General features: G+C 41.6%; 2 protein-coding genes across 4 annotated transcripts in view; one reads left to right on the top strand and one right to left on the bottom strand.

The window, feature by feature from the left end:
* GADL1 (glutamate decarboxylase like 1) overlaps positions 1–44,054 on the top strand; it is an 83,944-nt gene extending 39,890 nt beyond the window's left edge. The window contains exons 13-16 of the mRNA XM_069004782.1: positions 2,341–2,356; positions 3,576–3,627; positions 6,670–6,759; positions 41,354–44,054. Of these exons, the coding sequence (XP_068860883.1) occupies positions 2,341–2,356; positions 3,576–3,627; positions 6,670–6,759; positions 41,354–41,527 (332 nt within the window). The 3' untranslated portion in view covers positions 41,528–44,054. The remainder of the gene's footprint in view (positions 1–2,340; positions 2,357–3,575; positions 3,628–6,669; positions 6,760–41,353) is intronic.
* Positions 44,055–59,400: 15,346 nt separating this feature from the next.
* Positions 59,401–122,248, bottom strand: TGFBR2 (transforming growth factor beta receptor 2). 3 transcript variants are annotated; one of them, XM_069007378.1, is made up of 8 exons: positions 120,584–120,650; positions 120,177–120,422; positions 92,502–92,673; positions 90,684–90,874; positions 77,368–78,167; positions 73,023–73,164; positions 64,929–65,056; positions 59,401–61,782 (listed from the first exon to the last, which is right to left on the bottom strand). In XM_069007378.1, exons 2-8 carry the CDS (start codon positions 120,268–120,270, stop codon positions 61,603–61,605), a joined length of 1,707 nt encoding a protein of 568 aa, XP_068863479.1. In that variant the 5' UTR covers positions 120,271–120,422; positions 120,584–120,650; the 3' UTR covers positions 59,401–61,602. The 3 variants fall into 3 exon arrangements, with proteins under 3 accessions (XP_068863479.1, XP_068863477.1, XP_068863478.1); XM_069007376.1 differs by lacking the exon at positions 120,177–120,422 and having other exon boundaries at positions 120,584–122,248; XM_069007377.1 differs by lacking the exon at positions 120,584–120,650 and having other exon boundaries at positions 120,177–120,575.
* Positions 122,249–125,069: the final 2,821 nt, after the last annotated feature.

Raw genomic sequence — 125,069 nt, 5'->3', positions numbered from 1 at the left:
CTTACAGTATGTTCTGTTAGGGACTGAAACACCTTTTCCTTGTGACCTTCCCCATACCTGTCCTCTTCACTTTCACTAAGTTTTTGGTCTTGCAGAACTGAGTTTCACAAGTGAATTCAGCAAAATTCTTGGTAAAAGGTGTTTATAAAGGGATGGTGATGTCTTGGTTTCTGAGAAGAAGCTTCCATACATGAGGTATTCTCTTCTCTTAGAAGAAATAATTTTGAAATAAGGTAATGGCCCATTAAAAAAGTTCACTTTAACTAAAATGTTTGTTCAGAATTTGTACAAGATAAAGCACAATGAAAACTTCACCAAACTACCTACACACTGCCTTAAGTAAAATCACTGATATTGACATTTTACTTTTTATATGAAATAACAAGTTGAAAAGAATTGAATGTTTACTTCAATAGAAATTAAAGGAATAGTCTCACAGTAATGAAGTTACTTAAAGAAAAAATAAAAATACCCCTGACCTAAACCCAGAGCGGATTTGAAGGGAATAAAAAGAACGAACCGAAACTAGAAAAGCTCAAAAAAGCTGTGACTTTTTCCTCTATTTTATTTTTTTAATGCTACTCATTTTTTTGGCTGGTTACGTGTTTTTTAATATCTTCTGGTTAAATTTCTCCTTGTTTTTGTTGTACTGTTCTTTGTTCAGAGTAAGTAATTCTTTCCGCTATCAGTAGGAGAATTCAGCCTCATCAAGGTCACTGGCCAAGGTCATTTGACTGTGTTGTGATTAATGACCTTTCTGGGATCGATATTTGTGTTTAACATTAGGATTCAGTTGGTAACACTTCTAAAGAGGGACTGGCTTGTCTCTTCTGGTTTTTGGTTTGTTTTTCCATTAAGAAGAAATTTAATTTTTAGACATTATCTGATGAAATAGATTCTTCATATTGCCATCTTGAGTTTGCATGGACGTGGGCACTGTACCAGGTTTACTAACTACTCAGCTGTGCAGCCTTTCTCCTCATTTGTTACATTAGATGTTACTTTGATTGCAAGGGTAGTATTTCAGTGCTCCTGAACACAGGCTTGGATTAATTCTGGAATTAGTCCCCTGACCGTAGAATTTAAGGGCAAGATTTCTTTTTTTTTTTGCATTCTGATGCAGCAAACTTTGCCTATTGGCTGTTCCTGTAATATCTTATTGTTCTGGAGATGAATCACTCTTTCAGGGTATTAAATGTCCCAGGAACATTGTGATGCTATCTATTTGGAAAGGCTTGCTTTTAAAATATCTGGAGTAGAGCATCCAGCTGATTAGTTCAGAAATTTTTTTCTTATTTTCTTCCCCCCAGTTATTTTTGATGCAGGGATGTTGCTTTATAAAGTACACTAAAAAGAAAATAGAAGTAAACTGCTTTTAGAATACAACTCTAGTTACTGTATAAACACCTCTGCATTTTACACTTAATCTTCTTTGGAGTTTTTCTGCCTGTTTCCTCTTCTGACACCCACTGTTAGCAGACATATGTCTACTTTCACGGCAGATCTCCACCCTCATTTTCTGCAAGGCTTAATCATAGCAAATGACATTTCTCTGTGTACTTTGGTTTTCACTAGGACTCAAGCCCTTCTAACATACTACAGCCTGTGACACGATAATAAAACTTCACTGTCAGCTGTGGAAAGATGCACAAAGTAAATTGCTCCACTGCCATCAAACGATCCTGGCAAGATAAATCATGGGCGATGGATTTTCTAATGGCTGCCTTCTTACATTATTGGCAGTGTAGTTAAGAACATGATTAACAGTGTTGTGAACCTGACCAACATCAGGTAGCCTATGCCAGATTTTATACCCAGGTCATATAAAATAAAGGCACTGGAGGTAAGAGGGAAAGGTATTAAGCATTGAGAATTGGCTCTAAAAATTCAAGTCCTAAAATGAAAAAAAAAAAAGGAAGTGATTATGCATAGGTTTCTCTTTCATAATTTATTAAATAAAAAAAATAAATTGAAGGCTACTGTCATATGAATAACCTGCTGATGTTGCTGAATATTGGTTTTATGGCACAGAGAAGTATCTGCTAATAAACAGGACAGAAGCAGCAAGCTTGTTTGACATAAGATAATTACCCTACAGATAATCATGCCTCTCTTTCAACCTAAATGACAGTGTGGGCATTAGCAGCCAGATAGCAAACAAATGCACGCAGGAGGATCTGAATGGCCATGGCAGAAACGACCGGAACCTTGACTTGCTCCAGTGAGAGGAACACCACTCCCCGAGCTGCGTGTTGCGGGCACTGGCCCTGCACCGCAGCGGTGCCTTTGCTGGGTGTGTGCTGGGAGCTAATGAGTCACAGGCACAGCAATGATAAACAGCACAGCAACTCCCCAGGTGCTGTTCTGAAAAATGTGTGCCATCTAGGGTATTGTTTATTGCTTCCCCAGCCAGCCTGTTTCTGCAGCATGTCTGCTGAGGAGAAGGCGTTGCAGAGGCAACTGTGCTAGGGGTGTCCCTGCGGGGGCAAGTTTAGGGTGTGTGGATAGGACCAAGGGAGGTTATTTTCATGATATTTCTCTTTCTTAACTAAAAGAATTACTAGTGTGATGACCAGTAATGCAGCTTCAGGCAGGAAAATGCCAACAGTGAATGCAAGAGAAGAACAGATTTGTGTACAATCCGTACAGCACAGTTTAACTGTGTTGGGTTTACTAATGTTAGACAGCAATATCTTCATGTAGAAGACTTAAATTTTGTTGGAGGGGAAAAGCAGCATGAATCTGTGGGGAATTCTTTGAAATTTTTCTTTGGAAGGCTTTGAAGGGAGGAGAAGAAAGACAGAAGTCCCATCTATGTCCTCTTTGCTTCAGAATTCCTGTGTGATGTGTGCCATGGCAAAATTGCGACCATGTTTTTAAAAAATTCTGTAAATAGAAGTTGTTTGTATGAAAATTTTGATTCAAACCCATTTTTCCATTGAAGGCTTCTGGGTTTTGCATGCTTGACAAGTGAGAAAGAAAAGAAATTCCCATTTTAATATGTTGTTAGCATAGGAAATCCAGGGATTGCTGTACATAAGCAGTGGCTGAACAAAAAGGTGCGCTCTTGTGTACAGTGTGGAATGTAGGCAGTACTGGGAAAATTGTTGAGCTTGAAGCATGTCCAGATAAACTAAGAGATCCTGGTGATAGTAGAATGCAAGAGGTGTCAGGGTGACCATGAAATAACATGTCAGCATAGCATCAGCACTTGAGAATGTAGAGGGTAGAGGTATCAATTTGTAAAGAGCAATATCAGTGGAAATTTGCATTGGGATAGCTCACAACCTGATGCAAATAGGATCAATTTGTGCCATGTGGCTCTGCTGAAAATCTGTGCCTGAGGACAGAATTTGGCTTCTCCTCGGTGTTCCTTGGCTTGCTGTAGCCTTCTTTTGTTTCCAGGAATTGATGGCTATTGCATTTTCACAGCAGGTAGAAACGAGGTTTAACTGTTGTTTTCTCAGTGTGGAAAAAAAAAGGGAAAAGAAATACATGTTTAAGACCCTGGTCTTTGTTGTTGTCTGTTTGTATTGTTTTGTTCTTGCTTTAAACCCCTGACTTTTTAATTACAGATATCTAGTGGAGGAAATTAAAAAAAGAGAGGGATTTCAGCTTCTTTTGGAGGTAAGTGAAAATGGAATTGAACTGTTGTTTTTGTTAGGAAGTGTCCATTGTTTGATTTTGTTTTTCTTAGTCAATTATCAATTTGTATTTAAACTATATAATCTAATAAGTTATGTTTTGGAGATCCACAGATATGATTGAACACACATAACCTGTTCTGTATTCCCTACCATCACTCTACCTAATTTCCTGGCTTCTGGTCCTGTATTGCTTCAGGGGGTGTAGATGGTGAACTTTTCTGTGAGAGTTCAGAGGCTGGCTGTAAAAAAGCAGTGCTTGCCAGACCTACAGATAAGATTGTGTGCTGGATGGAAAAATAGTTTGATCCTAAAATTGGACTTTTCATTGCTAAAGTCTGTATTTTTTTCCCTAATTCTATTTCTACTCCCATCTTCCTAAAAACCACCTTAAAGTTGTATGTTTCACTTGTCTTTACTAAACCTGTCAGCTTATTTCCTGTTTGGTGATCTTGCTTGGGGGAGAGTGAGTGAAGGGAATAGAGCTTCAGTCCTGTTTTTCCACCTGTCCTCAGCTGTTTGGTTAATAAGGCTGATGTCTGAGGATGTTGCAAAGACCTGTCATTTTTAAAAAAACTTTTGCATTGTTGGAAATGTACTTGTATGAAAGACAGGCTGGTATGTGGGATCAGGAGGAAGAGAGTAAATGGAGGAGGATGGGAAGTGGAGTAAGTGCCACCATGAGCATTCCAGGTTAGGCTAGACAAAATAAAAATTTGAAAAATATTTTATACTATTCATGCAATGTAACCTTTTCTCTTTAGCTTTGAAAACTGCTGATCAGTTGAAGAATTTTAGGCCAGCAGCACAGGATGGGGTTTGTAAAGTGGCAAGTCTGTTAAAAGCTGTCCATTTCTTGTTATTGTAGATCTTAGCAGAGAGCCCAGATCTGTTGTAGATGTGAAAACTCTTGGTAAGAGCAGAGGCTGCTGTGTAGTTCCTGCAGGAATGGGACACCTGGATTAAAAGTGGGTTTGAAGGGAGTGCTGGAGTATGGACTATGAGAAAGAACTCGAGTTCTCTGAGTTCTTCTATGAGTTGAGAAGTTGAGCTGAGAGGTTGAAGGGGTTAAGAAAGTTTTCAGGTGTGCGGGGGGATAAGCAATGAGAATTCAAAGAAAGGCTGCTGTGAGGCAGTGAGGCCCAGCTATGCGAGCCCTTTCTGAAGGAAAGTTGGGCTTCAGACAGAAAGCTGAGGAAGATGATGCTCTGATACATGGAGTGAGGAAAAACCTGTAACAAGAATTGCTCTATGGCCTGGAAATGCCCCTTGTGCTTAAGTCATCCTGAACTCTTCTGTGGTGTAATTGCTTACCTGCTTGGATAAGAGCTGTGACAAGATAACCAGAAATAGTGTGAAGTGTGGCTGGGGGTAGTTTTCTGGGATGAATGGTATTTTCAGAGGGCGATGATGTATTTGATGTGTGAAAGGAAACTGAGATAATCAAGAAGGCAATATAGGCAATGGCAATATGGTAATGTATGCCATCTGTCTGTTCCTGCCATCTGATTTTAAATAGTTTTGCAATAAACCCTGTAACAGTGAGCTAGTGCTTGTGCTTATGGGGAAGGCGCTGCCTTTTCAGGGTTTGTGTTTATGTGTGTACTCAATGCACACTCTTTGGGGAAAGAAATGGGACTTTAAGAACTGATCTTTATTCCATTCAGCGGCAGCACATGGCAGGTTTGCAGCTCAGTTCCTGCTGACAATGATATTCTTCTTGATGATTAAATTGTGTTTAATGCATTCTTTGAAGTGAAGCGGAAAATGATATGAGCAGCTCTCAGTGGCCTTTCATGAAAGAACATGTCTCAGCTGGTGGGCTCTCCTCCTTCAGGACACTGCCTGGGATTACAATAGCAGCCACATCCAGAGTGAGGCAAAGAGGTGGTGTGACTCAGCTACCAAGCTCCCTTTTAACAGTGTTTTTTCTTTCAGCTAGTACTAATGAGGATGGCATGTGGGAGAGGAGTGGGGTGTGTGAGTTCGCAATCCAAATTATCATAATCCATGTTATAATCTAGATGCCATCTGAATGCTGTGCTGCAAATAGTGTAGGTCAAGATTGACTTAGTGATTTATGGGTCGTGTTGGATGGGATCAGAAGATGGGATTCCTCATATTGTTCCTCATATTACCTGTTTTCTATACAGGTAAAAAAAAAAAAAAAAAGTTACAAATTAGCAGGAAATGTATAGGGACCCTGGACTGGCCTGCTGGGAACACTTTCTCAATCATATATGATATAGAAACCTCATAAGCACAAAATGCCTTATTTTGTAATGCATGGTGAACAGCCATTTTTGCTGGGAGTCTTGCAACTAACTCTGTTGAGTTTAAAGGCAAAATTTCCTTGGAGAGAAGCAGAGATGTGGAGTCTCAGTCTTTGCTCAAAAAGCCTCTTAGATATTAGACAAGATACATTCAGGATATGGTGCATACCCTGCAAGGTGTCTTGAGATTCTTATAAAATGTGGAAATTGAGAAATTCATTATTAACTCCAGCACTATGTAGTGCGCTCTATGATATGAAAGGAGATTGGCATTGCTCAGTAGACTAGTTGTGCAAGTGTTAAATGGTCACAAAAACTCAGTTTTTGTGTTTTGTATAAAAGCCACAATTGGAGATTTCCATTAAAAAACCTCAAAACACTAAAAGGAAAACGTATTATTTAAAGTTGCTTCAAATATGAATTCTGTTAAGTTACTTTTCTGTGCCCTTCTTATACTTTCTCTAGCCAAAGTTTTTTACTGAGTAAAACAGAGTTAAAGATGGATATAGGAAGAAGAAATTAAAAATGAGCCCCTGGCAGCAGGAAGAGAAATGGATTATATGAAAAATTATTTCTAGTTTCAAAAAAAAGGGAAACAAAAGGTGACTTGGAGAAGGAGGCTTTAAAGAAAAGGGCATAAACGCAAAGGCTTCACCCTCCCCAAAATAAAGCAGGAGTCTTTGAAAAGCTATAATATGTATCCCTGCCCCATCTATTGCATTTTATAAGCAATCACTTGTTCTCTTGTCTAGCCGGAGTATGCAAACATCTGCTTTTGGTACATCCCACCAAGCTTAAGAAAAATGGAGGATGGACCTGAATTTTGGCAGAAGCTACACCAGGTGAGTGTGACATGTTACCTGAGGCTTACTGATTTATCTGTGTGCCAGATAAGAATGTGAAATAGCCCTTGGCTTTGCTCACCATTATAACCTATCAGTAGAATTAAATAGATGTTGGTAAGATTTAAGTTTTTTCTTGGTTTAGACAAAGCTAATTATTTATTTTCTTAATATAGGAGGTGTAAGCATTAACAAGTATTCAGCTTGCTGTCCAAGCTGTTAGCAGCTGGCAGAACTGAGAGGAGCAGTGTTTTCACATCTCTTGTCTAGACAGATTATTCATTACCTGTTTCATATACTTAGTGCTGTCCTTGGAACTTGGCTTGCATTATCTATGATAATCTATGATAATGCAAGCAAGGAAGTGCTTAACAATATATTTCTGATGTTAAACATAAATGACAACAGGAATACAGTGGGAAGATACTGTGGGAAAAACTTCACTGATGAGTGTTTTGGTAACTCTTTGCCATCCTGATAGAAAATCATTAACATCTTGGAAAAAAAGCAGCAGTAAAATTTTGAATTTACTAGTCAGGAGTCATTAGTTAAGACTTAATTAAGAAGCCACTAGATATTTTGGTATTATGTTTTACTGAATAAGTTATTCTGTGAGGAATTGAATTTCATTCATTGTTTGCTCATCTTTGGAAGAGCTTTGGTGTTCTGTGTTTATTTTTTCATAGAATTTGCTACTAGAAATTTAAACTAGAACACAGATGTGTGTATCATATGCATACTATGTAAACAAGCTTATATACTTTATATACATTCTTCCTGTAACATCTGCTCTCATTTCAGCAGCTTTCACAGGAATTGCTTTCAAGTTTTGCCGGAGGCTGGTGTCTTTAGGAGAAGGATCTTCCTTAACCCCATCTGTATTGTTTTTGAAAGTATAATTCTGTAGTACAGACCCATGTATAGCCACAGTATGGATGCAAGGGCTTGGCATTTACCATGCTTTCACAAAGTTATGTTCCTTTCATTTGGGGCTTCCCATCCTCTCCTTAGAGTGCATGGCTTATATATGAATGTGTGTGTATATATATGTGTGTGTGTGTGTGCTTGTGTGTATACAGAGCTGTATAACAGCTCATCTACTCATGGAGGAGTGGGGGTTTGGGAAGGCATAGAAGAAATAATGCTGCAACTGTCGCTGTTTGATTTATGTGTGCCACAGAGGGGACTGAGGAGGGAAGGGTTGAAGCACAACAAATGGCTTTGAGCACGTATATTTGAGTGGCTTATGGAGTGTAACTTACTGGTTCTGTGCTCTGTTACTCTATGGTGCTTCCAGTCAGTGTAGGGAATAGATACCTGCCTTTATTTTATATACCAATATAGATAGATTGATGCTGGAAATACAGATTTCTTAGCCAGTGTTTGTGGAAAAGAACTTGGAGGGAAAGATGCGTACGTACAATTTCTTCCACTACTGCTGATCTCAACCACTCTTTTCATGGGCAAGGTGACATTTTGTTGATTCTTATATCTCCTTTGATGAAAAACTAAGAAATCCCAAATCCTAAGACATAAATTATTTCACTCTTCCCCACAAAAAGCCTGAAAAAAAAAATCTAGCACAAACCAGACCAAAGCTCCCTAGGAAATGGCACAAATTTCTCTCCTGGAGGAAATCACAAATGATGATTGTTAGTTGTGTTACTTTAGACACTGCTGGGAAGTAGTTTGGCATGACAGAAGTGAGCCTGTTTCACAGTGAAAACATGTTATTTCACCTCCCTGATTCTCTACAGGGATAGGTCTGGGGTTACTCTGCTTTTTGGATGCTGAGGGCCAGTTTGGGACACAACATGTGTCAGTGAGCAGATGAGATGACAGCACTGGGTCAGAAAAAAATAAGACTTACTTGACTTTTTTAGCTCAGATAAATTTGTTTTAACATTGCTGATGCGACCAGCATGCTCATTAAATTACATTAATCAATACAAATATATTGCTGGACAAGAAGGAATGCATCCTGATCAGCAAGGTGCAAATGATAAGAACATTAAGGCTGGACAGGTTCTTACATGGTGCCATTGATGGACAGATGGGGCTGTGACAGTTTCTTGATTCCAAGCACTTCCTGAATATTCCCATCATTTCACTAAAATGAGCATTAAAATGCTTTTGTCACAATTTCTCTTTTCAATCCACATTTTAACATCACAGTTAGCCTGTTTATCCAGAAATCAATCTTCCTTTTTGTTGACCTGCATATCTGCCAATAATTAAGGAAACATATGTCTTAAAAATCCCTAGGGCAAGTCATTGATTTTATTCAACTACTTGTTCAGCAATATTGTTCAGAATAACATGCTGTCTTCTAAGGCTAGTTATATGACTTTTAGTGCTGGTAAAATTTGATAAGCAAATTGTTCAGATCTAAAGTCCTCAGCTTTGTGAAGAATTTGCATAGTCCTATGCAAAATAACCCTGAAGGTTTTCTGCTGTATTGGCTCTTCTCCAGTTTCCATGGCCCACTTTATATGGGAATATATATGTCAGGGCTGACTGGATGGTAGCGTGGTATGAGATTCTGATGTCAGGTTTCTTGTTGTTCTACACAGAATGTGTCTCTCCAGAAGCTTACTTTTTTTTTGTTTTGTTTTGTTTTGTTTTGTTTTTTTGAGTAGTCTGTTTGTTTTAAATTCTGGAGCCTTGAATTTCAGGTGTAAAATCTGTGCTCTGCAGAGTCCCCTACATTCGAAACACAAAGGTGATAGAAAGCATGGCCTGAAGGACTTGGAACAGCCACTGGGTGCTCACTTGATTCATCACCTGAACAATTTAGGGAGTAAGAAAACAACATGATGGTGGGGGACGTAAAGAACAACATAAATGGTACATTCCTCTCTAATGTGTGAAACTGGGAATTCTGTGTGCATCCACAGTCTGACACCACTTTGAACTTTTGGGATTACAGCAGGAGTTGGCTGTGTAGTTAAACTAGTTCTGTAAAGAGTGCAGCAAGGCTTTGGATGCAGTTAGATGGTCCAAAATAGTCGATGCCCTGAACACTGAGAGCACGGCAGATGGCATAACCCATACACGATCCGGCCGTGTAAGGTGTTTTCCAGTGCCATTCTTCACAAGTGAGGAGAGATTTCCTCTTGTAGAAACCATACAAACGGGCCCTCTGTGGTAATTGAGGAGTTGCTGGTAGATCCAACTAGAAGTATCTGTAAGTGGTGTTATTCTGTCATTGCAGGCTGGGGGCTGTTGTCTCTGACCTGGAACTGACATAATTGTCTGGACGAAGGAGCGATGGCTTTGCTAGTGCTGTATGCGCCCCCCAGTGGGAATTTCCCTCCTTTTCCTTTGGTGACACACCGTAGGATTTATTTTGTTTACTGCTGAGAATGGTCGGTGTGTCACAGGGTCACGGTGAGAAAAGCTGAACTGGAGATTACAAGTCAGAAATGGGAGTGAGGGAAGAAGTAAAAACACATAAGCAGATATAATTTCAATTTTTTGTATTTTCTCCATACCTACAAGTATCTATGCATATTCTTTCTTGTAACAACCTTCTCTTTAGAAAAGTCAACTTTCTCAGCTTATACTGAAATGCCTTCAGATGATGTAGAATTAGCTGGTTTTTAGTAATACCAACTCTGGAAAGCCTCCTGGCAGTACAGAGGATGCTAGGGCACAAGGAAGAGTTTGAAAGGATACATTTGGAACTATTCTATTGTCATCCTGCTGCTAAGCCAGCCAGCCATGTTATATTCATTCTAGATCAGTTTGTAGTCTGCTGAAACTCAGACTTTAGTCTTTCAGACTAAAAGATGACACAGAAGTAACCATCTTTAACAGACTCCTCCTCCTCCTGCAGGAGCCTGGCCTTGCCAAAGGATCCTGGAGCATAACTGTAGGTAGAGTATTAGGTAATGAATACTGCTCAGTATAGAAGGCTAGTAGTTTATTGCTAAGTACCACTTTAAACCTCAAAATCTAGGTTCAGAAAGTGCCTGTAGGTTCTAGAAAGTCTTTTGTGGTTTACTAAACTTTGCCTGCTTTGTAGTTCTAAAAAACATATGCTGGAGTATCAGATTTCCAGTGGTTCAGTAAAGCTTTTATACACAGTTGTTAGTGTCAGTTACTCAAAATTCTGGCATTTCAGTCTCTGATCTACTTGTGTGGTGCAGTTGGTGTTTTTTGGTTTTGTTTAGTTTCCTTCCTTCCCTTTTGAGGATTTTTGGCCAAGTAATACAAAATTCATTGGCTGTAATGGAAGGCTCAGGACATAAAGTCACATTGAAGTAGTAATGTCCTACCAAAGCCTGTATAGCTTGGAATGCCATTTTCCCCCTCCTCTCTCCCCCTTAGTAAAAGGCAACCTTAATCCAGCCTTTCTCTCCTAGTTAAGAGAAGAATATAGCTGTCTGCCATCTCAAGGCATATTTGTAAAATAGCCTGTCATGCTGAATGGTGTTGTGATACATTTGTGTAATGAGAGATTTCAGATCAAAACATAAATGTAAGGAGGTTGAAGAGGTGTTGCCTTGGCAACCCCTGAATCTTGTGGTCTTTGTGGTATAAATAAAAAACTAATCAAGGACCCGATTCAGCAGTATTTATTTATTCAAAATACCTATTGATTATGGTACAAGGTTTGGATGGGAAGGGAAAACAAGACCTCCAGTTGGTTATATTAATACAGTTTGTCCTCTCCACTGTGGAAGAACAAGAGAAAAACTACATAGGTTATAACCCCAGCATTAAATGCACTGAGCCAGGTTTATGCATGAGAAAGGTCCCAAATATGTTACTGCAAGTGTATTTCTCTTGGGATTTGTATGCAAAATGTTATTTTATTTGCTGGCATCCTGTGTACTACAAACTTTGAGTTTTTCTTACACTTGAACAAGAAAACAATTAAGCAATACTTTAATGTGTGTGTTTGAAGAGTAATGACAGAGACAGGTTTCTGTGGACTTTCCTTACGTGAGTAATTTTTGTGGTATCAAGCAGCCTACTGCCTCTACCATCTAGCTCAATTTGACGTGAATTTCAGTGGAGAGCCACAACAAATGGCAGGAAAACAAATGGTAAGATTTGCACGGGAGTATATGGGATTTAGATTGGCTAAATTGTTGGCTTCCATGAGCAGGTGACCCGCTTAGTGATGAAGGAAAGGCTGTGGGTGTTGTCTAGCTAGACTTCAGTAGTGCAGTCCCTTAACCTCTTTGCTTTCTCTTAAAGCACCCTTCAAATCTGTGGTGGACTTGAAGAAACAAAAATCTACAGATGGAAGAGATTGCTTCGGCAATCTTTGTTTTAGGCCTTCCAGGGGAAGGTGGATTGTCATTTTGGCATATCAGATGGGACCTCTGAACGTGTTGTTTGAAGAAATTTGATTTGTCAGGGAAATCTTCAGGGTCAACAGAAGGTTCAGATTCACCCTATAAAACTTAAGGCAGTTACCCAAGGAAGCTGCTTGAGGAATTGGCTGGTTCTCCTCCATCTTTAACCCAGAGAACAAGAAAGGGACCTCCCAGATCATGACTTAGGCAACCTGCAGTCAGAAGCACCCTTGGGAAAGACTTCATTATTCAGAAGGGGAACCTAAGAGCTGCCATGATCCTTGAGTGGCTGCATTATTTATAAATACAAGTTAAAAGAGCCTAGCACTAGATCCTCAGCATGCTGTGTGCTGTTTTAGACTTCTATTTCACAGGCTTCTGGAGAGAAGAGCTGCAAAATCTCCTCCTGATTGAATGGACCTAGCTGCATTCTCAGTATTGTGTTCAAGAGGGGCAGCAATGCAGCATTCCAGGAGAGGTGAGATCAGGAGACCCAGTGGAGGCAGGGCTGCACGTAAGGACCTTAGAGGAGAGAGGCACAACAAGCACTGAAGCTACAAAATGAATAACATGATAATAATCAGGACTTAAGTTGTAGTGTGACAATTCCTCAGCAGAAGGTGATGCTCAGAAGTTTAATAATAAAATAAGCATTAATTTTTTAAAGTAACAACATCTCTTATTTGGCAACTAATACTGCATAATATACAGCAGCAGATGAATAAAATTTTTGTAGTTTAGTTGCATATAAATGACTGTTATTGTTAAGAAGAAAGGTCTAAGCTTTGATAAATGAGAAGGAACAGTACAGTATAATATAATAGCAGAGAAAAATTATAGCAGTGTTTCAGTACCTCATTAATGAGGGGTTTGCACACTTTCCCTTTTAATATGTCTTTTTCTGCAGTTTTATGTAACTCATCAGTACAAAAGTGACTGTAGCTGTTAATTAAACAAGGTATTTAACATGACTTTGTTTTAAATGTATTCTCCATAGAATCAAGTTATAAGAATACAAAAATAACATGTTTTTTTTTTTTAAATTGTCAATTCAAAGTAGAATATTTTGGTTTCTGTGTATCTGCTTATAACTGGAATTTATGTCTGTGTTCTCTTTTATATTTATTCTTGCATGATTACTGAAGTAGCAGTGTTAGTCTAAGGGCCCAAGTTGACTGGTAAAGTCTTCATCAGGAGAAGTAGGAATCAATGCATGAATCAATGCACTGGACAGTGTCCATTCCACCTTAGCACTCGACCCAGGTGTTAGGGACACTTCAGTGTATGTTTTACATTGCTGAAGTTGTACACCTGTCTAACTCTCAGCCACATATAATGGTGTGTGAGAGTGACCTGATCTCACACTTGCTCTTTTGTGGGATGTCTGGCATATCAGGTATGTGTATGGGGCTAGAACAGAGGTATATTTGTATGACTGTATTGTAACCTACAGCAGATGTAATAAGGCAAAGGTGTGAACTGCTTCCAGCCCATGCTTTCTGTAGTGGTCCTACGTGACATTCTAGTAATTCATGACATGGCAGTTGTAGATACTTCTGTTCTAGATTTCCACTTTGCCCCTTATCCAGACTGACTTTTTCAGGGGTGTGTAGTACCAGTTGGGCTCCAGTTAAAGGCAGTCCCATTCATGCAGAAATCTTTACATATGTTAGGTCAGTGGTACCTGTCCCAATTGATGCAAATAAGCAACAATCAATGTTACTAAATAATACATCTGGCAGCAAAACAAATCTGTTTTAAGAGCACTGTTGCACAGCTGTTAAAACTACACCTCAGTCCTTGGGAAGAAAAAAAAAAAGAGAAGAAGCCCCAATGATTTTGATGCTGAATGGTTTACTAGATGAGAGTGCAGGGCAACTTTTGTCAGAGACTTAACATTGAGCTGTGTGTGTTCAAGGCACACTGGGGACTGAGGTCTATTGATCCCTGGTGCTCAGCCTACAGAAACGATCAAAGCTGGAGGGAGGGAGTCTGCTGCAGCTCCATATGTTGCATTCAACCTGAACAAGGATTTCATCTTCCCCAAGCCACCTGCAGAGCAAGATTGCTCAGATCTCCAGAGATGAAGTAGGTTTCACACTAGTTGTTTCTTGCTGGAAAGCCTTTTAAGGATAATGGAGAGTCCGATAATTTCTCCATGTGGTAATACACATAATGGCATGAAATGAAGCTGGGGGAGAAAGACAAAGTGGAGAGAAATACTGTTAAGAAATAAAATCACGAGAGACCCACAGTTAAAAAGCAAAGGACCAAACCTTCCAGGGAGATGACTGCAAGGTGTGTTTTCATCATGGTACGTAATGCTCTGTGGTGATACCTTAGCTGGCTCAAGTACAAGGAGCCATGTGGCCACAGGTTAAATATGGTACTTCATTCAGGTTAAAAAGGAACAGTTCACATGGCTGCTCTTTCAGGAGCAAAGCAAATCACCTATGACAGTGGTGTATATTCTGTGTAGGTGTACTCCTTTCTTACAGGGGAAGCATGGGTTCCACTCATCCAATATCTTAACATTTTTGCATACTGCCTCCCTAGATCTGAGGGTCATTCTTGCTTTCAGTTCAGACATAGAAAATACCCTGTTTTCAAATCTTTGCATTGTTAAAAGCTTCACACATAATAAATATTTCTGTTTATATACAGGAAGCTTCTAGAAAGTCTTACTTTATAACTGACAGGTCAACAGAGGTGGTGGGGATTCAATGGAACTGCATTCTCTCCTTTATTGCACAGATTCAATTGACTAAAGGGCACTTAAGTACTGCATAAGAGCTCCTTGCTATTCCTGTGTGAACAAAGACAGTACTATTTAATTTGTATGGCTTTCAAATAGATACAGCTTGTTACCCAGAGCAGTAGATGCTTTGCATCCATTGTTAAGCATCTCTTAAACTGTAGAAAGACCAAGACGGTAAAAAACCCCTATTTCTTTTCCAGAAAGGTGAATGTTTGGGGGGACTAAGTGAAAGTAGTGCAATTCACAGAAATTACACAAGCTGTTAGTGACATACGTCCAAAAATTGTTCTCTCTGTGTTTGGGCAGAATTGAAAAAGCTAACCTGAAAGCTGTGTCAACTATGACATTTTTTAAAAGCAAATATTAAACTTTTTTGTGAGTATAGGAAACCAAAGGGAATTTATAATGAATGTAAGAGTTTATCATCTCTCTGTTTGTTTGTTTGTTTGCATTAAGAGCACTTCAATGTCACCCTGATTTGTACCTTTCATCATTTCCCAATAGCATAACAAAAATAAGTACTTCTTACTTGGAGTTATGTTGCCCCACAGAGCAGTATTGCATCTTTGTTCATTACTGCTATAGAAATGAAAAAAGATCATATTTTGTAATGCAACAGTGTGAAACTCTTTAGAGCTGTCCATATGCAATGTTTTGAAGTAAATGCAGGTGTGTTCCTATGCATACACATGTATATGAGTTTGTATTTACCTACAGGGATCATATAAAAGAAAATTATTTTTGGAAAGGGAGAGGATGGAATAACATATAGTATTTCTCAAGTAACTCCATTGTAAAAAAACTTGTAAAGGGAGTCACAGGACAGTCGATGTTTGAAGGGAGCACAGAAGGTCCTGTCTGAGCTCCCTGCTTAAGCAGGGACATCTAGAGTTGGTTGTCCAGGACAGTGTCCAGGTGGCTTTCGAATATCTCCAAGGGTGAGACACTCCATAAGCTCCCTGGGCAGGTATTTGGTCACCCTCACAAAGAAAAATGTATTCAGATTCCCTACTACATAGCACTTGTTTGCCTAATCAGCATGTATTTTCCTCTGCTGAAATGGCACTAATTGCACTTCCTTTGCTTCATCTTGGAGTTAGAACATCTTGGCTAATATTTTAAATGGCCTTTTGTGCCTGCCTGGGAAGAGAACTGCTTTTAGCAAGAAAGCAGAGTTTGAAAACGCTCAACAGAGTTTGTTCTGTCTGACCCTATAGAGTTCTCCTAAAGCAGCACTGTGCTCCTTAATGTCTGTGCACCCCTTCATCCTGCTTGCTCGGTGCCATATGCACATTAATAACCAATGATAGAAGAAAAAAAGTTCAAGTTACAGGTTGAACTCCAAACTAGTGCTTTTCTGAAAGTATCATAGATCATGTTTAATAGCCTGTGGATCAAAATGAAACCCAGTATACATCACAGGGGAACTCAATAATTGAAGCATTCTGGGAATGTCTAAGTACTGGAGTGCTGAGGTCCCTAGAAGCTTCATTCTGTGCTAAGTTTTTACCTGAATAAAAGCCCTATCATCTATTTTTTTATAACAAATTGTAATCATATTTTAATGCACTGACTTAAATTATTTTATCCAACATTCAGGGGAACAATAAACTTCCTTTCCTGCCCCTTCCACCTTCTAATTTTCTGCAAAATGAGTAAAACAGTCCTTCGGAGACATTAGCATTTCAGAGTGTCTCCACAACACTTGACTCATGGCTATCTCATCTCTGTCCTGGTGTCTGCACAATGGTCCCTCGGGAGCACTGAACATGTTCTCTGGGCCTGTGAAGCTGATCTCTCTGTCTGCCAGCTCTGAATTTACTCCTTTCATATGAGAAGCCTCCAGGGCTCTCTGAAGGATCCTAACTGGTCTCCTGGTGATGGGAAAGCAATAATTTGCAACCCTGAAGCTGCACAGGTGGTATTGTGTGGGTATGGGGAGGATGTATAGTTTTGTCTCAGAAAAACAGCTAACAGAAGGGTTTTGTGGACTTGCTGCTCTGTGGTTTGCACAAGGGATAAATTCTTTTCCTATTTAAATGTGGTAGAAGGAAGGTTGACTTTTGCAGCATCCTGACACAGAAAAAGACTTGAAATGAAACTGTAGGAAACCTGGCAAAACTGAGACCCTTGAACCTTTCTTGACTGAGAGCTATGGGGCTCATGTGCCAGGGCTGCGTTGTGTGGCTGTGCCAGAACTGGGCTGGTGCAGGCTGTGCTGGCTGATCTGGAGCCCCTGGGGTTGGGGCAGTGAGGCAGCCCTGCAGCCCAGGTCAGTCCCCTCTCATGGTGTTTTGTGGGGTATGCCCAGCCCTTGCCCTGGAGGGATCTCTGCTGAGATAAGAAATTTTGCAATCGCCCAGCAGGACTCCCTGGAAAGGCAACCACTTCTTGGTCATGGTGAGGAAAGGCAGACCCACAATCCTTTGGGAGACCCTATGCAAATCATTCTGTAACCCATTGGTCTGTCCCAGACCCTCTGTAATCCACTGGTCCCCTACTGATCCCCTGTATCCCTATAAAGGCAAGCTCCCTCGGGCTCCTCGAGAGGGGCATCTGTCACTGCCTCCCCCCTTCGCCGGAGGGGACAAATAATGAAGCTACCTCTGTGCGGAACCAGCCACACGGGCCTTCTCGTCTCTCTCTCTCTGGTCTGGCTTGGCCTGGAGGATGCCCTGCAGAGCTGAGCTGGAATCACGAGCTGACAATCACTAAAGAGCTGACAGCCTCTGCAAGGGCCCCTCTGCCAGCAGCTGAGGGAAGACACCGGGCCTCGGGAAGGCGATTCCTTTCAGGGCCATCTCCCCGGACCGGTCACCTCTTCCTGGGTCAGAGCCGCTGACACCCCTCACCAGCTGTAATAGTGTTTAATGGTGCTCCTCGAGGACCATCGTGTTTCCCCTGCGTTGTTTCACCTTGTGCCTGTAAGCTGCTCCTAGAGCTGCCTTCGTGCAGCTGCCCAAGCTGTGGCTCCCTGTCCCTGGGAGGATTTTGCTATGCAGTTCAGAGGATCTGTTTTACAGTGGGAGTTTGAACTTAATGGGGGTCGATGACTGAGGGGACTTTTAGGTGAGCATTTGCAGCGAACATTTTAGGGTGCACTAGGGACTGATAAGGGAACTGCCTGCCAGAGCCACTGGCTTGATACATGATGGTTATATATGTTCCTTTATGATGGTTTTATATATTCATTAACCTCGCTAATAATTGGTATTTCAATGCTGAAGGGTATGTGTAGGATAACAGTAATGTCTTCCCCTCCCATTGCTCCTGTGCATAGGATGAATCTCACTGAGAGTGAAAGTAAAGAGCATGGCCAAGCAAAAATCATTCTTAGCAGTTGTTTAATTGTTAATGCATGATTTATCCTGCTTTTGCACTAGTTCAACTGCTATGTGGAACGGAAGGCGCCATTTCTTGGCATCTTCTTAAGTGCTGCTTATCCCTCTGCAAGGGTTTGGTAACAGGACCTTCTCTGAATGCTTTAGATATCTTATATAGGTACTGGAATAGCAGAAATTGCAGGGGGATTAAATGACGATCTCATGAATGAATAGTGAGTAGTAGTGTGGTCTGTGGGTGGTGTTTTTTAAAATGAACCATTTCTACACCACTCAACAAATTTCCCCCGGTTACAACTCTTTCTGGTGGTATTGTGACTGTTCTGCCCTGCCAGCTGGTACCTGCTGTGGTTTCTGAATGAAACAAGTGTCTTCTAGCATTCTGTTGGGTTTGACATGTTTAATAAATAACAGCAGTGAATTGACCATACTGCAATAATAGCGATCATGAGATAAATAGCATAGTGATTTTTTTTTTTGTAATTTTGTAGGGAGTTGGACAGAAGGAAAATAAAATCTTTGCGTTTCACCCTTAATTAATTGACTGCTACAGCATGAGTTACTATCTATTTGATGTAAAATAAGATATGTTTTTTGCCTTATCAGCCAGAAAAGAGCAGCTGCTGAACAGAATAAGTCTTTATTTTGCCTCACAGGAAAGGTAAACTTTCACTGTACTCTGAAACATGGGTGACAATTTCAACTGGCTTAGCCTGTCTGGAGAAGAATTTCACTGTATTTGTTATATCAGGGGTAAGTGAGGAACTCCCATATCAGTGGAGTTGCAAAAGATGTGGGCAATTGAGCAAATGCAGCATCTCTATAAAAGAGTTACAAACATACCTGGGTCACAAATATTTGATCAAAGAACTGTTTAGTGGTTGTTTTAGGGTACTGTCGTTGTCTACTTGACCAGCTCTGTATTTTGGGGACTCTTCTCTGGGTAGCCCAGTGACTTTTGTATAAGCACATCTTCAAGAAAGGCATCTATTCATGACTAGAAAACATCAAGGAATGGTAAAACTACCACTTTCCTTGGCACCTCCTTTCAACAGCTAATTAGCCTTCCTATACAAAATGGTGGTGAAAAAATGCTTATCCACACTAAAATAGCCTTCTCTAACATATTTTCCCATTTTGCTCATAAGTTATCAGCAAGTCAACACATTCTTCTATTTATAAACTAAATAGATTCAGATCTTGAAGTCTTCATTAAACATTAGAGTTATTTCTGTGGCTGTCATCATCTTCCTTCCCATTTTTCATTATTATAAAAAACCCCAACAAACATCTGAACTACGTATTGCTTGCCAGCACCTGTGTTTGCCAGCACCCGTGTTTCCACTACTGTATGTGGAGATAAAATTGTCTGCCTAATGCCTGTGCACTTGTATATAAAATTGTGGATCATATTACATTTTTTCTTCTACTGTTTTTCTTCTACTGTTATCTATCTCTTTCTATATATATATCTTGTGGTGATGAATGCTGAAACGAAAAGTTTTCTTATGTGTATAAACTACTAATTTGAGAACAAAATAAATTGTCAAGACGTCTTGGGTGGTTTGGGTTTTTTTCACATTGGCCTGTGGAAAACAGACTGACATCCCAGATAAACCAGTGTTCCTGTGACCTGGGAATCTTTGTTTAAGAGCAGTCTTGACTGTTTTAAAGCATTCACACAAATGACCTAATTACAAAACTTTGTAGTCTACCTCTTGACAGAACTTTTAAAAGCTGCTTTTGGCTTGGGTGTAGAGTGAAAACAATTGCAGAAAAGTCAGTTGCTTGCCAGGAAGGATTTTTGGCTTCTGATGTGTGACCTGGAAACTCATAGGAATTTTGTTTTATTGTAGACTGCTACAATCTTTTCAGAGTCACTGTTTTTAGTGTAGTCATCCATTTTGAGCTGTCTCTGTTTTTTTTCCTGCATGCACAACTTACCTTTCGACTGAGCTGGAGTGGCTCAGATCTGTGCAATGGCTTGTCTTCCTCTTTTTTTTTCCTTTTGTGAGTCTCTCACTTGCAAATGATATCAGCTGTCATTTACTGACTTTCAGAAAACTAACCGTGAGGATCAGCATCAAGGTTAATCCTGGTCTCTGTGGAGCCTCCCTAGCAGCAATGTTTGATTGACGCCCTGTTTTTCCTTCATGGGGAGATATGCTAGCTATTCAAATCTTGCTTAGTCCTACTGCATTGCCATTGCGTGGTCCTGATTTTTCTGTGCTGTTCCTGTGTGAATTATTCTTGCTATTTTTCATTTAAATGGCTTGTGTAAGGCTTTCCTATTAATGCTCTAAGTGCAAATAAATCATCAAGAAAACTTGGAATATCAGCAAAATAATGAAGGTGGGCTGACCCAAAAAAATGGTGCTTGACAAAGATATAACTATAACTGAACACAAAAGACTACATTTTGAATTTGTTTCTATAAATTTTAGAATTTCTATGTATTCTTACCCTTTAACTCATTATAAATTAAATCCAGCATGAGTTTTTCTTTTTTAACTTTAGATTCATATTGACTTAAACAACCTTATTTCACTAGGTCTATCTCCTTACCACTTCTAATACTAGTGCTTGTTTTCTGAAATTTCCACATTATCCTAAAAATTATCCACAGCTTCAGTGAGCTGTTTTTAATCTTAGGTATAAGCCATCCAGGCCTATAGACCTAAAAATTTCTCTTTGGCAGACCTTTAACCTCCCAATAGCTGCTGATGGCTTGCAAAGCTCATCAGTTTTGTGGCAGGAATTCCTCCCAGGAGAAAAAGCAATCTTAGCGAGCACTTCTGCCTTGCCTGCATTTTTAATGATTTAACCATGGGTAGGGCTTCAGTCATCCCTAATGAACATACTAAACTGTTTCTTCTTTCCTTAGTCCTGTCAATCAAAGGTTTCTTTTCCTTCTGATAAATTTTCTTCATGTCACATTTGTATTGATTGCTATCTGATCTGCTTCCCTCTTTCAACTTGTTAAATATTGCTTTGCTATCTTCCCTTTGCCAATAAATCGGGATGGGCTTTTAGATAAAGCTGTCTTCTTTCTTGATTGAAAGATTGCAGCTTTTGGCCATCTAATCTCTTCTTAAAGAGCTTTAAGCCTTCATCTATCTTTTCCACCTGAAGTTTTTTAGAAATTAAGTCTTTTAAAAACAGTCTTTGTGATTGTGACCATCATTTTCCTTAGGCTTCAGTGAGTATAGTCAGGTTGTGATGAGTTCACAGGGGGACTGCTGATTTATACACCAGTGAGTAATTTCTTTGGGCCACAGTATGGTTTAAAATGAAGATGTATCATACTGGGTCTGCACCACCCCTCTGGTGAGTTGGGACACGATGTGCAAAACTGATTTTTGTATGAATTAGAGTCTGTGGACGTGCTGGGTCAGTGTGTGGTAACAGGGTGTGGGGAAGGAAGGTAAAACACAGCCAGTGCTGGGTATCCATACGTCTTGGCTGCTTGAACAATGCCTCAGTTTAATTAATATGTTGTAAATTTCTACAGATGTCCCATCCCTGGAAAGATTCAGGGTCAGGCTGGATGGGGCTTTGTACAACTTGATGTAGTTGAAGGAGTCCCTGCTCGTTGCAGGGTTGCTGGACTAGATGACCTTGAAAGGTCAATCCAAACTATTCTATGTAGCATTTGTGCTTGTGAATTGGGTTGTTTTTCACAATCAACAGTAGCTGTGAGACAGTTGTGTTGACCTGGAGGACTCACTGCCAAAGCATCCACAGTGCTCTGCTGGAAGTGGTTAGGGATGGTGGTTAGGACCTGGCTGGAGGACCTGCCCTGGATGCCCCGCGCTGGATCCCAAGGATGGGAACTGTGCTGTGTCTGTAGCTGTGCCAAGGCTCAGGGCTCGGGTCCAGCCGGCTGAAGAGCTACACGTGCACTTGGGGGTCACCTCTGGAGCACGGCTTTTCCAAGAGGATTTTAAGCCGCCGGTAGTAGTAGAGCCAGGTGACCATCGGGGGGCACCAGAACGACAGTAATGTGTTGGAACTGCTAATTAGTGCTCAGGCTGTTAATGTATCTTTGGTGCAGTCACGGAAAATAACCCTGTGTTTGGAGGGGGCAAGAAATTTCTTCCAGTTCTTAAATCAACATAATTTCCTCATTAATACTGCAAGCTCTGTTTTGAAGGTATGAGCTGTTAAAGAATAAACTATAGCAAGCATGAGTTATCTCCCACTTTCCTAGCAACACTAGCTTATCCTTTTTTTTTTTTTTTCCTTCAATCCTTTGTATAAAATTATGTATTTATTTGCATGGTTTAAACTAAAAAAGTTACCTTTAATAAGATATATTGAATAAGTATCATTGAGAGATAGGTATCTAATAAAATATGAAACTTGTAAGTATTTTACAGTTCTTTCCAGGCATTTGAGTGTCCTATATGGAGTCCGAACACAGTCGTATTTGAGGAGGTAGTATACATTTTTAACAGTAGTTGATTGCTGTTGTTTGTTTGCTTTTTCCCTGACAGTTCAGCTGGTGGTCTGAATTTCAGATGTGAAGGGATACCTATAGACATTATTTCTGGCTTGTTGCTGTATGAGGTTATCAGCATGGGTAGATATTGTATAACAGTGACTACAGGCTACTGGTACATCATGGTATTGAAACATCTTTGACTACTCCTTCACCTGGCCTCATAAGAAAACAGGGGGGAAAGAAGCATTTTTTCCCTTAAAAAGAAGGCTGTTCTGCTGTCTACAGGCAAAGGCCATAGATAATTGTCTCCTGAAACTCCTGCTAATCTTTGATGAAAATTCAAAGAATTAATATTTAATATTGAAGCTATGAAGCTTTTTTAGTGAAGACATACTTTCTGTTTCGTTTTGGTCTTTTTAAGTAAGTTCCTGAGGGTGAAGACACTGAGTTTCTGTGGATGGAGACACAGTATGGTTTCTGAAAAGCAAGTCTGTTATCCCGGAACTGGCCTTGGTTGACTAGTGCTGTTGAAAAGCGTAGTCCAATTTGTCCTGAGTCATCTGCAATGGTCAAAACCTAAAGCTGCCAGGGACTTCCACCCCAGTGGTACTCAGGCTCTTCCTCTGTCCAGTTATCCAACTGATTTACCAGCCTTGAAGTCCCCATTGCATGGATAAATGCTGTAGCACAATCAGAATGTGGGCTTTAGTTATAACAATACACACAATTAATTTTTGTAAGTGAAGAATTTTGCAAATAGTATTTCTGACTATCTTGAAAAAAAATCAGAAAGCAATGAAATGAATGTAACATCTAGACACCTGGAAGAGACTTGATGAAAATACTCCTTGCTTGAAACCATGTTGCTCTTTCTCACTAAGTAACTTGGACTGAAAAAGACACTATTTCGCCATGCAGGTCTTGCTTTCTTTATACCCTTAGACCATCATAGTCACAGACTACTAGAAAACAGTATTTTCATGAAACATCTGACTTTCATCAGGAAGCTAGGGGCATCTGGAAATTCCTGCTTTTTCAAGTTCTCTAAGCCTATTTAAGGTCTCCTAGAAATGATGAAAATAGCTGTAATCCTACTGCTGTTTATGTCAGTCACCCCTTAAAGCCGTGCAGTTCTTTACTTCATGCACTAGATGGTGATCAAAAGCAGCCCAAGTTGTGTGCTCCCTTCTGCTACCCAAAGTCACAGCTGACAGTGGAAAATGAAAGCACAAGACTGACAGTTTTCCCTACCAAGCTTTTAAACTCGTCTTGCTGTCCATAAATGATTAATCACTTTAGTACAATCATCTTAGAGATTAAGGTGGAGGTGCTGCTAAATTCATATATCCTGATGTAACTGTGATTTTTTAAAATCAGTTGTTTGATAAAAGCATAGGAAGTGCTTCTGTCTGTTCGATTGTAGAACATTCATCAAATATTCCATAACTTCAAGCTGGGGTTAGTGTTGTTTCCACAATACAGGAATTTAAATATACCAGTTCTTGAAATAATTGCTATGGACTGAAACTTAAGTCTCTGAATGTACAGATTGATTACCTTTGGTTAATGCAAGATGGTAATGAAAAAGGGGGGGACATTACTCTGAAAACATGATTACAGTTTATTATAGGATTAAAAACAAACCAAGGAGAAACCATTTCTGTACTGCCCACCCTGAATTACGAAACCTGCTCTAGCCCCACACTTTGAGATTACTACTGGCGTCAAAGGGAAAGATTGCAAGATGTGTTTTGGATCCTGTAACTGGAAAAAATGCATTCTGCTGATGAGAATCAGTCAAAAATATTCTTTTACTAAAAAAGCCAAGGTATAATGTTCAGGAATGGAGGCTGATAGGTGGACCTAGAGAGATCCAGGACGAGGGAAAGTCTAGTACAGTACTGTGCAGAGTGACTGTAGGTAGAAAATATCAATGGTGCAGTGTTTAGACAGAAAGGAAATGTACAACACACAGGATTGTAAGATGATGTTGTACACCACACTGGACTGTACTATAGCTATTATAGGCCAAATAAATATAGTTCAAATAAACAGCTAAATGAAGGAGACTGTCACATGAACAGTAAATGTTAATAGCAGGGAACAGTTATGTTTTGTCCTCTGTATAAATCTGTAACGAAGAAGCAGCCTGTCTTGTGACCCTAAGGGCTCAGAACCACTCATATACGTATATCCTTTCCCTGGCAAGGTCAAAAGCTGGTGGAAACGACCCTCATTCTGCACCAGTGTGGGAGGAGGTGCCAGAGGTGATGGCTATGGCAAAAGATGCAGCGTGGTGGAGTTACCTCCATGTATGGAAAGATGGATGCGATCTGATGGTGCATGGAGCAATGGCATGGCTTAAATTAAGCTTAAACTGAACATCTGGGTTGTCTTTTTTTTTTTTTCCTGAGCAGAACACAGGCACTCAATGCAGAGGCTTTATCCCAGAAGCTGGATAAAGAGATCCCCCTTGGATTTAACCTTGGCGTAAATATTTGTAGCTCTTTGTGACTTCTGTGAGGCAGGCAGTGAAGGCACAGATCATCACTGGTTAGGAAGCTGGCTAGCAGTGAATAAGTATCTGCTCACAGGCTATTGTAGGGTTAAAAGAGCAAAAGGAAATTCGATGCAGCTACAACGTGTTTTACACTGGTGATCTGTGTAGCAACAAGGAAATGCGTGGAAAAGCAAAATTCCAGACAACTGAGTTGATGATATGATTCATACACTGAGTTTTTAACTCAGCACTCATCCCAGTTATAATAAGAATCATCTGAGGGAAGTAAAATAACTACAGTTTGAAGCTTGTAGGAGGGCAATAGCCTATAGCTATGCTAGATGTGAGAGTCATTTGCTCTGCAGCCTGTTGGAGAGCTGTGCCATGTACAAGATGGAGCTTTTCCTTTGGCTTGTTTTTTGTGTTCCTGTTTTTTGGAGGAGTCCGCTGCAATCTTGACTTTCATCCTAATTTGGTCCTACACAGCTGCATGTATTACATATGTAACATATGCGTGCAAGTAATCTGTGCTTACAGGAAAAAATTGATCTTTGCATGTACACATGGCCAGCTTGGCAGCAGTGCACCAAAGGAATTGGTATGTGCTAAATTTATAAAAACTGGCTCCAAACATAGAAGGGAAATAGCGTCAAGAGAGCTGAGGCACACCCTTAGGATGGCTTTAGCACGTATTCTCACAACTGTTCTTGGTTAAAGATGGCTCTTGCTCAAACAGCCTCAGAAATGCAAGCATCATTCTGTGCATTTTAATTTTTGATCATAGAGAACTTAACATATGATAGAATAATGAGGTAAAAACGTATGTGGATTTAATCCTAGTCTGAAGTTCCATTTCAAGTTCATGCCAGATGAAGCTCTACCCCAAACAGAGTTTCCCAATGATCAGTGTGCATTTGTGGGACCAATGGGATGCTCCTGGGATAAAATGCAAATGATTTCTTATACATAGAAAATTATTCAAAGCACAGGTCCCAACCATTTCAGTGAATATCACAGAATCATAGAATGGTTTGGGTTGGGTTATCAAGCACAGAAAAGACTTCAGAGCACTGGCAATTCAGCACAGTGTCAGAAGGTGGCTGCCATTGGGACCCAGCAACATTCATCCTGTTCCAGCCCAATAGGTGTGAGACCACGGTGGTTCCCTGCCCTCAAGTACACACATTCCAAGAGGTGCACATGTGCATGTGCACACACACACACAATACATTATATACACACAGCTGGCTGCAGAGATCAGCACAGAGAGCAGTGTCTTTACTGGCACCCCCATGAACACATCTAAATTCATGTCATACAGACATGGACACTACAAATAACCATGTTCTCTTCAGCTGGTAAGGACTGAAGTCTTGAAACATACACATATTCCTGTCTCTCTAGTAGCTGGGCTCAGAAATTGAGTCTATCCAGTTGCTGACACCTTGGTTGCAGGTATTCAGACCTCCTGTCCTGCTAGCTGGCTTGTCCATCTTGGAGTTTATTAATGTTCACATACCCACACAGAAGAAAGAAATAGGATTTAATAAGAATGAAGTATAGTGTGCAGTGATTAGGTGCAGAGTTCATCTAGGTAAGGATACTGACCATCTGTCTGTCTGTATCTGCCTTGCTTATCTTATTTTCCCTCTCTTTTTATGCACAAAATCAATTAGGGTGGAAAAGACCTCTGAGATAGAGTCCAACCTTTCACTGACCACCACCTTGCCAACTAGATCATGCAACTAAGTATCACATCCAGTCATTCCTTAAACACCTCCAGGGATGGTGACTCCACCGCCTCCCTGGTCAATCCATTCCAATGTTTAACAACCCTTTCTGTGAAGTAATTCCTCCTGAAGTCCAGCCTGAACCTCCCCTGGTGCAGCTTGAGGCCATTTCCTCTTGTGTTGTCAGTGGCTACCTGGGAGAAGAGGCTGACCTCCACCAGGCTAGCCCCTCCTTTCAGGTAGTTGTGGAGAGTGAGTAGGTTCTCTCTGAGCCTCCTTTTCTCCAGACTAAACAACCCTAGCTCTTTCAGCTGCTCCTCATGGAATTTACCCTCCAGACCGTTCCCCAGCTTTGCTGCCCTTCTCTGGATTCTCTCCAGAACCCCAATGTCTTTCCTGTAGCAAGGGGTCCAGAACTGGGCACAGGACTTGATGTGTGGCCTCACCACTGCTGAGCACAGGGGGACAATCACTGCCCTGGTCCTGCTGGCCACACTATTTCTGATAGAAGCCAGGATACCATTGGCCTTCTTGGCCACTTGGGCACAGCTGGCACACGTTCAGCTGCTGTCAACCAGCACTCCCAGGTCCTTTACTTTTCAGCCACTTTGTCTCAAACCTGTAATGCTGCATGGGGTTTTCCTTAACTTCTCCCATCCTCCTGATCTCTCTCTGTTCACACCTTTAGTTCTTCACCTAAGCATCGCATATTATGCTTTCTACAGGCACAGTCTTCCCTTTGCATCCCATAGGATCCCCTCACCTAGCATTCCTGTGACAGTTTTTCATTTATTTCTCTTTGTGTGTTGCATGCCAGGGGCAATTATCCTCTTCTGATAGTCAGAGGAGTAATTAATGTGATGTTCTCCATTTTAACTGATCAGGTTATTAGTGTTCCTTTGCGGGCTTTTGTTTCTTAGACTTCATAGTGTGTTATGTTATAGTCATGGAGGAGCACTTGGTTCCCCTTGAGTCTGCTTGTACTCTAGATATCCTCCCTCTCTCCTGTGTCCAGTGTGGCTTTTGGGGCAATCCACCAGATAGAAAAAGCAGAGGAACACGGGTTTTAGATAGCTTTGATTCAAGACAGACTGTCTGCATGGACTTCGTCTTTGCTTTAGCCAGCTAAAACTTAGGCAGAGGTCTTCCACTGAAGCCCATGGAGGAGGAGAGAAGCTTTTCCAAATTGAGCCCATCTATCTTAAGGCCTGTCGTACTCTAGAATGAGATGAATCAGTCTCTAGAGGTGCCTCTTCTTCTCCCTTAATTAAAGGCAAAACCTAGATGGCTAGCATAGGTTAGATGTCTAACCTTTAGACTGCCAAAATGATGGGAATGGAACCTTACTTTCCCCATTTTATCCTCAGTGCTGGAGGCTGTGTCTCTAGGTAACACATAGTAAAGTTCAATGTACATAACACTTCCTATCAAGCTGTTGCTCCCCTGATGTGCAGGGCTCTTACAAAAATAACCAACTACAGCCTGTAAGCAGTGCTAGGTCCTGAAGGAAAAATACTGTCAAAGATCAATCTAAGTCAATGTACAGAGATGGACCTTGGGAAATGGTAGCCTGTGTTAGTGATGTGTGGGGTATAAAGAAGATGGAGTGACCAGGCTTTGATTTTCTGTGGTCCCTCAGTAAGCCTTCACCAAGAGTGAAGCTCACACCAGTCAGCAGCCTTGGGTGTGTGCTGTGAGTTCATGGAGTGCTAACCACTGGAGGAGCTGGCATCTGCACTGACAGCAGGACACTCTGCATTGCATCCTGCTGCTGCAGTTCAGCTGAGGTTCCTCCAGGAAGGAAAGCTCTTTGACCCAAATGGGATGAATCTGTCTGCATTCTGCGAGAGTATTTGCAAGGCCAATTTGCACTAAAAATACCCTGTCGTGCTCACTAATGTACCAGAGTGGCATCTAGCTTTGGCATAAAGTTGTGATTAAGATCTCAGTCATTATTTCCTTTTTGTGTGACTCAGTTCCTTTCAGAGATTAAGGTGGAGATAATAGTATTTTTTCTTATCTAAGAAGTACATTGAAATGTGAGGACGGAAAGCACTGTAAAACTCCAAAATAGAAGGAATTTTTCACTTATACTCAGGAGTATGGCTCTTTTTCCTTTTGTCTTTTTCTTTTCCTCAACAGCAGCTACTTACTGATTTGTGACTCTCCTTACTTGCATAGTGTATGACAAGTAGATGGATGTGGCTTTAAGAGCATCAGGTTTTTAAGACAAATGAAAAAGTTTAGAAAATGGTGTAGTTCAAACAAAGCTTTAGATTCCTTAGCTGGGCTGGTCCTGGCAGAAGAATGTAAGAAAGGTCTACAGCAGCATGAAGAAAAACCTAACGAAATGCACAACAATATAGTCATGGTAGAGAAAAATAAATATTTCTATCCCCATGTATTTACTTGTATTGAATATTATATGATTTAATTATCAAAGCACACTAATAACGACCCATGCAATACTAATGACTATTGGCAACAAGGCTCATGAGGACACGCAGTCTGATTAGCTTTAATGGGATGGATTTAATAATATATTGGATTAACAACTGTGAGAGCAAAGTATAAAGACTTATTGTTCTCTGAATAAATATTGACCTCTTGCTCTCAGGTCAATAAATCTTAAGCTTGTGTCCACTTAAATTAGTATCTACTTACTACGTTAGCACTCTTCTGTTTCCTATCACCAACTTCAGTAGGAAGAGAGATGAGCTGCACTTCCCTCCCACTGCATCAAACACTTCTTTCAGGAACTGAAAGTAAACATTGAATTTGTAGATAGAGGAGAAAAAGGTCTGGGCCCTAAATTGTCCTTTCTTCACATAAAACTGCCCTTTCTTGCTGTTGCTTGATAAGAAATTTCAGAAATGTTCAGAAAAAATCAATTACTATTAATGCCACAGAAAATGTGTATAGCTTGCATCATCTGCTCAATTAAGCAGTCTTTATATTTGTGTGATGTTGTGAGTGGTGTCAGAAATTTTTGCGGGTATGAGTGGGAGGAAATCCTGCTCTTTCATGTGTAGTGAGATACAAAGTTCTTCATAGGATTTCATTTTGTGCTTCAGATATTTAAGTACAGATTCCTTTCTAGCTGTAAGAATTTCAAGAGGAATGAGATGGAATATATTTCTTTTTCATGCCTACAAGGGAGGGATTTCTTGTTACTCTCCAAAGGGGTCAGTATGGCCAGAAATATCTACAAGTCCAAAAAAATTTTTATAACTGAGAAGTGTTCCTCTAAAAGCAATAGAAAATCCTTGAGACTGATATCCATTCAGCAGATATTTAGACCTTACTTTCAAAATTAATAGATAATTTAACAATAGATAATTTAATAGGTGATATTTATTAGGAAACATGGGTTAGTCTAACTCTACCACAGGTGAATTTAGATGTAAAACTCCCTGTGACTTCAGTGGCAGAGTTCTGTAGGTGAATGTTAATTAATGTAGAGAATCTTTTCCAGACACACTGACCAATCAGAGATTTTATAATCTTTTGTAGGAGAATTATTTGTATTTCTTGAGTTCTACAGAGCTTTTTCAATAAAGGAAGTGAAATTTAGCAGACTTTAATGGATGAGTTTTATATAGCAGATCATAACTGCTTTCAAGGATCAAAAGATTGTTCTCATTCTCTCTCCTTGTCTGTAAGGATTTCTATGCTGGTGCAGAACCCTGACCAAAATATGCAAACACTTTACCCTGCTTTTATTTTCCTCCTGATTGTGTGTGATTTATAGATAGTTGTGGCACTAAGGGAAATTGTGGCACTTACCATAGTCCCCAGGGAATTCCTGGTCAGACTGATGAAAGAATAAGGTCTTCAGAGAAGTTTGGTGTACAGGATTAGAAGATTTCATCTGCACCTCTGAATACTGAGCCGTATCTATGACTCTTAGGGTTTAGGCCCAAGGTTAGCAGATTTTTATTTCGTGTATTCCTTTGAGGTTACAAATCCTTGGAAAATGGATTCTAAATTTTGTGCCCAGTCTGTTGCTCCCCCTTCAACTGACCTTAAATTATCTAGGGATTGAGTGCAGTCTAGTTCTACTTACCTAAGACTGTTATCAATCATCATTACCTGTATTTTGGCTCTTTAGTTTGCAAATACTCGTAGGTGCAAATCGTAATTTTCCTTTCATTTTTCACCCTTTCAGACTGCTATAAAATTGCACATTTTGACACCCTAGAGATTCTGCTTTGTTCTTTCAGTTTCCTGGCTGTCCATGCATTAATCACAGAGGTTTGTAACATATGCTGGATTTCAGCTGGGGATAAAAAAAAAAAGATAAAACAGTTCACTGGGAATGAGGAGAGGAGCAAGGCTGAGCTGGAGTGAACGTTGTCTGGGGAAAAGATGTACATGGGAAAAGTGTTGTGTTGACTTTGATAGGGTTCAGTGGCCTTTATTTCATACCCATATCAAGCTTTACAAAAAAAGAGTCTCAGGTAGGAAAATAATTTTGATAACTGACAATTATTTGTCTTGTATTTCACTGTGTGGAGGGACAAATGGGCTCATTTACTTTGTTAAATTGCATGGTCAAATTAGACAACAGCCTTACTTTTGTGTTAGCATTTTGGGTCATGGGAAACACCATCCCCTCATGCTCCCCAAGATATTGTATGCAGTCTCTGAGAAAGTCAGTATGATGACATTAGGGAGAAAAAATCAAGGCACGAAAGTTATCTAGTTTTGTTGAAATGCCCATTTTTCTTTAGATCTGGTTAAAGAATATGCATTGCTGCTCAGTAATTCTTACTGTAATGGGAATACAGAAGGTGCTGATATCTTATACCAGAAGCTGAATTGTGCAAATAGTAAATAAGATCTTAACAGCTGGGAATCATTCCAACTTTCTGAAGTGACATTCCTTTTTCTACACTAGAAGCATGTCAAGTATTTGAACTTGTGTCACCAAGTAATGCAACTGTCTCCTGTTGTAAAGTGTTCCTCCCAGCCCCAGACACTCAGATTGCACTGTGGTTTCTTTATTCCCTCAGTGCTGTAGAGTGGAATCTCAGCCCCATGCGTAGAAATGAAAAAGGATAGGTTTTTTTGTTACTCTTGCTTTCAAGATGACATGCTACCCTTTCGTCCTGGATGGAGAAGGGGAGCTTTGGCAGGGTTGAAAGACTGGAAGTCTTAGTCACTAAAATGAGAATTCAATAAAATGGTGCACAGAAGAACCTTGTGTATGCTGTGAAAGCTTTTAAAATAATTGCTTTTATAAAACCTAGAATTGTAAGTTTCATAAAAGTAGTTGAGAGTAGTGCTCAACTCTCTTAAAGGTCAGAACTCTGGAATCATAGTGTTGTGTGCAAGCCTCTGGTGTTTCCTTGATCCCTGCACTTTCTACATGGCTTGTTAATAAGACCTTGGTAAAGCAACACAGAAATAACAGAAAAATAATAAGAATTCCATGTGAATTGTCTTGAGAAGCCACATATGCTCAGGCAGAATCAGACATGGGACAGTGCACCTGCAAAGCTGTTTTGTTCACCAATGTACTTTTTAGCTGTAAGTAAAACCACACACAAACTTGTTCAAGTGCTGATTCTGTTCTGGGGGCTGTCTGTCCTGGCTCCTCCTTTTCAGAGGCCAATACCATTAGTGTGAAAGCCTCTGTCTGAAGGCTATTTTCTCTTGCATAAGTGACCAGCCTAAAGAAGTCATTTAAGACAATCAAAATCTGAAGCTAGCCCACCATCTCCTACTATTCAGGTAATTTCCAGTGATTTGTGGGGTTGGTTAATGTGTCTTCTGGCAAAAAAGCAGTGGATGGGAAGATGATGTGCAATATATAGAAGTGTGGACATACTGTGCAGCCCTGATTGTGACTTGAAGATGCACAGAGAATGTTGGTTCTGGGACAAAAATACAGCAGCATCTTTACTTGTTTGATATGTTAGTTGCCCCGAAGAATGTGGAAGTGGTTACTGCTATTTTGACAAATGCCCTTATTTCTGCTTTTGTTGCCTGGTGTGGCACAAGGGGAACACTGGCGCAATAGTGTAAGGCAATAATTTATTAGTGGTTTAGGGATGTGCGCCCAGAACAAATTCTAGACAAAAGAAAAACATGTTTGGGTTTTACAGAGAGCCTTGGCTACAGGAACAAAGCTGTGATTGGGTGTGCAAATATTTGGTATTTCGATTGTCATAGTTGGTGTGACAGCTGACAAATGGTCTGAGTTTGTTTTTAATTATCACCAAGAGGGGAAAATCCTGTTTTAAAGCCAGCAACTGATGTTGCAGCAAGAGGCAAGGAAAGATATTTAGCAGTGGGGAATATACTTTCTTTGTGTTAAAATACGATGAAAGCACTATTACTTCCAAATATTTATAGTATTTAGCTAGTTTTGTGATTACAGCCAACCAAGGAAAGTGTTTTGTTCATTTGTGTTGCATGCAATGAAGGATATTAAAGTGTCAGCTACTGTTCTTATTTGATACTGACTGCTATAATTGATATCAAGCTTATCTTCCGCAGCCACACTGGGAAATGCAGCAGACATGTGGTGGCAGGTGTTTGTGAGACCTACTTAACAGAGAACTTATTAAATACATGTATCATACCTTGTGGATGCTCTGTACACTTGTATCAGGGCTGATTGCAATAGATAGAATCATACAATCATGAAATCATTTAGGTTGGAAAAGACCTTTTAGGTCATTGAGTCCAACCATTAGCCCAGCACTGCCAAGTCCATCACTAAACTATGTCCTTAAGTACCACATCTACACGGCTTTTAGATACACTCAGGGATAGTGATTGAACCACTTCTCTGGGCAGACTCCTCCAGTGTTTGACAACTCTTTCAGTGAAGAAATTTTCCCAAATATCCCATCTAAACCTCCTCTGGTGCAACTTGAGGCCATTTTCTCTTGTCCTATTGCTTGTTATTTGGGAGAAGAGACCAACTGTCACCAATGTATGATGTATGAACACATAAAGACTTCACTGTTCTGAAGGGTTGTATAGGAAAAAAGAAACATATTACCCAAAAGAGATGTAGTAATTTGTCCAAACATCCTCTGGCAGAGTTTGGGACCAGTCCTATTTGTCGAGTCTGTATCCAGTACTTTGAACCACTTTTCTGTCATTTAAGCAAGATAAGAAACCATATTGTGAAGAACCCCTGAAATTAATAGTCCATTATGTAAAAATTTAGGATTGTGTCCAAATACTTCATGAATCGGGGTTTTATTGACTTTTTTTTTTGTGATAATTGCTGTACAATAGTTGTTTTCTTATGAATATGCATGAATTCGAACTGGTCATTTCTAGTAGGAAGAATAACTTGCAGACTTTGAACAGCCAATAGTTGCCTTTCAAGTAAAAATCATGACCTCCAAATGAAAGTTTCCCCCTTCTGGGGGAGACAAAATAGATTTTTGTGGTCAGATGAGAGGGACTGTTCTGTATAAACTTGTCTTCCATTGCAAGGAACAATCGAGACAAGAACACAAAATGTGTTTCTCATATCTGTGAAATCGTGAGAATGTGATCTTTCCATTTTGTCAAAAGGGCAGCTTTTTTGTCTTTTAGCTACGAATCTTCAGCCAGCTTCTCATGTGGTATTCTGTACCTTGGAAAATTTAATCAAGGCTGTATTTGAGAAATACTTTGAGCTGCTAATATGCTCCTGTTCGTCCAGTGCTGTCTAGCCTGCTTTTATGGATCCCTAGAAAGGTTATTGATTTACTGCGAATGTGGCTTTCTATAGTAAGAGCTGAAGGCTGTTTGCAAACTGCCACCTGAAGCAGAGGCTTAAGCAGGAAATTTAGATAATTACATTCTGCTTCCATTGAAGTCCATGGCAATTTGGAAATTAGTATCAGGAGAAACAGAGTGGGGTCCTGTGACTTGGAGCTGCTGCTGCCAGCAGCTGGAATAACTCTTCAGCTTTATGTTGCAGAGATGCTCAGCCACCTGGGAGCCGTTCAGAAGATTTGGAAAAATGTTTCTGCTAGCAGTTGCCAGTATTAACACTAGTTTTTGTAGGCATTCTGTCTTTGTAGTTCTTTCAGGGTTAGCACATTTAGACTCATCCATACTACTCAAAGCTGTTCACACGAGATGTCCAGACAGGTTTTGCCAGCAGAATGGGCAGTCCCCTGAGTTTTCTCATACTTTCTTTTCTGAGGGACAAAAGTTCTACAGATGTTTTATTTAAGCAGTGTCAGCACTTTTGATCCCACATACTTATGGTTGTACAAATAGTGATTTTTTTTTTTTTTTTACTTGGACATTGAATTGAGAAACTGGAAGCAATTCTTGGTTTTAGTTGACCAGAAAGTTTTTTTTCAGGCAAGCTAAATGAAACATTTGCATAGTTTCAATTTCCTCAGTCCTTTTCTACTGGCTTTAATAAAAATGGCTCAATTTCCAATTGAATTTAAGTTTTAATTGAAAACAATGTTTTGAAACAAATACTCAAAATATGTTTGTTTCCAAACTTTAGAAGAAGTTTAGTCTTTTCTGGTTTCTTTATTTTTCTGGCTGATGATACCTTAGGCTATTTGTCAAATTCACTTTTTTCCCCCCCCTGAAGCAATATATTTTCATGAACTGATTGCTTAGCAGAATATTTTTACCCAACATTGTTAGCAATTTTGCAACTCACTCCTTTTGCCTTAGTGTTTAAATAAAAACATAACAGAATGTTGCTTTTAAAGCTTATAGCCTCTAGCTTACAGTTTGGAAAAAATGTTGTGATATGTAACATCAGGTATGACTAGAGAAATCCAGCTGGAGTCTGTGAGAACGAGGGCAGTACAGGTGGCATCCAGGTAACAGAAGTACAGTGTCAGGGGCAGGGAATATCATTTGTGATGGTGTCGCGGGTTGGGTTTGTAACCGGGCGGAAACACCAATTTAGTGTAGTGGTTTGGTCTAAAATACTCATTACTGTTTATCTTCTGTGAGATAAGAATTAGGAGAAATGCAAAGCAGGCACCAACTTGAATGAATATAAAGAAGTTTATTAACAGACCTAAAAGAAGAAAAGAAGAAAAAAAAATTATACCACCTTTAGAACTCTCCTCCTCCCCCCACCTTCCTCCCGTCTCCCACTGACAATGTAAAGACAACCCTTAAGATGTTCAGTCTGTTTACCACTTCCATAATAACCTTGTTCAGTCCATTTAGAAAGAGAAGTCTCTTTTTGCTCGTGCTATGAAAACATTATCACAATGAGACAGCCACCCACTTCCAAATATTGTTCAGTCCATTTAGGAAGAGGAGTCTCTCTGCTCGCAATGTGAGTCCCTTCCCCCGACTTGCAGCTTTTCCCGCAACTGCTTTCGAGGGTCCACTCTTGAAAGTTTTCTGGGGTACAATTTTAAGGTTGAGCTGTTCAGAAACAAAAAAAACAGAGGCCCTTCTCCTTCCCTGGGAGCAAAGGGTCATCTTCATCTTTAAGACTATCTCTGGAAGCATCTCTAGGAATTGAGGTTTTTCTCCTTTCCTCTTTGGAGCAAAAGTCCTCATGTGGTTCATCTGGTTCATCTCTCTCTGTCCAAACTTCTCATGAAATTACAGCTGCGGCAGCATCTGCCTATCTCAGCGCAGGTGCTTCTGCTTATGAGTTGAACACTCCACCCCCCATATCTTCACGAAATTACAACAGGATACTCTGATATATCATAGCTTCACAACAGACTTTCAGCTTTAAGCATCTCCTCTCTCTCTTCCCTCAGGTTTTCAGCTCTTCACAGCAATAAAAGGGTTAATCTCACCTCGGCCTTACAGCTGGAATGTGGCTTATCGCTGTTGGTCCCCTGACCTCTGCCGGACAGCGGTGCCGCTTTGCTGAATCTCGGCCGCAGTGGAGGGGGGGTTCTGAGCCGCTCCGGCCGCCCACGGCAAGGCAGTGGGGGGGGTTCCATGGCTCCAGGCTGGCCGTGGCCCGGCCCGGCCTGGCCCAAGCAGGGCCTGGCCGGGCCCACTGGCCCCTGCACGGGGCCTGCAGCCACCTGTCCCAGCGCCGGAAACGAGAGAGAGCTTGGGGGGGAGTTTGTCTATTCTTAAGTGTGGATCACAGAGGCGGTCACAACTTTAAGTGGCTTAAAGAATTGTCCATATTCAAACTGGCCAGCTGATAGGTTCTATCAGGTCCCAGAGGAAGCTGTAAGCACCCCTTAGCAAGGATATCCCTTCCGGGACTATGCTTGCTAACCTATGACAGATGGGACAGTTTGAAAATACTGAATTAGGTCTAAAATGAGATCACTTACAGATTAAAAGAGGGTATTAGAGAAAGAAATTATTAATCAAGGTTGACACGGTCTTCCATTATCAGCAAACTATTGTGCAGTTGTCCAGCCTGAGCTTTCTTGCACTTTCAGCATATCTGTTAATTGCAATTGTCAGAGACAACATTAGCACAGAAAAGTAAGGGGCTAATTAAAACCAGTAGGTGCTGATTTATTTATTTCAGCAAAAAAGAGCAAGATAGCATATTTGTTGGGAAATTCTACTTCTCTTTAGAACAACTTATTTGGCTATCCATACCCAGCAGCACCAGTGCAGCTGGGGCTGGGGGCTCAGTGCATTTACCTCATATAAACAAAGGAGCCAGATTACTCTGTTCTATTCCTTCACATCACAAGGTATCTGCTATTTTGGAGTAAGTGCACGACTTGAACTACAAACTGGTGATAGTGGGGTATGTATTTTGTATGTGAGTCAGTGAGATTATGTGATTTGAAAAAGTCAAGTGCTTGGTTATCTTATTGAGACTTTTCTTTTTTGTTTTGTTATTAGAATAAAATTTACAAAGCAATTCTTCCCACAAACGTCCATACTGTTCACCAATAGGCAGCTAACAGTGGATGAATTCCAAAGCACAGTACTGTGCCATGACTAATGGAGTGAGAACATTACCTGTTTAACAGAGCTGCTTTGGAGGTTTCCCTTTGTGCAAGAAAACCATGTGCTAGAAGGCTGTTCTTGGCCTAAGAACAAGGCTTGCATAGCTTGACTAAAGTGAGAATGGATTTGGAGGCTTTGCTATTTGAAAGAAGAAGAAATTGTCTCAAATAGGGGTTTCATCAAGTCCTCTGAAAAGTTTTTTACTGTCCAAACTTAGGAACTAGCTCTTGGAGACACTAGGTATTGGATTCTCCTGCTGACAATATGCTCAATCCTTTTTTGAGTCATTCTGTAATGCTGGTTGCTGAAGTGTGTTATGCTGTTACAACCTGAGCCTGATGGAAATTCTCAAAGTGTTGGAGAAATTTGGATTAAGTGTCATTGGTGAGTCAATTAGTAGGACACAGTGGTTTAAAGGTATTGGTGTTGCCCCGTGGTATGACTGTGCAGAATTACTTTTCTCAAGGATACCTGAGATATGGAAAAGGAGATATGTTGCTCTTCTGATCCCCCTGGTGCACTAGATACTTCAGCTGTAGTGGCTGAGCTGGTCCCAGATACTCATCATACTGCTCTGTGTGTATATGTGCTGGGAAGGAGCACTGGCATCTTCCATGTAAATATATATGAGGATTGGCTGTGGTCTGGACTCTCGATAGAAACAGCTTAAAGTTTAGGGCTAAAACTTTCTGTTTGTAGTGTGGCTAAGTGCTGGCTGAGAGTGGGAAAAGAGGTTACCCTGTTACTCGGGTAGGTAGAGAAGGAGCTAAACTACTCTGCAATTTTTGGTCTATTTTAAAAGGCTCTGCTATTAATAGTAAGGGAAGTATGAGCTGTTACAGCTGCTGTGTAGCTCTGCACAGGCAGACTGTGATGAATCCATCAATCCTTAGGAAGAATTGCCTGGGGTGTGGCTGCACAGTGCAGTGTGGGAAGCTCTGCTGTAGAATGGCCTTGCACACATGGCACCTCCTCCCTGCATTCCTAGGTGGAAGAAGGACCTGTCTGATAGCTCCTATGCTGCTGTAGTGAGCATTTGAAACAATAATCGCCAGGGTGGATTAGCAGGGGAGGCTAGCAGTGGGAAGGAAGAGGTGAAGGGAGCAAAGGAGAAAAGAGAGCTTCAAGTTTAGGATATATTACACTTAAAATTTTGAGACTGCTCCACGGATGGGCCACACAAAGAATTAGATTTACAATTTGAACTAAGTTCTGGAGGAAAATAATTGGACTGCTGAAGCAATCTCACTCTCACTAAATTGCTTTCCGAGGAGCCTATCCTGAATGGGGTTGTGCAGCTCTTTCTGATATTTGAGCATCCTCAGATCTCATGGACTTTGGTTGGAATTAAACTCATTGAACTCCTTGCTAGGCAATTAGTTTCTTATAGGTCTAATTTTTCTGCTGCAAAGTGGTAGCTGCCTTTCCCTTCTGTTAGCAGTCATACCCTGTGCCACTCAAGTCCAAGCTTCAGCATGCAGGTATCATTTAATGGTTCTTTTGTGAGACATGTAGTTAAGCATTTGAACATAGATTCTGTTCCTTACTGTTTTCTGTGGATAGGATCCCTGACAGTTTTGTTACACTGACTGCACCACTTTAGCAAAAAGAACATGCAAAATACTTGATGGAAAGTCTTTCCAAAATGAATCCTGTCAAAAGCTTAGAAACCAGTTTTGTGTTTTGTTTTGTTTCTTTATGTGGGAAGTGATGAACAGAAGGGATGAACACACTTCAAATTAAGAGGACAGCTTCATTATCATGGAGGATGAATGAGATAATAAATGAGATCATTAAAGTGAAGTTTTTCTACCTTTCCTTTCCACCAGCAAAGACCTACTGAAATACAGTATATTTACAGTCCTCAGATTACTGAAGCTGTAAATGCTTTTGCTTTCATGGCCTCCATTTGTGCTACTGCACATTTTGGGATGATGGATTATGGAGCGCCAGGTGTTGGGATGAAGAGAATCGATAGTGTGATACAAAAGATGAAATAACTCTGATGGAACATCAATAAAGGCTAAAAGTTGCCATAGGGATTTGAATCTTAAAGAAGACCCTGAAAAAGTGTATTAAGAAGAATTTGCTTCTCCCCTTGCACTTGTAGTGTCTTTATTCCATGAGCAGAAGTCACCTGGGGGCCCTGTCAAGTACAGAAGTAGAGGAAATTTTTATTTTCTGTATGTACATGGTGCCCAGCACGACAGTTCTGGGACACGATGTCATAGTGTCAAGGTAATTTCAGGACACAGCTGGCGTGGGTGCAGTTTGGAATGTTTGGTCCGAAGCGGAGAGGATTTGATTTGATAAGAAATATATTAAATTAAATTTGTTTTTCATTTGCGTGCTATTCCCACAAGCAAACTAGATTAATGCATTTAGAAGTGGCTACTTGTAGTTCACGTCCATGCTGTTGGGATGTTGTTCTGAGGAAATGGCAGCTGCTCCACTGCTGCTGCAACCTGTTCTCGGGGCACTAAAGAAACACAGTAAAGCTAGGCTGTTAGTGTTGAGAACCTTATCTGTTTCTATCCAAGCTAAAAAGACTACTGAAATATGCCATGTAAAAATAAAGCTATTAAGGTAAGGTTGGTGTCATAATTTTTCTTTTGCAAATCAGGCAGTAGTATGTGGCACAAAGCTTTAGAGCTGAAATAAATTAATGCAGAAACCAAGGTTAGGTCACATACCTATTTTCTTAGTTCAAAGTCAAACCATCACAAAGAAAAGAGAAGGATCACGCTGTTCTGAAATACCTTGGTGTTATTACTAATATATTAAAATGTGAGACCTTTTAAAAAATACTCCTGTCAAAATACTTTATTCTGCCTTCCAAGGAATAGTCCAGCAATGCATTTAAGCTTATGACCTATTTCATGCATGACAACGCAGAACTACTCACATGCTTTAAGCTGTGCACAGGATTAATTGGCCAAAGTTAACAGCCCTGCTGGGATGAGATCAACTGCCAATCTCACTCCTGGGTTTTTTCTGCAGTAAGACAGCTATGAGATTTCATCCCATGCAACACAAGACTGGTGTAGCCAAAGGCTACTCATGCCTTAAATCTAAGAGATTAAATACTAAACTCCAGGATCAGGCCTTGTCCTTTAACATTGCATCACAGTGACTTTTTTGGCAACTTGAGTTTCACAGGGGTTCAAAGCAGAATGTCCTCTAGGGGCAGATGCTTTGCAGATGTGGTGGAGAAGGGTCATCAAGGGCAAGAAGTCATGCTTAGCCTAGTTATCACATGGAGACAAACCCGGCTTTTAACCAGCTGCAGCTGATGTTCTTCCTGAGTTCAAACCTTTGATCTAAATCAGGAAGACTAGGGACATTAACCCAGCCTTTCCCATGTCACAGATGAATGCCTCAATCACCAGGGTTTACATCTTGCTCCAATTCTTTTTAGGAACTACAGAACCCAAGGGTCGCAGTGCTTTAAACCTGCAGGTATGAGCTTGGCTTTCCTTGGGGCAGGCAGTGGGGAAGACAGACAAGGGGTGCAAAACTCAGACAGTTCAGAAAAACTTTTTAAGTAACAAAATATACTTCCTGCCCAAAGATGCTGTATTTCTGAGTGTGACATTAACCTTTTTTTTGTGTCTACTTTCAGGTTGCTCCTGTAATTAAGGAGAGGATGATGAAGAAAGGCAGCATGATGCTTGGGTACCAGCCTCACCGGGGCAAAGTCAACTTCTTCCGCCAGGTGGTTATCAGCCCACAAGTCAGCCGAGAGGACATGGACTTCCTGCTGGATGAAATTGAACTTCTTGCTAAGGACTTGTAGCTGTAGTTCCACAGCATCAGGTGCTGCTCACGGTGATATTTATGGAGAGAGAGTGGCAGCAGCATTCTGGTGCTATTTTGTGAAAGGTAGTAAAAAGCTTGACATATAATTTGGAAACTGTCATTTTACAGGTTGGTGTTGAGAACTTTGCAGGTAGAACACCCCTTCACAGGAAAGTATTTGCTGATGGGGGCTGGGGGGCAGGATGCTGCTTCCAGCACCATTGCTGCCATTCTGGGAAGTGTTTTCTCAAGAAGGGAGTGCTTTTGAAAGTGGTGTCTATGTCCCAGGAAGGGCAGCTATTTACTGTGTGCCTGTGCACCGTGTAGCTCAAACTGGTCACTTACGCATGCAGGCAAAATTCCTCTGAATTTGCTATTAGGAGTGGATTTGTCAGTGAGCCTTAATATGCTAGTTAATTCTCTTATCTGCTCTGTCAATATTTTAGTTTGGTTGGTAATTAACATGATAAGACTGGAAATTGTGAACTTATGTGACATGAATTCCTCAAAGCCCCTAACTAGGTGGATTGCCCAGGTTTTCTGCTGTGAGCACAGGCAGACAGTAGCATGAGGCTCAGTGCAGTCACCACACCGGGAGGTTTGCAGGAAGCTCCTGCACAAAGCCCTGAGTAACCAATATCAACCCTGCTGGGAGCAGGTTGAACCAGATGACCTTTTAAGGTCCCTTCCAGCCCACAGGATATTGTGGTTCTATGAAACAGTGATTGGGTCCAGTCAGTGTTTGCCAGTGTTGCCCACCCACCACCCCTCTAGGAGAGTGGAAAATATTGGAATAACATTTAGAACTACTTACCTCTTTGTTAACAGGAGTTACCTATAATTTCTAAAATGCTGTTCACCTTCATCTATTTCTAAAGTGTAAAGATTTATTTAGAAGTTTTAGATGCACTTTAAAATTTTAACAGAGGAAAAAAATATATATTTACCTAGAAGAGACGTATTTTTTATGCATGGTGACTTTATATTAATAATCTAGCAAATTGCTTATTTGTTATTGTTTGTTTGTATTGTCCTACAGATTTGAGATGACTCATTATGTTATCAGTGTATAATTTGTAATTTTACTCTGAAATTACAATAGTGGTGATCAGAAAAGGTCTTCCTGTGATTTTAGGATATGAACAATTTGAATATTTTTGGTCAATCTTAAGTTACAAAATTAAGTTCTGCACTTTGTGTTAAGAATTAGACTATACTTTTCATCTGTTTTTTATTCTATAAAAATGATCCATTTTGTAAAGATAGAAAATTATTTATTGTGATGACGTTGTTGCAGCAAACTAATGGAAATAGCCATGTCTTTCACCTTGTAATCAACATCTACTCAGCTTTAATGTTTTGCTGTTTGTTCTTTATTCTGTTGAGGTAGCACTGACCGGTATGAACCTTTCTGCTATAATGTTTTCTGTCCTCCTGAAAGCTATTTTTAAACACAATGCTTCCTTGTTTTAATTTCCTACATTGCATTAGGATCCAACATTGAGAGAAATTCCTACTTCCAATCTCCAGGATGATAGTGTGGAAAGCTTAACAAGGTAATGATAACCAAGGAGGTCACACTGTCAGAGCAGTAGTTAAGAGCAAGGGTCACCTGCAGCCCTTGACAGATGCCTTTACCAGTGTCCTGGAAGTGGATATAGTTGTGCTATCATAGTGATCCACTGGACTTCAAGCAAAACCCATGTTGATAGTAATATGAAAATGAGTATCACAATGTGGCCCCTGGATTTTGCCCTTTAATACCTACAAATCACTCCATCATTTATTGCCTAGTGCTTCTGGCTATACCAGCTATCCTGATCTTGGAAAGCCTGTAACTAAGTTCAGGGCCCATAAGATTTATTTTGCCTCCTGGTCACTCTGGGTGGGGTGCAGAGTGCACAAGGAATGCTGCATGGAGGGGATGACTTTGCTGTTGCTTCTTGAGTTAGACAGGACTGTTAGCTCTTCTCCTTCTCTTTTTTTGACCTTGAAGGGAAAGACAGAATACAGTGTCAGGATGTTTTGTTTATGGTCCAGGTTATTGGTGAGTACTTGATCTTTGATTCATGGAAAAGCTATGACACCTTTCAGCAGCTAAGAATTTGGTCCATGGTGTTTTATGACACCACCACTATCATAAAAGTGTTACTGTCTTGTTTCTCTTCACGTTCTTAGTGCATTTCTCTGCTTCCAGACACTGTGACACTTGTGGCACGTGTCAGACAGGAGTAACACAGTTCCTTTCTGTAGCAGTAGTGGCTATAGTATTTTAAACTGAGAGCAAACTGGAACTTTTTTCATATTTGCAGAAAATAACTCTCTGATCAACATGTGCACTGATTTCTTCAAAGCTATAGGTTAACCTTCCAGTGTGATGTGAATATCTTACCCAATCTCCATATATTTTCCAATGTTTCTGACCCCTTACCATGTCCCAGGTGCACAATACAATGGCTTCATTTTAGGACTAATGTAATTTTCTCATAGTTGCTCATGTATGAGTAGTATGTACAAAATGTCTATTTTGTAGCTGGTGATTTTAATAAAAAGTGAAATAAATGACATCCTTATAAATATAGGCTGTGCTTGTCAGTTGTCAATCTAAAACTGCATATACAAGTATAGAAGGTACCTCTAAGCACTCCAGATAGATAGCACTTCAGCTTTAACATGTGAAACCTAGTTTAACCCTGCTTCAGGATGTGGTTTATCTGCGTGCTGTGCCCATATCACCTTTAATAAGCATTTTGGGTGAAAACATGTCACAATTTATCTTACTTGTGCTTTCAAATGCAAAAGCTAAATTGTCTGAGCAGAAAGGCATTTAATTTTTATTGGTTTTTTGCTATTCTAGCTAGCTGGGATTGGCCTGTGAGCTCCCTCTCCTAGTTACTGGAAATCTCCATCTCTCAGGATGCTAAATCAAGTTCTGGAAATAGTGAGGTGCATAAATCAGTGTAGAAGCTGATTCATTTGTTGCCTGTAATTTCTTGTGTCTACCTCTAATGAATTTTTCAATAGAAAAGGAAAGAAATATTTAGACAGAAGGGATATGGAGGCAGATTTTGCTCTTAGTTGAGTGGCTGTGTCTTGTGAAAACTTTGGGCATTTTGAGATGGGTCCATGTGCAAAAGCACTCACATAAATCATTGTGCCTAGAGCCAGCCGTCCCTGTCTCAGGACTTCTATCACGATTTTCTGTGATAAATGAACACTAATCATCAGGGTCTGGTTACATATGATTTCAGTGCTTCTAATTCCCACTGATTTAATGGGAAACCCTTGCTGGATTGGACCCTGAGTCTTATCACTGGGATCTCTCATTTCAACACCACTCTAGCACTCTGTACATCTCAGTTTATCTGCTTGAGGTGCATGTCTAGCGATGCAGATTTAACTTTATTTTTGTGAGGCTGAATTGAAAGGTATTTTCATTTGTATCCTTCAATGATGCATTAAGATGCTTTTCAAATATCATTTGACCTGTCCTTAAAGGACAAGAAATGTCCTTTAAGAGAAGCCTAGTAGAACTTGTAGAGTTGCATTCCTGTAATATTAGATAAGAGTATGTAAAAAACCTGTTATGTGCTTCAGGCTTCCTCAGGCACACAGACCACAGCACTAATTCATGCTCAAATAATTTTTATTTTTAAATCTCCAGGTATCATGATAGGGCTTACAAAACTGATATGAAATGTTGAAGGCAGAGGAGAATTATTCAGAATTACTATGTGTTGAGTTTGCTCTCTTCTATTAGGTCATACATGAGCCCTGTGACAAGCCAAAAATAAGCTAAAAGTGACATTTAAGTCCCATATTTTCAACAGTGCCAAATCTGCCCAGCCTCTCTTTCCTGTTGGCTACTTCCATGGTTTTTCAGTGGCTGAGTGATGTATGGAAAATCAGATGTTGCAGGTAAGGCCCACTCATGCCTGTTCTCCTTTCTGGGGTGTAACTGGTAAGTGCTGGTAATTATTTGAGCTTATGAGCACTGTGTCTACTGCAGTAACTGTTAAATATTGCTACTGTTAAATCCCAAAATAATGCAATTGCACACGTTAATTTTGTCTTAATTGCTCACGCTAATTGCAGGTTAGATGCAATCAGAGCTGCACTGCCTGGCAAATACACTGTGTACGCCACAAGAAACTCTGGTGGAGGGGTTTTCTTTCTTTAAATTGAATCTAGTCTCCCACAATTACATGTTTTTGCTCCAGATGTACAGTTAGATGTTATTACTCTAATTCTGTAACTGCACAATGATCAACCAAAAAATTGCTTTGAGAAACGAAACAAAACAAGGAAATTTGCTCTGCAAGAGGAACAAAAAAGAGAATGTCAAAGGTTTCAAGGCAAACCCACAGAAGAAAACAATGGTTGTTTTACTATCGTTATGGTGAACAATTAACCTCTGCTAAGCCTGAATTGCTGTGTGCTGCACGAGTGGAACAGGGAAGCTGTTCCAGTCACGGAGTCATCAAAAAACTTGCACATGCCCTGGCACTGCAGCAATCTGCCCCAGCTTGCCATGGCCCATCCACTATCCTAGAGAAGCCCTTCCAGAGGGCTGGACACTTTGTAGTACATTAAAAATTTTTGTATGTATCAGGGTAAAGTTTGTTTTAAAGTGGTGTCAGTAAGAAAAGTGACACTGAAGGGGTAATTTTTAAAAAGCCCAACAGAGAGGACCACTTTTAGCCTTGGTAGGTAATGTACAACTAAAGAACAATTGATCACATTTTTAAAATTCATTAAAGAAAACTAGTAAAATCTTTATTTTATCAAGGGTGAAGGCTAATAATAGAAATTGAAAGATATAGACTCTTAATATGCCATCAAACGCAATTGTTCTGTTTTGATGACATAATTTCTTTCTTGCCACTTGTACAAAGCTATTTAAAAATGGAAAGTATGGTGAAAGCACTTGCCATGAAATAGCACAGGCCCACGGGAAGTAACGTTTTTCTTTAGGACTGTGCACAACACAGTTCTTCCAAGAAGCTCTCACCCAGCTTGTCATTCTGGGAAGCGACTCCTTAAATCTGTCAGGCACTGACACTGGCAGCTTTATCTATCCTTTCTTTTCATGCCAGGTGATATGGATTTTTATTCTTTCTCTGTTTCTGTACCCTCTCTTATGCCTGTAAAACTTTTTTCAGAGGGATATTTTCAGTATTTGGAGCTATAGGAAAAATGTCAGAGTAGCATAAGGGGTAAGATTGAAAGTTGAAGCAAACATAGTGCTCAGGTTATCTTGATGTGATGTTTTGCCTTCCTTTTTCCAGTAATGGATTTGTCCAGGTGCTCAGATGATGAGCAGTCACTGCTTCTGCCAGAACTATTGTAACATCAAAATCAAGACTTCACATGGGAGACCAGTTTGGCCTTGGGCAACTGAGTAACAAAAAGAGTGGGAGAGAGAAATTGTCCTCTTTTACAGATGAATGATACACAAGGAACTTAAAAATTCTATTTCTGTGGAAACTTGTACCATAGCTTTAGAAAAATTGTGGAAGGAGTCACTAACAGGAGACAGCAGTGAGTGAAAAATGGGACATACCCTGATACAGGCTTAGCAGAGGGACATGCTACTAGACTAGCCAGAGAGTTTATGGGAATAAAAACTTGATTTTCTAGACTGGACTCTTAAAGTATTTGCTGTTCTATCATTTGGGAAAACCTACATAAGATTGGAAACAGGACTGAAAATGTAAAGTGGATAGGACAGCTAGTGAAAGATGAAAATGAGTAATGGGGACAGGATGATACTTTGGTATTGATTCTGAGCTAATCTAACTTCATTTTGTCATCATTAGCCCTTCCAGAAAGATCAGACATATGTTCATGAAATTTGCTGATGAAGTTATGTTGGAAATTTTAGAGTTTGATGTGCATGGAGAACTAGGTGATTTTTAAGAGCATGTGGCAGGGGAGACAGTCAAACAAACTTGCAAAAAGCAGCAAGAATTTTTTTGTTTAAGGTAGGAAAAACTAAACATTTGCAAAACAGAAAATCATGAAGGTAAGTATAATGATGGCATAAAAAGCAGTGTATGAGCTAAGACTAAATGACATGTAAATAAAGTCACCCAGCCAACAAATTCAGTGGCCATCAAAGCAGACCTAGCCTCTCATCTGGAGCACAGCAGCAAGGAAGCTCACACTGGGCAGCAGGCTCAGTGTCTGGTCCAGCTCTGTTGTACCTCAAGCTGGGAGCAGTGAACAGTGAAAATATTAACTGGTGCTACAGAGCCAAAGCACAGCGCTGCAGAGTCGTGTGCTCCATCTACTGGTGTGTCCTCTGGTAACCGACTTGTGCCACACTCAGGATGTCTCTTCCAAAGAGCACTCCTGGACTTCTCACATGTGGCAGAGGAGGGAGCTGGAAGTGAAAGTTCCTGGCATTTTTGTGGCAAAAAAAAAGATTTTTCAGAAAATTTTGCTTTGATTTAGGCAGTCTCACATTAAAACATTAGATTTCAGTGGACTTCAGGGAAATATATGCAGACCTGTGATTATTTGTTTTTATACTGCCTAAATAATGACTGGAATGTGTTTCCATGCTGGGTAACCCATGATGACACTGGTGTATTTGAGGCATCCAAGGTGAGCAATGGAGAACTCAGGGCAACATGAAAAATTCACTTCCCTGATTCTGAGCCACTCAGCCGAGCAGTAATTCCTTACCCTTGCTTTTTATCAAGGTAAAAAAATGGAGCTGAGGAGCATACAAACCTCTTTTACATTGTATGGCTTCAGAATGCTCAACTTCCAGGCTTGATTTTATCATAGAATCATAGAATATGCTGAGTTGGAAGGGATCCATGAGGATCATCAACTCCTGGCTTTTCAGAGGATACCCTCAGCATCACACCCTGTGCCTTAGAGTATCCAGAAACTTCTCGAACTGTCAGTCTTGGTGCTGTGACCACTTCCCTGGGGAGCCTGTTTCAGTGCCCCACAACCCTCTGGGTGAAAAACCTTTTCCTGATACCCAACCTAAACCTCTCCTGACCCAGCTTCATGCCGTTTCCTTGAGTTCTGTCACTGGTAATGAGAGTGAAGAGATCTGTAGCTGCCCCTCCTCTTCCCCTCCTGAGGATGCTGAACACCACAGTGAGGTCTCCCCTCAGTCTCCCCTTCTCCAGGTTGAACAGACCAAGTGACCTCAGCCACTCCTCACCAGGCTTCCCTTCCAGACCCTTCACCATCCCTGTGGCCCTTGTTTGGACACTCTGTAATGGCTTAATATCTTCTTTACATCGTGGCACCCAAAACTGCCCCCAGGACTCAAGATGAGTCTGCACCAGTGTGGAGTAGAGCAGGACCTTTATTCTGAAGCAATCCAAATGTCAGGGTTTTTTTATACTTTTCTTTCAATGATAAATATCAATGTTCTATAGGGAGTTGCAAAAGAGGATGTCCTGCCCCCGTGCTCCAGCACATTTTGCAATTTCCCACAGAACAAAATTTCCAGCTTCTTGGCAACTCTCAACTCAGACATTTGGAGGCATTGAGTGAACATAGTCCTGCAACTCCTGTGGCAGGAAAAGATCTCAAGATGTCATCGAGAAGCTATGACCTCCATCCTGAAATAGGATCAGTGATATCAGAGAACTAGTGTCTAACCTTTGCCTAGTCTATAACTCATGACCAAAAATTCTGGAAAATCTGCAGCCTTCCCATGAGGTTTCAGATTTTCCCTTATGTACTTCATCTCCACCATGAGTAGGGCCAAGATTTACTTTTCCCTTTGTGTTTTCTACATCTTCAAAGATTATAATTTTATTACCCCTTAACTGTCTTCTTGTCTAGGCCTGCATTGCAGTCATTACTCCCATGTTTCCTCAGAGGCCATGTTTTAAAATCTTCTGATTATTCTGTCCAAAACAAGACAGAGCAGTCCTCTGGAATCTTACCAGGTTTTAAAAGAGTGTCAGGATCACTATGTACATCTCTCAGCTACCACTGCTGTTTATCCATCGCAGTGTGATGTTCTCCTTCTTTTGTAACAGCAAGACATGACTGATTCTTACCAGGTTTGTGATCCACGCTGAGCACTAGAGGTTCTTTGGCCAGCTGCTCTAAGTGGCTTCCCCCCATTAGATATTTGTACATTTAATTAGTTCTTAGTGTTTCCACTAAAGAGAATCACATTTTTCCAAATTATTTATTCAATCGGCAAAGAACAATTTGAATTGTCCGTCCATCTGATCAGCAGCACACTTGCAGCCTCTCACAGCATGATGCAGTTTGAATATTTAATAAGCAAATATTTTTGTCCATCACGTAGGCTGTTACTTAGAACACTGGATAGGAGCTAGAGTCCCCATAGAACCTTATTCAAATGCTGCCTAAGGATCTGCATAGTAACTTTTGTATCTTTCAAGCCAGTGTCCACTCGGTGCTTGAATTATTTTAGAGAACGTTTCCCTGGTTTGTGAACTAAAGCATCTCTTGAGATGATGTCAAAAACCTTTCTGAGCTCAAGACATATGATGTTTACTGTGTCTTTATTTTGCAAGAGCTACTGCTCCATAGGAAAAAAAACCCATGATGTATCCATGTTGACTCCTACTCTTCTCTCATTCTTTCCCACTTGCCTTCAAATAGTTTGATTCTTCCCACACCTTGTAATTATCTGAGATACAAGGAACTGAACAGGTTCTCCAGCCCCTCTTGCCCCCTTTCAAATGACAAGTTCTTTGGACAACATGGGAGCAAGATATACAGCTGCAGAAATCCTCTCAGGGGCATGTTGCAGCTAGGAGAATTTGGTCCTGAAGTGGTTGAACCTCAGGTTGGCTGTGGATGGAGCTGAGGCTGGCAGGTGCCCGAAGGCCTAATGAGGCCGTGTGCCTGGCTGCTGACTCTGTGGGAAAGCAAGGGCCTGGGAAGGGAAGATGAGGGAGCACTGGAGTCTTGCCTTGGTACAGTCACGATGTGGCTGGGACACGCATTTGGATTTAGAGCCAGACATGTACTCTCATTTTATGCAGAAAGTCAAAGTAGTCAAAGAGAAGCATGGCTAGATCTGAGATTGTGAGGATGAATTTCACCCAGATCAGTCAGGCTGAAACAGTACAATACAGTAGGCATTTTTCACTCTCTTGTTATCCTGTGCTATTTTGAAAATTAATCTTTTATTGTCTGATTGTAGCTAGTGAGAAGACTAATATAGACAAACAAGTACAAAACATTTTTACCTTTCCAGATACTTTTCTCTTTTTCAGTTCTTCCTGATGGATTTTATTTTCTGTGTCTTTTTTTCATTTTGTGTTTTTCTTCATGAAGCCTACCCTCACCATTTAATTCACTGGATTTCTTTAGATCTGGAGGACAAAGATATTGCTCTGGACCCAGACTGTTGAACCTGATGAGACAAACATGTAGGAGATATGGCACTGAAAAAAAAAAAGCTACGTCCCCTTCCCAATTAAGAGCTCTTCCCCTATAATTACCATCTTAATGAAAGCACAACATGCAGCTCACAATACCTATAATTTCATTTTAATTACTTCTGGAAGACAATTAAAGCAGTCATTTAAAAATGAAGTTTTGCACCCCATGGAAGGGACCCATGCTGGAGCAGCCCATGGGAAGGACTCAGGCTGGAGAAGTTCATGGAGAACTGTCTCCCGTGAGATGGATCCCATGCTGGAGCAGGGAAAGGACACCTCTCCCTGAGCAACAGCAGGAACAACCTGTTATGAACTGACTGTGACCTCCATTCCCTGTCTCTCTGCGCTGCTGTGGGGGAGGAGGTAAAGCCTGTGAAGGAGGGAAGAGCAGGCAGAAGGTATCTTTAAGATTTGGTTTACTTCTCCTTTTTTTTCTCTTCTGATTTTTATTAGTAATAAATTAAATTAATTTCCCCAATTCAAGTCCCTTCTGCCTGTGATGATAATTGATGAATGATCTCTCCTGGTCCTTATCTCAGCTCATGAACCTTTCACTGTATTTTCTCTCCCCTGTCCAACTGACAAGGGGAGAGATAGAGCAGCTTCAGTGGGTGCCTGGCATCCAGCCAGCATCAACCCACCACAGGACAGTTTTTTAGGGAAAGCAAAAGCTGCGCACACAAGCAAAGCAAAACAAGGAATTAATTCACTGCTTCCCATGGGCAGGCAGCTGCTCAGCCATCCCCAGGAGAGCAGGGCCCCATCACGTGTAATGGTGACTTTGGAAGGCAAACACCATCACTCCAAATGCCCCCCCCTTTGTCCTTCTTCCCCTACTTTATATACCGAACATGATGTCACTAGGTCTGGAATATGCCTTAGGTCAGTCTGGGTCACCTGTCCCAGCTGTGTCTCCTCCCAGCTGCCCATGCACCCCAGCTTCTTTGCCAGCGTGGCAGTATGAAAGGCAGGAAAGGCCTTGGCTCTGCACGAGCCCTGCTCAGCAATAACAAACACATCTCTGAACTATCAGCCCTGTGTTCAGCACAAATCCAAAACACAGCCCCATACAAGCCACTGTGAAGAAAATTACCTCAGCCAAAGCCAGCACATATCCTCCAGTTAATAATTTTATGATTGACAAGATATGTGGCCCAAGCAAGAAGTGTGTTGCTGACGGTAAAGAGGAGGCATTCACTCCATAGCATTCATACATTCCTATTGCTAATGTGCTGGCTGTGCATACAGAAAAGGAGATGAAAAAGACGAACATCAGCATTTGACCTTTCTGACCCTGTCTCCAAAGCTTATTTCATGCATTTGTCCATGAAATAAATTTCCATCTCTCCTAGAAGTTAATGTGATTGATTTTGCACATCAGGACAAGTAGTGCAAAAATAGAGATCTCCAGCCTAGCTACCCCACATGGCAATCAGGCATCAGCAAGGATTGCTAAAATGCTCATTGGAAAATTGAAAGGCAAAAATTTTTTGTAAAAATCCAATGTATTTCTTGCTTGTATTTTTGAACTAAATACTTTGTATTATTAGCACTAATGTGAAGACACCTAAAGGATAGAACAACCAATCTTTAAGCTATTCTGTGAGCACTTTCCACGTGTTGGTGGGGAAAGCATGGTGTCAGTACTGAAAACCTGCCTGCAATCCATAGACAAGAGAAGTCAAATTGCTGAAGTCAAACCTATTGCCCTGAGCAGCGTTGGTGAAGCGAAGGGATGGTCCCAAAGCAAGCCATAAAAGCACATGGAGTAGGCTGCTTCTCTCCAGGCTTTGGCTGTGGGAGCATTTGTTGCCCATGCTCAGGCTGCCCCCAGCTCCCTGCACAGCCCTGCTTGCACCTGGCCATGGGAGCCACGTTTGGGCCAAGCTGCTGACGTGGTGAGGATGGTGAGACTGCTGCATCGCCTGCTCGCTCTCGGGAGATTTTGAGACTTTTTCACATTGAAAAGCAAACCTTATTCTGCCAAAATGTTTTCATCTAGAGCTAATAAAAGCAAATTAGACATCTTCCCCAGATCAGGAATTAATTTTGTCTGGTTGTGTGTCATGGCTAGAGTAAACAGTTTATACTTGGGCAAAGGCTGTGTTTAAGTATGGCTGGATCCTGTTTGGTTTACTGTGATTAACCTAAACAATTGAGAAATGTTGAAACAAGTTAATTTAAATTCTTTCTCCCATTTCCTACGGCTTTTCTAGGTTAGGTTCTTAAAGCAACTATTCCAGAAATTATTTCAAGGCAAGAAAACTAATGTTAACATTCTTACATTAAAATGAAATTATGGAGTTTTTTCCACCCTTATTTAATAAGACTTACACGTCCTTTCCAGATGTACACAGGCTAAACAACCTGCTGCTTAATGGGAAGTGTCTTTATGCTCAAAACACAGGAGCATTCCACTATGCCATTCTAAGCATTACAAGAAATACTTAGAATCATAGAATCACAGAATTAGCTGAGCTGGAAGGGACCCATCAGGGTCATTGAGTCCAGCTCCTGGCCTTTGCACAGAACAGCCCCAAGAGTCACACCATGCGCCTGAGAGTGTTGTCCAAACACTTTTTGAACTCTGTCAGGCTTGGTGCTGTGATCACTTCCCTGGGGAGCTTGTTCCAGTGCCCAACCACCCTCTGGGTGAAAAACTTTTTCCTGATATCCAATCCCCTGCAAGTTGCTTCTGCACTCTTCCTCAGTGTTGAGGCTGAAGTGTCAGTGATGTCATGTCACAGAAGCACTGCTCCTGCTTCTCACATGGGGCTTAGATGAGCAAAAGGGGTGGCAGCCAAAGTACATGAGTGGGTCTGTGCAAAATTGTACAGGACTTAACAACTGGAAAATTAAAAGTCTTGGTATGAGATTTATGTCCTGTCTAAACTTTTTAGCTAATTAAAGGTATGGCCTATTTTCTTCTGCCTCCCGAAGCGCCAGATGGCTTATGGAAAGCAAGTATTTTTGTTGAAGAGAATCAGTAATTTGACTTTAATTTGATGAAAGGGGGAAACTTCATCTTTCCAGAAATGTCTGGATTCAAGTATCAGCAGTTATTATCTTCAACTTGCTTAGTGCCTGTCTTATTGATGGGCTGCTCCTGAGTATGCTGTCTGCTAACCCATGCGCTGCAAATTGTAATTCTCCTTGGTGGCAGCACCACATAGTTGTTTTGAGCAGATGGGCTTCATGTTTTCTTTCACTGGGTCCTTTCCCTGACAGCCTTTATTTCAGTTTTGTTGGATCAAAGATGAAACACCCTTTTTGTCATTTTAGGCATATAAAAACTTTGCTCTTTCAAAAAATAGTATTTTACTTTAAACGATTCTCAAAAGGTCACTGTAAGAATGCACTGAAAGACCCCAAAGTAGGCCTTGTATTTCCATCTCAATCTCTGAAACAACAACCCTTTGCACTTCTGGGTCTGGGGAAGCATTTCTTATATGTTGCCAAACAACATATTCCCAATTTAATATGGATATCTTTAAAATCTTATTTTACTGGGTAGTCATAGCATAGACAGCCTTGATAAGTGAGTGCAGAGATCCTCTCAGCATTCACATACCTGTATAAGGAAGTCAGATAAAGTCCAGCTTCAAGACCTGAACATTTGCAGCCACAGGCAGACAGATGTTTATCTGAGGAGAAGTTTATACTGGCTTCTGTTTGAGAAGTAGAAAGACAGTTTTCATCTTCAAGCAAAACCAGGAACTAGATGCAGTCACTAGCTTCTGTAAAAAAATTTCTAACCTTAAATGGTCTCCTGAAACGCTGAATCATGAAGACCATGGCAGAGGAAATCTGTTTCTGAAGCTCTTTGTTTAGCATGGAAAGTTTGGGCCTAATTAAGGTTGTGGGGGGAGCTCCATTTCTATAGCTCAGCATACAGCTCTGATAAAAGGTGCTGCATCCACTTTAGTTCATCCAAAATACAGCACTTCCCTGTACCCCTCACACTGCCAGCTGGTGGCTGAAGCACTCTGTAAAAACTGGAACATTTCAGAGATCTTTATGTTGCACCGGCAGGCGGCTGAGCTGTACAATACAGAAACCCCTCCTCTGGCAGGGCTGGAAATGTTGTAGGGCTGTCTTAATTCCTGGCTCAGTGCCTGGGATTCATGGGGAGGGGGGCGAGTGAGAGTTGAGGGTGAAGGGCTTAATGCAAGTTGCTCATGTGAATTACAAACCGATGGAAACTTCACCCCAGGGGTGCCAGGAGCAGATTATGGTGGTTGTCGTCTCCTTCAGAAAGACAAGGAGACAACTGTGGTCCAGGGAGCCTCATGCAACCTCTCATGGGAGCAGAAAGACAGCAAACCTGGCCAGTAAACTGATCACCATGTCCATGCAAGCCTGTAGAAACACATCTGATGTGCAGTTCTCTTGGGCTTTGCTTCCTCTTCATCGCTCCTGCCCTAAATGAGCCAAGGGGCCCAGTTGGCGTTTTCGTCGAGCAAACGGGACGGGCAGCCTGGACAGGCGCTCCAGGAGCCTTTTATTATTTTATTCCGTTATCAGTCTCACATGCAGAATTGAGACAGAGATGGTACAAAGCTCACACCGTCACAGGCATCCAAAGACTTCCTTGTTACAGAGCATTCTTAAAAGCTTCTCAGCCAATAGCATGCTTCTGAAAGTTACAGACAACTGTTTTAACCAATCCTCAATAGCTCACGTACATCTGTTGTATGCAATACTTGCTTGTTACGCCTTTATATAACAATGCACATTATTCCATTATTGATCTTAAACTTATCTATCTTGCTAAGCATATTTTTTGCAACTTCAAAACCTATTTCAGCCAAACCTAGAAACTCTAACCATTGTTTTAATGTCCTTGCTTGCTATATAATTGTATCCTCTTCTATCTTCAAGTTTTTGCAGCTAGAGCTGATTCCTAAATTCTTTTTGCTTTATTTCTGAAACTGGCTTTTTTTTTCTCACACCTAAAAGCTTTTCCACCTCTTCATGTTTCCCCACAGGGCTGTGTGTTAAACAGGTGTATGCAATGGGTTTGCTTGCTCAGGTGCTGTTTCTGGAGGACAGACCCCCGTGGTCAGGGCAGTCCCTGTTGGGGTAAAGATGAGGCTGGGGGTAGAGGGGTGCAGGAGGAAGGGCTGATCAGAAACAATGGTGAGGTGCCCTTTGGGAGGTCGCGCAAGGCTCATGATCTCAGCTCTCAAACCCCAATACCTGGTGCAGGTCTTGTTCTGAGACACAAACACAGAGGGGAGTTTTCATGACCAGCAGGAGAAAGACCAGCACTCTGATCCAAAACCAGAGGCAGGAGGGAGGTCACTGTGCAGCCCCTGTTGGGCATCTGAAGGTGCTGGGGAAGAGGAGTGGCTGGGAGGGGCTGCCGGCAGCCTAGGCTTGAAGCCATGGATGAGTGAACAAAGAGAGCAAGGTGAATTGCTTTTTGTTTCTTCTTCCACAGAAGATCTTGCTGCAGCAGAGGAGAAAGAGAAGTGTTTTCAGCTGTGATTGCTCCCTCCTGTGACACAGGAGAGGGTCAGCCGGGGAAAAAATGCCGGGGATCTTTGCTCTCCCTGGTTAACGTGGCAACATGTTTGCGAGAGAGACATTTCAGCAGTGAGTTTAATCAGGCCAAACTTGATCAGGTGACTGTCTAATCTCTTTAAGAGTTTAGCTACCTAAATGAAACTGTCTGATGAGATTGTTTTATCACCATTATAGCTGAGCAAATAATTCACAATAGATAATTTATGAGCTGCCTTTTGCCTTTGCCTCTTCATGAAGTGATTAGATGGTACTCAAAGCATTCATTAGTCAAGAATTTTAAATCTATTTCCTGGGCTTGGTCCTCTCAGGACCCTCACAATTTGGCTGTATTTCAACAAACCACTGACTGTCTCCAGCTTTCTGCCCGTGAGCAAAGCCATTCAGCTTCTGAGGTCAAAAATAGATGAGAGCTGCCAGTAGGTCAAGGCATGGAGAGGAAATGGGGTTCAGACAACAAGGCTGGGGCACCATGGGCTCAGGCAAACTGAGTCTTGTGGGTCATGCTGGGGAAAGTAACTTGCTAGGACACAAATGACTGAAAGAAAAAATAACCAAGCACCAAAATCTTGCAATGAGTTGCGTCACTTGTACTGACCCAGGCTGAGGCTTGAATTTTTGCCATCCCCCCCCAACAAGAGCCTTCTCAACACGCACATGGTGTGCACCGACTTGCAGGAATGTTTGCCAAGTATAAGCAGCATGAAGGCAGCCAAACTGCATTCAGGAACAGGCAGACAGTCTGGAACAGTATTCACTCCATCTTCTTTGTGGCCAGAGGGAAAAACTGCCACAGGCAGCATTTTATTAAAAACATAATGCCAAAAAAAAAAAAGGCAAAAAAAAAAAAAAAGCAAATTAAGCAGGAGAGAGAGAGAAAGAACTAAGGATTGGGAAATAAATTAATCAATGTTCCTGTGGAAGCAAAGGAAGCCCTTGGGCCCCAGTACAGCTGGCTTGACAAGAGGACAGTATTGCAGGTGCTTTACATGCAGCCCCGTTTGTTTCCAGGTGCATTTGGAATAATGATGTCTTAATACCTCTATATTTCTTTTTTTTTTTCCTCAGGAGCTGGGTCATGATTTTTCCATCTTTTATCATTCTTGTCTATTCCAGGAGCTGTTGGGAATATCCTAGAAGGGGATGAAATCCCCACTGTGCTGGAAATGACATGAACTGGTGACACAGAGGCAGGCTGTGCTGGGAAACTTCCCTAACCAGTACAGACCACTGCATGGTTCAGCAGTAAACCAAAGGGCTGCCTTCTGCATTGCAGGGCTGGAGCCTCCTTGCTGTGTACCCTGGTGATAAAATCCTGACCGACACACTAATTAAGAGCTGCTCACAGTAGGATGTAGAATACGATGTTTAGGATAAGAAAGGTGGGCAAAAGCCTTAACTGAAAAAAAGTTATTAAAAGTATACAGGGTACTTTATTTTAAGGTTATAGTGTACTTCAAGACTGAAAGATCTGTGGAATTTGCCTGCATTTGCAACGCTTGCTGTGTTATGCCAAAAGGACTCAGATTTGAGCCAGCACAAACAGGATGTCGGGGCCTGAAGATCTTTGCCAGTACGTGGCCAGTGGTGGGGACTGCTGAGGGGTTGCCACTGCCACCAGTGCACTGGCACACGCTGGGGCCAGCCACAAGGATGCTTGGTTTGCCAAGGCTCAGCAGGGCTGGAAACCAGAGGTGTGGGCAGTGAGCCTTTGCATGCCTGTTGGGAAGCTGAGAGCTGTTCTACACTTGGCAGAGCGTAGCTGGCTTGAAGAGCTGGTCACCTGTGGCTGTCTGCTTGAGGGCACCTAGGCAGGGCCTCCTTCCCAAAGCCCTCATTTTGTTGATTGTAGACTAGATGTGGCCACTATGCTTTGCACACCTGACATTGGCTCTGTGTGTTGCTCTGTTCAGAGCACTGGGTGCCAGAGAGACTGTGAAATCTCTGACGTGCTGGGAAATCACTGACATGCTCAAAATTCCACAAGGCCTTGAGCAACCTGATTTTAGGTGCCTCTTTTGAACTTGACCCTGGACCAGATGATGAGCAAGCACAGCAATGGACCTGGATGCCCCTGCCATTGACTTATGAATGAGGAGATGTGGGTGCTTCTTTGAAGTATCCACGCTTGAAGGTTCAAAAGGAGATATTCAGTGCAGCCAAGTATGAGGGCCAGTGGAGGTTTTGGCACAAAAATTCAATCAATGAAAAAATGGTGATGTCTGGAGCATCTCAGATGCCAATATCAGGCACTGGTGGACTGGACCCTGTGCAAAGGCTAGATTCAACCCAAGTGACATTCAAAGCAATTCAAAGAGGGCAGAGGGAAGTATCTTGCTCTTTGTTTATTTGGTGCCTCTGTTCTGCTTATCTTCCATGGGAGGGGTATCAGCTTAAAAAGGTAGAGAGCAGTAACTGTAAGGCACAAGCACATTAATCATGCACTTCTCAGTGACACATATCTAGTGGGTTGTCTTCTGGCTCACTTAAATAACAACACCAAAATGACTGGGGTCTAACTATGGCCTTATCATAGAACCATAGAATCCATTATGTTGGAACAGCTAACCCAAAACTGCCAAGTCTGTGACTAAACCATTTCTGTAAGAATCACATCCACATTGAGACCTGAGCAAACTAGAAGTAGGAAAGCATCAACTGTAAACCCTTTCTCCCTCCCTTCCTTTGGGACTAGTGAAGGTATAACAGTGCAGGGGCTAAGGGGCCAGCAAGTTTGGCTATCTGCTAGTGCTGCTCTGCTGAAGGGCAGGGCAGAGACTGGGGGAAGGAGTCATTAGCAAAGCAGGACACATGCACATTGGACACACTGAGCATGACATTCAGGACCCTGGTGGGAAGGAATGGACTTGAATCATTTTAGGATAGGGCTCGTTTTAGGAAGAGCCCTCTCCCTATCCTGGATGCTCCAGAGACAAGAGACTAAATTGAGTTGGTGTTATTTTATTTGCTCCAATAAACATTTGATTTATACAAAACAAAACAAGACAAAACCTCCCTCAAAACAGTTTACAAAGCAAGTTAAGTGTTTGAAACTTTTGATATACAAGAGTATATATTGCTCACATTCCTATTTCATACATGAAGTACAGGTGAAATATTCCTTAAAAGAATAAAAATTTTCCTTTACATGTAGTGTTAAAAAATCCCATAAAAACGTCAGTACTGTCAGGAACTATTCATCACCGTTCCCTGACCTTCTGTGTGGATGGAGGAAGAGAAATGGGCCGTGACCTTCCACCTGCCTGGATGCACTCCCCACCCACATCTGCTACCTCTGCCTATGGCCCTATGAGTTTACAACATTGCATCCCTACAAAATTGCCATAGTATCCTCTGACTTCCACTGTAGGTGTGGAGGTTTTGCCCCACTCTGTTTAAATATTTCTGAGCAGTTTGGTTAAAATGAAAAAAAAAAAAAAAAAAAAAAAAGCAGTTACAAACCCATTTCAAATAAAGTATTTGCCATCATAAATCATCATAAATCTTAACTCCTATTTGAATAAGCATGATTCCTATTGACTTGCATGGCAACATCTTTGAGAGGAATATTGATATTTATCTGTCAAAGGTGTTTAATAAATCACACCAGATATATCTGTCCAGGATTGGTTTCTGCTGGTTGAATTTCTAACTTGCAAGGCCTGCTGACATGCTATGAGGAAGAGAGAAGTGGATAAATCACTGTAAAACACCTGAAGACAAAATTTTTAGCACTTATTAAACACATTGCTGTCATGTATATAGGCCCAATGTGATGTCAACTGTCTTAAGCATTTTGGGGAACTGAAAGAATGTAAGCAATGAGGGATCCTGTTGAAAAACTCTTTCTTTGTTTTTGTTTTTTTATTTATTCTGTGAATTGCTGACTTGCTGAGGCAGCCCTAAATGCAAGCAATGCTGAGGGCAGGATATGCCATTAACCTATTGCTATGAAGCTTTCTGTCACCTCCAAGGTGTTTTTGCAAAAATAAAGGCACCAGTTGTTGTCTCTTACTTTAGAAAGCATGGAACAGAGTCAGAATGTGGTTTGTCCAGCAATTAGACACATGTGCAGGGAAAAAAAAAAGTTTGTTCGTACAGCAACACAATCAAGGTAAAAGAAAGGGAAAAAAAATAGTACTGCCTGCACTCAGAATGCACAGCAAATATAAAACATCTGCTTGGATTGTTGCTGGCCCTGTCCTGTTCTGTATGGTTTGGGGGTGGGAATGGGAGGAGGGGAAAACTCATCCTGCTGGTATTTTGCAACCTGCTTACAAGCAGCATGAATTCAAAGCAATAAACATACAACATTAATGAACTCTATAACAAAACACACATGCGAGAAGGACCAAAACTCCTCACATGCCTGCTCTGGGACACTTTGAGGACTTGAGTTAAGATGAGAGGGAAAAGACATTCCTGAACCTTCCACAATGTGCTGCAGACAAGACCATGTAAGTACAACTGCAAAGTCAAATTGGCCTGTCTGCTGTGAGGCTGCTCCTGCAACTATGAACAGCAGGACCACAGCCAGGTGGTCACAGCATGTGCTTTGAAAGTCATCTTCTTATTGCATTTTATTCCTATTTTTTGGCAGAATGCTTAGTGCACAATTGCTGGTGTGGTGCTATACCAGTCTCCCCAGGCTCCTTCCCTAAGGAGTGGGATTTCTAACACACTGGTAATTTCCTGGAAGCACTTTTTTTTAACATCTTTTTTCCCCCCAGGACATAGCTGTTTATAGATATATAGATAGATATATATATATACATACACACACATTTTATAGCTATATATGTATATATATATATAAAAATAGCAATTTCATAGTTATATACAGGCATTAATAAAGTGCATAATGTTATTGGCTATTTTCAAATCTCATTTCCTGAGGAAGTGCTACCATACATAGCTCCTCCTACGACATGGTGCCGGCCGCCAGTGCTAGGGTATGACGGCTACTCCCCCAGCTTTTAATTCCCTGGATACATCTCCCTGTTCAGAGCTGGAACCTAAAGGGAGTAGTGACAGCCTCAGTCCTCCAGGAAGCAAGTCAAGGCACTGATCAAGACTCCTTCCTTTGCCAAGGTGAACACGTCTAGGAGCGACTTCCCTCCGTTCCGGAGCTCTCGGGCACACGCTACTTCGCAGTGGTCACAGAGCCGTCCTCGGGAATCTTCTCCTCCGAGCAGCTCCTTCCTGAGAGCCTGTCGTGGTGCTTGAGCTCGCTGAAGCGCTCGGCCACGCACTGCGCCGTCAGCCGGGCCTCGGGGTCGTGGTCCCAGCACTCGATAAGGGTTTCACACACCATCTGGATGCCCTGCAGGGAGCACAGCGAGAGCAGCCGTGAGGGGTCCAGCCACTGACAGAGCTGCTCTCTGAGAGCTGCTTTAGTGCCCTCAGAAGTTTGGGGGTTATTTCACTTGTGTTCTGGAGGTTCTTTATGGGATCTGCTGCTTCTGTCATGGGGGCATTGATACCTTTTTGTTTTTTTAAAGAAACCCTACTACAATATTTTCAGCACTTTAGTTGGTACCGTCATTTCTGGGCATGTGTTCTGATATGTTACAGCAAGAACAATGGTGCTTTGGACTAGCTATAGAATCAGGCAGGGTTTTTTTGTTTATTAAATATGACAAGAATTCTAGGACAACATGACTTCTTGCTCAACCCATGCCTTTGCATGCCTGAATTCTGTTTGAGTTTTTCAAACAAAATTCTGATTGCCAGCAACATTGGGCTGTACATCAGCTCTTTATGAATTCCTTGTGGACTACCTAAATCTATGTGCAAATATGGGCCACAGTCCCACAAACACTTAAACACATCACTCACAGTTGGAACTGTTTAACCTTCATTTCAATTCTGATGCAAATGTTTACAGGAGCAAAAACCCAGTTGCATCTCTGTAATGCATTTTATAAACATGAGGTATTTTCCAGGAAAGTGTGTTTTGCTTTATGACACTAAAAGCCCATTAAGTAGGATTTATCTTAAACTTATTTGAAAAATAACATTTCACAACACTGCATTAATTGTATAATTTACCTAATTGGTGATGTTGACTGATGTCAGTGCTAATAGCAGAATGTTACTGTCTGTATAAAAATAACATTAGTTTTCTGCTGGCATTGAAATTACAAGCAGTAAATTAAATTAAATATTAAACATTAACTTGAAATCAATAGTGCAACAAATTTCATTAAGGGGGGTGTGGGGGTAATTGTAATATGTAAATCCATTCCAGAATTTTATCACGATGAATAATGAGTTCATTACAAAAACACCACTGCAGAGGAAGGAAATGAATATGGAAGAGCCACTACAGTAAAAACAACTTCTATGGAGTTCAAAGCAAATCCTCAGCTGCTGCAAACTGTCACAGCCCTGCGGAAACTGATGCATCACTGCATTTTAGATAGCACAATGTGAAACACTGAAGGGATTCAGGCGAAGGGAATTAAATCCACCTTCCTTAAAAGTTATCTGAGTGTGTTATCAAGCATCCATTTCCTTCCTTAGACTCTTAGCTGAATCCTGTTGGAGCCAGCTGTGCCCATTCTGTGACACACAAGCACAAGTGCATGGCCCTCCTGGTTGGTGGGGTGCCCTGTACTGGGAGCAGATTGAGATGTGGGTTTTATATATGGAAGAAATCTCTGAAATCAAATGCAGGACACCTAGGTCCAAATCCATGATCATTTTACTTGCCAGATCATTACCAGAGGTGATGAAATCCACAGTGTATCCCACAGCTCTTACCCCAGTACCTCAAGCTGCAGCTCTCCACACACTCAGCCTTGCTGTCAAGGGCTTTTAGTGCTGGTAGTATCAGATACCCAGGTGTCCCTCAAAATTCAGCATTCTTCCCTTGTTAAAAGCCCCTTCTCAATAACCCTATTCTTCACAGCTGAGTACATAGAGAGCAAGTCCCTGCAGTCCAGGAAGGAGCTGCACTCTGCCATACTCATCAGGTAGCAGGTGTTCTCGGTTGGAAAGATGATTGATTTTGGCCAGTCACTTGGTCTTTTTAAAGTAGATGTCAGACTGATTTTAACTTCCCAAATGGAATGAAAAAGGGAGTGTTACATTGCTCCTGATGGAAACAGTAGATGATATTTTTGGTTGTGTGGGCTTTTATAAATGGTTGTGATAGTTTCCTTTTGTCGGTAAAGACCACTCAGCATATTTCATTGAGAAGTGGAATGACCAAACCTCACTTCTCTGATATGATTCACATTTTATCTCTACGGATAAAACTACTGAGAGCAAAAGTGAAGAGATGCATGCCTTTGGCGTGTTTTCATTCAGTTTCATGTACTAAAAAAATCTACTATTGTCTAGGAAGCGCAAGGGAAATGGACTGCTAACGCACAACCTGAAAAAAACCAGACTGGCTTGCTGAAGACTAATTTTGTATTTCCTTAAACCTGTCAACAACTGGGATACAACTACGACTGGTCTCCACGACAAAGTATGAGATTTGCTTTCTCTGCTTAAGAACCTCTGTAGTAGGATGGTCTCCCTGGAAATGGGGTAAAACAAGTTGAACAGTGACCTATTTGCAAAGCTACCAATGGTGAATGGAGAAGGGGGTCATGCTGCTTTACGTGTTAAATAATGCTGAAATCAGACTGACTCAAAGTTAAACATCTTGACGGTGAGGTGAAGAGTGGTAGACCTGGTAAACTGCCTGACAAAGGAACAAGCAAGTGATACTACTACTAACTTATCTAAAGCTGCTGAGCTGACAGAGCTGGCCTGGAGACATCTGACTGACAGCTCCTATACCGTGTAGTACATAATTCTGATTAAGATATTTTTGTCTAGTCATTATCATAATAAATAATTTATATTTATATAATATATCTGGTTTGCCAACCTTAATAGTTTGAGACAAAGTTGTATAATGGTTCAATTGCACCTATTTAATCCTTAAAACATAAACTGTTGACAAAATCTGGGGCTAAGACTGGATCCAGCCACACCTAGACTCCTCTCTGAGAAGGTGTTTAGAAAGCAAGGACATCCTTTCTGTACCTCATGACTCAACAGGAGGGCTTCTCTAATAAATTTTGTCTGAAGCTCCCACTCTGGCTGCAACAGAGGCCCATGTGAGAAGTTGTTTTCTTTGCCCCTTCAGAACCTACACAAAGTGTGCTTTAAGGGCCTAATTATTCTGTGGCTCTCTGGATGATTGCTGGATCTCAGGTTTCCAGTGTTTCTGTTTTAATTGCTTTTAGATTACACTGGTGTGCAGCAGGAATCTCAGGGCTTTGGGGCAGGCACGGTACAGAGAACTGTGGTGTCTGAACCACATCAGCATCAGTGTCACTGTGTGACAGAGCTCTACTCCGTGGAAAGAAAGGTCCAGCCTGTTGGGCAGGGCACTGAGTTAAGGCTCAGACTTCAGGCAGCAGCTAAATCTACAGTGCAGCTCCCACTGCTCACAGCTGGTGCTCTTACCTGATGGTTAAGCCAGGAGCTGGGGATCTCGGGTCGCCCTCTGTCTCTTAAGACATTGTCCTTCATGCTTTCCACACAAGGGTGTTCTCGCACTTTGGAGCCAAATGGGGGCTCGTACTCTTTCACTTCTGACAAGAGAAGAAGCAAACACAGGGTATTTAGCTGGGCTGTGCTGGTGCCAAGAGTGAAGGGAGCTGGCTGTTCTCTGAGGAGCAAGAGCTACTGATTAGTTGCCCACTGCCACTGTTCTGCTTGACCAGCTCCAAACAAAGCAAAGCCAGTTGGCATTTTCAAAAATGTTTCAAATGTGTTTCTCCCACACACTCCCTCCCTCCCCTTTTGTTTCCTAGCCAACAAAAAAATTCTCATTTAAACCCTTCAGTACATAATAATATTAGCAACAGCCCAAGAAGCAGAGTCATCTATAATGGTTTGTGAGCCTTTCAATCTCTGCTGAGGTAAAAAACACAGGAGCTTTAAGGTGAGTTTTGCCTGAGCCAAGCTTTTGAAGAGCTAGTCACCCTTAGCTCTCCTGGAGTCCACACACATTTGCCAGGTGAAATATAAACTGAAATCTGTCTAGGTCATGAGATGTGAATGTACAGATTGCTAGGATGAAACAGTTGCTTGAAAAGGACAAAGATACAGTTAAGGAGCAATGCTGGAAGCTGCCATACTGCCCTTGTTTACTCACTCCTAAGCTGCATTCTTTTCTAGAAAGTAGTAGTCTGCTCTTATTTTAGACTTCCTTCCCAAAATGGATCAGTTTTGGCCTATTATACAGGGGCACAGCTTTCTGAAGGGACCGCTGCCACTCTAGTTTTTGTTCGCATGCTGCATATTTTTTTTGCTTTTCTTTAGAGAGAGAAAGGAAGAGGCAGACATATGGGACCTTTGGAGAAAACTCAAGAAATCTCTGAGAGCGGAAATATTATAGTAGATGCTGACACAGTGTAGAAAATGCTGTGGTTTCTTTGGGAACAGATGGAGCCTTTACTCACAGGCCTAATGACTTGCTGGTATCAGATAAAGATTTATGAAGTTGGCCTGTTCTTCTGCCTCTTATTTCTTTCTAGGAATTAATTGAGGGCAAGAAAAACTGAAGTGTAATCTACAAAGCAGTCTGGAGAATGCATGCGAGTGCCCAGACGATGTGTGAAGAGAGACAAAGGAGTGGAGAGACAAACCGCTGTTGCCTAATGTTACAACCGAAGTTCAGCTGCAGTGTCCGGTGCTGCTCACTCCTCTCAAGGTGTAAAAAGCTCCAAGAAAGGTGGTAAGGATTAAAGGCCCAGAAGAAATGGGAAGAACCTCTAAAACTTGGCTTTGTTTACTTTGGAGAGCAAGGTAAGGATGGGGTCATATGATATGCTACTGAAAATAACTAATGATCAAGATAACACACGTCAGATCTTTTTGTCATGTCTCACAATAAAAACAAGGCAGTACTGAAGACAACTAACTTTGGACTTTTCTCCAAAGCCTTGAAGTCAGGCTGTAGATCTCACCTGTATGTGATGGCCATGAGACAAAGACCTTATAAGGCTAATGCTTAAAAAGAATAGCCAAGTTACAATAACAAACATTTTGGAAGGGATATTAAACCTTGTGCTTCAAATGTTCAGCGTTTAGAGATTCAGCTGCAAACAACTGTGTGCAGTGCAGCGGATCACCCCATAGACACCTCCTACAGAGCTCTCCTTCCTTCTCCCTAGCCATCTGGTGCTGGCCACTGTCCACACAATGCTCTGGAGAATGGCTATAGTCCAGAAACAGAACTCCTATATTTTAAAGCCCAAGTGCCAAAGACTGCTTCGCCTTCTTTCCTGTACAAGAAGGCATACCAGTTTCACCCACATTAATCTGAGTCGGAGATTACTCAGCCAAAGTAAATTTACAAGACTTCAGCCCTAGAAATGAATTGGGAAGTTGCCATCTTGCTAGTCAGACCTGGGTTACTATGCAGCGGATGCACAGTGATTATATTGCACATACCTGTATGTTCAAAGCTAACAAAAATATTAAAGTTCGCTGGGAAAATTTAAATCGCATGACCTAGATGGCCATTTCCTGCACCATCTCCACCAGTCATGGTTTAGTTGTGGTAGTGGTCATGGACACCAGTCAAGGCTCTGAGATTTTGCAGTGTGAGGAGTCGGAGGAGTCTGAATGTCCAACAGAGGAAAGTTGGTGCTGTGGTATCGACTTGTTCCCTCTCACTGATTTAATCTGAAGGTTGCTCAGGTTCATGAGGTGGTTCAAGCAGGAGAAGGGAAAGCCTTTCCTGGGAGTTGATAGGTTCATAATACATTTTCCCTGTTTGAGAAATTGTTTATAAGTTATGAGCATTCCTCTTCCAAAGATAAAGAATGGATAGGTTTTTCACATTTGGATTTTTTGTTGCTGCTTTGTTTTTGTTTACGGTAAAGAAAGAGAAATTGAGGCCAGATGCCAATTCACTGTAATGACTTTTTACTAATACAGTCATGCCTTCCCTCAGTTTGAAAAGCATGTGGCATCTTCTTGCTATTTATTATCATGTTTCTCTTTCCCTTGGAAAGAAAAAAAAAGCCCACTAAATCCTCATGCAGTAAGTCATCCTAATGCTGTGGAATCTCAACTGTCAGACACATTTTGCAGTAATAGCTGGTGTTATTCATGGATCATGTTTACCTGCTATAGTAGATGTAATAGATGTCAATTTGAGGTAGGTTAAGATGTTTGTGCCTAGCTGCCTGTGCATGGCTGTATCCAGATGCTGATTCTATTTCTCATGTCTTATATGTTTCTTTTGATCGGTTTTAGGCCGGTTGGGCACTAAATATGACACCTGGATGAAGTACCATAAATATGTCAGGAACCATGAACTACAGAACCTTTAGCATTCAATAATGGCAGACTTCCTTCAACTTTAACCTCCAGCATTTAATCTTCATGGTTGAGAGCTGACTTGCACTACTAACTGCTGTACCTCTAGTTTCTTTTGACATTGGCCTGGCCATAACTCTCAGAAAGGCTGGGATTGGATTTTTAGCCCCAAACAGAGACATTACTGAAAATCTATTTGTTGCATGTGATGAAGGCTTGGAAAATTTGGCTCACTTGTGGTCTTTTTCTACTCTAAGCTTTTTGCAGTGAAATTTTCTTTGGGTCAGAAGAGCATACATACAAACCCTGTTGACACTCCCTCATGTGATCTGTCTTACTGATTTCTGTGGGACAGCTTCTCATGCTGGACGATGAAGACTTATTTGCAGAATCAAAGCAGGAGTGAGGTGAAAGGCCAGCAGAAATCAACTGTGAGGCACAGTCAGCAGTGAGCTTGTGTTTGGGAACTTCTTGGTCCCTTTGAAATGCCCCTTTATTTAGAGCTTATGAGGGGGTAGAAGGGATAAATCAGTTGATGGTGGAGCTACTGTGACAAGTCATGCAAACACAGTAGTGTCCTTCAGATAGTGTCTTTCTTCATGCTAGGGGAACTTGGGGAGTGAATCTGCCAGCTTGCGCTGTTGCACAAAGGGAAAATAAGGCCCAAAGCAGAGGCCCAAAAGCTGTTTCATGGCCAAGTTTAAGGAGCTGTCAAATGCTTACTTCATAGATTTCCCTAGGTTTCCCTGTTAAGGAGAAGGGTGCACTGGGATGGGTGAACTCACTGAGCACAGATATCTCTTAAGTGACTTCACATCTAATGATCAAAGACACAGTCACTCTTCTATAGGTTTGGGAGTGCACGAGCCCTGCCATCAGTGTAGGCTTAGGGGCTGCTCAGTCAATGCACACTGAATCCTGAGGTGGGAAAGTAGCAAACACAGAGCAGTTAGGGCATGTCTGCAGCTGGCTTGTAGTGGCATACAGCCCTGGCTGGTCGATCCACACAGTGCAGCATCACCCCATGACAGGCACCCATGTCCTAGAAATTCTCCAAGTGTCACCACAGTGCTAGATGTAAGCTAGATGTAATCTCTTAAGTGACTTCACATCTAATGATCAAAGACACAGTCACTCTTCTATAGGTTTGGGAGTGCACGAGCCCTGCCATCAGTGTAGGCTTAGGGGCTGCTCAGTCAATGCACACTGAATCCTGAGGTGGGAAAGTAGCAAACACAGAGCACATCAGTGCTTGACATGGGGCATGGTGCAGTGACCTTATCCACTGCCACATGGCTTGTTGAAGGACATGCTACCTTACATCTAGCACTGTGGTGACACTTGGAGAATTTCTAGGACATGGGTGCCTGTCATGGGGTGATGCTGCACTGTGTGGATCGACCAGCCAGGACTGTATGCCACTACAAGCCAGCTGCAGACATGCCCTAACTGGTCTCTTCTCCACAAAAGAAGAAATTTAAATCAGGCCCCAGCTGGAGCCACCTCAGGGCCCAGTGCACAGGCACAGCCCCGCTGTACAGGCCATCTAATTGCTCCCTGCTGCCAGAAACATCACTGCTCCACGTCAGTGTGATGAAAGCTGAGCACTTCATGAGGTACAGGATGCACAAATGTTTAGCTGCCAAACTGTGGCTCTTGGCTGAGTCTTTCCAAGTAAGCATAAGATTAATCCTGATTTTATTCACATGAAACATAGCTCCAGTAAAGCAAGGCTGCCATTTTAAACAAAGCCCTGTTACTATACCAAAGCCAGTCACCACTCCACTGCTTGAGCAACATCACCATTTTCTGAGGGGTTTCTCTTCTCCCTCTTCACCGAACCCATGTATCCAAGAAGTTTTCTTTCCTCTCCTTCTCCCCTGCCACCCCCAACAGTCCCTCACCCACACCAGTTGCAATACAAACCAGATGGTTTTCTTTCCTTTCTAGGAGGCTGTCAGAGAAATTACACTTGTCTCAGTCACCAAAGCTGTGTCACTCTGAAAGCAAGTGGTTGAGATGAAAATTGTATTTCTTGCAACGTGCAGCATCTGGTGCACAGCTGTTGTGCTGAATGAAATACCAAGTTAACAGCAGTGTGGTACAGTTGAAGTTCTCCCCAAAGTAGTATTGCTGAGTTTCTAAATATGCCTCTTAAATTATACTCTGGTGAAAAGTCAGTCAACCTCGATCTTTGCCTCTGTCTCCCTTTCCCTCGTGCCCCATTTCTGCTGCTCCATATTTAGCACAACAAAGTAACAATGAACAGCATGGCCTTTCTCAAAAGCCGATCCCCACCTGCTTATTTACTACAGCAGCTTCACAGTACGGATTGTGCTGCTGGGTATTTTTGTTTAAATGTCTGCTGACTGAAGAGGCCTGGCATAGCGTGGAGGCTGTGTTTGACAAAGCTGCTGTAGTGAAAGGACCTGCCTGCATCACCTCCCACACTCACTGAACACCTGCATGCTGACAAATGAATCCCGAGAGCTCCCTTTGAAAAAGAAATCAGTCCCTGTACCTCCATGTGGCTGAATGGCAATTAGCCTCCCTTCCTCGCATGCTTCCCTCCCTAAATAAAGTTGTTAATGCTGTTGCCTCGGCTTAGACTCCCATTCTTGCCTTCAAAACTGCCCTGAGCTGACACCTCAGCCAAGCCTGCCCTGCAAAGACAGAGCCTAGATCTTTCAGGCTCCTTTGAAAAGGCTGTCTGCAATCAGGTCAGCCTACTCCGCCTTACATGCAAAGACATTTCTCTCACTGTCAAACAGTCTAGGAGTAAAAGAGGGGTTTGCATGAGCAGAGGCAGCTCCTCAGGAAGGCTGTGAGGAGAGAAGGGAGTCTCACAAGTGACAGATGGAGAAAGAAAGCAGAGGGGGAGCTGTAGTCATGAATCACTGTAAGGGTATTTCACCAGCTGGCTGCAAAGATAACCAGACTGCATGAACCAGGGAAAAATCTAAGAAGGAAATTAGAGTAATGGTGCAATGCTGTTGTAGCGCAGTATCAGTGACAAGTTAAGGGATCTGCATCCTGGGAGTTGTGTTTAACGGCTTTAGACAGAGATGCTAAGTGCAAGTTCCAACCCCTATGGATCTGCCTGAGTGCTCCTGGGGTTTTTCTGGGGATCTCACCTCAGGAAAGATGACTCAAGTAGGGAAACAAAATTCAAGAAATGTGTTTCTGGAGATGAGAATGACTGAGGGATGAAATGAATGGGGAAAATCAGGATGCAGGTGGGGGTTAAGCATCACTTGAAAGGGGATGCTGGGCCAGAGAAATATTTCCCTTTACTGAAATGACTTCAGCTCTTCTTCTCAAGGTTATAATGGTTCAACCTCTTCTAGCTAAACATGCTGGTGATTTTCCTTCCTTATGAAACTCCCTTTATATCCTCTTTTAGCAGTTGCCTTCTGAGAACAGCAGCAATAAGATTTGCTTTTGCTACAATCTTCATTTTGCCCTACTCAGCAAATATGAACAGGAAGGGACTCAGGCATCATCAAAGACTCCACAGAAAACAGCTCATATTTATATGAATCAGGTGAGTTCCTAAATGCAAGAAACAGAGAGAGATCAAGAGACAGGGCAAAGTTCTCTTTTCTCAGGTTTTAAATCTCTTCTGCCACATTCAAAAAGTGCTAATGAAAGGCTGGGGTTGTGCCAATGCACTTAGAAACAGGCATGACCACGAGCCATTAAATATGGATAGGTTTGCCTTGGAATATGAGGTTCAGTTCCTGAAGCACCAAATGTTTTGCCCTTAAATGTCTGACAAGAAAAGAGTTAGGTGGTTTCTTCATGCTTTAAAGCTAGCACTTTTGGCACACATACTCGCTTTGTAGCTTTCCTGGCAGGGTGCACACAGGGGTGAATCTGTTGCCCATGATACAGCCCACCCAGCAAGACCAAATGCTGGTCAGACAAAGCAGGAGACTGAGACGGAGGCAATTCCTCCCTCCTGCACATGCACATCATGGTGCAGCCACACAGTCACTGTGCAGAGTGGCTTCAGAGACCTCGCTTGTGGTATCCCACAGATGCTGGTAGAAAAACAAGGAGCAGCTATGCACATCTTCCCCTGGGACATTGGTTTCCCTCCTGTACACTATGTTCCTCATAGCACAGTGCTCTAGCCTGGCAAGACTGTCCTGTCTCTGCATCTATGGCAGCCTTCAAGGTGGAACCGTGCCAAGTCTGATGAAAAGGGACCCTCTGTGGTTTTGGAAGAAGGATAACAAATCAAATCACAGTTGCATATCTACTGTAATATGCACATTAGTGTTACCTTTTACAGCCCCTCTCCTTTGACTGCCCGTGGGAGCCCTGAACTGTGCAGCAATATTTTTTAGAATGACTGTTAGACGATTCCAGGAGGCTGAAGAATTTTATACGCAACTTTGTCTTATTTTAGTTCCTGAAGTAAGGTGAAAAACTTCAAACATGGCAATATGTATTGCAGATATCCCAACAGCAACTTTTCTGCTTCTAACACACTGGGAACTCTGGGTCAGCTTTAGGCAAAGCAGAAATTGAGAGTTTTATTTCAGAAGAAACTCTGAATATGAACAAGCATAGCAGCTTTTCCTGGAGCTGTTCTGATAGTCAGTTCCAATAATTTTTATTTTGTTGCTACACTTTATATAGCAAACATCCCTTGATTTCTCATATGGATGACCTCTAGCAAAATCACAAAGCATGATGTGCAGCAGCTGTTGATTTTGGGCAAACAGGAAACTTTCCATATGACTATGATGCCTCTTACTAAAATTATCAATTAGTAAGTGGCACACTTAACTGGCCCTTATTACCTCTGAGGATTAACATTCCATGAAAGAAAATGGGAAGCAGTTATCACTTCTTGGGTTTCCCATTTACTTATGTTTCCAATTAGTTTGTATGAGATCAACCAGACTGAGTCAATTCATGGCTACACAAGATGTCATAGGAAAACCAGACTTTAATAATCTTTAAAACTGATCTACCTAACAGCAAATTTATCCTTACACCAGTTGAGGATCAATTTATTCATGCATTCAGTTGCTTGGCTTTCAGGCCTGCTCATGTACATGTTCATCTCATACTACTGAAGGACTGTTAATTTACAGCATCCATATACACTAGAAAACATAGAGGTGGTTAAAAAGAATCACCCTCTCCCCCAGACAACCACGAGAGCATGTCTGTCTCAATACTTTTAGAGAGAAGAAAACAGACGGCACTTACCTCCGACAGCATTACAGCGAGATGTCATTTCCCAGAGGACCAAAGCCATGGAGTACACATCTGTTTGTTTGAAGGACTCCATGTTCTCCAAGTTCATCCTGGACTCCAAAACCTCAGGGGCCATATATCTTGCTGTGCCAACCTACAGGAGAAGAGATTGGGGAGAGCTCACGAGTTGAAATTGCAATTCATGTTTTGGATTCCGCTGTGATTTAACTTCAGCTTTCACAGAAACAGTGCCATTTGACATGTATCCAAAAATTCAGGCTATACTTGGCACAGGCCATATTTTCTCCTGCCAGGGGAATCTGGCATTGTCCTGACTACCAATTTACTTGCACCTCTCTTGGTGAGGAAAAAAAAAATAGCCCTTTTTAGTTCCTTAAGCAAATAATTTTGACACTGACAAGTTTTCTCATTCTTTGGCTATTCACAGATAAACTCTGACCTTTGGGCCTGAAGCAATTGCTGCTGACCAAGTGTCTTTCAGATGAGCAAGAAACACACTGTATTATTTTGCACAGTGTATTACAGTGTTAGCTGTTTCTTTTCATGGTAGGCTTAAAAGGAGAGTAAATGCAGGCCTGGGAGAAGAAAGCAAACACACAAATACTGAATGCAGAACCACACATTTGAATCAAAACCAAAAATCTGCCCCTTTGAAAGAACATTCTCATAAACTTTATTCATACTGAGCCATTTTCAGCAATGACTTCAGCAGCTTTGCTGAGATCTAGATTATGATTTTTCATTACAGAAGGTGAAGTTTAAAAGTCTGGTTTTATCACAAGAAAGGATTTAAGAAGAATTTTAGGATCACTCAACAGTTGCTCTCAAACAACAAATTCTTCACAGGGTAGGTAAAAAAAGTGTATTCCCCTTGAAAAACTGCAAACAGAAGTCTTTCATCAGGCAAAGACAGCTTCAAGTTGGAGACTAGTTAAGCACAGAGATGAACAAACACAAGTGGGTGATGAAGTAGGACATATGATTTAAACGAGCTGTTTACACTACAGCAATCACTCCAGAGCCCAGAGGCAAGCAGGGCTTCCAAGGAACATTTCAATTACTAGGTCTGCAATTGCAGACAGCCACATAGTAAAGGCACAGTCTTGAGAGAGCCCTACGACACCCATTTTGTAAGTTTCTGTAAACATGTCTTACCACCTCAGGCTCAGGGCAAATGGCAAAAAGGGGAAAGTATAATAAGAAGGAGGAAAGATCAGGAACATAGCTTTGTCATAGGACCTTGCAACAGCAGAAAACCTGTGTCAAAAATATCCGAATGGTTGTAGGATCAAAACCTTTATAAACAGTGGAAGAGGAAAAAGTTCAGAGTGAGCAGTCTCAAAGTTAAGTTCCCTGCTATGCTGACACTGATGAATTTAAGGCCAAGCATGTAAATAGCAGCTATGCACTGAAGAGGTACTTGGGACAGTCATGTCTCAGCAGCACCGAGGTAAGCACCAACTCCCTTCCCAATATAAGACGTACATATGGAAACTCTGAAGCAGAGGTTGTTGCTACCATTAACTCCCTAGCACATGATTTCTTCCCCAAGCAGATCCCATCCAAAGCTGAAGAAGGTTACCAGCGCACATGGCCGACCCCCCACAAACCTTGCTGATTTTAACAAGAGTTAGTGATGCCTAAATACAGTTCCTTCACATTGCCACAAAGTCCTATTCTGGTCTGGCATTTCACACTCCCTTCACAGCAATAAAAAAGATTTTGCAGTTTTGCAGGAGAATGGAGGATGAAGCCCTATAACTAAAATGCACAGAAAAAAATGCAGAGAAAAATCGACTTGAAGAATGCTATCAAATCCATCCTGCTTAGAATTTATCACAGATTCCAGTCTGCTTATGTCCTTTTATCTGCATTTATATTATTAGGTCATTCGGTCAGAGACACTTTTTCTGTATCTTGAAAACACGTGACTCCTGAGTCTCAAAGGCATTTTTAGGTACCTAACCTCTGGAAATTTGGAGCTGGTTGCCTCTCTAGGGTCTGGATATGCTTCTTCTTTGCAAACACCTGTCTGCTTTCAGTTCTTGGTTTTCCAACTTCTAGTGAGGGATCATCTCTCTTCCTGCACTGTATTATCATTTTTTGTGACATTTGAATCTTTTTTTACTGAAGATCTTACATTTCTTTCAAGCTGTTGAGAGATGTTTCATGCCCTGAGGTGTATCAGTCAGAGAGACAGTAGATATTTCTCTTTATCTGATATGGGAAATCATCTATTACAAGGGTGCTGATGCTGCTGAAGTACAGAACTGCTGGCACCTACCAGCCCTTTGAACACAGTGGGAAGAAGGTCCAGACCTATACGGTCACATTAAGTAATGTCTACAAATATTAACCACCATAGACCACCAAACCCAAAAGCCTGCAAAGGTTCTAATGGGGAAAAAGGTGGTTTCCAGCCTAAGGCCTTTGCCTAAGGGCACTGGCATTGTAGTCAATAATGGCTGTATCTGCATGATATGGAAGGTAGTTGGGCAGATTGGAAAGAAGATGGCTTTGTAATGCCAACAATTTGCCTTCAATATTAGTGTCCAAGGTTGTCCAGAAAAACAGTTAAATACTTACACTCTTACTTATTTCATAGAAAGTTCCAGGTTTTCTTGAATTAAAAATTGGTTCAGCTCCATTATACATGTTATAAAATTGAATCTCCTGGTGGCAAGGGTTTGAGTCAAAGGGTAAATTTTCGAAATTATGCATAAGGCAAATCCTGGAGCAAGACCTCTTTAATAGAAGCTACAGCACTGAAGCTGGCATGTTGGGGAATTTAAGTGGGTTGCTCTTGTGTGCCCAAAAAGAATAAGGCAGAGGTTGGAGTCAAATCAATTGACTCATACTCCTTCTCACAGAGAAGAATGACCAGCTGGGTCACCCCCAAACAGATTCATTGAAGCTAAACAAAATAAAACAATGGGCTTCAACACCAGTGCCCAAGGACACCAACTCCAAAGCCATAACCTGTTCTGGGCAGCCCTGTACTTCGTCATCAGTGTTGGTGTGGACTGTGGAAGCGGCAGTATCAACACTATCCTCCTACTTCCACGTGTCTCTGAGCAATGCCAGAGAAATCAGCTTGCAATTTTAACCAAAGTATCTGTGGGTGATGACTTTCAGAGTCCCTATCTTGCTTCAAATGGGATCAGTCTTATGACTGACAATATGGTGTGACTTCACTGAACTCTAAAAAGATCTGGCATGCTGGAGAGAAATGATATGTAGCGGACTGGTGTTTGTAGCATTTTAAATATGGCTCAACTGATTAGCAGTCACTCCTGGCTCTGGTTAATAGATCTTCTAAAAATGAGATCAGGACAGTTGCTTTTCAATAAGGAGACTTTCAAAGGCAGATCTTCATTTGATAAACAGTAAAGCTCCTGTGAACTCAACAGAGCACTACAGACTGACGATCTGTCCCTGAAAATGTTCTAAGCTAAAATATTAGTTCCGTGTGAGGTAAAAGTCAGCTTAAATGGACAGGCATTGAATGACCTACGTACAAAAATATAAATATAAAAATACACACATAAATACATGTATAATTAAACTATTAGGAATTAATTAAATTAACAAATGGTCTGAATTTATACTGTGGGAGTTTTCATTAGAAGAGACAATATTTAGAGATCTATGTAGTCTTAAAAGCATTCATAAACATCCCCCTGGCATCCCTGTCAAGTAAATGAGTATTATCCACGCTCCTTAGTTGAAAAAACACAACAGGGCAATTATTTCTATTTGACATCCTTGTATTTGCTTGCATGTGGAGAATTTACTATAATGTTAAAGAGGATTCTTCTTTTTGAATTTTAAAATTATTATCTATCAGCAGTTATGTGCTTACACCTTTTGAGGACACAAGACTGACTTCACATATGCTGGGATACACCAGGATGGGGTCTAGTCACACAAAAGTGTAATGCCATCAGGCATGAAAACTGTGTCAAAACCTCACAACATGAAGCAGATCCTTATTGTATTTGTGTGTGTGTGCATTGCAGCAGCACCACGAACAGCTGCTAACAAGCTCATACATACTCAGTGTAAGTGAGAGGATGGCTGCATCATATACCATGTAGCTCTTCCATCATAACAAAACCTACATTGCACTTTTCCCATTGTTGCTTTAATGTTTAGTGCCTCTTTATTTATAAACACATTCACATTAATTTTTAATGATTTTAAGTTAAAGCTGCCACAGCAGCTTAAATTTTTTTTATCTTTTAAGGTTTTTTCATCTTTTCAGTTTTTTCATCTTTTCAGAACTGGCAGACCAACTGGTACATTACCCTCCCACCCCTTCAATCTTCTAACTTACCTGCCCACTGTTAGCCAAGTCATCCACAGACAGGGAAGGGTCCAGCCTCAGGGATAACCCAAAGTCACAGAGACAGCAGGTTAAATCATTTTTCACCAGGATGTTGGAACTCTTTAGGTCTCTGTGTACAATAGGTGTTTTGGGACGACCACAGGGTGTGTGATCACTGTGCAGATGGGCAATCCCTCGGGCCAAGGACCCACCCAGTTTCCAGAGGTCCTCCCAGCTGATAATGTGCCGTGTGAGGTATTCCTGCAAGTTTCCTTTAGCATGGAAGGCAGTGATCAACCAATACTGTTTACCAAGATCTGTCTTACGCTCCTCTGCTGTCAAGAACTGGAGGATGTTCTCGTGCTTGAGGTTTACATCTGAAAAAATGTCTTTCTCAGTTTTCCAGGAAGCATATTCTTCATAGGGGAAAATCTTGACTGCCACAGTTTCATACTGTTCTGATGTGTTTTGCTTCAATTTGGCTTTATACACTTCAGCAAATCTTCCTTTGCCAACAACTATGTCCAACTCAATGGGCAGCAGCTCTGTGTTGTGGTTGATGTTGTTGGCACAGGTGGAGCTGATGTCTGAGCGGTCATCGTCTAACATAATGGCACAGACATCACTGCAGTCCTTATGCTTCTTGGGCTTAACATTCTTCTCCCATGCCTTGTTGAGTTTCCTCTTCTTGTGAGTGCGGTAGGCATAAAAGATAACAATCACAGCAACAGAAATCACCAGTAATGGGACAAGACTTATGATTGTGACTTTGGAAATTTCATCTTTCTCCTCTGGCTTATGAGGGTCATCTGTAAAGAACAGAAGGAAGGCATGCGTGAGGTTATATCATAGTTTCATATGTACAGTTATAATTTTTATGCAGAATGCAATACATTATCTTCACCACAAACAGCAAATAATAAAAATAGTTACTGCTTTCTTGCCTCAAAATCTTGTTGTGTATGTAGGCCTCTGTTTACCAGAACTTCCCTGTCTGCTTATTTTATAAAAAGCCAGAACTGAACGAGCAAAAATCTAATGTAATTTAGTAGCTTTGTTCTTTTCTCAGGCTTTTAATACATAATGGATGAAACCTTCATTTTCCTGAATACAATAGCCAAAGTCTCCTGTACTTATTCTGTTAATGTATTCTTGGCAGAACTGCTCCTTTAACCACTAATTACTAGAACACGTTAATTTTTCTATAAATAAATAGACAATGAAGCCTGTAAACTCCCACTCGCCCAGTTATTACTCCAGATCCAGTATATTTTAGCAGGACCCCTGCAAAGCCATCTTCAGGAAGCCTGTTCACACACTGTATGAAAATATTCAGGCACAATATGTATGCTTGCATACAGACCTGAAAAACAAAACTCATTCTCATGCTTTGATGCATGTGAAAGAGTGTTGCTAAAACAAATTCAAACACCTGCTCAGAATTGTCACCAGCACCACCCTCCAGGTACTTTTGCATGGATTTATGTATTGGAAAACTTCCTCTTTGTGTTTCTTGCTGGCTGTACACTGGTTTTCTGCTGTAAAGAAGATGTTCACTCCAAACTCCATACTTGGTGTAGAGCACACACCAACATATTCTTAGGTGGAACATATAGGGAATAGAAGAACAACAGGGACCTATTCTAGAATAGGGATGTGTTCTGGGAGGAGTACAGATTATTATCCTAGAGGTGAGAGCTGCCCTGTCACCTCTAAAAACTACCTTCTAGTTCAGTATTTCTTAGGGAAGATAACCAGTTTAAAAGGGAACAATTTTGTTCCAAGAAGAGATTACCGGAGGGCCAGAGTTTATCTGAACCTGATTTGATTGAACACATGGAAATTTACCCTCTCAGTCTCCTTCTTCCTTTGAGTCAGATAAAACGTACTGTATCATCCTTGCATGAGGGAGGGGATTGTTTGGAAGAAATCCTGGGAGCCTAACCTGAATGGACTAAAACAACTGAAGCTGCAATCACAGTTAAGCAAGTTGCTTGTCTTGGCAGCACGATGCTCTGGTGGATGCTTCCAGCCATGTCATTGACTCAGGCTCTGTGCCTCAGGCCAAATAAGTCAATATGAAAAGGAAAAGTTTAATAAGCTCTGAAGGGAAGCTGTCACTAATTACATTAGCCCCAAGCCTCTGTTTTCCCTACTCTGTGCCTCTCAAAACAAAGGTGAGCAATGCTAAAAGGGATAAGGGTAAAAAGTTTACAATTAGAACAAAGCAGTACCTCTGACCCTCCAATTTCACTTGTAATCACTTTTCCTTTGTAAACCCAGGTGGCAAGCAGCAGGAGCCATCAGCTATTCAAAGGCAGGTGATAGGACATCTGAAAAGTATATTCTTTTTATTTGGAAAAAGGCTTGAATCCTGAACCAGGACGTGCTTCCTCTGTTTGGAAGGCCCATCAACCAGATGTAAGCAAGTAATTAAATCCTAGCCTCTCTCATAGGTTTTCAAGGAAGATGAAGTGCCTTTCTAGCACTGTCATTCCCAGCCAAGCACATGTCAATGACATGGACTAGCATTACCTACAAAGAATGTATTTCCTTCATTTATGCAAAAGAACATTCATGCAAAAGGAGGCAATCCCTCCTTCCAGACCGATGCAAACCACAAATCCTTATTCTCCAGTGATTTCTCTTGACAACAAAATGTTAGTAAATTTCAAACTTATTAAATTTTAAATCAAAACAATACCTAAAAGTTCATCACAGATTAAAGGCAACTCTTTTGCTTTCCAGCATATTGAAGAGGGAAAAAAGCCCGCTGTGTTTGTATGGTCGTTACGGAAGGAATATATTTAGAAAGTCAAATGTCACTGCCAGTAAATAGATTTGCATTGCTTATTCCCATGTGTATTCTTTGCTTCTAGAAAATCTGCTTTATTAAGAACTCGGGAAACACCCTGGTAGAGGAGAACCGACTGCATTGTGGGATGGCTGTTTTGGAGTTTTGGCTGCAAGCAGGTCACAACTATGTGACACAACTGTGACCTGTAACAATCAGAGAAAATAATTTTATTGCACATTTGGGGTTCTGTTTTGCTCGTTTTGGTTTGTTTCTCTTTTTTCTTGACCACAGAAAAACAGGCTTGAAGTTTGGATTCTGCTCTTGGAAATAAGAAACATGACATCTGTATCACAGGATACACTTGCTCACAAAGATGAAAACGTTTCTTTAGGGCCTTTAAAGTCCTTTGCCACAGAGCTGCAATATGTAGACCAGATATTTGAAATAACAGACGTCTTTCAAAATGAGTGACAAAAGCCCCAAGATGTCTTTCAAACAGCTCCCCGAGTCCAAGCAGTTGGAGGTAGCTGTGTGCATGTTCAGCTCTGAGAAGAAACTCACCCAAAGTCCCTGCTCCTTTACTGTTATGGCTACCTGTGTGAGGATCTCCAATCACTCCTACAGTGTCCTTGACCAGGCTGTATTATTTTGCCCTACAGCTGAGAACTCTCCAGCAGAGTTCACAGCTCCTTCAGCTCTTCCTCTTTTTGCACAAGAGAAAACTCTGCTTGTGGTGCAGGGGAATTTCTGGGTAGAAGGGAAAAACTGTCGATGTTGCAAATGTTACTTGAAAAAGAATGCAAAAAAAAATTAATCAAAGCAGAAGCTGAGCAGTTTGGCCACTTCCCCCTGAGCACTGTATCATCCTGCAGCCCTGCTGCAAAGTGACACATCCACTTTGGCACAGTTGCTTGGAGAAAGCAGAGAAGCAGGGGTGAAAAGCATACAGCTGCAGAACCCCACCTAAAGCAGCAGGGACAAAGGCTGTGCTAATTCTCACTATTTAAAATACTAGACAAATCCCACTCAGCATTTGGGAAGTGCAAGAACGAGCACACATCTGGGAAAACTGAGTGTCAGGACTGACAAGGCTGAACTCTAAGCTTAGGAGGGGACCAAGCTGCCAGACAGAAGAGTTAAAGGGGATAGCAAGAGCAAAGAGCTGGTGGCACTGACACGTGTCCTGAGCAAGACACTTCTGGAACTGCCTTTGATTCTGATGGTATGAGCAGAATCAAATCAGCCATTCCAGCACAAACTAAGGATGGGGTACTTCTCTGCAAAATCTGTGTACAAAATCGGGACAGGATCAAAATTCAGAGCATAGCTGTATGTTTGCATAGTGGCTAGCCAACATTTTATGGCTTGACTACAGGAATCTAAGAATAAATATGTTCACTTATAAATAAATACCTTTGACTGAAATCTCGTAATTTAAAAAAGGGGAGTGCAGCTTCCTCTTTCTGAGCAGTGGAATGAGCAAAACCTGGCTGCACAGGCAGGCAAGGAAATGGTTAAATGAAACAGCCTTTTATGTTTTGCAAACGTGCTCCTAAATAACTTTACCCACCCAGAACTATTATTTGGGTGGATCAGCCCTTTCTTAAGCTTCAAAAGAGCCTATTAATATAGCATAACAATAGAGACGTTGAGCTAAAAGAAAGCTTCCTGTATTCGGTTTAAACTAAGCACAAACCATCTGCATAACCCTTAACACTACCTAAGCCTTGAGGGAATAAGGCTCAGGTGCCAAGGGAAATGGAAACACTAGTTTTTTTCTGTGTTGAGCCTGCAAATTTTTTAGGTTGGTCTGCATGCCTTTGATACAACTTCAGTGTCACTGAACTTTGGAAAGAGCAAGTAAAACAATGGCAATGAAATGAGGACACACACTTGAATGGCAGGGCAGCAGAATGCCCAGCCAGTACCGACAGAACTACTTCCTTGCTGTCTGCTGCTCCTGGGAGCTCTAAAGCTGCTGCCTATTCAACTGCTAGTCAAAGCCACACAGCAGGGAAAGAATACATCTGATATTAGCAGAACTCAAGTTAAATATATCGACACTGATGTATTGCAAGCTTGTGCAGTGTCTTAAAAATTCCCAGAAACACAAAGTCACAAACCATGGTCCCAGCCACAGAACTGTGATCTAGTTATTTTGCAAGATCCCAAGACACAAAGCAGCCCTTTGAGCTGACTGGAGGAAAACTCCATTTTGCAGAAATTCTGAGGTTTCAAAGTTTGATTTGAATTCCACACTGGAATGAAAACCAACACTTTTTGAATGCTTTTGCTTGAACAGAATTTCTGTTCAAATGTTGCAATTTGGCAGGAGATGTATGTGAGTGCTGAATCCCAGCAGTGAGCGGACTAGTATGGGTGGGGTATGGGAGCTTCCAGTTCAAGACCTGCCCTGTTCGAATCAAGAGAGAGCTTTTCACACAATGGGAGTTTGAACCTTGCACGTGTAGTGATTTCTGAGCAAGACAATAGGCAACAAAATATGGAAAAGCCTGCCCATCTCTTTAGTACTTTCTGGATGAAAACTAGCTCCATAAAATGCTTAACTTCCAGTGAAATGAAATTTTCCCTGAGCAGCTGTTTGGGGTAATTTTGTTTATCTCTATTGAAGAATCCTGAAGTGGAAATGAAATTCTGTAGCTCAATGTCTCATGTACCTTCCTGATTTTGGCCTTTTTAGAATTAAAATGGCTTGGAAATCTCCAGCAGAACATTTTTTGGTGGGATATATTGATTTTGAAAACAGAAACTCTGCTTCTGACACTCCTATACTTTTCCCTGAAACAATCTTGAGGACAAAACTGGTCTGAAAGTGTATCCAACTTTTTAAAACTCCTGCTCGTTTTACAGGCATTGTTTTGGGGGCTTTGCAGATGTGGGGTGGGAAGCTTTTTTACTGGGGGTGGAGGGTGTTTCCTTAGGAAAACGGTTGATCCTGACACAAAATACTTGGTACTGAACAAATTCAAATGCCGCACCTCAAACTAACCTGCATTTTTTTATCATGATAGTTTCTTGGAAACATTTTAATTTTTCATACTTGCTGGAGATGATTTTTTTTTTTCCATTTAATAGCTTTGTTGTACAGGAGATCAGTTTCACCTCTCCCTGAGCTCTGTGCTGAACCAACTCAGAGCAGAAGAGAGAGATTACTAGATTTTAAAACCAGACTGGGCTCTATCTTACTATCCAGTGGAAAATAAACCTGGAATTTCTTGCAGACTTTCCTGAAGGTTGAATTCCTTCAACAAGTTCTTGTATTTGACAAGAGCTTTTTTGGACTAGGTAAACTAAAGCTGTCAAGGCCAGTAAGTTGTGCTTGAGCTGTATGTTTTCATCTTTTAGTCTGAAAAGGATATTACCAGAGTATCCGAAAGAGTATCTCTCTCCTGGAGAGGCACTACCTCCAGTAGCTGGCAGGTCTGCCAGACCTGCTGTAGAATCATGGAATTGTTTAGGTTGGAGAAGACCTCTAAGATCATCAAGTCCAACTGTAAACCCAGCACTGCCAAGTCCACCATTAAACCATGTCTCTAAGTGCCACATCTACAGGTCTTTTAAATACCTCCAGGGATGGTCATTCATGCACTTTCTTGGGCAGCCTGTTCCAATGTTTAACAACCCTTTTGGTGAAGAAATTTTCCCAGCTATCCAATCTAAACTTCCCTTGTACAACTTGAGGCCATTTCCTCTTGTTCCATTGCCTCTTACTTGGGGGAAGAGGCTGACCCCCACCTTGCTACGACCTTCTTTCAGGCAGTTGTAGAAAGCAAAAAAGGGTCCCCCTTAACCTCCTTTTCTCCTGGCTAGACAACCCCAACTCCCTCAGACACTCTTCATAGGACTTGTGCTCCAGACCCCTCCCCATCTTTGCTGCCCTTCTCTGGACACAATCCAGCACCTCAATGTCCTTCTTGTAGCGAGAGGCCCACAGGATTGGATGTGCTCTCACCAGTGCCAAGTTCAGGGGGATGATCACTGCACTGGTCATTCTGGCTCCACTCTTTCTGAAACAGGTCAGGGTGCCATGTGCTTTCTTGGCCATATGCTCTCACTACTGGCTTATGTTCAGCTGCTGTTGACCATCACTCCTAGGTCCTTTTCCTCCAGGCAGTTTCTGGCCACTCTTCCTTCAGCCTGCAGCATTGCATGGGGTTGCTGTGACCCACGTGCAGGTTCCAGCACTTTGTGCCCTAAGGGCTCACTTAAAGGTGTGGGAACTCATTCACTTGCTCTTTTGAGTATTTGGCTGCCTAAATGTAGCTCTGCAGTCAACAAATGGCTGGCAAACCAGACCCAGCCCACAGAGCACTTAATGCATGTCCTTGCCCAATGCCACCACTTATCTCTTCTCCTGAAAGGTAGTAAGGCAAAAGTATGAGCAATTTTGAAGACCTGTGGCAAACCCACTGCTGCTCTCCCCTGCAGACCAGCAGCTTTGCCCTTGGCAAATGACCACTCAGGGGATCAGGACTCAAGACTTCTCTGTAAGGCCCAGGGAAAAATCCCCAGTTGCATGACCCACTTACATGTCTTACATACTGGAAGAGTCATGCATGCACATCTGTCACCTGATGGGCATGGCTGCATCTCAGTCACAGGGGTGGGAGGCAGGCAACTTGATTGCCTCTGGGTGGCTTCCTTCAGCAAAAAGGCTGGGCAGCAATGACCTAATGGATATTTCATCTATTGTAAGCAGAATTTCATTTTTAAACTGATTGTCAAGTATGCTATTCAGCACCCAGGAGGTTTAAGAAACTCTTAAGCTCTAAGACAGAACAAATAGTTTGTTGCTGTTTTTATTCCCTCACTGCTGGCTAGAACTGTAATTCCTTGGTTTGCTGGCACAGCACCCATTTGCTTAAAATCTTCCACCCCCTAATGCATTCCCTTCCTATCTCTCCCATTCTAATAGGTCCCTTCACTGTGCGTACATGGCATCTCTCACACACTTCGACTTTTGTAGCTGAGCTTTCCTACTCAGCAATGTGAAAGCCAACATATTTTAACTTTACATGATGTGACTAAGTTTCTGTGATACATGGCTCAGTTACAGAGCTTGGGTGTCTGCTGCTGTTTGCTGGTGGTTTTCTGGAACAAATCAATCTCTCCAGTTTCAATATGTTCCAACAGATGCCACACATTAACCACTATTTTTATTCTCAGCCTGAGTTTCACCCCTCCAACCTTTCCCAAAATATTATGTTGCCAGTGTTAGTTACAGTTTGTTTCTGTCTGTAATTATTAAAGTCTCTTCCATGACAACCTGATAAAAGGTTGGACAAATTCCCATACTTATTAAGCTCTCAAGTGATGCAAATTGTAACAAATATGCCAACCAGACTGGAAGAGCACTGCCTAGTTTGTTTTTACACAAATCTGTAACTGAGCATGGTTATTTTCCTAAGAAGAAAACAATATCAATAATACAGAGCAAAACAAAATTTTGGCTTCTTTAGCCTCTTTTCATCCTATTTCCTTTCTATCCCATTAAGTGAATCAGATGTTCAGCATTAGACAGCCTCTCCTTTGGTTACACACAGCTGCAGGCACTGGGTGGGACTCTAGTGCCTGCAAATACCTAGGAGGAAACATAGAGAACAAAGCCAATATACAAGCAGTGAGAGGCTCTGTGCAATGTTATGTAATGTTACTGACCTCTTTTATGGGGCAGCTGGAAGACAGTTACCTTCTGAACATGTTAGTTGGATAACAGAAAAAGAGATTAATGAAAGCCTTTGTTTAAATTCACTTGGAAGCAGTCCAGCTGTAATCATCTCCCTTCGGGTGTTCCTTGAGCACCGGACAACTCACCACATAAGTATTTATGGACTGGTAAATGTTTGTGCACAGATTTTAAGTCTGCTCTTAAGTCTGAGTTCCTCCTATGCAGTCAAGTAAAATCATTAATGCTTTGACTCTAGTAAGGAGAGGAAGAGAAGAGAAAGAAAGGAAAAGACAGGGACAACGTGTTAGAGACAAATGAGAGACATGAAGTTAAGGACACTCTGAAACATTATCCATATCTCCTGCAGTCTGGGCATGGGACAAGGCATCACACAGGCATGCTTGTGGTGGTTCAGGCAGCAGAGCAACAGCTGCTCTCCCAGGTAACAACCGTACACAGTGAGCAAACACGGCACTTGACACACTGCAAATCCATAGGCTGTAATTCGTTCAGGCAAATGACTCAGCCACAATTGATTAATCAAATAGGTATGTCTCTTACACTCTCAATTAGCCAACTCTGTAAAACCATGATCAATGTGAAGTTTTTTAGGCAGCACAACACCATCCCTCCCTCGACACACTTCCCCAGTTAGCTTCATTATTCTCATAAACTCTTGTTGACCTTGTCTTGCTGACCTCTTGTTGTCAGTCATCTCTATCATTGAGATTTTGGTATTCCAAGGCAACTGTTTGGATGATTCAGAGTTGCTGCTAAAGATTTCCCCCATATTTGGGTGTGGTGAGAATGCCCAAAAGAATGACTTCATCTTGCAGTAGGTAAGCAATAAACAGTCTACCTGAACAATCCCACAGACACCTCAGTTGCAAGCTGCATGGAGATCTGCACAGCATGGCAAGAGACAGGTGAGGATAAAAAAATCATCGTCATGTAAGTTATTAGAATGAAACAACTATAAACCAAACAGAGCTGTGTTAAAATCCTGGTTCCAATTTTTGGGTTCTCTGCAATGTTGCTTGGGTTTGAATTTGATGCCCAGGATAACAACTGCATATATACTGACAACAGTACTTAAAGGATTTGTTTTCTTCTTTGTAGTCTCCACTGCTCATTTGCACGTTGCTGAATGACTGTGTCTGAATGAGCTGCATAAGAGAAAGGGGTTGCATGGCACAGCAGGTAGATAGGTCATGCACTAAGTAACACGCAGGAATCCCATTTTCTTGTCTACAATGAGTACCTGGTCATCTCGGTCCACAGAGAACAGGTCAGATGTGAGGCTGGAAAGGGCACAGTCCTGCTTGGTCTCTTAGGGTAAATAAGGCTTGACTTCAGTCAAAGAATTGTTTACAGGGATTGTTAATAAAACCCAGCTTTGTTAAGCAGTTGTCATGCTTGCACTGGCTAACGGCTGGGAGATGTTGTGGTGAAGGGAATGCTGAGGAACAAAGCTGCACAAGCATCAAGGGAGAACTGGGACTGTGCAAACAACTACAGACAGACCTAGTTCATCACAGCAGATCAAAGCAGAAGAAGGTAAAGATGCAGAAGATCCAGCAGACACAACCAGACATCAGGGAGCAAAAAACCCTGGTAGTCTAATCCTGCGCTCATTTTTTCCATGACAGAAGGACCAGGCCTCTGTCTGCCACCTAGGCAACTTCTAGCCAGCCAAGGCCTTCTACCTCTGATTCTGGCTAATCTTTTCCAGTGTTTTTGCTCCCTGGCTTTGCCTTCTGGTAACACGGACATTAGACTTTCAAATAAATAATAATTACAACACACTGGCATTAAATTTTGCTGTGAGAAGCATTTTTCCACCACAGGGGTGTAAGCCGCTTGCCAGTCACCCACAATTTTGTTTGGCACAAAAAGAGAGGGATTAAAAAATAAACACAGAGTAGTCAGATTTACAATGGTTACCTGTCTCCTGCATGTTATTCCTCCAAGAACTACAGAACATTGTTTGGAGCAATTCTGCACTCAGTATTTTCCACCAGGTGCCTGTGGCCTGAAATGCCAGGGATCTGAATCAGGGTCAGCCCCCTGACACAGCAGAACTACAGGCATGTTCAGGCACATGTTTCTGACTGTGTCCTGCAGATTGGCAATTTAAATGAAAATCCATACAATAAACAGGCATTTGATTTTGATGTAAGTACTTCAAACACTTCTGAAGTCACCCTTGGGTGAGTCAAAACACCTCCAATACGCAAAACCTTTAGATGCTTGTGTCTAAAAATGGAGTCAGGAGGTTTGCCCTTCACAGTCAAGACCTATGCAAGCCAACAGTGCTATAAACCAATTCTTCCATAAGCAGTAACAGCTCAGCTGTGAATCACTGGAATTTGGTGACTAACCTTTGGTGGAAATTAGAACTTGTTGCCTTACCGACAATTTTCTTTCTTACCCCAGAAACACCAGAAGCGAACTAAACCTGGTCTGTCTTAAGTGTGCATACAGGAAGAAGAGGTAAAACAGTAGTCGTTTATAGCAACAGCTTGAAAGGAAATGCTGCAATTCACAGGTGAAAAATTGCAATCTTTTTTATCTCAGTTTCTGCTAGTAAATGATTAAAATCACTGTTTGATCAGGCTTTTTTAGAGTAGCTCTTGTCTTGCTCTCTAAAACTATAGAATGTGCAAAACCACTGCAAAAATTCTTGCTCTGGTGTACAAGAAATGTAGTGAAAAAAAACCCTGCAAGAACAATGTACAGAATAGATCTGGATGACAGTCATTCCAAAGGCAAAATTATTACAGGCTATTATCTAGTTGTCTGGAGGAGCCATGGACCAGCTGGCTGTGATGTTCTGCTCAAAGTTAAACACAGACAGGAAACCGCATGTCTGATACTGTAAAAATCGTTTGTCTTCCTGCCATGGCTAACCAGGCAAGCAACCCAAAGGGGCTGTTTTCATTTAAAAGAAACACTAATCCACAACAATATAAAAGGAATGACAAAGCCTCAATTCTCCCCGCTCCCGACTGGAGTTAATGCCTGTGTTTGTGAATGAACTGGAAATGTTACAAAATGAAGTTTTACATTACTTTAATTTTTATCTGTAGTTATTCACTTAATACATATAAAAGTAGCACATGGTTTTCATGAGTCACCTAGAGTGCTTACAGCACGTGACATAGAACGAAAAGCTCCACTTGGAAGAGTGAAAGGAATTAGGGTAAAAAGACTGGGTTTAAATTTCTACTACTCCTTTTAGGTTGATCTGGAAGTGTGAGTGGGCTGCAGAGTTGATAGGAACGAAGGCACTTGTTTTGAATTTCTAGAACAGTTTTCCTAACCATACCCACCAAAGACACATTTATCAGTGACTGCGTTCAGCTACACAGCTCCAGGAAAAACAGCTATAACGTAGCTAACTCACAACAAAGTAGCCAAAATCCACAAGGGTGTGGTTCATGTTGTACAAAATCACTAGACAGCTGACACAGAGTAAGATCTCTTCTCTGGGAACACATTCTCGTCAATAAAATCAAGGCAATCAGTTAGAATTAGGTCCTGGGTCTACCATCTGTGCTCATATCAATACCAGTATATACTCCAAATCCTTTAAAGATCACCCGAGTAAGGGTTGGTCACACAACCATGGATCAGCAGTCAGGTTGTCTGGCTTCAAATCAACCTTGGGGAGGGGATGAGGAAGACGGGGATGAGGGGTGGCACCAGATATGGATAGCCTGGGCCCAGGGAAGCAAAGACTTGCTAGCTTGCTCTTGGCTAATTTGGTGTGGTTTTGTGACCTAAACTAGTTAGCCTTGGAAGCTAGGAAGTGAGAGCTACAAGTCACTCACATGGTTGTCCCCCTCAGCGCAGTCACAAACCATGTTTCCCAGGAGTGGAAACAACATCCCAACCCGTCGTTATCTCAGGTAACAAGGGCTTAATTATATCCTTCTCTGAGGAACTTAGGGGTGATGAGGCTGGGTGTAGTGGGCCACACTCCTTCAGAAGTGTGTGCACACAGAGTTCTGCATAGGAGGCCTCACTCTTGCCTGTGAGAGACCTGACTTGGTCTCAGTGAAAGAATCACAGCAGGTAGGAGAAAATAAAGCACGAGGGGTGCCTGCAGCACGCACATCTGTGTGTGCAGCATGAGGTCCACCAGCACTGCACACATCCATACTGCCCTCATTGTGTCTGCAGTGGCCTATATTAGCGTTCATGAAGTAGAATGGGGATGGTTTATGCACTTGTGGTTTGGTCTGTACTCACATTTCCCTGGTTTGTGAACTCACATATGCTTCCTTGTGCTGTAGTAGGTGTGAGGGAACAAATGTCCCAGAGAAGGAACCTAGCTACTTCACACCCACCACAAGAGAGGTACAGATGGTCACTTACACCAGGGAAGCTGACTTAAAATTTACATCCTATCACATTACCAGTAACATCTGTATATGTAGATAACACACTATGGCAATACAGCCTTTTAGAGGAGGTAGGACCTGAAATATGGCATTTGCCTTTAGTTTAGATTTTATAACGTAATTAACGTGTTGCATTTTGGTGTATCAACAGAACAACCGTGAGCATCTTGCTTTCATCTTCCATCAGCTTTTAAGTGCAGTGTCTTGAGCTGAATATTAGACTTACTTCAAAATGAGGACAGCCCGGCAGGAAGAAGTACCCTCAGAACACAGAAAAGAAAGGTTGAGACTTTGCAAGATTCATAAAAGACCAAAATAGCACCTGCCACTAGAAGTTCTCCCTCACAAAATGCAGTTCCAAAGTACATCGGTATAATACAGTTAATATTATATGCAAGGAATGTAGGAATTCAAGGTAAATTATTAAACCTACCTGATGTAAAAATGAGCATATCATTGCATTCTTCACCTGTGCAGGAACACATGAACATCAATCCCCCATCGTCCTTCTTTTCCCTCATCAAACACTGCTCCGATTTATAGTCATCCAAAATGTGACCATACAGTGTTTTCTGGGGATCGTGGCATATTGTTTCTAATGTCACATTTTCATCATTCTGTCTCCTAAAAATGAAAAGGAGAAAATTGAAATCAAAAAAGGAATATTTTACAAAGGGAGCAGACAGGACTGTGCCTGCCCAAAATTTGCCTCTTTTGAGACTATAAATGGTATTTAAAGAGCATCGTATTTTCTTCTCTGTCTTTCCTGAATGGGGTAAATTTGGCAGTATCTGGGCTCCTCACATTTGTACAATGGCACAGCTATTCCTATATCACATTACTGCTAAGCTCAGAAGAGTGCCTCTGAAATCTCACTTAGAATTATTAAAGCTAATGCTCAATGAACTGCTGTGAACTTCAGAACATACTTTTGGTTTTTGCAGTCACTGAGCAGACAGTAAAAATCTGTGGGAAATTATGACAAAAACGGAATTATTTCCTCAAAATCTGAGGAATTTCTAGTGAGTTGGCCTTTTCATTTTGCTTTTGAAGCCAACAATCAGCACAGTTTGTGCACTGAAGAAGTTATATATATATAAAACCTCAACCAACCAAAAAAACCTCCACCAAAATACCAATCATAAAAACTGATGCAAGCTAGAGATGCCTCACAGTCAGGGAAATATTTACAGCTGATAATCTGGACCATATTCCTGTGTTTTTCCTGGTCCACAGATTTAATTTCATTGACAAAAGTCTTGAAGGCAAAAAGCCCTTTACAGTTTTCTTGCCTTTTAGATAAACGGTCATGAAAAATCCAAAATGTATCTTAAATTGTACAACAGCCCCTTTTTATGGCGATAATAGGCACTGATGACTTACTAAAGAAGCACAGGACAAATATGGAGCAGCACACTGGACTGATCCTGAATTGAAGTGCCTACTTCCAACTATGCTGAACGTCCCAAGTCAATGGACACAACTAATCCCTTAGCAGACAAATTAGTTATGTCCCTCTGTAAATCAGCAGCAATTCTGCAAGCACTCAGTTCTGTTCCTTTAGTCCAGTTATTAACTCATTAACAGTGTTTCTGGCTTTCTTTGGTAGGATTGGATTCCCATTTATGAAAGCGCAAACCCTCAGTTTTTAGACTGGAACACAAGCTTAAAGCCAATAAATCCTAAAGAAGTATTACAACTAATTTTCATAACCTCTTGATTTCTTTGAACCTAGACATAGGCTATACAAAAGGCATCATGCCTACATCAAAGTCTCTACCTATACAGAAGTTTTTTCCCATTAAGAGGAAGTATTTCTACCTATACATGGCAATAAGCCTCTTGTGATAAATCCACATAATCTAGTTCACTTGAAACCTGAGAGAGAATTGTCTTTGTTCAGCAACTGTCACTACAATCCTCTCCAGCCTCAAATCTGTTTCTACTCTTGAGTGCTGTGGGTGGATACAGTTTAATGGTTTGCACAAAACCATGCCTCTTTTCCAATAACAGCTTAAGCTGGAACAGAACTGTTTTAGAAGAAAAAAAAAGTCCCCAGAACATTTCATATCAGAATTGTTAACCTCAAGCAACTCTTGGTATGCTGTGCACAGATATGAGTTGGGAGTGAGAGAGCAAAGCGTGGTGAGGTAGCACGGACATTCTGAGTATCAGAGCAATCGAGGAAAGTACTAAGCCATGATGAATGAGGGTGTGCTCCTGTCCCCAGCTGCAAGAAGAAATAACTTACCATATGGCAACACAGACTTCACTACTCTTCTCGCAGATAGAGGTGATGTTGCAGTTGCTCTTGCACTGATGTTGGTTTGAGCAGGTTGTTACTTTAATATCACAAAATTTGCATAGGTTTGACATTTTCAGTCCACTTTCCTTATTTCTCTCTACAGGTGATGTAAATTCAGCTTAAGAAAAAAAAAAAGAAAAGGGAATTCAGTAATGGTAGATTATCAGATTGTATTACTGCTTATTATGAAGATAAGGTTTTCATCAGAAGCAAACATTTCCTCCTACCTTAAATTAGAAAATCTTTGATCTTTCACAGCTACCAATTTTCTTTACAACAAGGTAAGTGCCACGGTGTCAAGACCACGTTAATCAAAGTGAATTTGACTTCAGAAGGAGCAAAAGTTGCTTTGTAGTTTGCAGAATCAAACATTTTCCAAGACCAGTTTGCACTGAAATAACTCCTCTGCACTCACCCGTTTGCATTACTCACAGGCAGCGTATCTGTCCTCCATGCATAACAATTGCATCATGGTCTGTGTGCCAAAGTAGCTGTGGGCTCCATAGTGAGAATGCACAATTAGCTGTGTGACATCATTATGACAGGGATCAGGACGAATTTTGCAATTTTGTCTTTACTAACCTGAGGCCTAACCTAGGTGTCATCCCTAATCTGATTACTGTTCACACATAAAAACACAGAGCTGGAACAGACTTTCAGCTTAAGGTAGATGGTCTGCCAGAGGTTGTGGGTGAAACTTGAGCTAGAAATGCAACAGGGCATCTGTGCAGCTCATGTGATCTACTACAGGAGTGTTACTGGGTTAATTCCAGGGGACTTGAACTCAGACTAACTTGCAATGACAGCCTGTCTTGTAGATGTCTGCTTTGACCCAACAGCTACTTTTCTGCACCCAGAAATTGAATCATTACATGCTTACTGGTTCAGAGTCTTAGTACTCACCATCTGCTTCAGTGTGGCAGTAGTAAGGAAAAAGATATTTTTTGTGCCAGTGTTTGAACTTCAGGAAACATACTTTTAGCTCAAATACTTTTGAAAAGCCAGTGCAGCTACAAGGAACAGAAAACGCTGACACAAACTTCTTTCTAAAGCTGAAACGAACATGCAACTATCTGAAGTGGAGCAGACAATCAACAATGGTTTCAGTCTGACTCACTTTGCAATGTAATTGGAAAAGTAGGTCGAACCGCTTTGAGGAGATACTGGGCTTACATGTGTCTTGGTTTTTGAGACAAAACTTCAGGAGGAAACACTCCGGAATGAGTGTTCCTCCCCTTTTCCTCCATCAATGAGACAAATGGGTCCCAAGGAGTGAAAGTGGGAAAAAGAAACCAAACTGTTTATTAACACACGAACAAAACAGGGCAGAAGAGGATAAAAAAACCCCCTCAAAATACAACAAATTCCCAGAGAGGGAACAGACACGGGGGCTCGGACCAGCCGGGGCCACCCTGAGGGCCCACTGGGGCTGCCCCCACAGGCTCCCCGGACTGGCGAGGAGGGAAGGGAGGCAGTGAGGCAAGGGGAAGGAAAGGGAAAAAAGAACAAGAAAAGAAACCAACAGAACCTTTTCCCAGCTATCCGGCACACAAAGGAACCCAAAAAGCAGCACAGCGCTCCCGGCGCACTCCCTGCCGAGCCCCGCCGAGCCCCTGGAGCCCTTGGGCTGAACCGTTCAACCGCCCCCTCCAGGCCCTGGCTCCGGCCCCGCCCCCGGGTCCATCTTAGAGGCACCGCGTCCTTGGGCATTGAGCGGGCGGGTAAGGAATAAAGCGGCTTCATAACGTCACCCCAGGACAACATGCAACACAGCCCTTCTCTTGTAGCCACCTGCATGTTAAAACTGTGTTCATATTGCTTTCTGTGGCCAAATGTTGCTAGTCAACCCGTAACAGGCAACCAGGGATTTGTAATTTCCCCCTCTCTATTCAATTAGCTGAGAAATCAATTTTTTCCTTCTAGAACTTCACTCTTTACTACCATTAGCCTATTTTATTATGGGAAATAAATATACATGATTTTTCCAGGAGGAAATGAAAGGGCCTCTTGCTAACATTTTCAATGGACTTCTGAACCATTGTGAAGGACTGAGAGAAAAGTCTTCCCTCTTCACCCAAACCACACATCCTTCTCACCACTAGCATGCTCTGGTACTGACCACTGTAATCCATGGCAAAACTTCCAATGGTTTTATGGTATAGAAGAAGATGCTAAACAGAGGGGCTGGTTAGGATGAGCTCACTAGGTGTGGCAGTGTGCTTCCCCCCTGCTTTTGGTTTAAGCAAGAGCCAACAGTGGTGGTTGTGAGGGCTGCACTTGGCTTAAAGCTGGACTCTGGGAAGACAGATAACAACACAATAGCTGGGGACCATAAAACTTACTCAACAGCTGAGGGTTAGTTGAGCATGTGCCAACCAAAATACAGCTGGCATGCAAATATTACTGTAAGTCAATCATCTTACTCCATGAACAGAGAACAGCCTAGGGTCTGCTAAGCTCTCCTGCACGGTAGTAGGCTGCATGCCAGGATCTCCCCTTGAACAGGAATGCCTCTTGAGGTTGCTCCTCAAGGCTGAGAGAATCCTTATTGCATCAAATACTCAGTAAGTGAACTGGGAATAAGCATGCTGAAACTTTGAAATCTTAGCTAAGTGAGATAAAGGATTGCTTGTGCACATATAATCCTTTAGACCGAAGTTCCTAGCCTGCAACTAGGTGTGGATCCAGACACAGCTGGAAACCTCCTGAGAAAGGGGTTTAGAATGTGAGGGGGTCCTTTCTGAACCCCATGACTCAACATGAGGGTGTCTCTGACAGTTTTGTCCCACCTTGTCCTCTATGCAGTAAATAATCAAGTGTACCTTGCCATCAAAGCTTGTTAAAGAACTGTCACTTTTACTATCAAACTTTGTTAAAATAAACATTGCCCTTCTCTCTTCCAAGGGAAGTGTGTCACTCCATTTACAACACTGGGAGAACTTAAATGGGTGGAGAATGCTGGCAGTATATTATGTGCTGGCAGAATTTTAAGTCCCAGGTAAACATTTCTTGTTCTTAATTATATGTGTTGCAACAACTTGCAGCAGCCATGCAGAGGAACAGTCTCATTGAGGCAGGTGTAGTAGGAACTCAAAAGGTCTTGAATGTAGTGTTCTATGAAATATGTGTTAACATAATCTTCATTACAGTAAACTGTACATCTCTACTGGAAAAGAAACTAATAGCTATAACAACTTATCTAGGTTGCACTAATGAACGAAACCTGATAGTGAGGGACTGTCCCTCTACCCAGAAAGAAACAATCTATGGTCCTAAAAGCCTGGAAGGAAAACAGAGACAAATACTGAGGGAGAGGTGAAGTGACTCACCCAAATTTACACAGGAAACCTGAGGCAGGGTGCCAAACATCTCACAACTGAGCACGGGGGAAAGACATCTGCTGCTCAAACTGCAAAGACTTCAGCTGCATCTCTGCTGCTTTCAGCTCTGAGCTCACGTGGCAGCTGTGGCACGATGGATGCCTCTGCCATAAACATGACGCAGTTCCCTCCAGTGTCCACAGCACTGGAACCAAAAGCCACATGAAGGTGGGTCCTTAGGTAAACTGTTTCAAGCACAATGTATTTGTTGAGAAAGGGTTTGGTTCCTATGCCGTCGCTGGCTGTGCCAGGTTCTGCCAAGGCTCACCCACTGGAACAAATGGATGACAATATGTTTGGACCTCTTCCAAGGAGGGATCACCAAACCAAACTACTTGGAGAAAAAAAAAAAAAAAAACAACAACAAACCCATCTGGAAAGCAGCAATCCCCTGTAAGGTCACGAACCTTAAGTTTCTAAGGTAGGCATTTGTTTAATCACTAAGAACAGTACCAAAAGTTTGGGCAGCTAGGGTCAGGTAATTTCTTATCAGATTTAATTACTGTCAAAAGCTAATGGGGTTCTTGGACTTCCAGAACTGACTACACTTGTATTTTCCCCCTGAAATTCTTCTAACAGAGGCTCACAGATCAGTGACCCTATATTCATGCCTCTGGCAGTTCAAAGTACGGTATAAACTGCCCAGGCGGACAAATTTTATTCCATGTTTCAATATTTGATTTAAAGTGAGACTGCAGCTTACTTTCCCTAAGACTGTCATAATGCTCCAGCAGGTGTTGGTGTGTTGTTTGTTATTCCTCATTGGCCTTGACCACTGTGATAACCCATCTAGTTCCAAAATGAAGCCAGTGTGACTTTTTCTATCTGATGCTGAAACCACACTCTGCAAATGGCCTGAGAGGAAATCTGGAGTTAGAGATGAACTTTGACATCACCCTTTGATCACAGCCTGCTACTAAACTCTGAGGACTTAGAAATCCTGAAAAGAAGGGTCTTCTTCCAAGTCACATGAACTCCCAACTACCTTTAATCAACAAAGTCCTACCTGGAGAATGACAAATTGGTAGGATTCTTCCCCAGGAATGTGTATTCACTCATTACCTGAGGGACCCACAACCCACAAGTGGTTCTGGACCACCAAGACTGCTACTCTTCTTGTAGTTACTTAAATGTTCATGTCTAGAAATATTTGACTATTCTGCTGTACACTTCATACCACATTAGCCAACTGCTCAAGATTTTCTCCTGTTAAAACAGCCAAAGTCACTTGAACATTGTGGACAGAAGCAACCTCTGATTTTGCATAAAAAAAAGAAGTGGATATAATGAAAAAGTAATGAAAAAGTCAACAGAGAAATCACAGATTTGCACAGGTTAATGAAGTCATCCATAAATGTGTGCTTGTCTCCTATAATTTGAATTTGCCATCCACTCTCTAATGTTAGTTTTCTTATTTTGACTTTACAGGAAGCCTAATTCTAGCTTTCCTTGCTTCTTGTCCATGGAGAGGGCTCCAAATAAAAGACTGTGGTTTCTTGGCTATGAAGCTGTCAGCCAACCAGGTCAGCAGAGATCAGCCACCGTGGTTAAAATGCATGGAACGTGCACGCCAACACATGGGCTGGACACTATGGAAGAGACACTAGAGCAGTCACCCTAGAAATGTCCACTCCATGGATTCTGGTGGAACCAGGCTTACAGGACAATGCTTCTCTTCTATGGTTCACATCTTTATTTATGATTTCTTGGGAAACCATAAACAGGTCACCTCACCCAAATTATATTGACTTGACTTGAAGTTTGCTTTGCACATGTTTTTTGTAGATATGTAACTTCTATTGAGGCCTAAGGTTGTAGTTTACTTTTCCCTTATTTTTTAATACCATTACAGAATTCTCACAAGCTAACAACATTAAATAAAGCCCAAACCAACATGCTGTCTTTTTCAGAAATATCTACACTGGAAAACTTTTTATGCCTTACGATGCATTTCAGAAACAGCAGCCAGTTTCTCTTACTCCTATCTTGTAAAATCCTGTCACAGCACTTCTATTCTCTCATCCAGTGTCTCTGGCACATGTATACTTATAAAATAGCAGGCAGATTCCACCCCTGAAAACAAAAATGCTGAGAGAGACATTGGGATAAGAACTCAACTACTACTCAGCTGATGTGAAATAATTCCACCTGATGAGAGAGACTTAAAGATTTCACTCCCCTGTATCACAGAAATCTGCCAGGAGGACAATGCCTTTATCAGAGAGCCTTGAAGCAGATTGTCCTTGTTCTCCCATAGAGCATAGCTCCATGACATCATATATCTGTGTTTGGAAAGCACAGTAGCAGCTATGAAGAACATCCAAACTGTATTACCTTCTCATCCAACAGAAAGAAAGCAAGTTTTGCCAGGAACAGTACTAACACAGCATGATTTCTGTTTTGACTACCATCCCCAGTCCATGATCTGTAACCCCAGCAGAACTTTGACAGTTATGGAGACACTGCCAGCTTCATTAAAGTGGAGAGGTGATGGCTCAAAAGCACATTCGATGCCTTACAAATATTGATGAATTAATTGCAGGACTGAAGGAGTCAAGGAAAATGCATGATCTGAGCTTTTCTTTAAAGATCTGGATGAATATCCTGATGGGTATTCTTAATTATAATGATTACATTCAGTGTGGTAATACAAGGAAGTGAAGGAATACTAGGAAGTGAAGATGAAAACATAATCAATCCTAAAGATAAAAAAAAATCATGAGTTACAAAATCACAAGACTAGCCAGACAGATGATGGAAATAAAGGAAGGGAAAAAACACAACCAACAAAAAAGCCCCAAGCAACCAAAAAAACGACTTCTGGGTTCTCCGTTACTTGCCATTGCTGGCTGTACTCTTAAGACTGCTTTTTGAGACATGTTTTGAAACTTTGGCCATGAGCAGGAGGTTTGGAATTATTGTCTAACTAAAAAAAATGAGAAGATAAAAAGAAAATAAATCATTGGGATCCAGGAGGTGGATCTTCAAGAAAAACAGCTGTATTGTATTACTCATCATTAAATCACAGGAGCTGGCAACACTGCAGATCACCTAGTTACTCCCATCATAACACCTCTGGGGTAACCCTATGAAACATGTATTTTCAATTTTTCAGTTGCAGCTGCCATTTCTAAGTTTAATGCCATCTGAGCTGAAATGGAGTATCACTCTGGTACACGCACCTATATGTGCCATGTGAGTATGAGCTCACAATGTTCACATTGTCTTGGACACTGCTTTGGGTGCAGTGCTTTATCTGAACTATGAGTTGCCCCAGCAGGAATTCCATGGGTACAGGACTTTTATGATTTTGTGACTGTTTCTATTAAGATTAACAACAGTGATTATCCAGAGTGCTGAGACAGCCTCTGTAAAGCCAAACATGAGCTATCTTTTACGTACAACTAAAATATGTCAGAGGAAAACAGGTTCCTGTTTAACTATCCCTGTGGCAGGACTCCAGGAAACCACATTCCTATGGATTGTTTTGCAGAATCTCTCAGCCGCGATCTTTATCATACATAGTCACAGATCACTGACTACCATGGAGCACAACAGCTGCCTTAGTCAGTACTTAAAGTCATGCCTTTAAGTGTACTGACTGCACTTCTTCCAAATTTCAGCCTGTCATGTAAAGGCTTTTGCCCATCATATGAAAAAAATGCAACTCACACCTACCACACCAAAGAATGATTTGGTGGGCCCCACAGGCTTTTTTCATGTTTGTGTGACCTACAACCTGCTCCTCAGCCATGACTGAGAAGTGTGCTAGAAAGAAGAGAGCAGACTAGGTAAGCCATGCTGACCAGCTAGACCTAGCCAGGAGTAGATTTGCCACCCCTAGATGAGGGAAGGCCAAAGTAGAACAACTGGTTCATAGCAGGAAAGCCACTGATGAACTGCACTGAATTTGGGAAACCACCATTTCCTACCTACCAGCAGGCAAGGTATAGGGGAAGGTACATGCAGAGGGAGAAAACAAAAGGAAAAGGAGCAGGAGTTGGCAAACTTCGTTTAACTTGCCTCTGCAGTAGAAGTGCCTGGCTTTTAACAGCAAGTGGAACTGGCAAAACTTTGCTTTAGGGATTGCTGCAGGCACTGACACAGACACAGAATCAAATCTGGCAGGAGCGGGGGGAAGGGACACAACCAGAAAAAATAAGAGAGGGAACAGCACACTAAGCTGGAGATCCTGAAGATGAAAATAATTTTTGTATTTAAAGCATTAAAATATCACTATTTTTATCACTATTCCCAAAATGAGTGATCATTAGCAGTTTTAATCATGGGCTGGGCTCTTCTCTCTGGTACAGGGCACAGCAGTGCCTCAGACATGCCTAACAACAGAGCTCACTGTTGTGACTCCTGACTGACAGCAGTGCAGGTGAGAGGAGACTCCAGCTCAGCACTTACAATAGAAGTGTGGCAGCATTCTGAAAACATTATTGTGATGCCTCAAATAATGAGATGGATTTTCACCTGCAGCTTTTTAACTTGCAGCTCTCTCCCACATTTTCTGGGCACTATTTAGCACTCCATGGTTGGAAGAACAAAAGAATACTGTCTCCAGGCAAGGAGGCTGAAAAAAATATAAATGATGGCTTCCCATAGGGCACTTAAATGGACATTTCATCTTCTCCTGACTTTAACCCACAGCCTCCCTAACACAGCCAGTAACAGCACACAGCACTGGAGAACCATATGTGATATAACACAAAGTTCAATTTATTCAATTATGACTACAGGGTCTAGGTCTTTTTCTGCATAATGCATTACGTTTGGAATTTACTGGAAGTTGTCTTCGGTGGTTAACCCCTCCTGGGACTCCAGATATACAGTGGACATCAAGTACAACAATGCTCATCTGGCTCTCAAGATTAGCAAAAACAGCTTTCCTGCCTTGTTGGAATAAGCATGATTCATAGTTCAGAACTGACATTTGCATAACTAATTCTGACCTGTGCACTAAGAAGCATATCCTGCATTTAAATCTCCCTTTTTATTCTCGTCTGCTCAGTGAAAGCTGCCATTACTTCACTTGAAACAGAGCTGAAAGAGTATAAACACTTCAGCTTTGTACAAATGTTATTTTTCCAACTTATATGGTCTGAAAATAGACGGCAGTCATTCAAGAATAATACAGTTATTCCTGTGATATTTTTTCATAACAGATGAGTCTCTGTGGAAGACCCCCTAACATTTAGAATACACATAATTAGGAACAATTCTGACTCAGAAAAACACAAATGTAGCTCCACTCCCTGCTACAGAACCTCACTAGCACAAACCCATGAAACTGTATCTTCTACATAGCTAGAATGGAGTTTCATTCATATCTCTTCCTTCAGCCAGTTAATAAAACCTGTTTATAGTAACATGCTTCTCTCCACTCTTGTCCCCTCAACAGTCACATCACTACCACCAACCTACTTCAAAATATGAAAGGGCTCTTAATTCTTCATAATGGCAATGGGGAAGGTGAATCATTTGCACTGATGGGCACACATACTCCCTCCAAAAGCTTAATTTATATTTCTTCCCATTATGCCTCTTACTACAAAAGTAATGAGGAACAGCCACCTTAAAGAGTAATTTACCCTGTTTTCAAGGGTCTATTTATTAAACTCCCAGTTTCCAACAGGGAAATTCAGAAGTCCACCCAGTACAGGTGGAACAAAAACTTATTTGCTAAAAATGCTATATGGCTAAGCTATTTCTGTGAGCTGTGAAGTATTCCATAGAAACACATCCTGGCACCTCAGTTTATCTGCAAGGCTACTGAATGTGCTCAATGTCACATGCAAACTGAAAAGCCCACAGGATCACAAAAGAAATTGATCATATTCTTAATGTACCAGAGCTGCTTATTGGGAGGCATCGCTTTCTTAATTACAAGCAGTCCTAAATGTCTGTCTTGGGATACCTGCTTAATGCAAAGCCAACCTTGTCTGGCTTTTTAGGTGCATCCTCACTGGACAGGCTACAGGTGGGAGGAAAGCAGAGAAGTTTTTAACTTTATGTCTCAGGTCAAGGGAGTGCATCTTCTGCTAAACTTCTGGGCAGCAGAACACATTAGGATCTGTGGTACAGGCAAAGACGCCGATTTCAAAAGTGTTAGGAGCTTCCTGCTAAACTGTATTGCCAAACCATGCCATCCTTCCCATGGGGAATTGCAGTTGTTGTACTTGTGATGGACAGAGTCGGTGAGCACATGGGTACAACAGTTCCAATTTTTCCCTTACAGTGACAACTGTGGTGCTGGCCCTCTGCTGACACCAGAGTATGCTGTGCAGATGGAGCCCTGTCCTCAGCTCCCACAGACCACTGCACCACCAAAGACACACAGAAATCTAAAATAGTAACATATTTGCTTAGCCAAACACTCACAAATGATACTCCTACAGGGCTTTACTCTTATTTAGTATAAGGCCTCATCATGCCTAACTTTCTGAATGGCTTCAAGTAACCAAGTGTTGGCCTGGCATACACACAGCATCACATGAATTTATTGCATTAAATTAAAAGGATGGAGGTTTAAAATTTTCATGTGGATCATCAAATCCTGTTAAAGCTGATTTACTTCAATACAGGTTGTATTAGGAACAAGTCTAGTCAGACTCAAAATTGAGAATTACTGCACATATAAGTTGTTGTGGTTTATTCAATTACTTTTAAATCAACTGTAAGCTCAAGAGTTCTGAATTCTGTATGTGGAAAAAGCTTTCGTGTTACTTGATTATCTACCTGCAGCATTTTCAGCAGTAATAAGGAAGGCTGGATAGACAGCAGAAAATCATCTCTTCCAAATGCAAGGTGGAAATTATTTAAAGACTGCTCTCTACACTGGCAGCATACAGAAACTCAGGTGGCAAAATGCCAAATCTTTCTCCTGAAACTACAGCTAACTCTCACTAAAGTTAACCCTTGCTACAGCTAAATTCTTGCCAAATGTGTATCCTCTACTGTATTCAAAAGAGCGCACTAAGAAAACTAAAACATAGAGGAAACTGTGCAAGTAACACCTAGAAGCTTCTGTGGCTTACCAAGAGTTAATACAGGTAGGCAGATGTTTATTAATACTGTTTATTCACTCAGGAGACTGGCAGGCACTTGCAAACCCTCTCTGGTCTCAGAGACAAACCTCCAGGAAACGTTATGAAATATGTTACTTTGGGGGAAGACTTTTGCTTGCTTTTTAAAGTAGTGAAAATGAAGCATAGACATAAAGACTGTGACAAGTCACACAAAACAGGAAATTCAAAGTTACGTCTGACTCCCACAGGTTCCCTTTGATACAGACAGGTTGCTTGGTGAATCAGAAAAAGTATCACCCCTGTATTTGCCATTTTATGCTTTTAACTCTCATTTTTATTTGCTTTACTAGTATGCCCTAAAAACTGCCGACACACACTCTCCTGGCAGGTTTAGAAGTCAGAAGGCCAAACCCGTGTTCCCTTCTGAAAGGCTCCTGCCACATGCAGCTTTACAGAGCCCTCATCAGATCCCTCCTTTGGAGATGCCACTGCAAAGGCCCGCACACACACCTCTTCTGACATCTTATTTTTAATGTTCCTTTTTGATGCAAGGAAACAACATATTTTGTGAGCAGCAATTGTCTGCCTCATGGAGAAATCCTCAGACCATTTTCAAAAAAATAACAAATTTGTTTCTAAAGCATTGTGAACACAAAAGATCTTCCCTTTTCCCCCTTCTCTCTAGTGAGGCCATAGAGAAATATCTGCACAAAGAATTTTGCAAAAAACATCAATCATTCTCCCCTGCTCATTATTTGTTCACATCCTTCACTGCACTTTCTCCTTCCTCCCTCAGGAATCAGACCGCACCTTACCACACCTCCCTCCCCCGCCAAAGGCCAGCCTGACCCAGAAGAGTTCTCCAATCTATACATCTATCTGACAACACAAACACAATGAAGAATGTGGTATGAGGAGCGGCAACCCACAGCTGGGGTAAGGCAAAACTGCATACTTCAGCTGCAGTAGCACTGTCAGGGGCTGAGAAAAGTCTCTGTGGATCTACGGCTGGAGCTACTTCTGGGAAAAGGTCAGGCTGCCCGACATGCCAGGGACGTGGGGGACCTGCTGTCTGCTGCTGTCTCCAACCCACAGACTGCTTTCAAATGTTAGGAGATGTCACAGCCCTTCCAGGAGAGGAAACAGGGGCTCTGCAGTTAGTCTTTTTGCCAGGCATCATCACTGCAAGGGCAGATGGGATTTGCTTAGGACTCATCTGCATGGGTTATGACACTTTGGGGAGTACTCCAAGGATTGATATTTCTTCCCAGACTTCAGCAGAAGCACATCAGGCCTCATAGTTGTTTAAATCCACTGTAAAAGTAGACTGGAGGTTATTTTGATTCTGAAGTATAGAAAAAGAACTTTTGGTGTCTCAAGTTAACATTTATGGGAGACAGAAGACAGGGACTACCCTCTGTCACTGTTTCTTCAGCAGTACAGAGACCTATCAGATGCCTCCTCTTCACAGGATGCTGAAAGAGTCAGAGCAGGCTTGTTTTAAGAATATAATTTTTTTAAGAGGAAGGGTATAAAAGGGACAGAGATTATGTGAAGCACATATATCCTCTATCTGATGTGAAACATCTGATTTTGCTGCAGTTCTGTAATGTGAACACAAAAAACAAAATTCAACCAATCACTCCAATTCTGCTTTGTTTCAGGGAAAAAGTGTGATGAACATTTACCTGAAACTGCTTCTAGTCTGGGAAAATACTCTGTAAACCCAGACAAAAGTTCTACCTTTTGTTCTGAAACTTTTGCTGAACTGCAACTCATATCTCTGATTTCAAAGATCCTGATTCAAACTACAACTCCTTTCTCTGAACTGGAATCAAGATCCGGTGGACCAAAGAACAAAACTTTAGTCAAACAAAGCCAAACCTAAATAAGGGATTTTGGATTAAGAAAAAAAAAAAGTAAATCAAAAGCAATCTTAAAATGCAACACGGTAACTGGAATGGGCTGCATCTGTTCAAATACCAGTTTAAGTGTCACATTTACAAGTAGGAAATACTTCAGAATTATGAAGCACAAGGGGCAGAAATAGCATGAGTAAGACATAAAAAGATTTTATGTACAATAGCATAGTTTGGAGCACACACATTGCAGGCCTGCCATTCAGTATTTTAATTTCACCTAGGCAGAGGTATTTGAACAGAAGTTCCCCACTCTTTTTCCATGCACTGGCACTTCACAAGTGCACCTTTTGTGTCAGCTGCTGGAGCGTGTTCGAGCCCTGAATTAGGGGGTGCTTTGTGCCTTGAACCAGAACCCACATTCTTTGAGCATGATCTCAGCAACCTCAGCCAGGATTGGAGCTGACAGAGCAAATGGGCTTTGGCCACAGCTCCTAAGGCCATCTTAAACAGGAATGAGGTCTGCATGGCAAGAGTCTCTATCCTGTACAACAGAAAACTGCATGTGTGTACACCAGTTGCTGCTGAACCAAACCAGAATTTCCGTGGTATTTTGTAACACTCCAGTAAGTGTGGGGAGAAGCTGCATGCACACAAAGACTCACAGCTGCCCAATCAAAATAAGCATTTAAATGGAATAACCAGACAACTGTGCTTTCAAACTTGCAATCGTTACACAGCTACATAAATCAGAGGGATTTATAAATATTTGTTTTTCCAGATAAAAGGAGGATATTAGCGGGATTTTTTTAAAGTACGTTCACTGCCACTATCTGTCCCTCCCAGCCATAAACAAACAAACAAGGAAACAAAAGAAAAACAAGGATGTTATGCATGCAAAAACTGTAGTCACAATTTTAGACGGGAGGATTTTGGTTTAAGCTTAATATAAAAAGACAGCTCACCAATGTAAGTAGCATGAAAGACCTCATTTTGTTTGCTTTTTGAAGACCTCTGAACTTGAGGAATATTCAAGAGATATGGAATTTAAGTTAAGGCACACCCTCTGACTAGAGGATGCTATTATGGTACTAGTTGACAATATAATCTACGGATTCTGGTAAGACAGAATTCTATGCAGTTTCTTCCTCCAGACCTGAATATAATCCATCCTTCCTAGTCTATTTGAAAAACTGTTTCCAAATAAGAAGACTCATTTAACAAGTCCACATCCTTAACACACACAGAGGCTCCTCTGTCAGCTGCTGATGGGCAAACATGTTTATGCGGAAGCTCTGCTCAGAGCTCCTTTTTACTGTGAGAAGCCATTTTCCTTCAGGAAAATGGTGTTTATGAACCATTCTGTCCCCACACGGCAAGTTTTGAATGACAGATCCAGGAAAACAGTATTAAAAATAAATTACTCTCTTTCATCATCCATCAGCTCAGCTAAAAGAGTAAATCAGAGGAAAGTTAGACACAAATGTAATCTCTTAGGAGTAGAATCACTTTGAATAGATTTGAAGAAAAATACATATCCTTCTCAAATTCAGTAGCTTGGGTGGTTATATTTGTCTCTGTCAAGTTACATGCAAAGAAGCAGAATAAGAGAATTCAATGCCCTGGGGTTATGCTATCTTTATAGATGCATCTAACTTCCACAGCTATTAATAGGAATTATATACTGAATATTGAGAAAAGGGCATGTGCATAAAACCACACACTTCTAATGATATTCAACCTTAGGAAAACTTTCTTTTTCTGACTTCTGTTGCAAAGACCCTACTGCTGTAGCACCCTGTTAGTGAGTGACCAGACTGAAGTATCTCTCTCAACAAAGCAGCATCTCCTTTGTCTCCCAAAGGTAAATTTGCTAGCATATCCCCCGGGTATTAGCTGTTCCTTTTAATGCATTTGCAAAGGACTCCTTCCAGTTACCTTTGAGACTGTGAATCACTAGCTGGCAATACCACCCTGCTGAAAGAAGGGCAGGAATAATCAGCTCCTTCATTTCTATTTGAGGCTGAAATTTTACTGGGCTTAAAGGAAAATAAAAGCCATGAATGCAACCAGTCCATTCTGAAATAAATAGGTGTTTCACCCTTAAATACCTCTCTTGAAACTCCACTGAAAGGTCCTTATCTTTGCCATTATTTCTAAATCACTTGCAAAGCATTCATTCACTATACTATAAAACTGAGTATTTTAAGGACACTTACATCTATGTGAGTGCATGGTCCACCCACATTAAGAAAAATTAACCATGGACACAAAAAGCCTGCACGTAGGAATACAACACTTCTCATTCCCTACAACAACACATTACTCACTGCTTGCAGCAGCCAGCCCCCGCCAGGGCTTGCATTACAATGTAAGCGGAGGACATTTCCACATTAGGTGCTGCTCAGCAGGAAAAGACCTGCCAGTCTAAAATGTTTAGTCTACCTGCCTGAAGATGTGTGAGGGACTGCAGGCTCTTACACTTCGTTTATGATGAGGTAGAATATAACTGTAAATTTGAAATGTACACATCCAGTTGGATTTCCAGGGTTCTCCCCTCTCAGTTGCTTTATGTAATAGTTGTTACTCTAATCCACTATTTCAGTCCTCCAGCTCTATCTTCAGTCATTCTTAAGACCATAATCTTTCACCAGGACTCCAATACAGCATATACACTTGCAAGTGTGTTTAAAAGAAACATTGCAAAGAAAAAACTAATTTAAGTCTCTACGAAACAATTCCTTCTATTGAAGAGAACGGCTGGGAAGAGATAAGACAGAAGCACAAGGGCAAGCGTATCAAGCAGCAGCTCAGAACCTACCACTGCCTCTCAATTTTCATCTGAATACCTCAAACTTCATCCAATTATTTCAACCATTTTTTTTCTAACACGTGAGAACTGTGAAAAGCAAAATATGATGACACTTCACAAATTTTCAAATGGTGCAGTTGATTTCTGGCACAGCATAATGTTCCTCTGCTACTACATAATGTTCCTGCTACTGCAGGACAGAACATGTTTACTGTCACATATATTAGTTAAATTTAATAGGATTAGGTCTTCAGCAGATGCTGTGATTTCTGAATGTTGCTATGTCAAATTATACTCATTGATGTTTAATATTTTAGAGTCATCAAATGTTTCTGGATATTGGTCATCATCATCATCCTTCATCTGGAGGTCACTTATTAAACTGTAGAAATCAGTTAGAGTCTGTAATGCCTTGATCTTTTTAATCAAATGCCAAGTGAACTAATAACTACGTCATGAAAATACTATTTCAACAACTGTCATTGAGGAAGCTGTGCATAACATGGTCACAGCAGCCGAACCACTCAGCATTCCTTTAAACACCACGAGCCAGTTACATGCTTTGTTATGGTGTCTGGTGGAACTGTTCAGTGACACGAGCAGCTCATTCTCTAAAGCTGTCACTTTGGCATTTCTCACAAATACTGCACTCATGTAGAACACAGCATGTTTTTAAGTGTTCTCATAAGGCAAAACAATTCCAAGCTTTCCAAACACAGTAATAACTTAGACTATACCAGAGGAAAGGGTTCCACAGCAATAGACATTTTTTAAATTCCTTGGATGTAAAATTTTATAACTCATGCATATTTCAAATATCCCTGAACGACAATAGTTAGCAGAGTAGTTTAACTGTTTTGTTACTTCTGGAGATGCTAGTCCTAATTCAGAGAGGGATGTGAGTGATACCAGCCTGGTGGTGGTAACCTGCTGCATCACAGATTCAAAGGTTGCAACAGCTCTATGACTCTGGATGGTGTTCCCAGTCTGACCTTCTGAAAGTGACGCCACTCCACTCAGCTAGTTTTGCAAAGCCCTAACTTATACAGGTATGCATTTAACAAGCCAAACCCTATCTTAATTTAGAGATTCACACTGCAAAGTCCATCACATCCCTTGGCTGTACTCTAATAATAAAGTATCCTGTTTGTTAAAAATGCACACCTTGTGTCTGGGGTGGTTTCATTCACCTACAGCTTTCATTTGTCAGAATGGATGCTTTTTCACCTTTCATAATATCCTCCCCCACAGAGTCTAAAATATCAAGTTAGCACAGCTTAACACCTTATTTTCCACCAACTAACTGTGGCAAACTTCCACGTGAGCTCTCCTGCCTACAGCTAAGCATTCTGGCAGAGCAGATTAAGCTAGGTTGCACCACCTTACCTTTGCCTTGAGGCAAATGATCCCAGTAGTGGTGTTTATGTTATGTGTGGTATCTTAATAAGGCATGGCAAAGTGCCTGCATATCTGACCAAAACCATATCCAGCCAGAAAACAGCAGCTGTAGGTACAATTCCTAATTCTTCTGTTTTTCTTGTGCTCAAAACCACAACAGTCCATCATTTTGAAAAAGCAGGAAATCATTGACATTAAAACTCTTACCTAAAAATGCAAAAAAGATCGCATGGTTCCCAAAACAAAAAAAACCTCCTCCTTTCTTACCCACTGCAGGCCTAAGGACAATAGAATGGAAATTGATGCCCTGGTAAAAGCAAACTGTATCATGTTTTCAAAAGCACAAAATGGAAACTTAAATCAAAATCCACCTTTTTAAGGGAAAAGTGATGATTGTATGGCTAGTCTAAGTACTCATGCTCAGCAACAGCTTGGAAAAGCAGGTGTCAGTGTTTTCTATTTCTAGGTATGTGGTTATGATAGTGGTAAACGTGCCTTGTCATTTGTTTTCAAGGATAAGATACTTCAAATAATTAGTGGTTTGCTTCTAGCATTTGCTACCCACCTTCATCCATGAGGCCAGTAAGTTTCTGACTTCAAACCACCAGTAGGTACATGCCTGATAATCATACTATAAGTCACCAGACCAAAAAAGCCTAGTTAGGCAATGTGCAAATTGGCTGAACCATGAATAATACAGATGTGGACAACTGAGGGAAAAGTTAGGCCTTCAATAGTCAAACAGAAGTAAGTTATCAATGCTTCCATGTGCCTCAGCAAGCTCCTGGCACACAGCCTCTTAACCTGACAAAAATAGAGGAGAAAAAGAGTGCTAATATCTTACTGAACTTGACAGGGTGTTTGAGACTGTTGAGAATTTCTGGATGCCCTTAAGGCTTTAATCCAGAATTTCTGTAGAGAAAGAACAGTGGTTATGACTCTCTTTGAACCTCAGTTTCCCAATCGCAATAGACAAGTGTTGAAACAATCTCTGTTCATTTCCCACAAGTTCTATAATTGTCTATAGACAAACTGTAATTAACACAACATTGCATTATTTTTTGCCACATGTTAAGCAACACAAGTTGAAACTGTGGAAATACTAATATAAATGACTGCACTTAATGGTGGCATCAAAAATACAATGGATGAAATCGTGGGAAGCTGGAGATCTCTGCTTGGGTCTCCAAAGACTAAGAGGCTTCTCATTTCCTAGCTCACTGCTTTAACCATAGGCCAAGATGCTAAAGTTGTTCTTAGTTATAAGTCACCAACAAATCTTGTCTCCTTCTCTCATGTAATAGAAGGAGCCTCTAATCACTTCCAGTCTGTATAGGAGGAGCTTTCATGCCTAATACAGATATTTTGAAATCTTCTTTTTAGGGTCAAGTGCATATTTTTTTAAATAACTCAATGGGATATGGCCGAGTCTTCATTCTGAACCCCAGTTCCTGAATATTGGTGATTTAGCTGGATCACATTTCTGTTTTTCTTCATACACATTAAAATCAGGGAACATACACATACAAGAATCCTGAGGCTGCTTCTTGCACTAATAAATATTCATCATACCATTGTGGCCTCAGGGAAAAGTGAGGACAGCAAAGCCCCCAGCCAGACAGAAACCTTAAGGTGAAAGCATAAAATGTGAGAAGTAAGGAGTGTGTGAGCAAGAAGCTGATGGAGAAAGAAAAACAAAAATAAAGAAACACATTTTGGTTGTATTTTCTTTTCCAGAATAGTTTACCAATCTCTTCCTGTGGAAGGTCTTCCTTTATCTATTATCCAGAGTAAAGAGAGAGCAGATATGGCTTTAGTTACAACCAGACAGTGTGGTATTCCTGTTTACATGTAAACTTGGGTTAAGATAGCTCTGAAAGCCTCATGGCCTGGCACTGTACTTACCAGATGAGAATACTACAAAGGCAATAAAAGGATCAGCTTCCCAAATTTTTGACTTAAGGCATTCCCTTGTGGTAAAGTTGGGTGAGGAAATGGAAGAATAGACTGAGGGGAAGAAGGGAAATTCAATAGCCTAGAAGCATGTATTGCTGACCTAGTTGCTTTGTGAAGGATTAAATAAAGAAGCTTACGAAGTCATGACTATTACATGGTCCCCTCTGATCTTTTCATGAGGATGAGAAACGGTTGTTTTCAGTTTAGAAAGGAAAAAAGATTCTGTATGTAAAGTGTCTCTTTGTTGTGCTGTGAACTCCCTGGAGAGAGTATCAGTCACCCTGCAGGGGCTGGAATAATGAATGAATCCATCAGGGAACAGGCTTTCTTCTCCTGTGACATGCTTTGGGGGACCACCCACACACACACGTCAACCCTTTCTCTGCGAAGTGCTGCCTCTAAAGCTTTCCCCTGTCTCAGCCAGTAAGGATCCTTCATCCCAGAGCCTGTCATTGATGGAGTTCAGATACTCTCAGGCTGAGGAGTGACATGACCATGGGTCTCCCACTTTCAGGGCAAAAGCTCTAACCACTGTAGGAAAAGGAGGCAAGGCAACCGTGAAAATTGTTAACAGGAGCTGTAGGGAGGTAGAAGGTACACAGCAGGGCAGCTGGCCTACTGCCACAGCACAGTCACTGCAGAATCATAGATCTCCTTGTATGCCAGAGACAAATGAGAAGGGTAATGGCTGCATGCTGGTGGGCAGAACTGGTGAAAGGGAATAAAAGATCAACCACCACCTGCAAATGACAGCTCTTCTCTTAAAGTCTCCGTTGGTTCCTGACTGCAGATTGACGAATTTGTTCAAAATTTTGAAAAATCTCATTAAATGCTTCCCATTAGTGAAACACACGAAAACTTACTTCTTTACTTCCTGCACCGTTTCTGTAAGTTTCTCAAGAAGAATGGAACGCTCTGAAATCACTACCCAGTCACGTTAAAGGACAGCCTAAGATAGCTACAGGGCTGAGAGCGGAGCATCCCAAGTGGAGCCTGAATTTGCACAGTGGATACTAACTGCATAATGAAAGAATATTTTAAGAGACTAGACAGTTGGAGGAAAAAACTGGGAAAGGAAAAAGACATAGTTACATCTATCATATTTCCCCAAGCACACACTTCAGTGGCCGGAAGCTATTCACCTATACAGCTGGCTGCAGTACTTGAAGGTAGTCTGAGTCCTGATGTAACTATAGCTCCACATTTGCTCCAGCCACAGAGCTCCCAAAGCCTATGGGAGTTGGTCAGGACAGCCTGGTAACACTAAAATCAGGAGGGCAGCCAAAATGGTAAGAAGTTTAATCTTCCTTTGAGCACTAAGACCTTTCCTAAATTTCTTGAAGCTGTGCTAGCCAAACCACTGATGTACGGCAACTTTATACAACAAGTTTTCAGCAGTATCTAAGCTACTAATTAGGCTTAGGGATCAGACCAGATCAGTATCTCAAGACACACAAGAATCCTGGATAGGTGCTTCTGCTTTCTTCCCCAAAAAGAACCAGAAGAGATAACCCATTACTAATCATCTGTGGTCTGCTTCAAAGTTTGGCCCCTTGTACAGCAACATTAACGATGTGCTTATATTAGTTAGTGAGATGAAATCTACAAAATTGCCACATTATCATCCAAAAGCCCCAGGCACCATCAAACCATGCCAACAGGTGATGTATAGGCATGATGAACTTAATCCCATGCTGGGCTGCAGAATCCACAGCAGGATAAAAACTGGAGGGAGATGGCTCACCTGCATCTCACAGCTAAAATATTTAGACCCAGGAGAATAACAGGTCAACACTTGATAAATCTAACTGAACCCCCTTTTCTAAGTCAATAAAATGACTACCAGCCCACTTATGATCCTTCTGAGTAAAATGTTAAACAAAATTAAAAACCACATCCACACTCTGAGGAGGCCTTTGTCCTTTAGTCCTCATTTCTCATTCTCCACTTTTCTTCCTTACTAACTACACCAGCACTAGAAGCTTATCAGTGATGAGGGAGCTTCAGTTTTCATACATCTTAGGAAATGCGCACAAGTGTTTGCAAAAGAAAGGCCTGGTCTTGATGAGAAATCATCCTTCTTAGATATTTATCCTTTTTTGGGACTACCTATTACAAGTAAATTCATCTGCATTTTCCCAAATTCCCCTACCATTACTCTTCCTGAGCAAAAATCCTTAATGATACCTTACAAGAAGTTTGGAAGTATTCTCTTTCCCCTGACTGCCTGCAATCTCCCGTTCCTAATCTTCTGAGGGCTTCAAAAAACTGCAGTCAAATTACTCTTTAGCTCCAAGAAAGAGAACCAGATCACTCTGGCTCCTGTAAGACTGATACCACAAAAGCCCCCTCAAGGGAATTACAGCCTCATAACATACAGTTGCCCATTATTTATTCTGTGGCCAGATTCTGCCAGCTGGTATAAATCAGGGCAGGTTCCTTGCCTTCAACAGAGGAAGCTGATTTATGCCAGCTGACAGTCTGGCTGCACGCGTTCCACTTGCACAATGCTAGTTTTTAAAGAGACCTGTTAAAGTGCCCCAGGCACGTAAGAACCACGCTTGGGTCTTTACTTGGAAAATGCTGCTCTGAGGAATAGAACTGTGAGACCTTCCTGCTGCTCTCTGGGTGTACTGTTCAAATTCACTTCTTTTTCCAACAGAAGGAAGTCTCAAAGCCCTGACAGAGCCACCACGACCTTGGGAACAAATACAGATTTTCTAATGTCCCCTGCACAGACCAGTTTTTTTAACTGAGCTTTAATGCTGCATTAAATGAAGCCCACGGGAATACCAATGCAATGTTTTGGAGGAACCAATCAGCTGCACAGAGGGCTGAGTTGATCTTTCAAAACTTGTATTACTGGTAACTACAAACACACTATAAAAAAATCACTGCCTGAACTTACAGTGTTGGCTGCTTGATAAATCTTTCTTTTTTTACCTTAAAACCTCAGGCATCTACTTACAGAACAGGGCAATAGCTCATTTGAGGGTGTGGTCTGAAGTGCTTGGATACAAACAGAAGATAGCAGGAAATAGAAGACAGCTTTCTAATACCTCTGGTTTCAGATTGCCATTTGAAAGGCACAATGTTAATCCCAGGTGTCACTGTAGGGATGTCACTGCTGGGCTGTAAACTGAAGGAGTCTTTAAGTGTGAGGAAGCAGACTCTTCTATCTGTTCCTGAAATCTATTAATTTCAGTAAAATTTTTGCCAAAATACTACTCTGGGTGAGCAGAGAACTGGAATCCTGGAATCAGACTAACAGGACTGTTAATAATTAAAACTGTGGTTCCTTTGCATGACAGAAATTTCTGAATACAGCTTGTTAGTATGCTATGAAACAAGGACTAGAAGACACCAGCCATTCAGAGCACTACCATTCCCACCCAACAAGGAGCAAACAAGCCCATAGCTACAGGTCAACCTTAAAAACGCTTTCAGGAGCATGTTTTTCCTGCCCCACAAAGTGCTCCAAACATTTCATACATTTTCACACACAACAGAGTGAAACTAAAATCATTTGGGGTGGCGGGTGTCGGGATGTCTGCACATTCATGCCCAGTGAGAGAGTGACAGCCCGCCAATATCCTGGGGAGAGTGCATAGGGGGAGCTCCAGTTTCAAACGTGCATTCTGTGAGTCAGGCCCGCCTTTCTTCCATTGACCAGTGATGATTCGAATTATTGATTAATGATTATTTCTCTATCTTTCTATATCAGAAATTCCACTGCGGACTATGGAAGTAAAAAAAAAAAAAAGAAGGAAATGTTTCCTGATGAAAGTTTAATGGAAACTGGTACATTTCCACAAATTGTTTCTGTTTTGACAAATCAGCATTTTCCCACGAAAAACAGTGTCAAAAACTCTCAACCAGCTCTACTTCTAACCAGACTAACTCAGGGATGGATGCCAGCAGGAAGTTCTTGCTAAATACCAGTTGTTTGAGTAAAGGAAAACTACTTCTTCCTGAGACAATCGTCCCAGAGGTGAAAAGACTTTAAAATCCATATGAAAAGAAGGACAGGTAGTTCCAGCTGTAACAACTACAAGAGCATTCACAGCAAGAGAAAGAGCAAGGAAATGGCATATTTAAAAAAAATATGCACAAACATGGACAAATCAGCAACTGTATTTCCCCTGACACTGCTAATGTTACTGTTTCTTAAAATCTAGAACAGTTGCTAGAACTTTGCAGAAATGCAAACAAGTGGACATTAGTCCATATGAACTGCTGGGCAGAGCGCCTAATACCTGCTTCCATTTAAATTCTGCTTAAATCTCTAGAAACTAATGGACACATACAAATGATGAGCATGTTGTCACCAGGAAAAATAGAATTTAGCAATTCCTGGTGAGATTTGTTAGTTCTAACTACTCCTCTGGTTGAGATTCCATCAGCAGATGATGTTTGAAGCAATTTTCTCTCTTTACATATCTTACCCTAAACATCTGTACACAACTAAAACTGTGTTCTTTCAGGCAGTAGGATATAAAATGTTGTACTCAACAAATGCCAGTGCTGCTGCTCTGTCGCTATGCCAGAGTGCAGACATAATATGAAAAACAACTGTTGAAGACTTAGCTGGGTCACTGAGAAGCCAATTCTGCAAATGTTTAGTATCAACTCATTGCTTAAGGTGGCATTTGCCCTGTCCCAGTGTGTGCACCCACTCCTTGCTGTAAAAGCAATCTATCCCCTGTAATAAGATTCTCCACTGTTTCTTAATATACCTGCCAGTGAAGTCAAACTTCAAAAGGACTTTGTCTGTCAAACCCGACATATTCTTTCTGATTTATTTTAGTCTATTTTAACCTTCCAGAATAAGAGTTCATAGAAAAGCACAAGTATTTTTTCACCGCCTTTTATTTTATTCTTGAAACCATTTCATAAGGGTTTAAAAAACACTTCCCATTATCCTGTAGGGAAAAAAAAAGAAAAGAAAAGAAACAAAACCCCCTCTAACACCAACAAAATTTAAGGCTAAAGACCTATTAAGTAACCCAAAATCTCAGCACTAACTCTTTTAGACTAGGATTCAGCCAACTTTCTTTTTGGTATCAGGACTGGCTCTCCACTATTTCATGCTGGGAATCCCTTGTACTCTCCAAAACCTTCACAGACTGGTTGATATCTCAGACAATTTTATTGATTTTGTAGTGCTCTGGCAACACAAACTATCTAATGATCTAATGTCCCTGGGATGTGCCTACCTGGGCATTTCCCCTGATCCTATGTGGCAAAGGGGATGGTGCTGTAGTTTGCCTCTGCTTGTCAGGTGCACAAGGGCTGTGGGAGCCATGGACAAATCAGGACTGCAGCAGCCCATGTCCCTCCTGCTGATCCCAGGACCACAAAGGTGGCTGGAAGCCCTGCCTTTCACTGTGGCACCAACGCTCAGCTGTAGCCACACCAGCCAGTGTGGAGATTGCACAGACCACTTTCAGATCAAAATCTGTGATCATGTTCCATACCTAGCCAATACAAATGCACCCTGCTATGCAAGATCCAAGAGTAACAGATTGGGCCCAACCAGTTGGTCTTGCCCATTTTGGTAATACTGAAAGTAGGGCACAGCTCTTCTGAGGTCAGAGAAGTGACAGTGAATGCTAGCAAAGTGCATATGGCACATACACACATTATTGAGACAAGAGTTCCTATGCCACAAATGCAAAAAATATCAAAGTATCACTTTAAAAATATCTAGCAGAGGAAATATAAGCATCGGAAACTCCAACAACTGGTGCTACAGCAATACTATGCTCTTTTTTTTTATCCCCTCAAAAGAGCCAATGCTTTCTAAAAGCCTTTGAAAAAAACAAACTTGCAAAAACCCCCACAAACCAAACCATGAGAAATTTCCCTTCTGGTCAGAGCCTGACACCATATTTGCTCCTATGTTTGGAGGTAACCTTGTCACAATGACATCTTTTATCAGTCACCATTATAGGATGCTGCATCTTTGAAACTGCAACAATTCATCCCAGAAAGGAGTATTTCATTTCGAAGCAATGTTGTTTGACTAAATATAGGTCACATAATAGTAAGGGTTTACAAAATATAAGTGAAAAAATACTATGAATATGAAAAAATCTGAATTACTCCATTGCCTTTTTGAAATTACTTTTGAAACTGCTTCAGGAAACCTGCTATAACTCTGTGTAACTCTACTAATGCTAATGGAACTATATTCATTTGCAGCAGTTTAAGATCTGGCTCCTAAGTTTTTAATAGAAACCATTCCGATATGGAATTCACCACCTGAGTATTAGAGAAGCGTGTTTATGCCAAGGTACTAAAAACAGCAAGTAAACAAAAGTGTTTGTCAAAGTATTAGGTATAAAAGCCTTAGAATTCAAGGATACTCCATAAATAGAAGAAAATGCAATAATATCTCTGATGTGTTCCTACTTCCCTCCTGAAATACCTGGAAAATTGCCACCATTAATGGGGGGCAGGAATGTATTCTAGACTCAATCATGTTACAAGTGCGTTCCATCATGTTACAAGATGTTTGTTCTCTTACTTCCCTTTTGCAAATATCTGAAGCTCTAAATTTGATTTCCATACTATAAAATTAGCTAGCTATGATATGGCTTTTGAAATAATAGAAAATGATGCAAGTAGAGTTTGGCTGAATGGAGAAATTAGGCTCCTGATGTTCAGAGGTGAGTAATTATTACACAGATGATCCCGAGGAACAAACTTCTGGTTATGATCACCCAAAGATAAACTACAAATTCATATTCACTTGAACACACTAGCATCAATTTCTTATGTGGGCAACTGCTGGTTTGCACTGACATTAATTGATTAAATGCTCAAAAGATCATCCACGATCATTCAAGAAAATATCACACCTTGCCCCTTTACTCTATGCAAAAAACCTTCAATTACTTCTGTGTCATACAAGACACACGAGCATCTTTTTCCACGAGATCATTCCTATTGAACCTGTTCATGAATTTGTGGGTTTGTCCAATATCTTTATGGGAATGTGTCATTCTTGTCTAGTATTTTGCTGTGAAGAATGTTGAAATGAAATGTTAGCTGGTGCTTTGTTAACCAGCCAGCTGATTAGTTAGTAGGCATACCTGGGAACTGAGCTCTTCTGACACTGATATATCCCCTTTTATCAGCCTCACTATGCTGCTGAGTTATTACAATATAAGTAGCTCTTTTTTTTTTTCCTGTTTTGTTTTTCCCCAAGCATTTGGCAGCTCTAGTTTTCATTCTGATGCCAAATAACTACCAACATCCAAATCTCACACTTTCTGCTCCACAGAACTGTTGCTTTCTGATCAACTCTTCCTGCCATAATAGAATCCTATGGCACAATAGAATCCTATGGTGATTATCAAAACAGCTTTTGGAGCTATGGGATAGATTATCTGACAACAGGTCTACTCAGTTTTGGTTATTGTAGGGTGTAGATGAAGACGAGTATGAAAAATGCTGGAACTGTAACCAGTTTATGTCCTTTTTCCTCACTGGACCTATGACAAAAAAGAAGAACAAACTCTTGAGCCATGCCCGCTTTTAAAAATCTACCTGTAGTTTGAGACTGTCTATAACTGAGTGGAAAAAACTAATGTATAATAATAACATGAGATTAACAGAAGTGGAGCTCCTCCATTTAAAGTTTTTTGTGATGGGAATCTGCTAAAATTTGGGGCTGGGGTCAAAATAAAAGCCATTATTAGCTGAGTATGATTTATATTAATGAAAAAGTATAAAAAAAGATATTAAAGATTAACAAGAAGTAGCACACCTCAAATTCAATATAATTTTGAGCTGTATCTTGTTCTTACACTGTTTTTCTCTTCTGCCCTAAGCTTTCATGAGTAACTTTACAGGTATGCAGAACCTGTTGACTTTGACAGGGCTGTTAATGAAGCATGAAGTTATTCATAACTGCACATAGCTAGTGGCAGTAACTATTCAAGGGTTATCTGCTTTGTGTTATTATGTTTCAGCCAAAATTTGGGATCACTACTGAACATGAATGGACCAGACAGGAGAATCAGAGGGCCCAGATCAAAGTTTGTAGAAGCCCAGGTGTCTGCACACCTCACCTGAAGACTAAAACTAGATGTGCTATCACAAGACATCTTCACTAGTGTTTCAGATGCAGTTTGCTGCAATCTGCTGTTCTCTGTTTAGGTTCACCACGTGTACTGCAACATGATTTAGGGCCTAACCTTGATATTACAGATATTAATCCACAGTTGTGTGTAACTACTGGTAGGACAGAGACAGAAAGCTCTTCAGGGCAAGAACCTTGTTTTTGCAGCAGAATTTTAAACTCATAGTATATTATGAATTATGATATGAAGAACACTGCAAGCCACAGACCCCAAAAACCTATCTAAGGATGTCCTGGTAAGAGCAGAGTAAGGATTGTAAAGTGTCATTAAAAGTGAGTCAAACAACACGCGCACTCAGTGCTACAGGAATGAGTGCTTTTCAGTCCAACTGCTCACAGTCGCGGCAACACTCTGCTCTTGGCAGGAACTCACACGAAACCCAAGTTTTGGTAACCAAGTGCAGACCCACGCAGCAGCGGGCTCTGTGACCACGCACAGGCCCTCGCTCCGCGAGCCACCCGAGGCACCTTCCAGCCCTGTGACCGTGGCTGTGCAGGGACAGCCGGTCCCCAGCGGGAGCGGCGGTGCCGGCGGCCGGAGCGCGCTGCGCAGGGGCCGCGGGTTCCCCGGCCCGGCGCCCCCGGCCCGTCCCGTCCCCCTGCGCACGGGGCGGGCCGGCACCAGGTGCGGGAGCTGCCGCAGCAGCTGCGGCAGGGCCGGCAGCCGCCTCCCCGGCCACCGCAGGCAGCTCCCCACATGCCCTCTCCGGGCTCCTCCGGCCCGAGCTGCTGATTTCCTGCCCAATCCACTCCTTTCTCCCCGCTTTTCCCTCCACAAACGGACCTCAGCTTTGGCCGCGAAACCCCGAGATTCCCAGTCCTTTCTTCCCCGCTTACTCTCCCGCAGGGCCATCAACAAACACGCTCACCCCTCCCGAAATGTTTCCAGCCTCAAAACTTTCTTAGCAACCGTGTCCCCCGCCGCCCACGGCGGACGCCTGTCCCTCGCCGCCTGCCCCACTCCCGCCCCGCTCCGCCGCTGCCTCCGGCCCCAGCAGCTGTCAAGCGGCAGCGCGGGCCGGCGCGCACTTACCCCGGAGCAGAGCGGGGACCGAGCTGCCCATGAGCACCCAGAGGGAAAGGCGCAGCAGCAGCCGCCGCAGGCTCCTCGGCAGCCGGGCAGTCATCGCGGAGCCGGATCGGCGCGGCCGGCGAGCCGCGGGCGGGGCGCGGGGGCGGCGGGGAGGCCGCGGCGGCGGTGGCGGGGCTGGCGGGGAGCGGGGCTGCGCCGCTCCGCTGCTCGGGACCGCGAGTGACTCACTGAAACTTCACTTCGGCGCTGCAGGGGAAACAGGAAATCTTAAACTTCGCAAACAGCTGGGCAGGACTTTCTTACTCTTACAGTAGTTCCTTCTCCCCCTTCCCACAGTCACCCCCTCCCCTGCTCTCGCCCTTTTTCTTTCCTTTTTCTTTTTTTTTCCTTTTAACATGAAACCTCACCCAGTTTGGTGTCAATCATCTGCCAGAGGCCAGCCCCTCTCAGGTCTGGCTCTCCCACCACAAGCGCGGCGCGGCCAGTCCCGACGTGCAGTCCGGATCCGTGCGCCTGCCTCCCTCCGAGGCGGGGACCGGGCACAGCCACCCGCCCGGACCCACACCGGGACTTGCGAGGAGGCTCAAGGTCGACAGGAAACCGCCAGCTCAGAGGGCTCCTTTTCCCTGAGAGTTGGAACGGACCCAGTCGTGTCATTTGGGACATGGGGACTTTGCAGAGCTCCTCCTCGCATCCGTATCCCTGACCTTAATGATGCTGCTGCAGCCTGTTTCCTCTTCTGCAGAATTGGTATCGGAAAGAAGGACGTAACCCGCAGATGAACTAAAGCAGGGGGCAGGGGAGGTTGAAGTCAGGGTAATAGCAGGAAATGTTCACACAGACTGGCTGGGCACTCAGCTTGCAGATGTTGAAGCTGACTGGAACAACTTGTCACCTGCTTCTTATTTTGCTCCCAAATAGGCTGGTTGTGCACTCCTCTGTCTCAAATGCTGTGTATGTGACACAAATGAAATTTGTCTCCATCCCTTTGCAAAGGAACTTCTGCCAGAGATTTGGCCTTCTCTGCAAGGGGGAGATTGCACCTAGGATTCAGGGAGTAGGGTCACACCGGTGATGCCAGCTTTTCATGACCCAGTCAGAGACTATAAGAACCATTCAGCTTTAAACCTGAACAAGGCTTGAGCTCTCTGCCAGTATAAATCCAGCCACTGCATAGCCAGCAGTTGTACTGAGACCCATTTTCAGCTCAGTGTCTTCCTTCCTCTCTGAGTTAAATGGCTGGGCATTGATTGAAGGGTGATTGTTCGAATGTTGGTGATTTGCTTTTGTCTTGGTTACAACACTAATTAGAGATGCAGATCTGGGTATTTCAGAAAAAGAGCTAAGCCCTAGAGGGAATGTATGTAATTATGCTCTGAATGTCCCAGATCACCTCTGTTTGAATTTGGAAATGTTTGCATAAAGAATTTAATTGGCCTATAACAGACACTAAAAATAAAATCATTGTGATTTTATGTAAATTCAGTTTTAAACGCTCCCTAAATGCGTATTTTCACCATGAAGTCTCAGTTTATGGTACAAAGTCTCATAAACCTCTCCAAAAGCATTTTCCTCTCTCTTACCCCCTTTAAATATAGTCAAGATTCACGCAAACAGGTGGCAATCACCACCTTTCAGAGGTATGAAAAGTTGTGGGCCCCCTTTTGAGCACAGGCTGGAGTGTTCTTATCAGTTCCCGTGCACCAGCTCTGTGCTAGAAGGTGACTGTGTTTTCAGTATCCACTTAAACAAAAGCATTTCTCTACTCCCATAAGTATATATACTGTGTGCTGTACACTGCTCTCTCCTTGTAGCTGTCAAGTTGCAAGTGCCAAAGAGTTGCTGTTTGCTTAGAAAGTTGGCTGTGAGTGCTGAACTCTCCTGTTAGTTTTTGGTGACTAAATTCCAACATGAAAAAGAAGTTTAAAAGCAAATAAATACAGATTTATGTTACTATTCAAACCTGTCACGATCCAGGTGTGACTTGGCAAGCTGACCTCTGCCTCACTTGCATCTCTCTCCCTCACGTAAGTGCCATGGCTCTTCTCCCACACGAGCATATTCTGCCCAGTCTCTCTCATCCAGAGTCTGGCAGTAGGTGAGGGGCTTGCAGGAGGTGGAGGCTTTGGGAAGAGCTCTATTCAGGTTTCAGATAGGCTCAAACCCTTGCGTGCAGCCTGGCCTCACCACCCCTTCTCTCACATGAGGTGATAAGGCACCCATTATCCAGCAAGTGAGGAGTCTACTACAAGTGGACTTCAGGAATTTGATATTTCCATGTAAGCACTGCCTTTATTTTCACAGCTACATCATGCAGTGAGGATTGTGCTACAGCTGGGCTTTGGGTGTTCAGAGAACCTATGAGAGTGAGAGGTGTTACTGGAAAGCTTTTGTGTGGAAAGAAAATCTTACGTGGATATCTTCAGGGGAAGAGTAGTATCTTTGTCACCAACAGCCTGTGTGGAAGTTGAAGTAAAGCCAAATTTGGTTCACAGATTTATCCCAGACAGGCTTACTAGCAAAAGCTCATATTTTGCCTTTTTGAGCATTACAAACCTCCCTATTAGGGCCCAAATGCAGCTTAATCAGGATTCCCTGGACAACCAAACTACATGAATCAAGACTAAGCTGGTAATTTCTTTCCACTTCCTTGTTCACAGTTCCCAGTTCCCTGTTTTCAGATAGCAGTTTGTTCTAGATTGAAACAGTGAATATTTAACCTCAGCCTGACTGAGGTAGAGAAAGAGCCCCCTTCAAAGAGCAGGAGATTAAAGCTGTAAATAATAAACTCCAGCCTGAGGGGAAAGGAAAACCAGCTATTTTCAGTTCCTCAACTAGAAAGGTAAAATATTAAGGTGCTGAATATTGTGCTTTCTTTCTGAGCCTTAGAAAATATGCCGAGAACACAAACAAGTTAGTACCTCTTGTATCTCAGGGCCTCCTAGTGAAGACACACTAACTGCTTCTTGCTGCAGTTTTTAAGTACAGATTTTAAAACAGTCCATAAAACTACCTAGTATAAATGATCTTTCATTGTTATTTCAACTATTTTTTAGCTTTCAGTATCATATTTCTGTCAAAATCCCATGTGAACTACAGCATTATTCTCGTAGAAGAACACTTTAAAGCTTCTACATAACATGCATTGTTACTAAGAACTGTCGTTTCACTGTACTTAAGATACACTGAACTCAAAACCGTTCTGCTCACAGCCACAAACTGCTGATGTGCACAATAAAGCAATTATTTTGATTAGTTTATAAACTCCAGTGTTGCTTTGTTTAAGAATCCCAGAACAAGATTATTCCCAGATCCACTGACTGAGATTTAAGTAAGGCCTATACAGTTGCACTAACACAACATCATACTCATGCTGGTGTAGAGCTGATATATGTGGTGTAGGGTGAGACATCTCACCTTACTTTAGCTGTCTAAAAGTTAGCCTTGGAGTGAACTTCCAGGAGATGGCTGAGACAACCCACCACCTTTTGTGATATCTGATGGAGCAGTCCTGTTTGTTTGACTGTGATGGGGTAGTCCTGGATCAGGTTTGAGAACTGAAGGATGGAGGACAAGTACTGGATGAACAGAAATTATGGTGGCAGCAGGGTATTAGATCACCTATATTGCCTTGGTCATCCAAGATATTTCAAAATATCATTCCTAGACAGAATGAACTGATGATAGGGAGCATAATTAGCCCAGACATCTACTTTTTAGGTATCTGATGTTAGATGACATGAATCCTAATGAAAATGCTCTTTGAATTGTGTACATCACATAAAGTAAGCTACAAGATGCTTTACCCACTGGCAATCATTGGAGTTAATGACTGTGATTTTTGTTTGGAGTTACACAAGGCAACCAGGTACATAGTATGCTGGTATTGCCTTAATGAAACTATTCATGAAATAACTGGATTAAGTAGCTTGACCCAAATAAAAACATTGATGACTCTGAACAAGTTTCATCATAACTAATTCCAAAATAAAAATAGGAAATCTGCTTGAAAAACTGACATGTCCCTTTTTAATGTTTTTGTTGTGATACAGATTGGGTTTTGTTTTGAACCAGACTATTAGTTTTGAAATTTTGTTTGTTCTCACCATGTTACATATAAAAAAAACAGACATGGGAACAACATACAACACTTTGATTTCACTACAGTAAAGCAAGAGGTTTATTTTTCAGAGAAATTTTGGTATTTCAGTTCAAATCAAAGTCAAATTCTGTAAGCCTGTATTATTTGAAACTCAAAACCTCTGTTCCCTGCAGCACTCTGTTCACAAAACTGACATTTGCCTGCTAATTTTCAAATTGAGGGTGCTTGGCATGGACTATTGGCCTTTCATCATTCTTGATAAAAGCTCTGCCTGTCTTGTGTATCATTGGCTGAAGAACACATCGTCCTCTTTGGAGCAGTGTGAAACTGTTGTGCCCTGTATCACTGCTTGAATCGTATTTCTCTCTTAATTTAGGTTATCATAGAGCACAGCATTACAGCTACTGTTAAATGCAGTTTTCCTCTTTTGTATAATCACTGGTTTCAACTTGTTAATAATAATTTGCACCGTTCTGAGAACACACGCAGTCTCAAGCAAGGACATTTACAAAAGGTTACATTCATTGTAAAATGTTTTGAAAAACTTATAAAATGTGTTTGGACTTAACACAGCATTATGCTTATCTCATAGATATAATCAAATTAAAACATCTGTTGTGTGTAATCATCCATCAGAAAAAGGAAATCAGCTTGTTATCAACTCCTGCATACATCAGAGGCAACAAGAATGTTATCTTCGAGATTTATCTTAGTAAAGCTTTCTTCATAGATCTCCTGAATGACACTTAGCAAAATAAGGTTTTGAAATATTATTCAGATTAGCACTAGAT

This window comes from Aphelocoma coerulescens, chromosome 2 (assembly GCF_041296385.1).
Source record: "Aphelocoma coerulescens isolate FSJ_1873_10779 chromosome 2, UR_Acoe_1.0, whole genome shotgun sequence".
Classification (NCBI taxonomy): Eukaryota; Metazoa; Chordata; class Aves; order Passeriformes; family Corvidae; genus Aphelocoma; species Aphelocoma coerulescens.
This window is presented reverse-complemented; position numbering and strand designations above follow the sequence as displayed.

Excerpts from the sequence above, each read along its gene's own strand:
- TGFBR2 (XM_069007376.1), bottom strand. The coding sequence starts at position 120,842 with ATGTCCCAAATGACACGACTGGGTCCGTTCCAACTCTCAGGGAAAAGG. Across the intron at positions 92,674-120,583 it reads GATGATTGACACCAAACTGG|CTGAATTTACATCACCTGTA; the intron begins GTGAGGTTTCAT and ends TTTTTTCTTAAG. Across the intron at positions 61,783-64,928 it reads GCTCCTGGCTTAACCATCAG|GGCATCCAGATGGTGTGTGA; the intron begins GTAAGAGCACCA and ends TGCTCCCTGCAG.